The 144,179-nt window shown below is 35.8% G+C and overlaps 1 protein-coding gene across 1 annotated transcript; it reads left to right on the plus strand.

The window, feature by feature from the left end:
- Positions 1 to 14,413: 14,413 nt before the first annotated feature.
- On the plus strand, positions 14,414 to 79,729 carry LOC131802078 (homeobox protein B-H2-like). The gene is made up of 4 exons (XM_059121433.1): positions 14,414 to 15,627; positions 62,838 to 63,060; positions 78,602 to 79,398; positions 79,479 to 79,729. The coding sequence occupies exons 1-3, from the start codon at positions 14,772 to 14,774 to the stop codon at positions 79,296 to 79,298; spliced, it is 1,776 nt and encodes a 591-aa protein (XP_058977416.1). The 5' UTR covers positions 14,414 to 14,771; the 3' UTR covers positions 79,299 to 79,398; positions 79,479 to 79,729.
- The last annotated feature ends 64,450 nt before the right edge of the window (positions 79,730 to 144,179 follow it).

The raw sequence follows: 144,179 nt of genomic DNA on the forward strand, positions 1-144,179 counted from the left end.
TAGGATTTAAGTATCTCTTTAATATGACTTTCAGTTCTGATTCCGCTAGACTGGTTTCTTTAATGATATGTCTATGGTAGGAGGGAAATACAATGTTAAATTCATATGAGGAAGCTGATGATTCCTCAATAATGATCTGATTTTTGAAGGTATTTATTGGCACCTCAGCGGAAGGAATTAGGTCTTCCGATGAGTCCTCGGCACTGTGAACCGTGGGCGTTAGGGAGTTAACATCTGTCATTGGTGGTCTCGATAGCGTGTCCGCGACTACATTCGTGCTACCTGGTTTATAAATTAACTCGTAATTATATTCTTCTAACTGTGCCTTCCACTTCTTCATCTTCACATTTGTGTTCTTGTTGCTTAGCGCAAATGTCAAAGGTTGATGGTCGGTAAATATCTTTATGCTTCTTGCTCCATACAAGTAACAATTCAATTCCTTTAAAGCCCAAATTATCGCCAGCATTTCTTTCTCATTTGTCGCATATTCCTCTTCTGCCCTACTGAGAGTTCTAGAAAGGTATGTGATAGGTCTATTGCCTTGAGATAAAACTGCTCCTAAAGCGTATTTCGAGGCGTCAGTAGTGAGTTCAAAGGGCTTATCAAAGTCGGGATAGTTCAAAACGACTTCCTCCGATACCAAACAGTTCTTGAGCTGTTTGAAACTTTCAATCTGTTCGGAATTCAAATTGACACTGATTTTTTTTGACTGGTTTCTCGGGGTTTTCCCTATATCGCCTCTCATCATGGAAGTTAATGGTTTGGCTATTTGAGCATATCCCCTTATGAATCTCCGATAATGTCCGGTCAAACCCAGGAACGATCGCAAGTCATGAACTGTTCTAGGTTGAGGGAAATTAACTATGGCCTTAAGTCTGTCTGGGTTTGCAGAAAAACCTCCTTCCTTTACATTGAACCCTAAGAAGTCAATTTCTTCCTTTAAGAATTCACTCTTGTCCAAATGAACTTTCAGATTAGAGTCTTCCAAAGTGCGGAATATTATCCTCAAATTTTCAATGTGTTCCTTTTTAGTCCTACCAAATATCAAAATGTCATCAATGTAGACGTAGCACCGTTTCCCTATATGCTCTCTAAGAATATCATCTAGAGCTCTTTGGAATATTGCAGACGCGTTACGTAGTCCAAATGGTAGTCTTGTGAACTCGAACTTTCCATTCTTGACGGAAAAAGCTGTTTTCTCAATATCGGATTCCCTAAGTGGAATCTGATGGAATCCGCTCTTTAAATCTATGGTGGAAAAGTATTTCTGTTCGCCTAAGTTAGCCAAGATTTCTGTAATTTCAGGTATGGGGTATCTGTCAGGTCTAGTTATCTCATTAAGTTTCCTATAGTCAATAACCATGCGGTATTTTTTCGCACCTGAAGCATCTGGTTTTTTTGGTACTATCCAAACTGGAGCATTATATGCGGACCTGGAAGGGCGAATTATCCCGTCCCTTAATAGTTCTTCTATCTGTTTGTCAATTTCGGATTTCAGTGCCATTGGATACGGATAGGATTTTGAATAAACTGGACTATCACTACTCGTATTAATTTCAGCTTGTACGATTGTTGAATAAGTGAGTTTTTTATTGGGATCTGCAAAAAGGTTTGGATGGTCATCCAAAATATTCCTGACTTCTTTTTCATCTTCGGGATTTAGATGATTTAAACGTAGATTCATGTTATTAATCTCATCAATTTGCAGCTCTTTCAAAGGAAATTTCTTTCCATCCAGAATTGTGAGATAGGATCTCCAAGTGTAAATCACTGCATTCAAAGATTTCAGGGTATCATTCCCTATTATCCCATCAAAGGTCTCTAGACCAGGAAGGATGTAAAATTCTAACTTTCCGATCCCGCAATTAAAAATGTCAATAAAACTATGGGTCTCTATACTAACTATGCCGCCTACGGACTTAACATGAAAAGGTTTCTGGTTCTTTAGAGGGTTTCTAATAAATTTGCCATTAATATAATTTTTGTTCGAACCGGTGTCTATAAGAAATTTAAGTTCGTTGCCATTTTTCATTCTGAAAGGGAGGTATGGCAACGTTGAAGCTAGTCTAAAAAATTAACGTCATCTACAATTGCCAACTGATCGTCTAGATCCTCCTCGTACGCTTCGTCATAGGAAACCTCATATTCCTGTTCATCAGAACCATTCATTTCATCCGGCTCTGCATCCTCACGTATTTGGGCCTCAACATTAAACATTCTCTGCTGCTTTTGCGGCTGATGAATATTTCCTGAATTATTTCTCTTAAAGTTAGGTTGAACATTGTTAAAAGCATTACTCAACTGTGGCCTATTCTGATAGTTTACCTGCCTAGTCTGTATTGATTGATCCACGTCCATTGGTACAGCAGGTTTAGGAGGAAGTGGGGGTCTGTATCCTCCGTATTGGGGGTGTCCAAAATTATTCACTACTGGAGGTCGATTCGAAAAGTTCGCCGGCCCTCCGTATTGTTGTTCTCCACTTCGGAAATTCCGATAACGATATTGAGTAGGGCCTCTGTACCTTTGGTCACCTTGAAAATTCCTATCACCAATCGTCAGCTGTGGGTAAAAATGTCTAGGAGGGTTAGTTTGGGGGATCCTGTTTGGTCTAGATCCTTTCTCGGTAGCGTGTTGAATACGCACACCTAGATTACCTAATTTTAAACAGGCATTTAGAGCCTGAGGCAAACTTGTCGGGTTTGTAACACTCATTAAGCTTGGAAGATTACCATTAAGTCCTCGAATAAAGGTGTCCAAAGCCTTGTCCCTGTATGTTTGGGTCAATACATCCAAAGCCTCGTTCCCTATATCCAGACAATCAATCTTGTCCAGAATCAAAGACAAATGGTGGTAAACCTTCTGGTAAAAATCTGTTATGGTTTGCCCACCCTGAGATAGGACGGTCATTTGATACTCTAAGGTCGAAATATCTCTCTTATCTGAAAAATGAAGCACTAAACACTTTCTTATCGCTTTCCAATTTAATGGGGTCCGATAAGACTCCAAAGCCGTGTCGGCCTCACCAACAATTTTATGCCTAACAGTGTGTAGAATTGTGAAGTATTTGGTTGTTCCCCTTTGTGACTCATAAATGTTCATGATCCTATCAACAGCTTTCCTCCACGAACTAAATTCTCCTGGCTTGCCCGAGAATTCCCTTAACGTCTTCACTATGTCTGGTATTCTCTCTCCTTCTGAGATATCCCCAGATCCTTCTATGTCGACATCTTTAGTGGCGGTAACATCCTCCCCCTGTTTGAGAAGGTTTGCCACCGTCTCACTTATTATTCGTTTCACCTCATTAGTCTGACTTTCCGTAAAGGGATTAAACCTTACGGGAGCTGCCCCAGAAGGCGAAGATGTCTGTCCTGAAACACTCATAGCTTCGACCCTTGTTATTAAGTTGTTTAAATCTTCCGGCATTGGCCGCTCGAAAAAAAGGAGAAAAAGAAACACCAAATCCTAGTTCTCGTCACAAATCTATTATCAAAATTTCTTTAAACTTATTTCAGCACGGATATGACTCTTTAAATTTGGATGCCACACTCTATTTTTTTGTTTAACTTAATCTAACATTTCATATTTCTTACATTTGTTAATTTCGCACAAATATGATTTTTTTTGTAAATTTAGATGTCACACTTTATTTTTTGTTTTACCTTACTCTAACATTTCTTTCTTCTTACTTTGTTATTTTTGTTAAACGTATTCTAGCACAAATATGATTTTTTGTAAATTAGATTTCACACTTTCACTTTCTGTGTTATTCCTTATTTTGTTTAATTTTATTTTAACATTTCTTCTTTTTTACTTTTGTTAAATTTATAATAACTTACTAATAATAATTTGATCATTTTCCTTATATCCCGGTAGTCCGCTAGTTCTTACGTAACATCCTTTTCGTACTCCTACTCAGGAACGGTTCTCGTACCGGCTGTTGGGATGTTTTAATCCTTGTGGTTGTTGGGTTCTAGGATGTGTTGATCCTTGTAGTTGTTGGGCGCCAGTTAATGTTAGAAGTTAAAGTTTATTTCACACTGCTATGGTGTTTCTTTATTTTGTTACTAACATTTATGTTGCGGTGCTATGCACCTCTCTTGTTGGATTTACAATTATGAATTCCTTCAACTTAAAACTAATATTATACTGCAGCCTGGTCGTGCTCGTTATTACGCTGAGTCATCACTTGCGGTGCGCTGGTATTAGTGCGCGTGTTTGTGGCGGATGACTGCCCTGGTGTCATATTCCTGTTGATTTGTCGGACTGCTTGCGCAGCATAATGATGGGAATGTTTACTAGTTGGTTTGCATATTTAGTTTGATGTTTATTAGGGTGAGCCGTTAACTTATATATATATATATATATATATATATATATATATATATATATATATATATATATATATATCATCCGATTTGGTATTTAAGTCCCTCAAATTCGTAATATGCACTCTACAAGACTAATATTTAGCACCAGCTATCAGATACAGCCTAGCAATTCATGATTCAAATTTTATCAAGATAGGTTCAGATTTGGATATAACTCCCATATATATCTTCGTCCGATTTTAGGTTTCTTGTGCACCAAATGGCTTATATCAGTCCAGACTTTTGGCACTTCAAACCGATTTTATTATAGAAATAAGAACTCTAAATTTAGTGCAAATCCGCTCAGGTATAGCTACAGCTCCCATGTATATGATTTTGTGTTTAGGTCCCTCAAATTTGTAAAATTCAATTACAAGAATAATATTTGGTACCAGATACAATTTTATAAAGATCGGTTCAGATTTGGATATAGCTTCCATATATCATTATCCGATTTCAGGTTTATTGTGCACCAAATGTATAATATTAGCCCAAATGGAGTGAATTCAATTCAACTGAGTTTAGCATGGTTTAGCATTTGCTCCTATATATACGTTTTTTTTTTCCGATTTGGTGTTTAAATCTCCAACTTTCGGAATATGCACTCTACCATAATGATATTTTGTACCAGATATCTCATAGAGCTCAGAAATTGCAGTATAAACCTTTCTTTTACGAGAGCTCTACTAAATATGCATAGTGGTGTACGGTATCATATAGTCGGCCCCGCCCAACTTTTGAACTTTTCTTACTGGTTTTGAGACAATTTTATTCATTTATTATTATACCCTACAACACCATGTAAAATTATATAACACTTCGAAATAATTATCCTCGACGATATGTGGATATTCATATCTCGCCGAGCTGAGTTGATCTAACTATGTATATCCGTTCATCCGTTTGTCCATGTTAATTTGTAATCACCCTACAGGTCGCAATTATGGCTCGATCCTCATGAAATTGAAAATGGAGGTGGGGTTAGAGTCGGAATAGAACCCTATTGTTTTTCGAGATGATCGCAAAATATTTAAGGGTTGGAATGGACCAAAAACCGAAAAAAATGTTTATTTTTCTATCGCTCTACAGGCCACAATTATAGGACTGGACAGATGGATGGTCATCGGACCATATTTAGCGGGTAAAATAGACCGCAACTTTAATGTAAAAAATAAGGAAATGTCCACAGAATAGCGAATATTTTTTATCCCGGCAAAATTACAAATACACGAAAATGTCACTTCTGATCGTTACATTGATGCTCATATCCAAGATCTCGCATACATAGTAAAATATATACAATCACATATACCAAAGAAGGGGATATTAGTAAGACCGCTTATAAGTCAAGAATCGCTGGACTGATTTTCACAATTCTCATCAATTCAGAATGGTCTCTTGCCGGAAATGGATAACATCTATGAAAATCGCGTAAAAATATGCCAATAAAAAACTGAATAATAATAGCATGGAGGGTATATTAAGTTTGTCATTCCGTTTGTAACACCTCGAAATATACATTTAAGACCCCACTAGGTATACCTATTCTTGATCAGCATAAAATTCTATGTCTCTTTTAGAGATGTCCGTCTGTCTGTGGAAATCACTCTAGCTTCCGAACGAAATGAAGTAGATAGATACAATTTTACTCAAATGCATGTTATGTCTGCAGGATTTTTGGTATTGAAAATGGGCAATGTAGGTCCACGTATTTGTATAGCTCCCATATAATGGTAACCCCCGATATTCGGTATTTTGCAGATTTTAGCGACATTATTCACCTGAATTGTTTCAAATTTCGTATTCAAAGATCTTAATGAGTACTACAGGTCCAGGTCTTCATATAGCCCCCATATAACAGTACCTTCTTATGTTCGGTATTTTGATGATTTTAGCGACATAAGTCACTGGAAATGTATTAAATTTCGTATTGGAAGATCTTAATGGGTACTACAGCCTATGACAGAAAATTGTCTGTGCGGATTCACGTCTTCGTATAAAAATCAAACAACTTGTTGCATTTATTTTGAATAAATAATTGAAAACCGCGATAACTGAATGAAAGGTCAACACTTCTTTTCAAAATCATGTACTATATATCTCTAAAGGATTATTTCGCTACAAAAACTCTAGATTTTATCGATGCATACATTGAAATAATCATTTTGAAAACACCCGAATTTGAATGTTTTCTGAACAATTTTTTTGTTTTTGAAAAGAAAACACATACATAAACAAATAAAGATGACATATTGAGCCAAGAAAATAAAAAAAAATTAAAATCATATGGTATCATAGCCCTACCTTGATATCATTGTACCATGCCACAACCTATGACAAAAAATTCTCTGTGCAGAACCAAGTCTTCGTATAGACCCCAAATAACGGTACCGGTATTTTAATAATTTTAGCTGCGTTGTTCATAGGAAATGTTTTAAATTTGTGTTGGATTTTTTTTTTGGAGATCTACGTCTTCGTATATCCCCCATATAACAGAACCTCCCTATATTCGGTATTTTGATGATTTTAGCGACATTATTTACCGGAATTGTTCCAAATTTCGCATTTGAAGTTCGTAATAGATACTACAGCCTATGACAGAAAATTGTCTGTGCGGATCCACGTCTTCGTATAGCCCACATATAACAGTACCACCCGATATTCGGTATTTTGATGATTTTAGCGACATTATGTACAGCAATTATTTCAAATTTCGCATTTGAAGTTCGTAATGGATACTACAGCCCATGACAGAAAATTGTCTGTGCAGGTCCACGTTTTATAACCCCCATGGTACTTCCTTATATTCGGTATTTTAATGATTATAGCTACACTATAAACAGATTTTTTCAAATTTCACATTTGAGTATTGTAATAGCTTGTGACAAAAGTTGCCTATGCAGGTCCACGTCGTCGTAAAGACCCTAATATACGGCTACATTCGACATTTTTAAGAATTTAACAGAATTTTAAACGGATTTTGTTTTTTTGAAAATTGTTAAATTTGGTCCAAATGGTGGAGGGTATTCAAAGTTCGGCCCGAACGAACTTACAGCTTTTTTACTTGTTTTTTTTTTTTGTGAAATGTTGAACTTTTGTGTGGATGGTATCAGATGGAGTGACCCGATATTGCCCATCTCCGAACTCTACATAAGTACTGTAAAAATGCTACGATGTACCAAATTTAAACGAAATTTGAAAGAAAATTATTGTGTGCACGGACAAACGGGCGGCCATGGCTATATTGACTAAAACGGATTACGTCGATCTAGAGTCTAAAACCATTATTTCGATGAGGCACATTTTCGCTATTTCAAATTATATATACCGTCTGTAGCTTCAAAGCCCTTCACAGTTCGACATTCAGCACTTTTATCAGGACCTATATGAATCCCATTGACATTGACATTGCAAGCCATCCATCTTTCATATCGCCAACATTCACTGACTCCGGGTATACACAAATAGAAATATTTTACCTCGGCTGCAAATCTAATTAAAATTAAATCAAACCTAAAACATTTAAATGGCATAACAAAAATTACATCTTCAAAAAATCCCCCCTTTCAAAAAGGTAACAATAGTTAATTATATCATTTGTAATTATGTTTTTATTTCAACATTTTCGTAATAACATCTTCGAAGACTGCCCAACGGCTTCAATCAGTTGCCATGTTTGTTTTTGGTGTAGTTGTTGTTGTTGATTAGGTAGCTATTTCAAGTTTTCAGATTAACCTCCCTACTTAATTAACACGTTAAAGTATCATTAACGACGAAGAAAAGTTCATTAATTATAACCACTTCCACTTGGTGCCATTTGGTTCAGTTACAGAATACAAAACTTAAAAAAAAGAGATGAAAACAACAACAGTAATTAGGAAAGTTTCCTCAAACCTAACTCTAAGCGAAAAATAAAAAAACTATGGCGTACAGGAAACGGAAGTCTGGGAAAATTTTTGGTTTCATCTTACAAAATAGCGCTTAAATCTTTGGCCCGAAAAACAAAGACAATGTCGAACGTACGAAAATATCATTACCAATACCATTGTCAGGCGAAAAGGAAAATAGAGGAAACTTCAAGAGAAAAAAATCGACTTGTTTGTATTTCAATTAAGCCATTTTGAAAGGGGGAAAAGAAAACAAACACCACGAAGAAACGAGCGAACGAACGCCATACAATCAACTCTTTCTCTCATTTGTTCCAGGTTCCGTGAGGTTGGTTTTTTGGGCGTCAGAAGAAATGAATGCCAACGCACTTAAACTCGGTAATAAAACGTATAAATGTGTGTTTATAAGACCCTGGAAACCCCTCTTCCATCTCCTCCTCTTTTGACAAAGGCAGACGAAACCCATCCCCACAAAAACACCCAAAACACCAAAGTCTAAAAATAAAACAAACAACAATAGAAATTCACGACGCAAAGTTACGAAAAATGCTTTTGACATCGATATCGAAGAGTTTAAAGTCGCTTGAGTAGGTACATGAAAACAACAACAACAAACACAACGACCAGAGTTCCCTTCACTTACAATTTATTTCGCATAATGTAAAATACCTACACATACAAACAAAAACATCTACCCCAAACCAAATGAAAGAGGGCCTTCGAACAAAAAACCTCTGAGAGATGTGATGATGGGTCATCAGACACACACAAAGATAGAGAAAGAGAGAGAGAGGATGACAACAACTACGCCATCTCGCATCAATGGCCCAACAACATTGGCAGTTGTTTGTTTGTGCAACTTCATCAAAACCATCATTATTTAACTGGCGTCAATTTACTGTTTAAATGTCAAACAAAAAAGTGTTAAAAGCCGAAAAAATAACAAAAGAAATCTCTACCTACCAACCTACCCAACCAACGATTCTCTTTTGAAAACAACAATTTCGTTGTTGTAACAGTCAGCCAGCATCATTGCGTTAAAACTCCAATTCGTTTACCTTACACAGAAACAACAATGGGTGCGAACGAGACAAACAACTCTCAATGAGAATCATGATGAGTAGAAGCAAAAACCCGTTAGACAAGATGTAGAGGCGTGGCTTGGCATTGTTGTTGATGCAGAGGATGCTGTTTGTGGGTAATAAGAAAAAACAACAGCTACAACCTCTTTGCAATTAAAAAAATCTCACAGAGAGAGAGAGAGAGGGAGCATTTTAATGAGAGGCTTATTCCCCTTGAAAGTGTGTGGTGTGTTTTTTCGGTGGTTTATTTCCATTTATTTACCTTTATTGTGGTAGACTTCCCCTCTATTTGCTATAAAATGGTGAGGTGAGTTCTTTGTTTATTTCTCAATTCCACCACAATACAGGGGCAGTATTGTTGGAGTTGAATTAAATAACTTTTCTTTATGGTAGTTTTTTGGTTTTCGCGACAAAATGGCTGTTATGTGGTGGATACCTATATTGTCGTACATTGTGGTACATGCAAGATGTTATTTTATATTGTTTTTTTTTTACCCTGCTTATCGTCCTTAGCGTTTATATTTGACCTTCAACATGACCTAAATTGCTGTAATTTTGATTAAAGAAAATATAAACTATTTAATTACCAAACAAGTAGAATAAAATTATTATATTATGGTATACTTTGAAGGTGTGTACTTAGATATTAGGTAGGCATATCTAAGTATGTATAAGATATACAAAACACGTGAATTGTACAATACATTCTTGTGAAAATTAAAGCGTTTTAATAACGAGTCAAACTAGGTTATATTCAATCGGTGGTTATTGGGAAAGTTCTTGTATTAGAAATTGTTTTGTAAAATTTTTAAAACCTTGTTTGTAAACAGTTTTCAAAAAATGTTAAAATGAAGTATGGACGGTAGGGATACATTTTTTTAATAATCTTGTATAAATGAGAAAAAGGCTGTTATTTGAAAAACATGTAGGCAAAGGCTACTGTCAGGATTATTAGTGGCGAACAAGTAAAAAAGCTGTAAGTTCGACAGGGAATACCCTCCACCATTTGGAACGAATTTTCAAAAAATAAAATCCGTTTAAAAATTCCGTAAAAAAATCTTAAAGATACCAAATGTGGCCGACGTGAACCTGCATAGGCACTTTTGTCATAAGCCATTACAATATTCAAATGCGAAACATTAACAAAAAAATCGGTGAATAATGTAGCTAAAATCATGAATATAGGGGGCTATAGCAAAATATGGACCTGCACAGACACTTTTCTGTCATAGGCTGTAGTATCCATTTCGAACTTCAAATACCAAATTTGAAACAATTCCGATGAATAATGTCGCTAAAATCATCAAAATACTGAATATCGGGAGGTACAATTATATGGGGGCTATACCAAACGTGGACCTACATTTTATCAATCTAATTCATTTCGTTTGGAAGCTAGAGTGAGTTCCACAGACGGATTGACGGACGGACATCGCTAAATCGACATAGAATTTTATGCTGATCAAGAATATATCTACTTTGTGGGGTCTAAAATGTATATTTCGAGGGGTTACAAACAGAATGACAAACTTAACATACCCTCCATACTAAAGTGGAGGGTATAAAAAGGGTAGTAATTACCAGGGGGTAAGACTGTAATATATAATTGAGATGAAATTTTACAAACAATATTTGCTATTGAAAATGGTAATAATCGGATCAGATTTAGATATAGCTCCCATATATCTTCCACCGATTTTGAGTTAATTATGCACCAAATGGCTAATATACGTCTAAATGACCTGTATTTTGGTACATCCCACCGAATTCAGTCCAGAAGCAAGTACATCAAATCGGTTCAGATGCTATATCTGCCATATATATGTTTCATACGATTTGGGGTTTTAAGTCCCTCACATTCCTAATATGCACTCCACAACAATAATATTTGATATCGGATATCAGACACAGTTAGGAATTTTTCTGCCAAATTTTATCGAAATCGGTTCAGATTTTTATATAGCTTCGATATACATTTTCATCCGATTTTACTTTTTTTGTCCACCAAATTTGTAATATTATTTGTAAATTTGTTGAAAATCGATTCAAAGTTGGATATAGTTCCCTGATACAAAAGGATTGTTTTTTTAAGTTTAGAATTTGAGATTAAATTAAATTGAATGTAATTGCAATTTTTTATTAAAAAGAGTGATGTTTTGCAGATGAGCAAATCCCTATGGTAAACCGGAACAGTAATTTTAATTGAATGCAAAAAAAAGGTTTCGAAGCTCCCCAATGTTTTTTTCTTGTTGAATTAACCAATTTGAACATTTTCTGGATTCAGATTTCCATGATTTTTATACAAATGTATAAAATTCCATTTTGGTTTAAACGAAATCAGTTCACTTCACTATCTCTGGTATCTTCTCCTCAAAGGGTTAAAGTTTTGAATAGTAACAGTTCTGGCAAAATGTGAAATAAGTGTTCCATATGATCAAGGAATTGTGAAAATGATATGATTCGACTCTTTCAATAGTTGAACAAATTTTGTGAAAAAAAAAATTAAATTTATAATTTAAATTTATAAGTGCGGTTGTAAGATTTAAAAGATTTTCCAAAATAATTTTAGTTTTATTTAATACTTTGGTTCCTCTTCTATTCAGCTTACGATCTCGTCACTTGGGTAAAAGTTTTTTGCCATAGAAGTTATTTTTAAAATAAGTTCTGGGGAGAATAACGCATACAAAAAACTTTTTTTTTTTTTCGAAAAAAATCACATTTTCACATTTTTAAGAATTTAGAAACATGCATTTTTAAAGAATATTTTTGTGATGATTTTTGAATAGTGGGTACTTTAAAAAATTATTTTTCAATGATTTTCGAAACATCATTTTTTTCTAATATTTTTTCAATGTCGCTCGAAAAGAGATTTTTAAAAGTTTATAATTTTCTATAATTGGATTGGATTTCTTTTAAAGAATATTTTTCCAATGATGGATTGTTTATCTTCCTCCATATGGCTACAGAGGATATGTATCACTTGATACGACCAAAACGTGCATTGTCGAAAAACCCGACCTAGGGTCTAAGGTCTTTTTGGACCACATCCGTCTCCGGATATTTAAAGTCGGTCTGATTTTGCCGGTTTAGGTACGAAAATGGACAATATTGGACCACTCCTTCTGATACTTCCCCAACAAAGGGTCAAAATTTCGAATAATTATAACTATTATAAAATTTGAAATAAGAGTTCGATTGTCTTAAAATTTTGCGCATCCCAATATTTCTACCAACACAAGATCTGTTGTGAAGGTGGGACATATCGGTCTACTTCTTCTGGTACCTTTTCCTAAACGGGTCAAATGTCAAACGCGTAAAATGCGAAATAAGCATTAGATTCCTCTCAAACTCAAACTTCTGGTACCTCGCCACAAAGGATCAAAATTTTAAATAGTATATCTCATCCAAATCGGACACATTGTTATATTTATATCAGTGTTAGTTCAGATGAGATGTGAATAATATCGGTCCACTCTTTCAGTATCTCCTCCATATAGGTTTAAACTTTTCAATATAACTCAATATATAATTTTATAGACTGACTTTTTGTCTAATTTAAAAATTCCAGAAAATTATCAATGTAGGTTCCCCCCGATTTCATTTATATATTATCGATTTGGCTTTAAGTTTTTATTTCGTTTTTTTTTGACTATTAGAAAACCTTCCGACGGTTCCCATCATCCGCCAGAATATGTAATCCGGGGATTAAGAAGTAGAACTCATAACGTCGGACATTTCTGGAATTTCTAATATTTGGTTCAGTTTTAGACAATTTTATCATTCAAATGTTTGTGCTTTATTTCTATTCTATGACTCTATCACTTGAAAATTGCCAATTGAACTATAATTTTCATAATTCATTTCATCTAGCACATAATTCGAAATCACCTCCATAAACAATGGCATACACCCATTTGGCAAAATTTTGTAGCTTGGGAAGATATGACCATTGTGAATCCAACATTTGTGGTGTTACAATATTTTGAACATAACCAACTTGTGAAACCCTCTCCATCTTTCTCTCACATTTTTTCTAGCAATATTTAACACAAAATTGTACACTTGACATACCTATTCAAAGTTAATATCTTTCATACTTGTATTACTACTTCAGCATTTTCATCCCCTTAAAATCATTAGTAGAAATTGTATTCGAAAGGAGTTTCTTGGTTTCAATTATAATTTAATAATCAATAATTTCCTTTAATTGGAAAAATATTAATGACTATTACGTATAAGAGATAATATTTCAATTACTTTTAGTATTATTAACTAATTTATGAGCACCGATAAGGTTGTGAATAATTTGTCTTTTATTCATTGTAAAATCCACAGGCAGAATAAAAAAATACAAATTCTAAACAAATAGAGAAAATATCGAAAAAAAAAATCCAAATTGTGTTGATTTATATGGATGAGTAGCAATTGACTGTGTTTTAGCGATGACGGTGAGCCCGGGAGAGTAACAACATTTATTTGATTGTTGAGTATTTTCAGAAACACGAGAGGGGGAACAAAATTGTTTTTATAGGAGAATAATGAATGTCAATTGAAAACAATTATGACCAATAAATGACCACCCCAAACAATGCAAAAGGAACAGCCACGCACAAAACACACACACACACATTGACAGTGAGCAAACAATATGAAGGCTTTGGCCGAGAGAGCACAAATGGGCTCCAATGAATCCCATTAATTTGTGTTGCAATACTTTACTCCTCCAAACACTGTTGCTAGAAGAGCACAACTCTATGTTGGAGTGCAACTTGAAAAAGGGGAGTTTCTATGGTTGACTGAATAGAGTAGAAATGAAAAAGAAAAAGAGAGAGCGAGAGAGCGCCAACCTTATTGTTGTGTAAATATTCAAAGAGAATGGAGTCATTAGTGAGTGGGTTAGGAAGGTGGGCAAAGACAAAAAAAAAAAAAAAACACTGGGAGCAACTTAAAAATTACTGGTTTTTCTTCTCCCATTGCTGGAGTCCCCCACCCTTTTACACTCACACAAACACACACACATGTCCACAGAAAACACTGACTTGCCAAAGCACCTGGTTAGGCTTTAGTATCGGTCGAACAGCATTTAAGCTAAGACGTGAAATCTGTGCCGTATGCTTATTTATGATTATGAGACAGACGTATGATTTGATGAGATTAACAACAATAAAAAAATAATAATAAATAAAAAGCAATAATAAATCAAATTGTAGTTTTAGTTTTGCAAATGACAAAAATAATTGCAAAAAATCATAATATCAATTAATCGGTTATTTGTATCCTTCAAACGAAAAGTTTTCCAAGCTCAAGTGTCAAGTGAAAAAATAATTTTTCAAAACAATTTGAAAAAATTCAAAACAACTTCATTCAAGTGCAATATTTTCGTTAATTTTTTTACCTAAAATAATTCATAAATTTCCCAACAAAATATTTAACAAATGACAACTATGCCTCCGGAAATGTCTACAACGGCTACAAATCCTTCGTCGGTAGATTTGTCACCAGCACGGGCTAACACCGACCCACTGGCCACGGCGTTGCATGCATCGCGATCACGTTTTATGATAACGGATATTTTGTCAGCCCAACAAACACATCAAGCAACGGGTCCTGCATCACCTCAAAATCCCCAACCCGCACCGTATTCACATCAACATCCGCAACAGCAACATCAGGCCGCTTTACAACATTACATCGCTCAACAACAGCATCTATTACAACAACGTCATCATCGTCTTCAATATCGTCATCATCAGAATAGTAATTCTCCAAATTCTTCACCACCGCCGCCGCCAGCACCACCACTTCACTCCTCCACATCTTCATTGCAACATCATTTACCCCCACCACCACGGTCGTCTTCATCAACATCACCGTCAGGTCCAGCCGGAACCTCTTCACACTTTCCACCTTATCATCCTCATACCCTGGCCCATTTACCGCAATCGGCCTTAATGGGATTTTCCGTTGCCGGCGGACGTGAAATGCTTGGTGCTGCCGCCAGCGCTCATTATGCCGCCATACAGCGCCACAATGAGCGGGAACGTTTGCGAGATTTAGATGATCTAGCATATCGAACAGCAGCAACACAGAGCTCCCAAAATCTGGATCCTGACGACCGCTCACGTTCACCCCAGCCGTTATATTTGAGGAGTGATCCTAGGGATATAGCCATTGGCAGTAGTGTGGGAAATGGTGGTAGTGGGGGTGTTGCGGGTGGAGGCGGCGGCGGTGGTGATAGCAGTGTAAGTGGCGACCAGGCCAGCACAATAGACGATAGTGACAGTGATTGTGGTAAGTTTTTGTCTCTCGAAGTTGGGACCAAATTGAATAATAAACAAGTAAAAAAACTGTATGTTCGGCCGGACCGATCTTTGAATACCCTCACCACTTGGAACGATTCTGGCAATTTCCAAAAAATAAAATCCGTTGAAAATTCTGTTAAAATATTAAAAATACCGAATGTAGGTATTATATTAGGGTCTATACGACGACGTGAACTTGTATAGGCATTTTTTTGTCACAAACCATTATAATATTCAAATGCGATAAAATCATAGGGGGGTACCGTTATATGGGGGCTATATGAAGATGTAGACCTGCACAGGTAATTTTCTGTCATAGGTTGTAGTATTCATTACGAACTTCAAACAGCAAATTTGAAACAATTCCGGTGAACAATGTCGCTAAAATCATCAAGATACCGGATATCGGGAGGTACCGTTATATGGAGGCTATGGAGGGCTGTAGTAGCCATTCGAAAATTTAAATTCCAAATTTGAAATATTTGCGATGAAAAGTGTGACACAAATCATCAAAATGTCGAATATCTGGAGGTATGGTGCTATACCGCATAGCCCCCATATAATTGTACATTCTAATATTCGGAATTTTGATGTTTTTGTGACATTATTCACTGGAATTGTTTCATGTTTCGTATTTGAATATCGTAATGGCCTATGCAGATTGACGTTTTCGTATAAGCTCCAATATAATGGTCATGTCCTATATTCGGTATTTTTATGATTTTAGAAGTATTTTTCAAGGGATTTTTTTTTTTTTGAAAATTTGCAAATTCTTCCAAATGGTGGAGGGTATTTCAAATTCAGTTCTGCCGAATCTATTGCTTTTTATTTGCTTTTCTTAAGAATTATTTAATTTTTAAAAAAGTATCTAGTAGAGAACTTTCTGCCACAGAATGTGGGTCCTGTTGCGTACTCCAAATCCCAAACATGTATATGGGAGCTATACGAAAATTTGTACATGGGTAAACAATACATGGGACCTTTTGTGAACTCCAAATATCAACTTTGGAAAATCCATTGAAAATGTGTTTAAATTCGCCTATATACCGAATATCGGGTAATATGGTATACATGCTGTCATTTCTAAGCCACTCTTCCGACAGCTGTTTAAATTATTCCAGTTTCCATTTTTCAGAAAAAAAGTTATTCGTGATGGAATTCAAGCGTGATAGTGTGATTTCTGTGATACTTGGCTGGAAATCCACAAGAGGCTATCGTTAGAGCACTCCAGAATTTAAATGTGATTAAATCTTTGTGTCTCGGTTCAGATATAGATATAGCTCCTATATATGTCCTCCGCAGCCGTAATATGCACTCTGTAACAACGATATTTGGGGATATATATTAGATATAACTCAGAAATACCCTTGCTAAATTTTATCGAGATCGGTTAATATTTGGATATAGATTTGCCTTTTATTGTGCACCAAACGTGTAATATTAGCCCAAATGGGATGAATTTTGTACTTACGACCAAATTGAGTCTAGAAACCAGTATGTCAAATCTGGTGGAAATCGGTTCAGATGTAGCTATAGCTCCCATACACATTGTTTATCCGATTAGTTGAATTTTCCCTGCATAGCCGTAATATGGACTCCATAGTAACGAAGTTTGGGTAAATATTATCAAATATAGCCTAGAAATACCTTTGCCAAATTTTATCGAGATCGATTAAGATTTAGATATAGCTCTAATATATATCTATCCGATTTCAAGTTAATTGAGAACCAAATGGATAACAAGTCCGAATTGAAAAGGTGCAAATGCCTCGAAAAATTTAGTAGAAATCGATTCAGAGGAGCATGTTCCTCTCATTTTCTAGTTCCTTTGGACTTTTAATTATTACTATAATCATATTTAGTATGATTTAATTCTCACAAATTCCCCGTTAAAACTTTTATTTGTTATGTGAAGCTCTACTAAATATGCAAAGTGTTGTAGGGTATCATAAAGTCGGCCCCGCCCGACTTTAAGACTTTCTTTACTGGTTAGCTTTTATTCAATAAAGTCATGGCGTTTGATATTGTTGCTGGTGCCTCCCCCAAAAAGGGCCGAAATTTTGAATACCAATGAAGTTCATAAAACGCGAAATTAATATCCTATTCCATTCATACCTGGCACATCTCAATATTTCTATCAACTCAAGATCTGTTATAAAGATGGAGAGATCGGACAATTTGTTATGGTACTTACCCCACATAGGGTTCAAGATTTTGAAATACAAATCGTTCAAAGAAAGCGAAGTAACCATCCAATTTTCGTCAAATTTCACAGATACAAACAGTTTTGCGAATAAAAGATTTGGTGTGAAGATGACTGATCCTCTTCTGGTACCTCACTCTCAAAGGATCAAAATTTTCAATACTTTTACTTGTCATCTCTTGCGAAACAAGTTAGGAATTATTTACAACTTGTTATAACTAAATATTTCTCTCATTTATGATTTCGCATAAAATTGAATATAAATGTTCGGCTTACTTGTAATTTTGCCGATATCAATATTTTATCTGTATAAGATGAAGCATAAAAATGGAATACTTCTGTAAACTATATCTGGTACATCAGGCACATTTTAAGATTTTCTAAAAATTATCACATATCTCATATAAACTGAAGGAAGTAACCAACATAGTCCGAATCTGGCACATCGCAATATTTATATTATATTTATTTAGGTGCGATACGAAATGGACAATATTAGGACATTACTTTTGAACCTACTGCATAGAAGGTCAACAATTTGAATAATCATAACACAAGTTAAAATATATTTAAATAATCGACCATTTGTCGGCAAAATTGGTAATTTTTAATTTATTTTTATTTCAATTTCTCAAAGACGACAATTTAAAGGTATAGGGTAAAGGTCTTAAGAAATGGCTGTAAGTTTCTCCAGGAATTTATAAAAATTAGGACTTCTCCCAAAATATTGTTTATATATATTTGCTATCGCATCACATAAATATGTAAGTTATCTGTTATGATGAAAATAGTAGTTTGAACCAGGAAATATCATTGTGACCGGTTTTACTTAGAATTAAGTTTCATAGCACAATTAAAATAAACAAAACTTCCTAAAAAGAGACACACCTTGTTCGGCTCTTACATTGAAGGGTCATACCTTAAATAAGCTAGATAAATACTAAACCTCCTACAATGTTGTTGAAAACATTTAAGATTAATTTAGCCGTAGATTGGCTGGAGGGATTAAACGCCTAAGCATTGAACCATTCCACAGCAGTGACAGGCAATCTACAACTGTTTGATGAGACCTGTCAAAACTTTTCATTTTGACATTTACACCCTACCCCCCTTTTTGGTGTAACGACGGCAGTGAAGTGTAATTTAATATTATGGCAAGATCAGTTTGAAATAAATAAAAAAAATACAACAACAACAACAATGGAAACAAATGATCACAACAAAATTGAAATGTAACTGATATTTTGTTTCGATTTCAATGGAAATTTAGACATTGCAACGACAACAACAACAACAACAGTAGCAGCAACAAACCTAAATACATTTACTGGCTGGTTCAATGGATGGCTGATTGACTGCCCGGCTAGCTGTCGTTGACTTCTCTTTGGACGAAAACCAAAAACAAAAAAAAAAAAAAAATAAGAAGTCGAAGAGGAAAAGTGAAAAATTAAATTCAATTAAAAGTAAACAATCTCTTAACAAGGTGATATTGTTGTTGTTGCCGCCGCTGCCATTGAATAGCTGGCAGTAAGCTGCCTTACACACATATCGGTTTGTCCGTCTGTCTGTCCGCCCGGCCGATATTAACTTTTGGCCGTTTTCGTTTTCTTAACATTTTGAGTTTGATCGACATTTGTGACATTTTCTTAGAGTTTGTTACGTTTTTTAATCGTTTAAGCGGCTTAAAGAAACCGAAAAAATCAACAACGTTTACACAGTCTTCAATGGTAAGCGGCCAGTTGTATTTGTTGTCCTCACCCCATTTGCTTCCAAAAAAAAGAGGCTGATAGGTAAACTGACAGAGACACACAACACAACACAGCTTATGGGCCAACTTCAAATATGATTCTTGAATGAAAACCTCCACAACCTCCATATAAGGAGAGGAAAACATTTGCGTTGAAATCTATAGCCAAGTAACGTAAAGTCAGCATGAATTGAAATGAATGAAGAATAGGAGGAAGAAGAAGAAAAAATTGTAATGAAAAATCATCATCGAGATGCTGCTCTAAATGAAAACAACTCAAGTAATTGTTCAATAAATGCGTAAAAACGTTGAAAATGTTTTGCGGGCGGAAGGATCGACGGGTGAATGAAATGGAGAAGCTTGTTTGAATGAATGTTGAAACAAATACAACATTTCTAATCATACTTATGTGTGAGTGTGTGTGTGTGTGCATTCGCATCTACCTTTAACGGAAATTCCACTAACATTATATTAATTGAGATTTTGTTGGTGTTGTTGTTAATTTACAGTGGAGAGCAAAGTCATGGCTTATTTGGGGTAAAGACAGTGGGACCGGTATAAAAAAAAATCATAAACTCACAAAATGAAAGTTTGATTTAAAGGACTATTTTTATTAAAATAGGAAATTTATATCCGAATAAAAATTATATCTATATAAATATATTTACAAGTAAAAAAGAATCAACGTTCGGGCGGGCCGAATTTTTTAATACCCTCCGAATTTTGCAAGAAATGTAGAAAATGTGAAAAAATGCCTCTAAAATTATCAAACTACCGAATATCGAATGGTAGAGTTATACTTGGACTAAACGAAAGCGTAGGCTTGTATTGCAAATTACACTGTACGCCAATTTCAAATGGAGGAGATAGTGTTCGGTTAGTAGATCAAAATCCCAAAAAGGGTTTGGGTTTCCAGGCCAAACTTATTTTAGGCCCATTATATATAGTCTGTACCATACACGAAGGGCCTCAAACATTTTACTCAATGCTTCGCAAAATTTTAGATAGACCTTTAAAATTTAATACAGGCCTTTGTGTTAATTTGTGTTGAAACTATATTATTTGTACACAATATGGGTTATGCCGGTCCATAAAGGAATACTCCGATTTAAAGTAGTTTTTACATTTAAGCCATATTTTTAATACATTTTTCATTTTTTCTAGTAGATCATACCACCTATAAGCATTTGGTCTTAGAGCAGTTATAGTTTGCTATAGAATGCATGATATCACTTGGAGAAGGATTATATTAAGGATTCGGCCGGGCCGAACTTTTAATACCCTCCACCTTAGGGTAATGGCAACATTAGAACCAATTATGACCCAAAAATACCAATTTTTAGACATATTTCTGGGAAAATGTGGCAAAAATCATCAAAATACCGAATATCGGGAGGTACCGCTATACAGGGCTATACAAAATCGTGGACAATGTTTCGCCACACGAAGAAGGACCCATTATGACCAACAAATACCAATTTTAAGACAAACTCATGAAAAAATGTGGCAAAAATCATTAAAATACCGAATATCGGGAGGTACCGCTATATGGGGGCTATACCAAATAGTGGACCTATACATACAATGGTTCGCCACCTGAGCTAGAACCCATTATGACCAACAAATACAAATTTTTAGACAAATCCATGAAAAAATGTGGCAAAAACATCAAAATACCGAATATTGGGAGGTACCGTTATATGGGGGCTATACCAAAACGTGGACTTATAGATGCAATGTTTCGCCACCGGAGCTAGAACCCATTATAACCAACAAATACAAATTTTTAGACAAATCCATGAAAAAATGTGACAAAAACCATCAAAATACCGAATATCGGGAGATACCCTTATATATGGGGGCTATACCAAATCGTGGACCTATACATACAATGTTTCGCCACACGAAGTAGGACTTATTATGACCTACAAATACCAATTTTCAGACAAATCCGTGTAAAAATGTGGTAAAAATCATCCAAATACCGAATATCGGGAGATTCCGTTATATGGGGGCTATACCAAAACGTGGAACTATACATGCAATGTTTCGTCACCGGAACCCACTATAACCAACAAATACAAATTTTTAGACAAATCTATGAAAAAATGCGGCAAAAATCATTAAAATACCGAATATCGGGAGGTACCGTTATATGGGGACTATACCAAAACGTGGACCGATGTATGTTACTTTCAATACCAACCATCCTAGACACAATACAAATTATTCTGCTAAATTTTGACGCTCTACGACAAATAATGTGGCCTGTATCGTGATTTCAACAGACAGATGGATGGACAGACAGACAGACGGACTGCTGATTATGAATATATATACATTATGGGGTCTACGACGAATATTTGGATTATTTATGTTACAAACGGAATGACAAAGTTAATATACCCTCCTTTCCAAGGTGGAGGGTATAACAAGTAAAAAAACATTAGGTTCGGCCGGACAAACTTTAAATACCCTCCACCTTAGGGTAAAAGAAACATTAGAAGACATGTGGCAAAAACCATTAAAATGCCGAATATCGGGAGGTACCGTTATAAGGGGGCTACACCAAAACGTGGACCTATAATTACAATGTTTCGCCACACGAACTAGGACCCATTATGACCCACAAATACCAATTTTTAGACAAATCAGTGAAAAAATGTGACAAAAACCATCAAAATACCGAATATCGGGAGGTACCGTTATATGGGGACTATACCAAAACGTGGACCAATATATGTCATTTTCAATACCAACCATCCTAGACACAATACAAATTATTCTGCTAAATTTTGACGCTCTACGCCAAATAATGTGGCCTGTATCGTGGTTTCAACAGACAGACGGACATCGTTAAATCGACTCAGAATTTTATGCTGATAATGACGAATATTTAGACATGTTACAAACGGAATGGCAAAGTTAATACACCCTCCTTTCCAAGGTGGAGGGTACAAAAATATATATCGGAGCCGAGTTGCACAAATATGAAACGTATGTCCCGAAATTCACCCATTTGTGCTGATATTAGCCATTATTTGCACAATAAACCTGAAATCGGATTAAGGATATATATGGAGCTATATCTAAATCTTAGCCGTTTTTTATAAAAGTGAGGTACTTAAACACCAAATCGGATGATATATATATTTTAGCTATAGCTATATATATCTGAACCGATTTACTCCAAATTTGAACTATTGGTTTATGGGATGAATACAGTCGTAATTGCTTAAAGTCAGTCCATTTGGGCTGATATTAGCCATTTGGTGCACAATTAACTTGATATCGCTTGAAGATATATATGAAAGCTATATCCAACCCTGAACCGATCTTGATAAACTTTGGCAAAGGTATTTCCGAGTTCTATAAGATATCTGGTACCAAATATCATTGTTGTCGAATGCATATTACGAATATGAAGATCACAGACACCAAATCGGATGAAACATATATATGGGAGCTATAGCTATATCTGAATCGATTGATGTACTTGCTTCTGGCCTGAATTCGGTTGGATGTGCCAAATCGGAATCGGTTGAAGAAAAAAGGGAACTATATCTAAATCTGATCCGATTATCACCAGTTTCAATAGGGTTCATTGGGCCAAACAAATATTGTTTGGAAAATTTCATCTCTGAAAATCGATTAAGAGTTGGATATATTTCGCAAATTGTGACTACTCTCATGTCATGATATGTATTCAAATAAGGTTTATAGTTCTTATGACCTACTACCTACAAAAATTCCCAAAATTTACTTTTTATGTTACGGGTATCATATAGTCGTCCCCGTCCGACTTTTGACCTTTTCTTACTGGTTTTAAATTTTTGGTGTTTTGGCCATTTAGTGAAACCATTATTGCCAGGAACTGCCTATAAAAGTCCGCGTATTGATATTGTCCCCATTAAACGATAACTTCCGATTAAAGGACTTCAGGTTTTTTTAACAATATTTGTTAAACGAATCAGATGCGATTTGACATAGATAAAATCTTCTTTCTCTCTGTCTATATCCACTATTCGGTACACATATGGGACTCCCAGACAACCGAAATTAGTTGCAACTTCACTCTTCAGGTTCTCAGGGGAAACATACCCTTCCCTTTTTGGTTTTACAAATTTAAGGATTCATTAAAGCGATCCATGCGTTAAAATTTCACAAAGTTGGAGAATTCCGAGCCTATTTTATTTGCTTTATATGAATCATCTCACAGAACGTTACTTATTTGTATTGAATACAGTTCTCATTTATTGTTCTCCGTTCTTTCCACTGTGCGTATATGTCAAGAGTCAATTCCAGTTGGGAAGCCATAACCTAAATCATCAATGAGTCGACGGTATCAATGAATGCCAACAATAGCGAGATCTTCAAAAAAGGTTCGATACATTTTCCAATCTACATTGGATCTAATTTTGATTTATAATTACTTCAGATTCGAGGGGCCTTTGTTCAATGATTGTCTTGACTTTTGTGTTTTTGAAAATCATTTTCATTTCGAGGAGAGAAAAGAAATGAAAACAACTTCAACAGAGGTGCTCATGTGTTGCCTTAATGTTCAGATTTGTAACAGTTTAAATGCATTTGACTACTGGATATTTCAATGACGGACTTGTTGACTGACTCCATCCATTCAGCAAATCAGCGGCGGTGAAGGAGATCACTCTTGCACTCGTTGGAAATGGAAAGTAAATCAGTTTCCATTTGATGTATGTATGTATGTAGTATGGAAGTATGCATATCTCTTTAGCCGTTGAAATGCTGTCTTCGTTATTGACGTAACAACAACTCGGTTATGTTTTCATTAAGACGACAGGTGAAGTGCGCATGCCTGAATGTGGGAACATTGCCATTAAGCTGCAGCGCGGTTGGAGGAGGGGAGGAAGTCTATTTCTCTATTACCCCCCGTTGCAGGTTTGTAATGGGTATTTCTTTGAAAATTGTTATTGGCTTCTCTTAAAGCGGAAATTAGATTTTGTTGATTGTTGTTTAAAACAAGAAATTGTTGTATTTAAATTAAGCGATATGCTGATGAAGTGATAGTGGGAGATATGCGTATTGTTGGTGGTGAGATTATTAGAAACTGAACTAGGAGGTGGAGGAAATGTATTCGGGGTAGATTTAATATTATCAATCAGAAAGAGTGCCATTAAGTTTTGCCGGAGGAACTTGATACCATTTCTCAAATGGGGGACCGGGGTTAAATTTTTTTGAAAAGTGCTTTTTTTTAGCCGCATGCGTTCCACCAAACCATGGAGGGTATATGAAGTTTTCGATTCTGCTTTCTATCCCACATAATAAGATTTTTAGACCCCAGAATTCTCTTGTGGGTGAGGTACCAGAAGAAGTGAGTCGAAATATCCCATCTCCTTAGCAGATCTTGTGTTAGTAGAAATATTGTGAAATTTAAAGAGAATCGGATTCTGATTTCATATATTTGTTAAGACTTATAATTATTTACAAGTTTGGCCCTTTATGGGGAGAGGTACCAGAAGGAGTGGACCGATATTGCCCATCTCCAAATTCGATCTTGCACTGCTAAAAATTTTAGGATTTTCGAAGTTTGCACAAAAGTGGATGGTAATTTCTTTTTCTATAAGGTAAATTATTATCTGTGCAAATGCTGTGGAAGAGGTAACAGAATGAGTGGACCGATATTTTCCATCTCTGAACTTGAGAGTTATCGTGCGATGCTTCAGCCAGACAGACGGATTTCCCTCTAGATCGACTCCAAAAGTCTGAAACGGTTTTGGTCATAAGAGAGCTAGTGACTCAAACAGTTATTTCGAAGAGGCACGTTTCAGCCGTATCAATCTATACCCTTAGGCACTTGTTGATTGGACCAAAAAGTTTGTAACACCTTAAAATGGTTCTGGGCCCACGATGTTAATATATCCAAACTTATATCTCGCCAGGCTGAGTCGATCTAAATATGTGTGTCCGTTCTTCCTTTGATCCATATTATTTTGCAATCACGATACAGGTCGCAATTATGGGCCGAGTTTGCGTGGCGTTAGAGTTTAGGACAGGGCAGAAGACTTCCGTTTTCGATAGTCATTGGATTATATTTACCTGGAGTAATAGATCATCATTTTTGTGAGAAAAATGTTAAAATTTTCACTCAACCGCGAGTATTTTTGTAGTACGGAAGATCACTATGCGACGGAACCACGAAAGTGGTACATTTGAGGCTCAGAATTTTCAGAAATCTGAGATATAGCTAAATATATACATAAATCAAATGTTAAAATTCCACATAAGCACGATAGAAGGCATAAATGTAAAGCCATCACCATAAAATTTGGCTCTTAAAAATCATTGCCTTCGTTTAGCCCTTATATAACGATGCCTTCCGATATTCGATATTTTGATGATATAAGCTATATTTTTCACCGGAATTGTTTTAAATTTGGTATTTGAAGTTCGTAACAGCCTATGACTGAAAATTGCCTATGCAGGTCCACGTCTTATTCACCGGAATTGTTTCGAAATTCGTATTTGAAGTTCGGAATCGATACTACAGCCTATGACAAACAAGTAAGGAAGCTGCAAGTCTCTCCCTCCCCCATTTGGAACGAATTTGGCAATTCTCAAAAACAATAAAATCCGTTAAAGATTTTGTTAAAATCTTAAAAATTTTGAAAGTTACCATTATATTAGGGTGGACTTGCATATGCAATTACAATAAGCCTGCATAAGCCATTACAATATTAAAATGCGAAACTTGAAAAATGTCGGTGAATAATGTAGATAAAATCATAAAAATAGCGAATATAGGGAGGTACTATTATTAAGGCCTGCTCAGACAATTTTCTGTCATAGGCTGTAGTATCCATTACGAACTTCAAATACCAAAATTCCGGTGAATAATGTGCTTAAATCACCAAAATACCGAAAATAGGTTCCAATATGGGGGCCAAACCTAAACATGGACCTTCATGGCCCATTTTCAATAAAAAAAGTCTTGCAGACATAATATACATTTGAGTAAATATTTATCAACCGCTTCATTTCGTTTGGAAGCTAGAGCGATTTCCACAGACGGATAGAGTTGAAATCGACATAGCTGATCAATAATATATGTATATACTTTATGGGATCTAAAATGTATACTTCGAGGTGTTATAAACGGAATGACAAAATTAATATACCCTCCATACTATGGTGGAGGATATAAAAATTACTTATGAAGGACCACGTCTTCGTATAGCCGCCATATAAGGGGATTCATTTTTCTACGCATTTTTTTTTAATTTTTCAAGTTCCATTAAAATGGTGGGGGGGGGGGGTGGTACTAAAAGTTTGACCCGGCCGAATTAGCTGCGTTTTCATTCGTTTTTGTTTTATTTCTTTTTCGGTCGGTGTGCCAACGCATGAACATGCCAAGTCTAACTGTCCATGAGAAAATCTGGACCGATTTCATTATAATTTGACAAAATTTATTTTTAGTCCAAATTCCGCCACAAATTCCAAATTTCATTGAAATCGGTCGAAACTATATATGGGAGCTATATCCAAATCTGTAGTGATTTCAATATAATTTTTATACCCTCCAACATATATAGTATGGAGGGTATAATAAGTTCGTCATTCCGTTTGTAACTCATCGAAATAATAGTTTTAGACCCAACAAAGTATATATTCTTGATCAGCGTAAAATTTTAAGACGATTTAACTTTGTCCTTCCTTCCATCGGTACCTCCCGATATTCGGTATTTTGATGATTTTAGCCACATTTTTCAATGGAATTGTCTGAAATTCTACACAAGGAGTTGTGAGTACTATACCCCCTGAAATAGAATTGTCTATATTGGTCCACGATATCGTATATCCCCCATAAATCGGAAACTTTCAATATTCAGTATTTAAGATTTTAAAATAACTTTTATTGGATTTTATTTTTATGAAAATTTCCTAATTCGACCCGGCCTACTTTTTTACTTGTCAAATTTTTTTTGGTACCAAATTTGGTTACTCATTTTAAATTTCATTAAAATTGGAGATACATAGTGTGTTTGTGGGATAAAAATATACGAAATCTGCCGAAAATATATATAAAATCTATATCCAAATCTAAACCGATTTCCGTATGATTTGGCAAAATTATTTTCTGATCAATTTCCGTAGCTTTTTCCAAATTTTATTGGAATCAAATATACTTATCGAGTATGGGAGCTATGTCAAAATCTTAACCGATTTCAATATAATTTGGTAAATTTATTTTTGTACCAAATATCGTCACTCTTTCCGAATTTCATTGAAATCGGACAAATATACAGTGTTTGTTGCATCAAATATGTGAAATCGGCCGAAAATATATATGGAAGCTATATACAAATCTGAAACGATTTTCAATATAATTTAGAAAATTTATTTTTGTACTGATATCTGTTATACATTTTAAATTTGGAGACTGTGTCTGTAAACGATCAATTAATATATGCATTCAAAAAGAACATTTTTTGGAGATATTTTCGATTCTGATGCTATAATTCCATTTCCAAGTGGAATTTTAAAAATGTATATAGCCTATGTTACTTTCAGGCGATGCTGTAGAATATACGGAGTTTTTTTAGGAAAATCTGTTTAGCAGTTTTTGAGTCTATAAATTACAAACAAACAAACAATCAAATGTTCATATATTTTCCTCTTTTATAAATATAGAAAAGGTATTCTAACCTAAAATATGACACACGAACCCATAATTTTACGTACTTACACATACACTTACATACATGTATTGTAGACTAGTAAATATTTCAACAATGAAGTAGAAGAATAAATGCCTAAAGGTAACACAAGTTAATAACAATGGAATCTATACAAACAAACACACACACACACACACGAGAAAGCCAATAACCCAACAACGTGTGACTGGGTGACTGACTGATGGACTGAATGAACTAATGAATGAATTGCGGTAACAATTTTGTTGATCAAAAAATTGTAAATAATTTTTTTTGAACAAATACTCTGTTAGCAACTCAAGAAACCAACAAAAACGAAATTAAAATCGAAACATTCAAAATATTCAGCCAACCATGTTACAGCAGTCAGTGTTTTCGGCACTGTATTTGGTGGTAGGTGGGTTATTAGATGAACTCATAATCGACATTTAGGAGCTAAATTTCAGCAGCATAAATAACATGGACCATTAGAATCGTATTTTGTGGCATTTTATTAGACATTTTACTATTCGAAAATATGAAATATATTTTCTTTTAAAACAGCACGTTCGAAAATATTTGCTCAGAGTTCTTAGTTTCATGAATATCTGACTTTAATCCAAAATATTTACTTTTACAAGTAAATATGTAGAACAAATTTTAATACCCTCAGTCATACGGCTAGAGAGGGTATATATCATTTGATACGGCCAAAACGTGCCTCATCGAAATAATGGTTTTAGTCCCTAGGTCTCTTTGGACCAAATCCGTTTCAAGACATTTGGAGTCGATCTAGCGATGTCCGTCCGTCTGTCTGTCTAGCTGGTGCACACGATAACTCTCGAAGGGAGTATTCGATTTGATCCAAACTAAACAAATATTATTGTCAAATTTAGATCGAGTTCAGAGATGGACAATATCGGTCCATCTCCTACGGTATCTCCCCCACAAAATGTCAAAAAATAATTTGCTGCAAAGAAAGAGAAAAGATAATCCGATTTGGCTCCAACTTTGCGAATCCTAATATTTTCATTAGTGCTAGGTCAGATGCTAAAATTGATAATATCGGTCCACTCAATCTGGTACCTCTCCAACAAAGGGTCAACATTTGGAATAATTATAACTCTTATAAAATTTGATGTAAAGGTCCGATTGTCTTTAAATTACACACATAACTATAGTTTTATTAACACAATGTCTGGTGTGAAGATGGAATATATCGATCCACTCCTTCTTCTCCACCCACAAAAGGGCGAAATTTTGAAAAAAAAACATATTTTCTGCACAGAAAGAGAAATGGTAATCCAATTTTGCTCCAACTTTGCATATTCTAATATTTACATCACTGCTAGGTCTGGTGCGAAAATGGACAGTATTGGTACACTCCATCAAGTACCTCCCCACAAAGGGTCAAAATTTTGAATAATTATAACTCTTATAACGATAGTTTTATCACGATAGTTTTATTAACAAAATGTCTGGTGTGAAGATGGAATATATTGGTATACTCCTTCTGTTACTTCCCCCACAAAGGGTAAACATTTTGAATATTCATGGAGCTCAGAAAACACGAAATTAACATCCGATTCCATTCAGACTTAGCTCACCTCAATATTTTTACCAATACAAGCTTTGTTATAAAGATCGTAGAGATCGGACCATTTCTACTGGTATCTCCCACACAAAGGGTGAACATTTGGAATAATTATAATTCTAATGAAATACGAAGTTCACATGCGATTCTCTTCAATTATCGCACATGACAATATTTCTACTATCCTAAGATCTGGTGTGAAGATGTGAATATGTCGGTCCACAACTTCTGGTACCTCGCCCACAAATTGAAAATTTTTGAATAATTATATCTCTTATAATTTGAAAAATATATATCCGGTTCTCTCTTCAAATTTTAAACATCACAATATATATAGCAATACATAATCTGGTGTGAAGCTGAAATATGTCATACTACGCTTTCTGGTACCTCCCCCATAACGGGTCAAAATTTTGAATATTTCTTTTTTTGAAATCATAAAAAGCGACATGAGCATCAGATTATTTTCAAACTTAGCACATCCCAATATTTCCGCTAACACAAGACTTGCCGTGAAGACAGAATATATCGTTCCACTCCTTCTGGCACCTCCTCCACAAATAGTCAAAATTTTGAATAACAAAAACGCTTATAAATGCGTAGTAAGCATCCTCTTTCCTTTAAATTTTACACATCCCAATATTTCTATTAACGCAAGCTCTGGTGTGAAGATGATAGATATCGGACCACCCCCTTTTTAGCTCCCCCACAAAAGGTCACCATAGTATGGAGGGTATATTAAGTTTGTCATTCCGTTTGGAACACCTCGAAATATGCATTTTAGACCCCACAAAGTATATATATTCTTGATCAGCATAAAATTCTATGTCTATTCTATTCTAAGCGATGTCAGTCCGTCTGTCCGTCTGTGGAAATCACTCTAGCTTTCGAACGAATTGAAGTAGATTGATAAATTTTTACTCAATTGTATGTTATGTCTGCAGGACTTTTGGTTTTGAAAATGGGCCATGAAGGTCCACGTTTTGGTATAGTCCCCATATAACGGTGCCTCCCGATATTCGGTACTTTTTTGATTTTAGCGACATTATTAACCGGAATTCTTTCAAATTTGGTATTTGAAGTTCGTAATTAATACTACTGCCTAACACAGGAAATGGGCCATGAAGGTCTATGTCTTCGTATAGCCCCCATATAGCGGTACCTCCCGATATTCGGTATTTTGATGATTTTAGCGAAATTATTCACCGGAATTGTTTCAAATTTGGTATTTGAAGTTCGTAATGGATAATTTTTTGCATAAACTTGGAAATAAATGTTAGATGCTCATCCCAACAGTTTTTTTTTTTCAATACTAAATGAAGAAGAATACTTCGGTCCACTTTATCTGCTCAATTACGCTCACTTTTTTAATTTTCAAAAAATTACTACATTTCTCATGTAAAGGTGAATGAAGTAGGTGCCACATTTATGTCAGACTTAGATCAGATACAAAATTGACAACAATGGCCCACTCCTTTGGAACCACCCCTCATAGAGGGTCAACAGTTTGAAGGAATTCAAAATATATTCAAATAAACGAACAGTGGCTGAAGGTATACATCAGTCGGCAAAACCGACGGATTATTTTTAACTTGTTTTTACACATTGTACTATTCGAAAATATGAAATATAGTATTTTCATTTTAGAACTTCACGTTCTGTATAGACATTATTTGATCAGAGTTCTTAATTTCATGAAAATACGACTTTAATCCAAACTATCCTCTTTTACAAATAAATATGTAGCACCAATTTTTAATTTCTCATAATAAAACTAGTCGAAAAAATTTATATTAAAAGAAATGTCTAGCCGTTTTTTTTTTCTAAAAAAATATAAATTGCTACCTTCATCGCTGTTCTAGTTTGTTGTCAATTGTGCTATTTTTGTTATTGTATTTTTTTTTAAATATTTATTTCATGCATAATCTCCAACATTGAAAAGCAGGCAGGAAATTGTTTATAAACGATATTTAAACTAAATATTTATAGAAGAGAGTAACAAAAAGATCAAATTAAAACTTGAAATTGTGCATGTCATAAAACGACGACAAATTACTACATTTCGTTTCGAATGAAACAAAACGAAACGAAAAATCAAAAAAATAAAAAAAAAAAACATTCAATAATAAAAGAACAGTACAACCCACACAAATTCTATACAACAAATGGAACAAATGAAAAAAGGCACTGAAATCTAAAAATTACTAATAACAAATAGAGAACAACAAATCGCCATGAAACATGGGCCATTAAAAAACCATACCAATAATAATAACAACAACAAAAATCAAAACCCACACATGCACAACATTTTTTCAATGCATGTATTTGCACTTGTGTGTTTTATTAAATCCATGCCAATAGAAGTGAATGAACGGCAAATGTAGAGCAAACTATTCAGTAGATGGTTGGCTATGCGATACCCTATGGTAAAAAACTTGCTCTATGTGGAATGGGTTCCAATATTTTCAATAATTACGGGGGAAATCCTGCTGATTATGAAAGCGGAGCTAAAAAAGACCGCACGTGCATCTGCGTTTCGAAAGTATACTTCACAAACTAAACTTCCACATTTTTTGAAGGTTTCGGATTAAGATTCCTTGGAACCCGTTGATTTTAGGAATATAATATCTTCGGCAATATTGCATACAAAAACACGAAAATGTAGATGTAGGCAGAAAGTCTAAACTTCCAGCGGGTCACAAAAGTGGTCAGTTTTTTTTTTTTTTTGAAAATATGTTAAAAAATATCAGTCGGTTTTGCCGACAGATTTATACCCTCAGCCAATGTTCTATGGTTTAAATATATTTTGACTACTGATTATTCAAATTGTTGACCCTCTACCCCAAAGAATAGGACAATATTGTTCATTTCGTATCGGACCTAAATAAATACATAAATATTGCGACGTGTCAGGTTTGGACTTTATTGGTAACTTCCTCCGCTTTATATGACATATCTGATATTTTTTAAGTGCCAGATATAGCCGACCGAAGTATTCCATTTTCATGCTTCATCTACAATACAGATAAAGATATTGGTATGGACAAAATTACAAGAAAATCGAACATTATTTCATACATAAAATCAATATTAATCTCAGGTTTCTGGTTAAGTGAGATATATTTAGATATAGCTAGTTGTAAAAAATCGCTGACTTGTTTCTCAAGTTATGACAGATAAATGTATTGAAAATTATTACACTTTGTGGGTGAGGTACCAGAAGGGGTTCCCAGATATATATCATCTTCACAACAGATCTTGTATTAGCAAAAATGTTTGTATGTTTAAAATTTGAAGAGAGTTGGGCGCTTATTTCGCCTTCTTTGAGCTTTTTGTTTTACAGAATCTTGAACTCAATGTGGGGCAGGTACCAGAAGGAATGGTCCGATTTCTATAGATCTTGTGTTGATGGAAATATTAAGATGTACCAAGTTTGGAAAGAAATCGAATGGTAATTTCGCTTTTTATGAGCTTCGTGGATATTCAAAATTTTGACCCTTTGTGGGGCAGGTAGCAGAAGGAGTGGAGCGATATATCCCATCTTCACAACAAATCTTGCGTTAATAGAAATAATGGGATGTGTGAAATATAAAGAGAACCTGATGCTTATTTCGGATTTTATAAACGTTTTGTTTATTCAAAACTTTGACCGATATCTGCCGTTTTTATAATAGATCCCGTGTTAATGGAAATATTCAGATGTGCCAAGTCTAAATGGAATCGGATGTTAATTTCGCATTTTATGAGCTTAATGAATTTCGACCTTTTGTGAGGGAGGTACCGTAAGGAGTGAACCGAAATATTCCATCTTAACACCAGACCTTGGGTTAATAAAAATATTGGGATGTGTGAATTTTGAAAACAATCGGACTCTTACATCACATTTTATAAGAGTTATAATTATTCAAAAGCTTGACCCTTTGTGGGGGAGGTATATGATGGAGTGAACCGATATTGTCCATTTTTGCACCTGACTTAGCACTGACGAAAATATTAGGATTTGCAAAGTTGGAGTAAAATCGAATTATCTTTTCTCTTTTTGTACAGAAAATATATATTTTGAAAATATCGATTTTTTGTGGGGGAGGTACAAGAAGGAATGGACCGATATTGCCCATCTCCGAACTCGATCTACGTTTGACAAAAATATTACGATGTACCAAGTTTGGACCAAATCGGATACTCCTTTCGAGAGTTATGGTACGCACCAACCAGACAGACAGACAGACAGACGGACATCGCCAGATCGACTCCAAATGTCCTGAAAAGGAGTTGGTCTAAAGAGATCTAGGGTCTAAAACCGTTATTTCGGCTAGGAACGTTTTGACAGTATCAAATGATATATATATATATATATATATATATATATATATATATATATATATATATATATATATATATATATATATATATATATATATATATATATATATATATAAATATATATATATATATATATATATATATATATATATATATATATATATATATATATATATATATATATATATATATATATAAATATATATATATATATATATATATATATATATATATATATATATATATATATAAATATATATATATACACATATACGCACAAATCCTTTTGCCACAGTGGAAAAGGTGAGTGTTTTTGCACGGCACGTCGGGTATTAGGAACATTAGAGGAGAATGTTTCCTACCAAATAAGCAATCTCTGTATCTTCAACCCATAAAAATAAAAGCAAGAATTTTTTATACCCTCCACCATAGTATGGAAGGTATATTAAGTTTGTCATTCCGTTTGTAACACCTCAAAGACCCCACAAAGTACATATATTCTTGATCAGCATAAAATTCTATTTCGATTTAGCGATGTTCGTCCGTCTGTGGAAATCACTCTAGCTTCCGAACGAAATGAAGTAGGTTGATAAAATTTTACTGAAATGTGTATTATGTCTGCAGGACTTTTGGTATTGAAAATGGGTGATGTAGGTCCACATTTTGGTATAGCCTCCCTTTTTCGGTATTTAGGTGATTTATGGACATTACTCACCGGAAATGTTTCTAATTTGTTATTTGAAGTTCATAATGGGTGCTACAGCATATGACAGAAAATTGTTTGTGCAGGTCCACGTCTTCGTATAGCCCCCATATAGCGGTACCTCTCGATATTCGGCATTTTGATGATTTTAGCGACACTATTCACCGGAATCGTTTCAAATATGGTATTTGAAGTTCGTAATGAATAGTACAGCCTGCGACGGAAAATTGTCAGTGCAGGTCCACGTCTTCGTATAGCCCCCATATAACGGTAACTCCCGATATTCGTCATTTTGGTGATTTTAGCGACATTATTAACCGGAATTGTTTCAAATTTGGTATTTGAAGGTCTTAATGAAGACTACAGCCTATGCCACAAAATTGTCTGTGCAGGTCCACCTTATATAACCCCTATGGTACCTCACTATGTTCGGTATTTTGATGATTTTAGGTACATTCGAAACAGATTTTTTGTTTCAAGTTTCGCATTTGAATATTGTTATAGCTTGTGACAAATTTTGCCTATGCAGGTCCACGTCGTCGTATAGACTCCAACATACGGCTACATTCGGTATTTTCAAGATTTTAACAGAATTTTTAACGGATTTTATTTTTTTGAAAATTGTTAAATTTATACCAAATGGAGGGTATTCAAAGTTCGGCTCGGCCGAACTTACAACTTTCTTATTTGTTCAAGTTTCACATTTGAATATTGTAATGGTTTATGACAAAAAATGCCTATACAGGTCCACATCGTCGTATAGACCCTAATATAGCAGCTACATTCGGTATTTTTAAGATTTTATAAGAATTTTTAACGGATTTTATTTTTTTGAAAATTACCAAATTTGTACCAAATGGTGGAGGGTATACAAAGTTCGGCCCGCAAGAACTTACAGCTTTTTTACTTATTAATTTATACAAAGTGCAAAATTTTAACTCAATCGAAAAGTCCTTTCAAGAGTTAATGGAGGCGCAAGCCAACCAGATTAATAGAAAATGGGTCAAATAGTCCTTCAACTTAAGCCAGACAAAGACGCCGGCGAAAATTGCTCGAACAGGACCATTTCAGTTTGGTCCCCTATAGGGCCACAGTTGCCGTTCCATGAAATCCGAATTCGAAATCTCAATTTCCATTCATAAAAATAAGTGAAGGACATTTGCAAAACATTTCCAATTCAAAGAACTATTTCGCTGAATTACAAACCCATTGACCAACCAAATATACCCTCCTTCAGATGGTGCAGCGAACAAAAAAATCCATAACAAAAATAATAATGGGCCATTGCTTTAGAATGCAATGCATTTAAGCTTAAAATTACAACTAAGTGCTGCAACAAGTCAGGCATTGCAGCTCAACGCTGTAGAATGAGCAAAAAAGTAACAGCAGCAACAACAACAACAATAACTACAACTGCGTAACTAGCTACAAATGTGAACAATAAAATCAAAACGTTTCGATTAAACTTTTAATAACACGTTAAAATGCTGGCATATTTGTATTTAGATGTTGAAACAACAACAATAACAACAACAAAAACTGCAATAAAAATATCAAAACAACAACATCAATTCAATTCTCGGTTTTAACAGAAAATGCTGCCAACAGCAACAACAACATCATGTGTATAAATGTTGCATTTTTGCCGCTTTGTTGCATTTTGTGCTTGCATGGAGGGGGGTTCATATTTTGTTGTTGTTGTTCTAGCTTTTGCTTGCAGTTGTTGCTTTGGATTTATTTTTTACTCATTAATAACTTCTTTCTATTTACAAGTTTTAAACTCATTTGTCGGATACACATAACGTTTAATTATAAAGCCAATAATTTCATCATTCGTTTCGTTTGAATGGCGGGGTTCCGTTTGACAGGCGGCTTGGATTGTTGTTGTTGTTTGGGCGTATGGAACAATTGCGAGAGCTTGATAAAAGGTTTGTTTTTGTTGTTGGTAGGGGTGGGGTGGGGGTTTAGGAATTAATATGTGACCAAAACCTTATGGTTAGAAGCACTAATTCTCAAAGTTAGCCGAGTTATAGAGGATAGCGTGGGTCAAATTTAATTGGGCTGTATTGAAAACTTTTGAAATCTCACTTAGACTTTCTTCCAATGTGCGAAGGTGCTAAAAAGTACTAAAAACTGCGAATATATTATATTACATACCTTTAGGGCTACAATCCTTAAATCTCGTATTAAAGCGGAACACTAGTAATACGAGACATCAGATGTGTTTGAGTTTTTGGAAATTCGTACTAAAAAGTGATAGATAGAAGTGCATATAGGTCACGAGACATAAGGTAAGTTCGTGATTTGTAAATTTATATAAAAGGGTACTAAATAGTAATAATATATGCGCTTTTGGGCCAATATTCTATAATTTTAGAGATGAAATCTTTAAAATTCGCATGGTGATCATTATTGATGTTGGCCACAAGAGAAAGTGTTTTTTTGGACCTTTGTACTTTGTCTTATAAAAGGTATTAAATATTAAAAAAATATTTTAATTTTAGAGCCAGAGTTCAGAAATCTATATAGGTATATATAATTGTAAAAGTTGAGTGACTTATTGCCTCTTAAGTGAGGGTGAGATAAAAAAACTGCCACAAAGTCAAACGCCATAATTTTTTACTTTTTTTTTAAATTCAATGAATGAAAGCAAACAATTTCGGAAATAGCATCAACTTTTAGAATAATTTTAGATTTGTTTGAATTGGTCACCTTTGGCACGAAATGTGGCCTTCAAATGGTCAATGAAACCGCTGCCCAAATGTTGCTCTGCGGTATTTTGGTCCATACCCGGCGAAGCGCTTGCTTGAGGTGATCGACACTTTGGTATTTTTTAGTGCCAACCTTGCTTTCCAAAATACTCCAGACACAATAGTCCAACGGATTGTAATGCGAAGATTTTAGTGACAATTGTGCGCTGGAAATGGAGCGAGGAACCTCATTTTGTAGTAACCATTATTGGGTGGCGCGTGCTGAGTCCGATGGTGCTGAGTCCTGTTGGAATGTAAAAGGTCTGCGGCTAAAATGTTTGCGTGCCCAAGGCTTTAATACACCCTCCAGAATATTTTGGCCTTAATATTCAGCTTTTAATATACGTGAGAAGAGCGACCATCGGCTGTTATGGCGGCCCACACCATCACCATGGCCGGCGCTTGAGTTCAGGTGGCCAACCGAAAGGGGCACATTTTCAGCTGACCTCTTTGGCAAGTATACACGATCATTTCGTTTGTTTACCAACTTCTGGACAATGAATATTTTCTCATCGGAGAAAACCAAATTCGGCAGTTCACCACTTTCGGCCAAGCGAAGGAACTCTTTAGCTCTTTTGAGTCTATTTACTTTCTGTTGCGGTGTAAGTTCTTTCTTTACCCCGAGCTCATTTTTTAATATTTTCCGAATGGAATATTGCGATATATTCCGCTCACAAACCATTTGTTGGCCATTACGACGCGGGTTTCGATCTTTTATTTCCTTTATTTTTCGAACCATTTCTGCTGATGTTGCTGTTTTCTTCCGTCCACTTCCTTGACGTCGGGCTACGCTACCAGTATCGCGGTAACGAGCGACGGTTTGAGACACAATAGATCTATTCACATTTAAACACTGGAGTGCTCTAACGATAGCCACTTGTGGTTTTCCAGCCACCAAAAGGCCAATAAAAGTCCATATGACCTGAATTTTGGTACATCCCACCGAGGCTAGAAGCAAATACCTCAAATTTTGGTGAAAATCAATTTTGGCACATCCGACGGGATTCAGATCCGTAGCAAGTACTTCAAATTTTAGTGAAAATCACAGGAAATCACATTCAGGTATAGCTATAGCTCCCATATATATGTTTCATCCGATTTGATATTTAAGTGCCTCACATCCGTAATATACATTCGACAACAATGATATTTGGTACCAGATATCTTATAAAGCTTCGAAATACCTTTGCCAAATGTTATCGAGAACGGCTTAGACTTGGATATAGCTCCCATATATATCCTTAATCCGATTTCAGGTTTATTGTGCAAATAATGGCTAATATCAGCCCAAAAGGAGTGAATTTCGGGACGTACGTTTGCATTTTTGCAACTTGGCTTCGATATATATATATATATATATATATATATATATATATATATATATATATATATATATATATATATATATATATATATATATACATATATATATATATATATATATATATATATATATATATATATATATATATATACATATATATATATATTTTAATAGAATCCTCCACCAGGTGATATAGCAAAGTATAACTGCTCTAAAGCCAAATGTTGATAAATGGTATGATCTACATGAAATAACTTCTTTTGTTACGGGAGCTACGGTTTTATCTGCAATATTGTCTGTGACACTATATACCTAAAATACATGGATTTTGAGGAATCTAAATCCGAATATTTTATTAGGATTTCTTTGCGATTTAAACTCTAAAAATGCTGATTCACGTGTCTTCTTTTTTATAGCTCTGCTTTTATAATCTGCTGAATTTTCACCGTAATCGAGTGGTGCTGTTATATAGGTGCTATATAAAAACGTAAACGTAATTGGTTATCTGCCACAAAAATGTGGTATCTATTGGGAACTTTAAATTCAAATTTTAAGTTAATTTCGTTGAAAATGTGGTTAAAATTGGCGAAATACCAAATGTCGAAATATACCATTGTATAGGGGTATTTAACATTTTAAAAACACCGAATATAGCCGTTATATTAGGGCCTGTACGATGTGCCACAAGCCATTACCATATTCAAATTCGAAACATGAAATAAACGGTGAATAATGTAGCCAAAATCATCAAAATACCGAATATTGGGAGGTACCGTTATATGGGGGCTATTCGAAGACGTGGACCTGCATAGACAATTTTCTGCCTTAGGCTGTAGTACCCATTTCAAACTTCAAACACCAAATTTGAAACAATTCCGCTGAGTAATGTCGCTACAATCATCAAAATACCGAATATTGGGAGGTACCGTTATATGTGGGCTATACGAAGACGTGGACCTGCATAGACAATTTTCTGCCTTAGGCTGTAGTATCCATTTCAAACTTCAAATGCCAAATATGAAACAATTCCGCTGAGTAATGTCGCTAAAATCATCAAAATACCGAATATCGGGAGGTACCGTTATATGGGGGCTATATGAAAACGTGGACCTACATGGCCCATTTACGAACTTAACCTGCCTACTGGCAAACTAGACATGTGTGCAAAATTTTAGCCTTGTATCTCAATTCGTTCGTCTTAGAATTTTACGCTGACCATAGTATGGTGGAGGGTATAAAAATCCGGTAAAATGTGTGTCTGGAATCATTAAAATACCAAATATCTGAAGGTACAGTTATATGGGGACTAAAGCAAAACGTGAACCTATGTGGACACTCTGGGAACACAAGCTGTCGATTTAAAAGGGTGACTAAAACACCGATCCACATTTTTTTGCTACCTCTAATGTACTTTCTTTTTTTTTTAATTTTGACAATAATAGGTTTGCCAAACATCCCAGTTGTCAATCAGTTTAGAAAAAAACAAGCCAACAAGTTGGACGTAACATCGTTTAAAACAATTTTTTACATACGTTGTTAATCTATCGCCATAAATTTGATTTTTTTTAACAAATTACATGCCATACATCCCAACATTTAACAAAATTCATTCAAGATATTAAACAAAAATCGTCAATATGTTTCATCGACAATGCTGTTATCGTGTCCATTTTAATGATACACACATATATTAACAAGCTCATCAACCAGAATAACATAAATAATTAAAATGATAGTCGAAGTAAAGTTTTTAAACTTTGCATGTTGTCGATGGGTTGTTAAGTGGTCGGTGGTCATCATCGGCATCATCATCATCAACATTTCGATCATAATTTAAATGATGATGTCATAAATTTCTTTTTAAAAAAGTCATCTCTTAAAACAACAGGTAAACCTTAAACGTAATTCACTTAACCTAGAGAAACCTTAAAAGTTTATCGAAAAAGCTTAATTTTTTTGCAGAACTGTGGACAAGAAGAACAACAAAATCGTAAAAAAATCCGTAATTTTTAGATTCAAATGTGGCTAGAGTTTATAACATGTTGCCGATGAACGATTTCAAATGAAGCATGACATAAAGAGGAGTGTGTGACAGTGCAAGGAGACAGAGAAATCACACGCTCCACTCCAAGGTTCGACGAGGTACCTGTTAAGTGTTAACAGGTCAACACTGAAAAAATAAACATGGAACACAAAATATTATGGATCGTTATGGACGATTGCATGAAATTATTAATACGACGAAATTTTTAGAAATTTGGAAGGAATTTGAAAAATTAAAAATCGTAAAAAATTATGTTAAAAATACCGAATATAGCCGTTTTATTAGGGTCTATACGACGACGTGGACCTGTATAGGAAACTTTTGTCATAATTCATTACAATATTCAAATGCGAAACTTGAAAAATAAAACCGGTCAATCGTCAAAATACCGAATATAGGTAGGTACCATTATATGCAGACTATGCGAAGACGTGGACCTGCACAGACAATTTTCTGTCATAGGCTGTAATACCCATTACGAATATCAAATACCAAATTTGAAACAATTTCGGTGAATAATGTCGCTAAAATCATTCAAATACCGAATATCGGGAGGCACCTTTATATGTACCGAAGACGTGGACCTGCACGGACAATTTTCTGTCTTAGGCTGAAGTATACATTACGAACTTTAAATACCAAATTTGAAACCATTCCGGTGAATAATGTCGCTAAAATCAACCAAATACCGAATATAGGGAGGTACCGTTATATGTGGGCTATACGAAGACGTAGACCTGCACGGACAATTTTCTGTCATAGGCTGTAATATCCATTACGAACTTCGAATACCAAATTTGAAACAATTCCGGGGAATAATGTCGCCAAAATTATCCAAATGCTGAATATCGGAAGGTGCCGTTATATGGGGGCTATTCGAATACCAAATTTGAAACAATTCCGGTGAATAATGTCGCCAAAATCATCAAAATACTGAATATTGGAAGGTGCCGTTGTATGGGGGCTATACCAAAACGTGGACCTACATGGCCCATTTTCAATACCAAAAGTCCTGCAGACATTAATATACATTTCAGCAAAATTTTATCAACCTACTTTATTTCGTTCGGAAATTGAATGATTTCCACAGATGGACGGACATGGCTAGTGAGATCTCTGTTGGTATCTGGAATTGAGATATGGAGCTCTATTCCAAATACCAACAGAGATCTCAATAACAAAATTTGAGGTTTCCAGCCCTACCCTTTACCCAATAACAAATTTAGTTTTGGAAATGTGTACTATAATTACACCAGAAGTACTAATAGTACAATATTTGGTATTGGGTGAAGGAATAGATCTGACATTTGATATGGATGTCACTGTTAGTGTCTGTGATTGAAAGAAGGAGCTGGTGTTGGATATACATACTATAATTGTACTAAATTTTGGTAATCTTGGAAATTAAAGAGCTGAAACCCTGAATTTGATGTCTATGTTGGCGTCAGAGTTGGAGGTGGATTTTTGGAAATCCGCACTATAAACACACGAAAAATACCACAAATTTGCCGTTGGTTGTTGGCATAGAGATGGATTTCTGAAATTTGGTATCGAGGTCACCGTTTGTGTCTGTGTTGTAAAAACGGAGGTAGTTTTAGGGATGCATTACTGTACCGAAACTATGGTATTATATGTTGGGATTGAGTCTTAGGATAGAGCTGGAATTCATTCTGAAATTTGATATGGAGGCCACTGTTAGTATATAGTTTTCAGAAAAGGTGGTGGATTTGGGAATGAGAACTGTGAATACTAAATAGTACTAATTTTGCACTTGAGTGAATTGATAGAGCTTGAATCCTGAAATTTGATATTGAGGTCACTCTTGGTTTCTTCAATTTAATTTGGGTATCAATATGAACTGCTGAAACGAATCTAACATTTTAAGGTGGACTCTTCGCTGATGAAGTAGCTGGCAAGTGCTAGTCACTCAAATTAAATCTTGTCTGTTTTTGTCAGTGTATTAATGTGATATTTTTTCTTTTCCTATTCTCTTTCATTAATATTTTTTTTGTATATCAATTTCAAATATTTTGACCGACTTCCCAAATATCAATCACTTAGGATTGAACACTATTTCAAAGTGATATTTGAAATATTTGCTATTTTTTGCGATGATTCATTGAAATGAAATTGATATTTTAGGTATCATAATCGCACGCGTCTCATATGACACGAGTTGGATGTGTTCGGTCGAGCTTTTGGAAATAAATCCGTTAATAAATATTTTGAGGGAAAAAGTGTGAGTTGTCCTTGAATGTGTCATTCAAGCGTGCTATATTTGTATGGAAGTGAGTGAACATATAAAAAAACAGTTAGGAAAAGTCAAAAGTCGGGCTTATGCATATTTAGTAGAGCTCCCGTAACAAAATAATTAATTTGAAGTAGATCATACCACCTATCAAAATTTGGCCTTAGAGCAGTAATATACATATTCAATTCTGGTCCGATTTTCACTTAATTTGACGGAGACATTTTAATCTTTTATACCAAATTACATTGCTATAGAGTGCATGATATTACTTCGAGAAGGATTATATTAAAAAAATATATATCGGAGCCGAGTTTCACAAAATAGAAGCATACGTCCCGAAATTCACTGCATTTGGGCTGGTATTAGCCATTATTTGCACAAAAACCTGAAATCGGATCAAGGATATGTATGGGAGCTATATCCAAATCTTAGCAGATCTCGTTAAAATTTGGAAAAGGTATTTCTGAGCTCTATAAGATAGCTTGTACCAAATATCATTTTTTGTCGAATGAATATTACGACATGATTCTATGATGATCCTTAAAAGACATAATACCCTTGCCACTATGTGGTGTAGGGTATAAAAATCCCGTACTTTGTAAAAGCATTTATTTGAAAACCCTTTGAACGTAGGCCATAATATATGTTCGGAATCTTGATACCTATACTAGATCGTGCATGAAGATGTGATATGTCGATTCAACCCTTCTGGTACCTGTTGCAGAATGGCCAGTTTTTTTTTTTTCAAATTATTCTATATGTATGAGAAAGCCAAGGAGATAAAAAACTGCACCAAAGTCCAACGCCATAATTTTTACAGATTTTTTTCAAATTCTTTTGATTGAAAGCAAAAAATTTCGGAAATAGCATCCGATTTTAGAATAAGTTTAGATTTGTTCGAATTGGTCACCATTGGCACGAATTATGGACTTCAAACGGCCAATGAAACCGTCACACGTTGCCCGAATGTTGCTTTGCGGTATTTTGGGCCATTCCTGGCGAAGCGCTTGCTTGAGGTCATCGACACTTTGGTATATTTTAGTGTCAACCTTGCATTCCAAAATACTTCGGAGATTTTGGTGGTCATTGTGCGCTGGAAATGAAGCGAGGAACCGCATTTTGTAACCATTCTTGGGTGGCGCGTGCTTAGTGCGATGGTGCTGAGTCCTGTTGGATTGTTCAAGGTCTGCGAGCAAAATATTTGCGTGTCCAAGGCTTTGATACACCCTCCAGAATATTTTCGCGATAATATTCGACATTTATTTTGATGCCACGGTCGATTAATTCGGGCGGAGAGCTACCATCGGCTGTTATGGCGGCCCACACCATCACCATGGCCGGCGCTTGAGTTCTGGTGGCCAACCGAAGGTGAACATTTTCAGCTAACCTGTTTGACACGATCATTTTGCTTGTTTACAAACTGCTGGACAAAGAATATTTTCTCATCGGAGAAAACCAAATTCGGCAGTTCACCACTTTCGGCCAAGCGAAGCAACTATTTAGCTCTTTTGAGTCTTTTTCCTTTCTATTGCGGTGTAAGTTCTTGCACTTCTGGAATCTCAATGGCTTTACCCCGAGCTCATTTTTCAATATTTGCCGAATGGAATATTGCGATATATTCAGCTCACGAGCCATTTTTCGACCACTGCGATGCGGGTTTCGATCAAGTCGCTTCTTTAATTTGTGAACCGTTTCTGCTGATGTTGCTTTTTTATTTCCCTCCACTTCCTTGACGTTGGGCCACGCTACCAGTATCACGGTAACGAGCGATGGTACGCGACACAAAATATTTATTCACATTTGTGGGTTTCCTGCCAAATATAAAGAAATCACACTATCACGCTTGAATTCCATCACGAATAACTTTTTTTCTGGAAAATTCTCGGCAAAATGCTTTTGTACTTTTATAAACAATATCATGATTTGTCACTGGAATAGTTTTAACAACTGTCGGATGAGTGGCTTAGAAATGACAGCAGTCTGAAGTTGGTTGCAGTTTTTTCATTTCACGTTGTAGACGATTAAATTTAAAATACATATACTAAAATATTTGAATAAGACTTTGGAGTGTTAGGGCAATATCGGCCCAATCCTTCAGATATCTCTCCCACAGTGGGTCAAAAATTTCAGTAGCTATGAGTGTTGGAAGCCCCTATGTGTAAGGCTTTCCTTTGTGCTACCTCCTCTGTCAGCAAATCAATCTTATCTAACTTTTTGTCGACCATTGCCAAATAATTTTGGTGGATATTGAAGCATACATGTGTATAAACAATCTAAGATACATAACATCTATTCTGAAAAACCCCACAACAATGTACTGCCTTCGATAATTTCCATTTAAACAAAATTTATTTTTGCGTAAAATAACCATATTTTCTGCTCAACTTACTTGTAATGTTGGGCGCCAATGGTCTAAGAACGTTTTTGCTCTGTCGTTAGTTTTTCATTAATTCGCCCAAAGAGAGCGATCTACAAAATAATTATAATTTATGCTTAACACATTTTTAATAATATACACTTAACGTTTTCCATGGAAAATTTGTTAAACAGCAACCAAGAAGTTGAAGAACTGCAGTCTGTCGTACTCAACGTTTTGGGCCAGCAACAAAATTGCAAACCATGTTCGTTGCCTAAGTCTTTCGTTTGCAATTTCATGCAACTCTCTAACACATTCAGTTATAATACTCCGGCCATGGTGTTATCTCGCTGTTCATTAAATTCTCCAACATATATGACCCAAGGCACGCAAACTTATTAAACGTCTGAATGAGCGGCAAGAATAGTAAAAATTTAAAAATATATTAAAAATAAGTTGCATTTACTGTTATATTAACCCTTTTTACTATGGCAATAGCCTGCGTGACTTTGTGTGTGTTTTTACCATAAACATCGAGAATTTCCACCAAGTGTAGAAATGAATAATTGCCAACAACAAATAAAAAAAGGGAACACAAGTGCTGTGAATAGAGAATGTTTAAAACATTTTCTTTCAGAGATTAAATAACGATAATCGTTTAACAACTGTACAAGCATACCATTTACCGCACACAGACTCGGCTAAGTGAAAGATGGCAAACAATTTGCGATGATGGTAGGTAGTATGAAAATGGAGGGGAAAAATCAATAAAGGGCGGAATTTTTACATGAGAGTTACTATTGGAAAAACTAGTACTATATGGCACTTGAAAATACTAAAAATATTTTTTTAGATAAAATGATTCCTTTTCTGATCTCCATCTAAAAATTTTGTACATAAATTAATAGATATGACCGCGTTTTAAACAAGAATGTACTAAAAGTTGCAAAATATTGTACGGTTAAAAACGCCAAGAATTCATCAATATTAAAAACGTATTTTTGGATGAGTTTAGACAAAATTCACCCATTAAGGCATCATTTTAGGAGGATGACGTCAAAGACAAAATAGTTCTGCATCAAATTTCACTGTGAGTCACCAAAAAAGAAAAATCTTATAGCCAAAAAAAAAAAAAAAAGAATCAAGTTAAAGAGTAATAAATTCGTCCGGCCGAACTTTGAATGCCCTCGACCATTTGGGATCAATTTGGAAATAAATAAAAAATCTGTTAAAATAAATAGAGGTCTATACGAAAATGTGGACCTACAAAGCAATTTTGTAGCTCAGGCTGTAGTACCCATTACTAACTGCAAAAGCGAAATTTGAAACAATTACGTAAATAAGGTCATTAATATCATCAAAATACTGAATATTGGTAGCTACCGATATAGGGGTGCTATACGGAGACTTGGGCCTACATAGACAGTTTTCTGTTATAGACTGTATAACCTATTAGGAACTTCAAATACGAAATTTGAAACGTGGTCCTTTATAGCCCATTTTCAAAGCCAAAAATCCTGCATACCAAACACATTTTTGAGTAAAATTTTATCAACCTACTTCAATTCGTTCGGAAGCTAAAGTTTTTTTTCACAGTTTTTTTACCCTTCACCATGGTGTGGGGGGATATTAAGTTCGTTATTCCGTTTGTAACATCTCGAAATACACAATTTAGGCCCTACAAAGTAAATATATTCTTCATCAGCATAAAATTCTGTGCCGATAATGTCCGTCCGTCTGTCTGTCCATCCGTCTGTGGAAATCACTCTAGCTTCCGAATGAAATGAAGTAGATTGATAAAATTTTTGTCAGATGTGTGTCTACAGGACTTTTGGTATTGAAAATGAGTTATATAATGAAATAAAAAACTGCAACAAAGTCAAACGCCATAATTTTTACACTTTTTTTAAATTTTATTGAATGAAAGCAAAAATGTCGGAAAATCATCAAATTTCAGAATAAGTTTAGATTTGTTTGAATTGGTCACCTTTGGCACGAATTATGACCTTCAAAGGGCTAAAGAAACCGTTACAAACTGCCCGAATGTTGCTCTGCGGCATTTTGGGCCATTCCCGGCGAAGCGCTTGCCTGTGGTGATCGACACTTTGGTATTTTTTAGTGCCAACAACATTGCTTTCCAAAATACTCCAGACACAATAGTCCAACGGATTGGTATCCTGAGATTTTGATGGCCATTGTGTGCTGGAAATGAAGCGAGGAACCTTATTTTGTAACAATTCTTGTGTGGCGCGTGCTGAGTGCGATGGTGTTGAGTCCTGTTGGAGTGGCCAAGGTATGCGGCCAAATTGTTAGCGTGCCCAACGTTTTAGTATACACTCCAGAATATTTTCGCGATAATATTTGGCATTTATTCTTTTGCCACGGTCGATTAATACAAGAGGAGAGCAACCATCGGCTGTTATGGCGGCCCACACCATCACCATGGCGGGCGCTTGAGTTCTGGTGGCCAACCGAACGTGCAACATTTTCAATTCTTTAGCTCTTTTGAGTCTATTTTCTTTCTGTTGCGGTGTTAGTTCTTGCACTTATTGGAATTTCAATGGCTTTACCCTGAGCTCATTTTTTAATATTTGCCGAATGGAATATTGCGATATGTTCAGCTCACGAGCCATTTTTCGGCCACTGCGGCGCTGGTTTCGATCAAGTCGCTTCTACACTTTTCGAACCACTTTCTGAGTCGATTTATGTATGTCAGTCCCTCTGTCCTTCCGTCCATGTATTCTTGTGAACAAAAGATCGCAGGTCGCATTTTTTATCGGACTGAGATGCAATTTTCCAAGTCTTGAAGCAAGTACATACAATTTGGAGAAAATCGGTTCAGATATAGCTATAGCTCCAATATATATGATTCATCCGATTTGGTGTTTAAGTCCCCCACATGTGTACTCCACACGAATGATATTTGGTACCGGACATCAGATACTGCTCGAAAATACCTCTATTAAATTTATTCGAGATCGGTTCAGATTAGGATATAGCTTCCGTATATATCATTATCCGATATCAGGTTGATTGTGCGCCAAATAGCCCAAATGGACTGAATTTTGGCAATTACGACAGAATTCATCCTAGAAACCAATACTTCAAATTTGTTGTAAATCGGTTCAGATATAGCTATCCAATTTCGAGTTTAAATTCCTCACATTCGTAGTATGCATATTTGGTATCAGATATGACATAGAACTCAGAAATACCTTTTCCAAATTTTATCCAGATTGGTTCAGATTTGGATATAGCTTTAAAATATATCTTCCACCGGGTTAATTGTGCACCAAATCGCCAATATCTGCCCAAAAATCCTAAATTTTGGTACATCCAATTGAATTCAGTCTGGAAGCAAGTACATCAAATATGGTGAAAATCGGTTCAGATGCAGCTATAGCTCTCATATATATGTTTCATCGGGTTTTGATGTTTTAATTCCTCATATTCGTAATATGCAATCTGCAACAATGATATTTGGTATCAGATATGACGTAGAGCTCAGAAATGCCTTTTCCAAATTTTACCAAGAACGGCTAATATTTGGATATAGCTCCTATATATCCCTAATCCGAATTCAGGTTTATTGTGCAAATAATGGCTAATATCAGACCAAATGGAGTGACTTTTGGGGCGTGATATTTGGTATCAGATATGACGTAGAGCTCAGAAATGCCTTTTCCAAATTTTATCGAGAACGGCTATGATTTGGATATAGCACCCATATATATCCTTAATCTGATTTCAGCTTTATTGTGCAAATAATGCCTAATATCAGACCAAATGTAGTGACTTTCGGGACGTACGTTTGCATTTTGTGCAACTCGGCTCCGATATATATTTTGTAATATAATCCTCCACCTGGTGATATCATGCACTCTATAGCGAACTATAGCTGATCTAAAGCCAAATGCTTATAGGTGGTATGATCTACTTGAAATAAATTCTTTTGTCACGGGAGCTCTACTTAATGTGAATAGTGGTGTAGGGTATCATATAGTCGGCCCCGTCCGATTTTTCTCTTTTCCTTACCGATATTTAATTTAACTTAATTCGTTTATTCCAAAATAATAAAGATAATTCAGATAGCCCTTGAAATCATGTTTTTAAAAAATCCACGGATTCAGCTCTAACACACCTTTGACTGGGTTCTCTATAATACCAGGTGACTACGACAACGTTGCTGGCCTTTTGTTTTAGGTTTGAAAGATCTTCTCCCCAATGAGGGGACATGCAAAATAAATTCTTGAGATTTCGCATTCATACTCGTATTGTTCCTCTCAAAAAATTCCATTTTTCGTGACAGCACCTCTTCATAATTCCCTTCTCATTTCTATTGACATTTTACGGATTTTCCAACCCATCATTTTAAACCCCAATTCCATTCGGAGGATTTCAACCAAAAGTTACATACCTGCAATAAAAGATTCAACCGAGCTTAATTGAAATGCAAACATAAAACAAAAACAACAGCTCCGCAACACATAAGTATTATAAAAGTCAGATTATAAACAAAACCGCATTTGATGTAATAAAAAATGGAAAACAGAGAACTATTTAAAAAAGTTTTTATTTAGTAGCTCTACCGCGGGCGTGTGACTAAGTGTTGGTGTGTTTTGTGCAGATTTCTGTGTGGCAGGAAAGAAATATGTTTAGACAAGCGGTAAATTTACTCTACAACGACGACTAATGAAGAAAACCAACTTCCAACTAATGGAAACAACATTGGCGGCAACGAGGCAGGCAGGCAGGCAGTCAGTTTACAGTTGCACATTTAACCATGTTTAATGCAATTTAGCCACAAAACACTTAATTATACATTTAAAGTAAAAAATAGCAACAACAAAAACAGTTCACATTATGCCAACAAAATCTCTAAAATACAAAAGTGATCCTCTCTCTACCAAATGGCATTGTTTCTCTTGTGGCGGCGGAGGAGGCGGCAGGGTGAAATTTGGCCTCTTCCACCGAGGCTTAGAAATTTTCACATTCTGTCACAAGGGGCTCCACTTCCCAATAACCAGATGTAACCACAATTTTCACATTTAAGCAACAGCGGTTTTAATAGCACAACAAATATCTGAGGTATTTTCAGCAGCGTTTATGTTATTTCCCATTCTCCGTTAAGTTTACCCGCTGTACCCGTCACTCATATGGAAGTCAAAGTTGATGCTATCTCTTTATTTTAGCATTTTTTCCTTCATTCCGTCGGAGTAAAACAATTCAAAAGATTTACATAATTTTGTAGTAACCACAACAAGAAAAGTGGAAAATGTACTTCTCTATTTATGACTGACAGTTTAGCTGGCATATTTGTAGTGGAGGTGGAAGAGCACAGTGGGGTAGTGGAAAAATTAGGTTAAAGAACATTCGTTTTTTGTGAAAGTCCATAATCCATGTTCATAATTTACAGGCCTAACTAATACCTGGCGCACGCCTGACCATTTTTGGACACTGAAAGTTGATAAAAATTAAAACGAGTTAACGAACTTACTGCTCGGCCGGGTCGAACTTCGAATATTCTCCACAATTTGGAACGAAATTTGCAAATTTTCAAAAAAATAAATAAAATCCATTAAAAATTCGGTTAAAATCTTAAAAATACCGAATGTAGACGTTATATTAGGGTATAAACGACGATGTGGACCTGCATCATCAAAATACCGAATATCGGGAGGTGCCGTTATATGGAGCCTATACGAAGGCGTAGACCTGCACAGACAATTTTCTGTCATGGGCTGTAGAATCCATTACGAACATCAAATACCAAATTTGAAACAATTCCAGTGTATAATGTAGGTAAAATCATCAAAATGCCGAATATCGGGAGGTACCAATATTCGGGGGCTATACGAAGACATGGACTTACATGGCCCATTTTCTGTCTTAAGCTGTAGTATCAATTACGAACTTCGAATAGCAAATTTGAAACAATTCCGTTAAATAATGTCGCTAAAATTATCAAAATACCGCATTTCGAGAGGTACCGTTATATGGGGGCTATGCGAAAACGTGGACCTACATGGCCCATTTCCAATACCAAACAGACAGACGGACGGACATCACTAAATCGACATAGAATTTTATGCTCATCAAGAATATATATATACTTTGTAGGTAACACATTTCGAGATATTACAAACGGAATGACAAACTTAATATACCCTCCATACTATGGTGGCGGGTATAAAAACAGTACGGAAAGGTCAAAAGTCGTTCGGGGCCGAATCTATGTTACCCAACACCACTATGCGTATTTAGTAGAGCTCCCATAACAAAAAGAGTTACTGTTGGAAAATTATGTGAAGCAGAACATACCAACTATGAACCTTACAGGGTGAGATAAAAAAAACCTGCGACAAAGTCAAACGCCATAATTTTTACAGTTTTTTTAAATTTAATTGAATGAAGGCAAACAATGTCGGAAATAGAATCAAATTTTAGAAAAAGTTTAGATTTGTTCGAATTGGTCACCTTTGACACGCGCCTTAAAACGGCCAATGAAAATATCACACTCCGCTCGAATGTTGCTCTATGGTATTTTGTCCCATTCCCGGCGAAGCGCTTGCTTGAGGTGATCGACACTTTGGTATTTTTTAGAGCCAACCTTGCTTTTCAAAATACTCCAGACACAATAGTCCAACGGATTGGTATCCTGAAATTTTGGTGGTCATTGTGCGCTGGAAATGAAGCGAGGTATCCCATTTTCTAACAATTCTTGGGTGGCGCGTGCTGAGTGCGATGGTGCTGAGTCCTGTTGGAATGTCCAAGATCTGCGGCCAAAATGTTTGCGTGCCCAAGGCTTTAATACACCCTCCAGAATATTTTCGCGATAATATTCGGCATTTATTGTGATGCCAAGGTCAATTAATACGAGCGGAGAGTGACCATCGGCTGTTATGGCGGCCCACAACACACGGCGCTTGAGTTCTGGTGGCCAACCGAAGGTGCAAATTTTTAGCTGACCTCATTGGCAATTAAATACGATCATTTTGTTTGCTTGCAAACTGCTGGACAACGAATGTTTTCTCATCGGAGAGACCCAAATTCGGCAGTTCACCACTTTCGGCCAAGCGAAGCAACTCTTTAGATCTTTTGAGTCTATTTTCTTTCCGTTGCGGTGTAAGATCTTGCACTTTTTGGAATTTCAATGGCTTTACCCCGAGGGTATTATTCAATTTTTCCGAATGGATTATTGCGATATGTTCAGCTCACGAGTCATTTTTCGCCCACTGCGATGAGGATTTCGATCAAGTCGCTTCTTTTTTCGAACCATTTCTGCTGATGTTGCTGTTTTCTTCCGTCCACTTCCTTGACGTCGGGCTACGCTACCAGTATCACGATAATGAGCGAGGGTACGAGGCACAAAAGATTTGTTTACATTTAAATGCTGGAGTGCTCTAACGATAGCCACTTGTGGTTTTCCAGCCAAATATCACAGAAATCACACATCACGCTTGGATTCCATCACGAATAGATATTTTTTCTGGAAAATTCTTACCAAAATGCTTTTGTACGCTTGTACACAATATAATGAACTGTCACTAGAATAATTTTAACAGCTTTCAACGAGTGGCTTAGAAATCACATCAGTTTGAAGTTGGTTGCAGTTTTTTTATCACACCCTCTAAATGTACATATAAATCGACTTAGAAAGTGATTTTATGAAGATTCTCAAAAACAACTATGGATCTATCTCGTGTCCTTCTCCATGTTACAAACAAATGCACATAGACATAATACCCTTACTACTATGTGAAGTAGGGTATAAATAGTCATAATGCAGCATATCGATCTTCCTATATCAACGAGCTGAGTCAGTCTAATTCCGTCTCCATGTCCATCCGCCAGTCCACGTTTAATTGTATGCAAACTACGGGTTGCAATTCTGGCTAATGCTCTCAGAGTCAGTGTTTGGGTCAGAACCAAAGACAGAATTTTTCCTGATTTTGCAGTCACTCTAGTGGTCACAACGCCCAGACAAAACGGATTCAAGATTCTAGTTTTAGGAATCTTGAAATTTTGCACGAGAGTCAGTCTTGGTGCGTAGGCGTGTAATTAGGCTGTGTTTTCGGAAAGGATACGAATAGAATTGAAATGTACTAAAAATTGAATACTTTGTATTGGACAAACGGAATGAGCTAGAATTCGGAATTTTGGAATGAAAGTCATTGATAGAGTGTAAAATAGAAGAACCATGGTTTTACGAAAAGTTCTATAATGCTACTAAACTTCTAAAATGGTACCATTTGGTATTATGTGAACGGATAGGGAGAAAAACTTAAAATTTAGGTTGGAGAGAAAGTTTGATATTTGAAAGTGGTTTTGGAAATGTGTACTAACTCTGCGAGCTGTACTAAATGTTACTAAATTTGGAACATTTTGGTTTAGGACGAACGAATGAAGCTGAAAATTTGAAATTGTGTATTGGGATCCCTGTTAGTGGTAGGTTTTGTGATGAAGGCATGGTTTTGGAAATTTGTACTGCAAGCTCACAAAAAGTACTAAATGGTACTATATTTTCTACTATTTGGTATGGGGTACTTGAAATCTGAAATTTCGTATTAGGGTCGCTGTTCATGTGTAGCCTGGACGTATGGAGGTGATGCCGGAAATTTGTACTATAATTGTACGAAAAGTAGTGCACGGTACTATAATTGGTATTGGAGAAGGGTAGAAATATTTAGATTGTATTTGTGTTTGATATTTGGCGGGGTTTTGAAAATGCGTCCTATATTTACACGAAAAATATCAAATTGTACTAAATTTGGTATGGGGGAAGGGGTTGAGCTTGAATCCCGAAATTTGATATTGAGGTCTCTGTTTGTATCTTGTGGTAGTCTTTTTCGATAAATACTAAATGGTACTAATTTTGTTGGTAACTGTTGGTATTTACGATGAAGAGATGTAGATTGTTTTGGATATGCGTACCAAATGTTACTAAATTTGGTATTGGATGAAGAGATAGAGCTGAAATTCGGAAATTTCATATTGAGGTCACTGTTGGTTTCTAGGGTTTTCATATGGAGAGGTTAAAATAGTTTTGGACAAAAAAATTGAATTTTGCCTTGTTAAGGCGAAGATCATATGTTTTATGATTTATGTGTTTGTTTTCTCTTTCGAGACGAGCTTAATGATCTGAAATTTGCAGTGAAAAGGAAAGCCAGATAGACACTATCACACACTCACCACTATGCGACGCGTTTCGCCGTTGGTTAAGCGGCTCATCAGGCATATTTGGTGTGAATGATGGCTTACAAGGGCCGTTCTCTGGAAAGTAGTATATATTTCGAACTTATTGCAAATTAGTATATGCGAATTATACACTAGAAACTCTCCAGGTTCGACTCAAGTTCTATTGGCAGATCTTTTTCACAGCAAACTTTTTGTTTTTGTAGTGATGGATTTTTTGTCCACAACAACTACATTGCTTCCAATGCATACACTTGTTTTTTAGTGCTGCTTTAGGAAGACGGGTTAATGGCTCTGAACGTAGAGACGGCAACTTCTAGTTGGCTGCACAACGAGGCCGAGGCCAGCCGAGCCTGGCTGTGGGATTTGAACCGCGGACCTCGGTGTGCAGCCAACTAGAAGTTGCCGTCTCTACGTTCAGAGCCATTAACCCGTCTTCCTAAAGCAGCACTAAAAAACAAGTGTATGCATTGGAAGCAATGTAGTTGTTGTGGACAAAAAATCCATCACTACAAAAACAAAAAGTTTGCTGTGAAAAAGATCTGCCAATAGAACTTGAGTCGAACCTGGAGAGTTTCTAGTGTATAATTCGCATATGCTAATTTGCAATAAGTTCGAAATATATACTACTTTCCAGAGAACGGCCCTTGTAAGCCATCATTCACACCAAATATGCCTGATGAGCCGCTTAACCAACGGCGAAACGCGTCGCATAGTGGTGAGTGTGTGATAGTGTCTATCTGGCTTTCCTTTTCACTGCAAATTTCAGATCATTAAGCTCGTCTCGAAAGAGAAAACAAACACATGAAAAAAATTGAATGTTGGTTAAATGTGCAATATGTTTACATAAATCCTCCTCGGTAAACCTCAAAATTAAGGATTGCTGACAAAGTTGTATGTTATAAAGGCCAGATACCCTTTTGCAATATATATTCATTGCTCTTCGAATATTCTGAAATTAAGCTTTGCTCTGCTTCGAAAGTTCCAGAAATTCGGAATATAAAGAGTGTTTTTTTAAGATTTTTTTTTTTATATGAATCACTCTTTTGTCTGACAGCTGTATTGACAGTTTAAAGCGTCGTCTCTACTCAGTATTGTTTGGCAAATCATTATGATTGGGTTAACTCCAGAACAACCGGACATTTATTTTAAAGTTTTCGTATGGACCCCATATAACCGTATCTCCAGATATTCGGTATTTTGATGATTTAAGGGATGATATTCATCGAAAATGTTTCAAATTTTGTATTTGAAGTTGCTAATAGGTATCACAGCCTCTGGCATGGAATTATCTATGCAGGTACAGGCCTTCGTGTAGTCCCCATATAACGGTACCTCCTTAAATTCCGTATATTGATAATTTTTGGGACATTATTCACCTGAATTATTTTATATTTCCTACTTGGAGTCTATAACAGAAAATTCTGTGTGCTGGTCCAGGTCTTTGTATAGACCCCATTTATCGGTACCTCCCTCTATTTTATATTTTGACGAGTTTAGGTACAATATTCACCAGATTCTTCCAAGTTTCGTATTTGAATATGGTAAAGTCCTAAGACAAAAGCTGGCCCACTTCTTAGTCTAGACACCAATATAAGAGTCACATCCTATTTTCGTTATTTTTAAGATTTTAACAGACATTTTAACGGATTTTTTTTTTGTAAAATTTCCAAATTCGTTCCAAATTGTGAAGGATATTCAAAGTTCGGCCCGGCCAAACTTATGCTTTTTTTCTTGTTAGCCTTATCATTGCCATATATGTGCTCTATAGGAATGATATTGATTTCTAGAATTCACATACAGCAAAAAAGTACATCCTTCTTCTTAAGTGGAAATCGATTCAGATTATGATATATCACCCATACATCCATTCGATCCCATATTTAAACCCCTACTTAGGCGTAAAATGCATTGGTACGATTTATATTCCTCAAATTCCCATAACACAAAGTGAAGGCCTGACATTTCTCATTTCTGTATTTTTTTCACGTCGATTTTGTTTAAAAATCCTTTCCCACTGTTCCACCACAGCATAGGGTTTAATATTTCCTCTTTACTCTTGGAGTTGGCATACTTCACGAAGTTTACCAAAGCATTTAATTTGAACTAAATCATTTACACTTTGAATGCAGTTTTCCACATCCATTCCATTGCGCTATGGAGCAGCTCTTTTGCAGTGGGTCTTTAAATGGTCGTGTTGTGGTGGCAGAAAATGCAATCAAAACCTTTTTGCAGATAATTTCTTAGATCTTCAAAGTCTTGCAGTTTATAGGGAGAAGGGAAATGGGTTGTAGTTGTTGGAACTTCAAAGCCTGTGGCTTTGTTCATAGGTTCATTAATTCATTAACATTTTGGTTTTCTTTCCAGGGCGTGCAGCACAAGCAAATACAAGGCATTGCATTGTGGGTTAAGGCTTGGCGTGTATCACATTCCGCTCTAACAGTTTGTCGGCCGGTCTATCGTTCGGTCTACAAATGAAACATTTAACCACATTTTGCGGAAATGTTTTACAATCTTTTTTTTATATTACGATGTCTTAACGCTTCTTTTCTTTCTCTCCCCCCTCTCTTGCTGCTATTTTTTATTTCTAATGCTATTGCGACTACCTCAACTAGTCATAATTGCCAGTGTACTATGTGCTGATCTTGTTGTTGCTTTTCCGAAAAAATCTTTGATTTCCTTATTACGTGCCATATGCATTTCCATTTAGCTTTTAATAACACAGTCTCGATATAATTGTCAGAGGCATGTCAGTAATTTGTAACCGACTCACGCTATGATGAACCAAACAAAAACAACCTACCGACTAGTCGCATTTTACAATAATCCCAATTGATTAATTGTCAATTAGAAAATGTTTAATGTGACATAAATCGTCATGGAGGTGTTGAATTACAGTGGTGTGCACTAGGTTTGATGTTGTACACAATACCCATGCTTTTTTGAAAAGTGAGGTGGGGGAGAGCATCAGACGGGTGTTTATCCAATAAAACTTTATGGTATTGTAGATCATATGTTTTGTCTGTCCATGTATTTTTGTGAACAAAATGCAGGTCGCATTTTTCATCAGATTGAGATGAAATTTTGCAAATTGCAATTGGTTTGGCCCAAGGACGAACCCTATTGAAATTGATGACAATCGGTTCAAATTTAGATATAGCTCCCATATATATTCTCAGTCGACTTCGGGTTAATTGTACACAAAATGGCTAATATCAGTCCAAATGACCTGAATTTTGGCACAATCGACCGACTTCAGCTCAAAAACAAGTACTTCATGAAAATCGGTTCAGATATAGCTATTGCTCCTATATATATGTTTTATACGATTTGGTGTTTAAGTCCCTCACATACGTAATATGCATTCCACAAGAATGATCTTTGGTACCAAATATCAAATCAGAAATAAGTGCCTAAAAGTTTGTCAAGATCGGTTCAGATTTGGATTTAGCTCCCATATTTTTATTGTGCACCAAATGGGAAATATCAGCCCAAATAGAGCTTTGGCACTTCCGACGGAATTCAGTCTAGAAGAAACTAAATCAAATTTGGTGAAAATCGATTGGGATTTGGGGCTTAAGTCCCACACTCCACAACATGATATTTGATATCGGACATCAGATACTGCTCGAGATCGATTCAGGTTTTAATATAGCTTCGATACATATCTTTATTCGATTTTACTGTTATTGTCCACCATAGATGTAATATCATCCCACATTGGATAGATTTTTTCACATTCAACCGAATATTTCTATTTAATGAAACATGGTCGGGAGCTCTACTAAATACGCATAGTCATGTAGGGTATCATATAGTATCACATATTGGTTAAGATATGAAGATGGTTTTAGAAATGTGTACAACACTTATTCAAAAGCACTAAATCGCACTATAGTTGGTATTGGGTGAAGGGATAGAGCTGGTGTCTGCGGCTGCGAGAAGGAGTTGGTTTTTTTAAATATGTACATACGAAAGTGCTAATGCAAAATGCCAAAAAATGTGCCGTTGAGTGTTGGGGATAGAGATGGAAATATTGAGATATTCCAAGTCTTAAATGGAATCAGATGTTAATTTCGTTTTTTATGAGCTTCGTGGATATTTAAAATTTTCGGCCCTTGTGGGGGAGGTACCAGAAGGAGTGGACCGATATATCCCATTTTCAAAACAGATCTTTTGTTAGTGGAAATAATGGGATGTGTGTAAAGAGAATCTGATGCTTAATTCGGATTTTATAAGCGTTTTGGTTATTCAAAACATTACCCTTTGTGGGGAAGGTACCAGAAGGAATGGTCCGACCTCTACCATATTTATAACATATCTTGTGTAGATACAAACATTCAGATGTGCCAAGTCTAAATAGAATCGAATTTTAATTTCGCGTTTTATGAGCCCAATGAATTTTCAAAATTCTGACCTTTTGTTGGGGGGGTACCAGATGGAGTGGACAGATATATTCCATCTTAGCACTAGATCTGGGGTTTATAAAAATATTGGGATGTGTGAAATTTTAAGACAATCGGATTCTTACATCACATTTTATAAGAGTTGTAATATTCAAAATGTTGACCCTTTGTGGGGGAGATACTTGAAAGAGTGGACCGATATTGTCCATTTTCGCACCTGACCTAGCACTGATGCAAATATTAGGATTTGCAAAGTTGGAGCAAAATCGGCTTATCTGTGCAATAAATTATTTTCTTTGAAAATTTTGACATTTTGTGTGGGAGGTACCAGAAGGAGTGAACCAATAGTGCCCATCTCCGAACTCGAACTAAGTGTGACAATAATATTACGATGTACCAACTTTGGATCAAATCGGATACTTCCTTCGAGAGTTATCGTGCGCACCAGCCAGCCAGACAGACAAAAGGACGGACGGACATCGCTAGATCGACTCCAAATGTCCTGAAACGGATTTGGTCCAAAGAGACCTATGGTCTAAAACCGTTATTTCGACTAGGCACGTTTTGGCCGTATCAAATGATATATACCCTTTGTAGCCATATGACTGATGGTATAAAAATACGTTGGAATATTTTTGTCCAGAAAAGTTGGGTGTGGAACCAGTGTACAAGGGTTTAACTAATATGCACTTCGATAAACTTTTGAAGGCTTTTTGGTGCAAAATGTTATAATTTTTCGATTTTTCTTTACGATAAAGGAGATGTTTGCAAAATATTTAGAGGTTGAATTGGACCAAAAAAAAAAAACAGAGGCCGCAATTTAAACCAATCGAGGCGGAATTTCGCATGGAGTTAGAGTTTGAAAAATTTCCACTAAACCACGAATAGTTTTAATTCCTGCCAAATCACAAATGCATAAAACGGACACTTCTGACCCTTACAGTGATGCTGATAGCCAAGATATGGGATATATAGCACAATAGGTACAATTTATTGTAAAAAGAAATAGATCTTAATTATTCTGCTCAATTCATTTTCAATTTTCATAATTCTCATCAATCGGAATGGTCTCTTCCCAGAAAAGGATAAAATCTAAGAACATAGTGTAAAAAAATAACAAAAAAGTGAATATTATTTTTAAATGTTTTCAATTTTTGTCATATATTTTCTCCCATGCGATTTTTATACCCTCCACCATAGTATGGAAGGTATATTAAGTTTGTCATTCCGTTTGTAACACCTCGAAATATACATTTTAGACCCCACAAAGTATATATATTCTTGATCAGCATAAAATTCTATGTCGATTTAGCTTCCGAACGAAATGAAGTAAGTTGATGAAAATTTACACATATTTGTACTATGTCTGTAGGATTTTTGGTATTGAAAATGGGTCATATAGGTCTTCGTATAGCCCTCATATAACGGTACCTCCCGATATGCGGTATTTTGATGATATTAGCGACATTATTTACCGGATTTGTTTCAAGTTTGGTATTTGAAGTTCATCCTTAGACCAAAAATGAGCCATGTAGGTCCACGACTTCGTATAGCCCCCATATAACGGTACCTCCCGATATTGGGTATTTTGATGATTTTAGCGACATTATTTACCGGAACTATTTCAAAATTGGTATTTGAAGTTCGTAATGGATACTACAGCCTATGACAGAAAATTGTCTGTGCAGGTCCATGTCTTCATATATCCCCCATATAATGGTACCTCCGGATATTCGGTTCTTTGTTGATTGTAGCGACATTATTCAACGGAATTCTTTCAAATTTGGTATTTGAAGTTTGAATTGAATACTACAGTCTATCACAGAAAATTGTCTGTGCAGGTCCACGTCTTCGTATAGCCCCCATATAGCGGTACCCTCCGATATTGAGCATTTTGATGATTTTAGAGACATTATTTACCGGAACTACTTAAAATTTCGTATTTGAAGTTCGTAATGGATACTACAGCCTATGCCAGAAAATTGTCTATGCAGGTCCACGTTTAATAACCCCCATGGTACCTCCCTATATTCGGTATTCTGATGATATTATCTACATTATAAAACGATTTTTTCAAGTTTCGCATTTGAATATTGCAATAGCTTATAACAAAAGTTGCCTTTGCATTCGGTATTTTTAAGATTTTAACAGATTTTTTTTTTTGAAAATTTCCAAATTTGTACCACATGGTGGGAGGTATTAAAAGTTCGGCCCGGCCGAACTTACAGCTTTTTTTCTTGTTTCAATTTGATTTACGATTTTGAATTTTTTATTCTGTAAGGCTAGTTTACACCTTATCAAACTATGTGTTGAGGGTATTATATACAGGTCACAACTATCGTCCGATCCTCACGAAATTTTGCATAGGGGTAGGGATAGGGCCAAAACTGAAACCAATTGTTTTTGAAGATGTACATTTATGGGTTCAGATGAACCAAAAAAAAAAAATTAAAATTTTCCTGACTTTGCAGTCGCTCTACAGGTCACAATAGAAAACCAATCGGCACTGAATTTTGCATGAAAAGAGAATTAAATCACTGAACATGTTTGACATTTTTGGTGGCCATTGGACAATACTTAGCTGTAAAATTGTGAATATATTTTGAATACCTAACGACACTAGAAAGTGCGTAAATATTGGGCAAATGTCCCCAGTCAAAAACATACGACATTATTTCAAACGAAATTTTCCATAATGGATTTTGACATAAGGGGGCTTCCAACATCCCAACATACCAAAAATACAATACAGCTTGAGAATAATATTATGAAAATAGTTTATCATAAGAATTTTTCAACAATGCTTGAGAAACACTTTTTTGCACAAACTTTTCTCAAATCTGTCCTTTGTTGACAAATTTGTTTTGATTTTTTTTTTGTGAAAATTGTCAACAAAAAATTATTTTCTTTGGTTAAAATCAAAATGACGCGAATTTAGGACCCATTTCCGGACGAAACTCTAAGGTAAAGATGAATAATAAATCTGGGAATCTGTAGTATAAATTATTTCAATCTCATTTCAGAATGGAGGCGTCAAAAAGTTGCAGGAATTCAACAGAAGTGAAGAATAAGTGGAGGAGATACAGAAGCTCAAATAAGGGGAAAGAAAGCATCTAGGTATCAAGGCAACAGGATACAGTGACAGCTGGGATGGCAATCAATGAATGAAATGTGTAAAATAATTAAAAATGAATAAATAAATATTTTTTACCATTGAAAAAATAAGCTTTATAAAATATTACTTTCGTAAGCTTATTCTGCAATTACAAGAATAAGCTTATGAATAAGGGTTCCTTTTCGATTATTCTATAATTGTTAAACAAACATTTCTCAATACATTCTCAAGATCTTCTCAAGCTTTAGGCTTATGTTTGTAAGCTTATTAAAATATTATTCTCAAGTCAATTTGGTATGTTGGGATAATGTAGTGTTCTAGGGTATCATAAGGTCGGAGTTTAAAACTGGACTTGAATTTAAATCATTTGAATTTAAACCAAGAAAAACAATAAAGCAATTACACCAAAAAAAAGATCTTCTTAAAATGACAACTTTACATTTATGCATGTCTGTATGTAATCACTTTTCTTGTTTTTAACATTTTTTTTTTCATTTACTCTGTCGTTTACAGGTGCCAAAGACGATGATGGCCAGAGCATTAAGAGCAATGACAATCTGATGGGCTTAAGCAAAAAGCAGCGCAAGGCACGCACCGCATTCACCGATCATCAACTGCAGACACTGGAAAAGTCATTCGAACGTCAGAAATATTTGAGTGTCCAGGATCGTATGGAATTGGCTAATAAATTGGAATTGAGTGATTGTCAGGTTAAGACGTGGTATCAAAATCGAAGGTAAGAGGCAAAGTGAAGGCGGTGCAGAGAGTGTATTGACTGTTAAGGTGATTATTTGCATTTTTATTGGGAAAAAAGAAAAAACCGAAAAAAGAGGAGGAAAAAAAATTCAAAATATCAATTTAAGATGCTTTAGGTGAAGAGGAAAAATGTCGTCGGTTTATGAAATGTTGGTGTTAACACTTTTTAACACTTTGATTGTTTTTTTCTTCTCTTTTTTGCATCTAAAATGCAATCAATGCAGTTGTCATGGTCTTCTGGACTTCTTTTTCGGATTTTGGTTGATTGACCGCTTGAAGATGTTCCTTAATGAACGATGACAATTTAGTTATTAAGTCTTTTAGTATTGCAGAATCGTTAAATTTTTATTTTAGTTGACGTTGTTGGATTCGCTCGAGGTGGATGCTGGGATACCCAGTTAAAAAAAGTCATAATGTTTTGTTTGTAATTATTCATTTGAATTTTTATGCATTTTTAAGTGGATTGCCATATTTGCGACAATGGTGTCCAAAGATTGTAAAGATTTGGGTCAAATTTGTAGGAAATCAATAAAAGATAATTGTATTTTAAAGGTTCCACATATGTAGAACATTGTTGGAAAATTTTAATGGCATCCAAAAGTAAACAATTTAACAAATTTAAAATGTATTTGGAGTAAGAAAGAAGAGTTAATCATTATAAACTATATCTTAAATTCTTAGTTTAAATTCAATTTGCATTTTAAAACGATGAAAAAGATTTGTCCAAGACTTCCTTTATTTTTGCTCTGGTTTATGATGAGTTTCATTGAATATTTTTTTTATACCCTACACATCAGGGTATAATGTCTTTGGGCATTTGTTTGTAACAGGCAAAAGAAACGAGATAGACTCATAGTTCCTTTTGATGATCTGCATAGAATCACATTCTGAGTCGATTTATACGTGTCCGTCCGTCCGTCTGTCCATGTATTTTTTGTAAACAAAGTGCAGTTCGCATTTATTGCCCTATCAGATGAAATTTTGCACTGATCATTTGTTTGGCCCAAGGACGAACCCTATTGAATTGGAGATAATCGGTAAAAATTTAGATACAGCTCCCATATACATCTTCGTCCGATTTGCCTTTTATGGTGCACCAAACGTGTAATATCAGCCCGAATAGTATGGAATTTTGCATATACAACCAAATTAGACCTAAAAATAAGTATGCCAAATTGATCAAAATCGGTTCAGTTATAGCTATAGCTCCCATGTATATTGTTCATCCGATTTGTTATTTTTGTCCTCCGCAGCCGTAATATGCACTCTGTAACAACAATATTTGGGAAAGTATAGCAATACAGCTCAGAAATACATTTGCTAAATGTTATCGAGATCGGTTCAGATTTGGATATAGCTCCCATATATAACTTCGTCCGATTTATCTTTTATTGTGCACCAAATGTCTAATATTTGTCCAAATGGGATGGAATTTGATACTTACGACTGAATTGAGTCTAGAAGCTAGTATGTCAAATTTGGTGAAGATCTGTTCAGATATAGCTATAGCTCCCATATATATTGTTCATCCAATTTGTTATATTTGTTACCCACAACCGTAATATGCACTCCGTAACAACGATATTCAGGGAAATATATCAAATACAGCTCAGAAATATATTTGCCAAATTTTATTGAGATCGGTTCAGATTTGGATATAGCTCCCATATATATCTTAATCCGATTTCAAATTAATTGTGCACCAAATGGCCCCGCCCGATTTTAAGACTTTCTTTACTGTTTTTTTTTGTTTTTGTAAAATTCCCTCAAAATATATTCTTCCAGAAAAATGGCAGAAATTCCTCGAAAACCTTTTCCGGTGCATTTTATATCCTCCTCTAAATATTATGTATCGTACAGTGTATAACACCCTAAAATATTCAAGTATCACATAAAGAGAGACACATGTTCTTGGTTAGCGTAAGATATGGTGCCGCCTAATAATTAGCACAATAATTGGTAAATCGGAGTTTTGAACAAAATCTATTCAAAATTTTTATTTTAATTTCAGAATTTGAGCACTCCATTAGAGGCACCAATCTAAGTTTAATGAAAATATTACATGGTACCAAGTTTAGACGTTATCAGATAATACCTTCGGAAGTCATAGAACGCACTAGTCAGTAAAACAGACAAATATACGGACCCCTCTAGATCGACTCTCACTGCCATTTAACGGATTTTCTGCAAAGAGAGCTATTATTTCGGCGAAGCCTTATTTGGCTGTTTCAAATGATAAATGCCCTCAGTAGCCGTAAGGCAGGATATATAAAAATTGTATAGATGTTCTACGAAAAAATCTCGATATTTTTCCGTAGAAATTATTATATATGTGAATTTTTCAAGAAGAGGTTTAATTTTTAGTACCACAACACTGGGCTGATGGTATTTACATTACCTTCCTTGGGGCCAGAAAGAATTCGGAAGACGTTAAATCACAAAGATATTCAAAGATACAAGTCTTCTTTGCAAAAAAAAGTTTTTGTATGAATTCAGTATTTGTTATAGCCTCCATATAACGGTACCTCCAGATTTTATACCCAACAACAGGTAGTGGTAAGGGTATTATGTCTTTGAGCATTTGTTTGTAAAACGGAGAGGGAAGCGAGATAGACCCATAATTACTTTTAATGATCTTCATAGAATCATTTCTGAGTCGATTTATGCATGTCAGTCCGTCTGTGCATGTATTTTGTGAATAAAATGCAGGTCGCATTTATTACCCGATTAGGATAAAAAATTCCAAACAATACCTGTTTGACCCAAGGACGAACCCTATTGATATTGGTAAGAATCGGTTCAAATATAAATACAAATATAGGTCACATATATATCTTCGACCGATTTCTGGTTAATTGTGCACCAAATGGCTAATATCAGCCCAATTAACTGAATTTTGGCACTTCCGAATGAAATGCAGTCTAGAAGCGAGTATTTAAAATTTGGTAAAAACCGGTTCAAATATAGCTATAGCTCCCATATATAGTTTCATCCGATTTGCCGGTTAGATCCCCCACATTCGTAATATGCACCCAACAAAAATGATCTTTGGTATCAGATATCAGATATAGCCCAGAGATACCTCTGTCAAATTTTAGCAAGATCGGTTCAGATTTAGATGTAGCTCCCATATATATCTTCAACCAATTCGGGATAATTGTGCACCAATGTCAATATAAGTCCAAAATTCTGAATTTTGGTCCATCCCACCGAATTCAGTCTAGATGCAAGTACATCAAATTTGGTGGAAATCGGTTCAGATATAGCTATAGCTCCCATATATATGTTTCATCCGATTTGGTCTTTAAGATTCTCACATTCGTAATATGCATTCCGATTTGCTGGTTAGATCCCCCACATTCGTAATATGCACCCAACAAAAATTATCTTTGGTATCAGATATCAGATGTAGCCCAGAGATACCTCTGTCAAATTTTAGCAGTATCGGTCCTGATTTGAATATAGCTCCCATATGTATCTTCGACCGATTTTGAGTTAATTTTGCACCAAATGTCAATATAAGTCCAAAATTCCTGAATTTTTGTATATCCCACCGAATTTTGTCTAGAAGCAAGTACATCAAATTTGGTGGAAATCGGTTCAGTTATAGCTATAGCTTCCATATATATGTTTCATACGATTTGGTCTTTAAGACTCTCACATTCGTAATATGCATTCGACAACAATGATATTTGCTACTAGATATCTTATAGAGCTCGAATATACCTTTGCCAATTTTATCCAGATCAGCTCAGATGTGGATATAGCTCCCATACATATCCTTAATCCGATTTCATGTTTATTGTGCAAATAATGGCTAATATCAGCCAAAATGGAGTGAATTTTGGGACGTACGTCTCCATTTTGTGGTACTCGGCTCTGATATACATTTTTATACACTCCACCATAGTATGGAGGGTATATTAAGTTGGTCATTCCGAAATATACATTTAGACCCACAAATTCTATGTCGATTTAGTGATGTCCTTCCGTCTGTCCCTATGTCCGTCTGTGGAAATCACTCTAGCTTCCGAACGAATTGAGGTAGATTAATAAAATTTTGCTCAAATTTATATTATGTCTGCAGGACCTTTGGTATTGAAAATGGGTCATGTAGGTCCACGTTTTAGTATCGCCCCCATATAACGGTACCTCCCGATATTCGGTTCTTTGATGATTGTAGCGACATTATTTACCGGAATTGTTTCAAATTTGGTATTTGAATTTCGTAATGAATACTACAGCCTATGACAGAAAATTGTTTGTGCAGGTTCACGTCTTCGTATAGCCTCCATATAACGGTACCCCCCGATATTTGGTATTTTGATGATTTTAGCGACATTTTTTACCGGAATTGTTTCAAAATTCGCATTTAAAGTTTGTAATGGATACTACAGCCTATGATAGAAAATTGTCTCTGCGGGTCCACGTTTTCAAGTTTCACATTTGAATATTGTAATAGCTTATGACAGAAGTTGCCTATGCAGGTCCACGTGGTCGTATAGACCCTAGCAGGATTTTTAACGGATTTTATATTTTGGAAAATTCCCAAATTTGGTTCAAATGGTGGAGGGTATACAAAGTTCGGCCCGGCTGAACTTACAGCTTTTTTACTTGTTAATTAATACAAGATCTGGCTTGAAGATCTTATCCTTCTGTTACCTTTTCCACAATGGTTAACAATTTGCAAACTTATATCTCTCACAACTTGCGAAACAAGTCGGCGATATTTTCAAACATGGTATATCAATATCAATCAATCAGTGATCCGATGCGAATATCACTTTCCCACAGAAGATTAAAAATATGATTAGCAATAATTCCCAAAAAAATGAAAATTCTTCAAATTTTGCACATCCAAATATTTTTAATCGGTTTTAGATAAGGTCCACTATATTCCATATCTCATATAAAGTGAAGGAAGTAGTCAGTATTGTTCAAATTGAGCAAATTGTAATATTTGTATCCGAGTTGGTTCCGATGAGAAATGGATAATATTAGTCCAATCCTTCAGTATCTTCTCCAAAAAGGTTCAACACTTCGAATAATCATAAAGTAAGCCAAAATATATTTTAATAGGCTGAAATAGGCTGAGGGTGTACATCTGTCGGCAAAACCGACTTTTTAATCTGTTTTCTTTAAGTTTGGCAGATTTTCGAATGTAAATACAATTTTCTAACACATCACGAACTTTATCGAAGTTTGGACATCGTTGAAATTACAAAAATGTATTCATTGGAGACTTACAAATACACTTTCAAGAGGATTTGATTAAGTTATTCAAGTTTGATAGTCATCATAGTCAGGTAGTGACTTGTGTACAGTCGTAAAATGTTAAGAGTTGCATTTTTTCCACCATTTACACTGTCATTTCGTCGTTGAGTTAATATTTCGAAATGTGGCATTTGTTGCAACATAGGCTTCATTTGGCTAACAAATCATTTTTGATTGCGTTTCGCCAAAGAGGAAAATTATAATCTGGCCAAGTGGACGTTAATTGTTTAATCATTTGGCAATAATGCCAAACATCCTCCGTTTGTTGATCGACGAAAAATTACAAAAAGTCAACAATTTTGTTTTGAGTGAAAGCGTTTTCCAAAGCATTTTGTGTTTTTTTTTATTATCTCAGGTTAGTTTTTACTGATCAACTGACTGACGGTTTGAGATGTGTGATTTGTTGCCAGTTGCTGCTGCAGTTGGTATTTCGTATTTGCATTTGACTTCAGATCAAATTCAAGTTTAACAAATAATTACCAGGTTTATAGTCTTCAATCTCAATGTACCCGTATGTGGCAGTAACATTGCCATTCATATATCCATCATTAGACTTTGAAGCTTGAAGCGTTTAGCAATTGTAGTTTAATTGATCGACAAATGCAAATGTCAGAGATTTGGAGAAGAGGAAAACATTTTTTGCGAAATTTGCATTGCAAAATGTTGAGCGGTTGTTTTGCGATTGTTAATTAACTTAGGTTAATTCGTGTTAATCGCTAGTGTTCTTAGAACATTACCCAGTACATTGAATGTGATAGCAATTAAAAAACATACCGAGAATGCTATGCAGTATTCGGTATAATGTGTTTTAATTTGTTTATTGTGAATATTATCTGCATTATTTTTTAATTGAAGTATATTTTTCTATACCCTTCATCATTCAATGGAGGGTATATATACTTTATTATTCTGTTGAAGAATAAAGTCTTTTAAACATTGGACCCACCAGATACACTGTTCGTTGATATACTAATATTTTTGATGATTTAAGATGACTATGATTACAATGATCAAGACCAGCCTAATATTGTGTAATTGGACGTTTTGAATTTTCATTATAGAGAAATTTTAGCTCCTGATAATCAATATTTTAAAATTTACATTTGAATTCACTATGAATTAAATTTGATCCTGAAGAAATTTGCGAATAAAAAAATTGTAAATTTTAAACAATTCTTTTAAAATTTCTGTTGAAATCTTAAAATGACAGAATACAGGGAGTTAACGTTTTTTTTGGAAGACTATACGAAGACCTGGACCTGCATAGATAGTTTTCTGTCATAGGCTGTAGTAACCATTACGAACATCAAATACGAAATTTTAAACAATTCAGGTAAATAGTGTGCCTAAAATCATCAAAATACCGAAATAAGGGAGGTAACGTTATATAGGGGCTATACGAAGATGTGGACCTGCACAGACAATTTTCTGTCATAGGCTGTAGTATCCATTTCGAACTTCAAATACCAAATATTAAACAACTCCGGTGAATAATGTCACCAAAATCATGAAAATAGAGAATATAGGAAGGTACAGTTACCAAGATTCTTGCAGAGGAGACACACACACATTTGAGTAAAATTTTATCATAGAACTTCAACTCGTTCGGAAGCTATATATATAAACTGCAATAAAGTCGAACGCCATAATTTTTACATTTTTTTTTAAATTTTATTGAATAAAAGCAACAAATGTCGGAAATATCATCAAATTTTAGAATAAGTTTAGATTTGATCTAATTGATCACCTTTGGCCCAAATTATGGCATTCAAACGGCCAATGAAACCGTCACACGCTGCCCGAATGTTGCTCTTTGGTATTTTGCCCCATTCCCGGCGAAGCGTTTGCTTGAGGTGATCTACTCTTTAGCATTTGTTAGTGCCAACCATGCTTTCCAAAATACTCCAGACACAATATTCCAACGAATTGGTATCCGGAGATTTTGGAGGACATTGTGCGCTGGAAATGAAGCGAATTTTGTAACCATTCATGGGTAGAGCGTGCTGAGTGCGATGGTGCTGAGTCCTGTTGGAATGTCCAGGGTCTGCGTCCAAAATGTTTGCCCAAGGCTTTAATATAACCTCCAGAATATTTTGCGATAATATTTGGCATTTATTCTGATGTCACGGTCGACTAATACGAGCGAGAGCGACGATCGGCTGTTATGGCGGCCCACACCATCACCATGGCCGTCGCTTGAATTCTGTTGGCCAACCGAAGGTGCACATTATCAGCAGACCTCTTTGGCTTGTGAACACGATCATTTTGTTTGTTTGCAAACTGCTGGGCAACGAATGTTTTCTCATCGGAGAAAACCAAATTTGGCAGTTCACCACTTTCGGCCAAGAGAAGCAATTATTTAGCTCTTTTGAGTTTATTTTCTTTCTGTGGCGGTGTAAGTTCTTGCACTTTTTGAAATTTCAATAGCTTTACCCAGAGCTCATTTTTCAATACTTGCTGAATGGAATATGTTTGGCTTACGAGCCATTTTTCTGCCACAGCGACGCGGATTTCGATCAAGTCGCTTCTTTACTTTTCGAACCATTTCTGCTGACGTTGCTGTTTTCTTCCGTCCACTTCCACTTCCTTGACGTCGGGCTACGCTACCAGCATCTCGGTAACGAGCGATGGTACGACACACAGAAGATTTGTTCGCATTTAAATGCTGGCGTGCTCTAACGAAAGCCACTTGTGGTTTTCCATCCAGATATAAAGAAATCACACTATCACGCTTGAATTCCATCACGAATATCATTTTTTTCTGGAAAATTCTCACCAAATTGCTTTTGTACGTTTGTAAGCAAAATAATTAGCTGTCACTGGAATAATTTTAATAGCTGTTGGACGAGTGGCTTGGAAATGACAGCCTACTGAAGTTGGTTGCAGTTTTTTCATCTCACCCTGTATATATATACATATATGGGAGCTATATCACAATCTTAACCGTTCTCGATCAAAATTTGGCAAACATATTTCCGAGCTCTATAAGATATCTTGTACCAAATATCATTGTTGTCAAATGCATACTACGAATGTGAGCGACTTAAAAACCTAATCGGATGAAACATATATATGGGAGCTATAGCTATATCTAAGCCCAAATTTGGTGTACTTGAAATTCAGGTCATTTGGACTGATATTGGCTATTTGGCGCACAATTAGCCCGAAATCGGTTGAGGATATATACGGGAGTTATATCCAAATCTGAACCGATCTTGATAACATTAGGCAGAGGTATTTCTAGGATGTATTTGACATTTGATACCAAATATCATTGTTGTGGAGTGCATACTACGAATGTGAGGGACTTAAACACCTAGTCGGATGAAACATGTATATGGGAGTTATAGCTATATCTGAGCCTATTTTCTCTAAATGTAATGTACTTGTTGCTGGACTAAATTCGGTCGGATGTGCAAAAATTCAGGTCATTAGGACTGATATTGGCCATTTGGCGCACAGTTAGCCCGAAATCGGTTGAAGATATATATGGCAGCTATATCCAAATCTGATCCAAACTTGATAAAATTTGGCAGAGTTATTTCAAAGCTCTATAAGCTATCTCGTACCAAATATCATTGTTGTCGAATGCATATTACGAATGTGAGGGACTTAAAACCCCAAATCGTATGAAACATATATATGGTAGCTATGGCTATATCTCAGAATATTTTCTTCAAATTTGATGTACTTGCTTCTAGACTGAATTCGGTTGGATGTGCCAAAATTATATTGGACATTTGGTGCACAATTATCCCGAAATCGGTTAAAGATGTATGGGAGTTATATCCAAATTTGATCCGATTTTCACCAATTTCAATAAGGTTCGTCCTTTGCAAAATTTAATCTCAATTCGATAATAAATGCGACCTGCATTTTGTTCACAAGAATACGTGGACGGATTATAATGCATAAATCGACTCAGAACGTGACTCTACGAAGATTCTCAAAAGATCGATGTCGCTTCTCCATGTTACAAACAAATACACAAAGACGTTATACCATTACCAGTATGTGGTGTTGGGTATATAAAAGAACGAAAAATACCCCTTTCTTAAGGCTAAAATTATCCCCCAAAATATTCCACGTATTTTTAACTTTACATTAAATTTTACCATAATTGATCTACTTAAGTCATATACCATTTGCAATTAGAAATCTAATATTTCCCTCTCTCTCTCTCATCACAGACTGCAAAAAACGAGGGTTTGCATCTTAAGTCTTTTGTTTGGCCCATTTCGTCTCTGTTTTCTAGTCGAGTGAATTCAATTAAATGAAAGGCGCCGGTCTTAATGAAACTTAGGCGCCGTCTTATTTACATAAATTTGACAGCAAATAACAGCAAGAGCTGAGCATCACTGGTTCACTCCCTGGCGTTTGAAGCAATTTAGAGATTTTCATTAAGCCGCTCACTGCCCACTAATCCTTTTCCAGCGAGTATACCTCGTCATCATCATCGTCGTAGTCATGGCATTTGTGTAGTACAAATATTTCTGGTTTTAATAGGATTACACTGACTTTTCGTATTGGATTAAGGTGAGCTATAGGCAAACAGTCAGCAGCAAAAAAAAAAAAAAGTGCAATTATATTGTAAAAGAAGATGCCACGATAGGCGAGCGAGTGGCCTTTGGGCAAAACAAAGTAGCAGCAGGATATTTGTACGACAACAAAAAACGGACAATGCCACAGCATTTAGAGGCTGTAAAAGGCCGGTAGGCGTATAACAAAACAATTAAGTGAGAAATATAAACAGACAGCAATTTGAGATGGTAGGAAGAGGGGCGAGAGGTGAGGATGCGTAGTGAGGCTTTTTTTTTGTTGCCATACTTTTTGGTAGATACTTTGGCCCGAATGTAATTTTTGTGAATGACTTTACAAGTTTTTCGGGGAGTTTGCATTACCTGGCCTACTTCGTTTTAGTGTTGTTGTTAAATTGCCACTTTTTTCTGTTTCTCTCTCTTTCTCTTTTGCGCGGCCAATGATTAATGATGTTCAAATTGCATTGACATATGCATTAGTGGTAGCCAAGCTCCTTTGCATTTAGTAGCTTACGGTGGCTTATCATTCCTGTATTGTGTTTTTTAATGATGTTCTCTTTTGGGTATGCTGCCTCCCATGCCAGGCAGTTTGGTGGAGGCTTATACATAAATTGTTTCGTTTTTTATAGTCATTTATAGTTTCATTGGGTATTCCATAACGAATTGCATTGTTTGGCCATTGAAATCGAAACGAAACGTTTTCATTTTTATTTGTATTTTTTTACCACAAAAATGCTACTGAATCGAATTCGGAAGTGTGTGTGAGTTGGCGTTTTTTTGTCGATGAGTTTATTTTGTGGATAATATTTATGAAACATTTAGTGGTATTTTCCCAATGACATGCAAATATTTCAAAATAATAATATATAACTGTTTTGTGGTTTATTTGTAAGTTTTCTCAAAAGTTCTACCGTTTATAACACTTAAGTGCTTATATTCTTGGCTAAGTAGGCCATTATATTCAAAAAGGAGGGAAATATTAAATTAATGGATCGAAAAAGCCACTTTGTATCAATATCAAATGGATTCTCAATAAATATAGAAAAAAATATAGTATGAAGGAATATGCAGAATGAATGGCAAGGCAAGCATCATCATTTCGATAGCATCATCATTTTAAGAAGAATTACAATTTTTGGTATTTTCCTCTTAATTCTGTAAAGTAAAAAAGTCGGTCGGTTTTGCCGACAGCCAATGTTCGATTATTTAAAAATAATTTGACTTCTATTATGATTATTCAAATGTTTAACCCCTTATGCAGTAGGTTCCGAAGGAATGGGCCAATATTGGCCATTTCGTGTCGGACCTAAATAAATATGATATGGGTGCTAAGTTTGGACTGTGCTAGGTTTGGACTGGATTGTGTTGATGGAAATATTGGAATTTATCAAGTCTTGAATGGAATCGGATGTCAATTTCGCTTTTTATGATTATGATTCATTGATTTTCAAAATTTTGAAATTTGTGGGGGGAGGTATCAGAAGGAGTGGACCGATATATCCCATCTTCACAACGGATCTTTTGTTAGTGGAAATAATGAAATATGTGAAATATAAAGAGAACCTGATGCTTATTTCGGATTTTATAAACGTTTCGGTTATTCAAAACTTTGACCCTTTGTGGGGGAGGTACCAGAAGGAATGATTCAACCTCTACCGTTTTTTTAACAGATCCTATGTTGATAGAAATAATCAAATGTGCCAAGTCTAAATGGAATTCGATGTTACTTTTGCGTTTTATGAGCTTAATGGAGTTTCAAACTTTGTACTTTTGTGGGGGAGGTACTTGATTGAGTGGACCGATATTGTCCATTTTCACTCGTTTTTATACCCTACACCACATAGTGATAAGGATATTATGTCTTTGTGCATTTGTTTGTAACATGGAGAAGAAAGCGAGATAGACCCATTGTTACTCTTGAGAATCTTCAGATATTCACTTTCTGAGTCGATTTATACGTGCCAGTCCGTCTGTTTTTTTTTTTTATGATCAAAATTAGGGTCGCATTTATTATCCGATTGAGATGAAAATTTGCAACCATTCAATGCAATATGTATTTGGCCCAGGGACGAACCCTATTGAAATTGGTGAGTATCAGATCAGATTTAGATATAGTTCCCATATATCTTCAACCGTTTTCGGGTTAAACCAAATAGCTAATATAATCCCAAATGACCTGTATTTTGGTATATCCGACCCAATTCAGTCTAGAAGCAAGTACATCAAATTTGGAGAAAACCGGTTCAGATTTAGGGTTTTAAGCCCTTCACATGCGTAATATGCGCTTCACAAGAATATCAGCTCAAATGGACTGAATCTTGGCAATTACTAGCGAATTCATCCTATAAACCAGTACTTCAAGTTTGGTGAAAATCGATTCAAATATAGCTATGTCTCCCATATATAAGTTTTATCCGATTTGGGGTTTTAAGTCCCTCACAAGCGTAATATGCATTCGACAACAATGCAAATTGGTACAAGTTACCAGATGCAAACCAGAAATATCTCTGCCAAATTTTATCGAAATCGGTTCAGATTTGGATATAGCTCCCATAAATATCCTCAACCGATTTCGAGTTAATTGTGCACCAAATGACCAATATCAGTCCAAATGACCTGAATTTTTTTATCATATCGGACTGAATTCAGCTATAGCTCCCATATATAAGATTTTCTTCCGATTTGGTGTTTAAGTCCCTCACATTCGGAATATGCAGCGATGGTATTTGGTACCAGTTACCAGATGCAGCCCAAAAATACCTCTGCCAAATTTTATCAAAATCGATTCAGATTTGGATATACGTCCCATATAGTATATCTTCAACCGATTTCGGTTTAATTGTGCTCCAAATGGCCAATATCAGTCCAAACGGCCTGAATTTGAAAGTTGGTTCAGAAATAGCTATAGCTCCCATATATAAATTTTATCCGATTTGGTGTTTAAGTCCCTCACATATATATTCTTTATGCGATTTCCCCCCTGTTGATGGTGGATTTGCGACAAAGAGATGGTCTTGCAAAATGTGTGCTACAAGTGCTTGTAAATAGCACCATATTTGGTACAATTTTGTAGTGTGTACAGAATATAGTACCTAAAATCTGGAATTTTAAACTAGAGTCGCCGTACATGAGTAACCTGGACATATGAAGGTGGTTTCGGAAATGTGTACTATAATTGTACGAAAAGTACTGAATGGTACTATATTTGCTAGTGGGTGAAGGAGTAGAGATAAATTTCTGAAATTTGATTTTGAGATTGCTGATGGTATTTGTGTTCGAGGTTTGGCGGTGGTTTGGAAATACGTCCTATTTTTGTACGCAAAGTAAATTTGATATTGGGTGAAGGGATAGGGCTGGAATCCTCAAATTTGATACTGAGGTCTCTACTGGCATTTGGATCTAATATATATAGGTGGTTGTGGAAATGTGTACTGTAATTGTACGAGAAAAACGGAAATGTACTGCAGTTAGTGTTGCATGAAGAAGTAGAGCTGAAATACTGAAATTTGACATGATATGATATTTGATGTCACTGTTGACGTCTGTGGTTGAGAGGGGCTAGTTTTGGATATGTGTACTTGGGGAACTAAAGAGCTTAAATTTGATATTGAGGTCACGGTTGTTATCTGAGATACAGAGATTGTTTTGGAAATGTGTACTAGATTGGTTCGAAAAGTTCTGAATGTTACGAAATTTGGTATTGAATGAGGGAATAGAACTGGAATCCCGAAATCTGATATGGATGTCAATGTTGGTGTCTGTGGTTAAGATATGGAGGTGGTTTTGGGAAATGTGCGCTATAAGTGTACGAAAAGTACTAAGTAGCACTAAATTTGGTAATGGGTGAAGGAATAGAGGAATATGTCACTGTTGGTGTCTGTAAGGAGGTGGTTTAAAAAAATTTAATTTTTTTTTTTTAATTGATATTGAGATCTCAGTTGATATCTGGCTGTGGTGTATTTTTTCGAAAAGTAATTAGTGGTACTTATTTTGGTGTCTAGGATGTATTCACTGTTGATGTCTAGGATGAAAATATGTAGAAATTTTACTAAGTTTTTATTGGGTGATAGATAGACCACTGTTGGTTTATAGGGTTTACATTTGGAGAAGTTGAAATAGTTTTGGATAGAAAAATTGGATGTGAGTCCATTGTGCAATGGTCTTGCTAATATCCTCCTCCGTTAACTTAAAAATGAAAGATTTGGAAATTTTTTGATGTAAAAGGAATAATTGGAAATTATTCTTTCCGAAAAAGGAAAAACTTAAAATTAAATATGGCCCTAAAATTTGAATAAATAGTTAATTTTACAATTTTAAGCTGGACTTTTCGCTGACGAAGTAGCGGCGCTAGCTAGTCATTTATAAATGTACCTTCCCCGCAAATTTTGAAATTAAAGTCAGAATCCGATTTGTTACAAATCCCGGGCACAGTATTATTCGTATTATTTTTAGTGCGAAAATTTATTGTTGTAGTAATCTTCCTGTTCGTACCTCATCTTTAAAATATCCGATTTTCATAGAACTCAATATTTCTGCTCATATTATGTCTGTTGTGAAGATGGGATATCCATTTCCTTTTTAGTAGCTCTGCAGCAATGGGTCAACATTTAGAAAAAATAAACTTATACAAATGGGTTAGTTCGGTCGAGCTATTAATACCCTCCACAATTTGGGAGGAATAATAAATATACAAAAAAAAAAAATTAAAAAAGCAGCTAAGTTCGGCCGGGCCGAGCTTTAATACCCTCCACCATTTCGAAAGAACTTGAAAATTTTCCAAAAAAAAAAAAAAAAATCCGAAAACTACTACTTAAATGAAAACCATTATAAGGGGACTATACGAAGACGTGGCCCTGCACGAAATTTTTTGTCATAGGCTTGAGTGCCAATTACGAACTTCACATTTTATATACAAAATTTGTTACAATTACGGTGAATAATGCCGCAAAAATCATTGAAATTCGGAGTATCGAGATATCATATGGAGCTATATGAAAGAGGTGGACCTGCATACGAATTGTTTTGCCATAAGTTGTAGTACCCATTAAGACATGAAATTTAAAACGATTCCGGTGAATAATGTTGCTGAAATCGTCAAAATACTCACTATCGGGAGGTGCCGTTATATGGGGGCTATACGACGACGTAGACCTGCATACAAAAATTTTTGTCATAAGCTGTGGTACCCATTACGAACTTCAAATACGGAATTTGAAATAATGTCGTTAAAATCATGAAAATACCGAATATCGGGAGGTACCGTTATATGGGGGCTATACGAAAACTTGGACCTGCATACAAAAATGTTTGCCATAGCCCACAGTACCCATTGCGAAATTCAAATACGAAATTTTAAAAAATTCCGGTAAATAATGTCGCTAAAATCATGAAAATACTATAAATATCGGGAGGTACCGTTATATGGGGGTTATACGAAACGTGGACCGACATGATCCATTTACGAACTTAACCTGCCTACTGGTAATTATGCATGTATGCAAAATTGTAGCCATATATCTGAATTCGTTCGAAAGATAGCGTGATTACAACAGACAGAGAGACGGACAGACAGACAGACGGACATCGCTAGATCGTCTTACAATTTTACGCTGATCCAGAAATAATATACTCTCTAGATTTAAAATTTTGGAAGCTTAGCTTTGCCAGAGCAAAAAAAATTCTTAAAATGTCTTTCCCTTATCCTTTCAGAACCAAATGGAAACGACAGACGGCAGTGGGGTTGGAACTTTTGGCCGAGGCCGGAAACTATGCTGCCTTTCAACGACTCTACGGTGGCTCACCGTATCTCAGTGCATGGCCCTATGCTCACACCCCGCCAAGTCATCACCTGGGTACAAATTCCCCCATAGATTTATATTATCGTCAGGCGGCAGCAGCTGCAGTCTTACAAAAGCCCCTATCGTATCGTATGTATCCCTCTATGAGTCACATAAATCCACTATCCAGCAATGGTTTGGCTAGTATGCCTCTAACACCGACACCCATGTCTCAACTTAGTGCTTCCAATTCTTTGCAATCGCTTAGTAGCTATTATCACACGGCTACACAGGCATTTGGTTCTACAAACAGTTCTTCACCGACAAACAGTTCGCAACTACGCCACAATAAAAGTCCCAGCCGAAGTGGCGATGACAACGAGACGGAGGCGAGTAATCGCAAAAGTGTAGAAATTATTGAACGTTCCTGCAGTCCACCATTGAATCCGGGCAGTCCACCGGAAAGGCATGAATCTCATAAAACAACCGGTAGTAATAGTAGTTGCTCATCCATTGCCGTCAATAATAAAACAACAACAGTATCAGTCACAGCAACAACAACGTCAGCTACGGCGACCACTCTAAGCGATAATGAAGCGGATGATGAAGATGACGCCATCGAAGTGTGAAATGCATTCGAGCAACAGCCAACCATTTACGAAGCAACCTGCCATAAAATGTGTTTTTACGCGAACGTCAGTCAGTCAGGCCAATGCCATAGCAAAATAGGTGAGCATTTGATTGAGAATTTGATGAGCTGGAACCAGGTACTTTTAATAAGAATAATTCACTTTTTTTTCTAATTACAGAACAATGCTCTTCCCTGTGCAGGCGAGACAGACAGGGAGAGAGAGTTAACAAGTGGCAAAAAGATAGAAGCCAAATCTGCAGATGCCAAAGAATTCACACACGTTTTGAGACGTTTAAATGGATGAGGTGCTGAGATATTCGGAAGTCATGGGCTTCTGGTATAATTTCCGTGTATATGGATCTCAAATTATTATTTTGTATATAATTGTATTATAGTTAGATGATAGATAAATAATAAATAAACACAAATTGAAAATAAATCTTGAGTTTATATGCAATTCTACTGAACGACAAATTCTGATCGTACAAAAATACAGGAAAGCCGGAAATGTCGCCTTTTTATATCCTTAGCTATATTGCTAGAGAGAGTACATATCATTTGATACGGCCAAAACGTTCCTTATCGAACTAACGGTTTTAGACCCTACGTCGCCTTGGGCAAAATCCGTTTCAGGACATTTGGAGTCGATCTAGTGATGTCCGTCCCTCTGTCTGGCTGGCTGATTCTCGAAGGGAGTATTTGATCTAAACTTGGCTGGTGCGTCCGATAGCTCTCGAAGGAAGTGTTTAACCCAAACTTGGTACATCGTAATACTATTGTCAAACTTAGATCGAGTTCGGAGATGGGTAATATAGGTCCACTCCTCCCACACATAATGTCGACCTTTTTAAAGAAAATATTTCAATGAACAAAAATAGAAAGGATAATTCGATTTTGCTCCAACTTTGCAAATCCTAATATTTGCATCAGTGCTAGGTCAGGTGTGAAAATGGACACTATCGGTCCACTCCAAGTACCTCCCCTATAGGTCTCTTTGGACCAAATCCGTTTCAGGACATTTGGATTCGATCTAGCGATGTTCGTCCGTCCGTCTGTCTGGTTGGTACGCACGATAACTCTAGAAGGAAGTATCCGATTTGATCCAAAGTTGGTACATCGCAATATAATGGTCAAACTTAGATCGAGTTCGGAGATGGGCACTATCTGGTACCTCCCACACAAAATGTCAAAATTGTCAAAGAGAATAATTTTTTTGCACAGAAAGAGAAAGGATAATCCGAATTTTCTCCAACTTTGCGAATCCTAATATTTTCATCAATGATAGGTCAGGTGCGAAAAAATATCGGTCCACTCCATCAAGTTCATCTCCCACAAAGGGTTAAAATTTTGAATTATTACAACTCATATAAAATGTGTTGTAAGAGTCCGATTGTCTTCAAATTTTACACATCCCAATAATTTTATTAACCCAAGGTCTGGTGCCAAGATGGAATATATCGTCCACTCCTTCTGGTACATCATCCACAAACGGTCAAAATTTTCAAAAAAAAAAAAATAAATAATTCGACTTTGTTCCAATATTACAAATCCTAATATCTGCGTCAGTTTTAGGTCAGGTACAAAAATAGATAATATCGATCCACTCCATCAAGTGCCTCCCCACAATATTTTTATAAACCTAAGATCTGGTGTTAAGATGGAATATTTCTGTCCACTCCTTCTGATACCTTCCCCACAAGGGTCAAAGTATTCTATAACCAAACGTTTATAAAATCTGAAATAAGCATCAGATTCTTTTTATATTTCTCACATGGGATATATCGGTCCACTGCTTCTTGTACCTCTCCCACAAAGGCTGAACACTTTTAATAACCATTAAGCTTAAAATACGCGAAATTGACATCCGATTCTATTCAGACTTGGTACATTTCGATATTTCCATCAACATAAGATCGGACCATTTCTTCTGGTACCTACCCCACAAATGGTCAAAATTTTGAATAACCAAAACGATCATAAAATGCGAAATAAGCATTCGGTTCTCTACGAATTTCACATATGCCATTATTGTACCCTCCACCACAAGGTGGTCAGGTTATTATGTCTTTGTGCATTTGTTTGTAACATGGAAAAGGAAGCGAGATAGATCCATAGTTACTTTTGAGGATATTCATAGAATCACTTTCTGAGTCGATTTATGCATGTCAGTCCATCTGTCCATGTATTTTTGTGAACGAAATGCAGTTCGCATTTATCATCCGATTGAGATAAAATTTTCCAAACAATAGTTGTTTGACCCAAAGACGAGACCTATTGAAATTGGAGAGAATCGGTTAAAATTTAGATATAGCTACCATACATATCTTTAACCGTTTTCGGGTTAATTGTGCACCAAATGCCAAATATAAGTCCAAATGACCTGCATATTGGCATATCCCACCGAATTCAGTTTAGAAGCAAGTGCATTAAATTTGATTAAACTCGGTTTAGATATAGCAATAGCTCCCATATATATGTTTAAACATACTTCTGTCAACTATTATCGAGATCGGTTGTTTACAAGCGTACAAAAGTATTTTGGTGAGGATTTTCCAGAAAAAAAAAGTTATTCGTAATGGAATTTATATTTGGGTGGAAAACCAGAAGTGGCTATCGTCGGAGCACTCCAGCATTTAAATGTGAATAAATCTTTTGTGACTCTACCGTGATACTGGTAGCGTAGCCCGACGTCATGGAAGTAAACGAAACAAACCAGCAAAGTCAGCAGAAATGGTTCGAAAGTAAAGAAGCGATTTGATCGGAAACCAAAAGAGGCTCGTAAGCTGAACATATCGCAATGGACTCAAAAGAGCTAAAGAGTTGCTCCGCTTGGCAGAAAGTGATGAACCACCGAATTTGGTTTTGTCCGATGAGAAAACATTTGTTGTCCAGCAGTTTGTAAACAAACAAACTAATCGTGTTTACATGCCAGAGAGGTCAGCTGAAAATGTGCACCTTCGGTTGGCTCCAGAACTCAAGCGCCAGCCATGGTGATGGTGTGGGCCGCCATAACAGCCGATGGTCGCTCTCCGCTCGTATTAATCGACCGTGGCATCAGAATAAATTCCGAATATAATAGCGAAATATTCTGAAGTGTGTTTTAAAGCGTTGGGCACGAAAACATTTTAGCCGCAGACGTTGGACATTCCAACAGGACTCAGCACAGCGAGAATGGTTACAAAATGAGGTTCCTCGTTTCATCGCGCGCAATCGCCACCAAAATCTCGGGATTCCAATCCCGGCCGAACTTATAATTCCCTCCACCTTAGCGTAAAGGTAACATTAGAACCCATTATGCCCCACAAATACCAATTTTTAGACATAATCGTGGAAAAGTGTGACAAAAATCATCAAAATACCAAAAATCGGGAGGTATCGTTATATGGGGGCTACACCAAATTGTGAGCTCTTCCTTACAATATTTTACCACACGAAATAGGACATATTATGACCTACAAATACCAATTTTCAGATAAATTCGTGAAAAAATGTGGCAAAAATCATCAAAATACCGAATATCTGGAGGTACCGTTATATGGGAGCTATACCAAAACGTGGACTTATACAAACAATGTTTCTCCACCGCAGCTGGAACCCATTATGACCAACAAATACCAATTTTAAGACAAATCCTTAAAAAAATGTGACAAAAATCATCAAAATACCGAAAATCGGGAGCTACTGTTATATGGGGACTATACCAAAACGTGGACAGATGTTATTTCCGATTTGATGTTATTTCCGACATTTAAAAAAAAGTGTAAAAATTATGGCGTTTGACTTTGTTGCAGTTTTTTATTTCACCCTGTATATTATGATGTTAGGGTGATTCTTTTCCAATCTCAACACTTTATGTTTATTTTAATTTTCCTTCTCCGTTTAAGTGGAATTTGCAGAAACTTTCTACCAAAGTTTGCCGATCGTTTAAGGGACCTGTTGTCGTCGAGTCTCTCGAGAACTTTCGGGAACTATGGCGGGGAAAATTACCATCAAAATTAGTTTTGATTGAAACCCATATTTGAATTGATTTCATAAGACAAGCAATTTATTTAAAACCAACACATTTCGTCATGAAAGTGTGCTGATAAATATTTCTAGCAATCTCAGTTCCTTTGCTTATCTTGTGGCAAGCACTTTGCATAATTGCATCAAAAGCTGACACCAATCTGTATATAATAAAGACAATTAAATGGATTTGTAAATACGTATCAGTCATAAATTAATTAATAAACAATTCATGTGTCATTGTTTTCATTGCTGCAAATACCTGAAACTGTCAGATGCAGTGTTAAGCTTGTTAATTAACAATGAAAAGATATTGCTTTTGACGGGGCCACAACAATGACGGCAAGAAATTTTTGCAGCTCAATTAAGCACTGCAGTATTTAACGGAAACTTGCTTCTGGAGAAATGATTTCTTTGTTTATTTTATTTTGCGGATTAAAGAGTTAAAGGGTTTGGGTTATTTGCAATTCTGAATACCTCCCCACCCAATCTTCAGATAGTAACCATCGATTTCTCTTATTTTGCCGCTCATTGTGATTATTTCTTGGCAAATTCCCCTGCTTAAATATCAATTCAAAACACTTCGGATCGTTTAAAAACGTGTAACTTAATTAGTCGATTGTTTTGAACTGACACTTATGGTGTCATGGCATGTTATTGGTTTTTATTCGAATTTCGTTCCACTTTCGGTAAAACTGGAATTAATTCAAAAGGAACTGCAATAACATTACCAATGATTTTATGTGTCCATATTTCATATAGGATAGACTATATTTGGATAAAAACGTAAGGTGTTAAAAACCCGAATTAACATCAACACGTATTTTTGGTTTAATAAAATACATAAATATCGAAAATTATTGTGACAAGAAGGCAAAAAAAAAAAAAAAAAAAAAATCGATGACATTGTGTTGACATATTATTTTCCAGAATGATACCTAAATCTTACATTTTATGAGACTGTTTTAATTAATTTTTAAAAGATAATTAGCAGGATTATTGGGGTATAATTATAGCTAAAGGCTTGGGATTAATATTGAAATGTGAGTTAAACAAACTTCGCCAGAAAAAAAAAAAACGAGTGAAAAGATTTATTAAAAAAGAAAATCGTAAATGGTGTTCAGATCCCTTAGCTAAGGATGTCTAAAATCTAGGGTTAAAACTCATTATTACCTTGCACTGAGGCTCATCTTTGGTGGATGACGGTTTAGTAAACTGTATAGCTCGTAACAGGCAAAAATAGTCAGTAGTAAGTATTTCGAATAAGTATTTAGTCTAGAGCGCACAAAAGGCCTATACTGGCTTAAGTGTATGCCCAACAGGGCATGCGGCGAATTGCTTCGCCCCTCTTTTCAACCTAACCTAACTTAACCTAAGTGTTTCGAGATAAACTGCTTCCAAAGCAATAATATATACAAATTCCTACAATTATACACTTGCCGAAATTAGAGTATCGTTGCTTCGCTAATAACACTGTGCAACACAAACAAGAAAAAAACTGTAATTTCGGCCGGGAAGAACTGTGAATACCGTCCACCATTTGGAATGCATAAGCAACTTCTGTCATAAGACATTACAAAATTCAAATGCGAAACTTAAAAGAAAAATTCGGAGAATAATGTAGCTAAAATCATCAAAATACCGAATGTAGGGGGCTAACCCAAAACGTGGACCTCCACAGACAATTTTCTGTCATATTCTGTAGTATCCATTAAGAACCTCAAATACTAAATTTGAAAGAATTCCGGTGAATAAAGTCGCTAAAATCAACAAATACCGAATATCGGGAGGTGACGTTATATGGGGGCTATACCAAAACGTGGACCTGCAGAGACAATTTTTTTGTCATATTCGGTAGTATCCATTACGATCTTCAAATACCAAATTTGAAACAATTCGGTGAATAAGGTCGCTAAAATCATCAAAGTACCGAATAACTGGAGTTGCCATTATATGGTGGGTATAGGAAGACGTGGACCTGCACAGGAAATTTTTTATCTTAAACTGTATTATACATTACGATCTTCAAATACCAAATTTGAAGCAAATCCGGAGGATAATGTCGCTAAAATCACCGAAATACCGAATATAAGGGGGTACCATTATATGAACAGAACATTTTCTGTCAGAGGCTGTATTGTCCATTACGGACTTTAAGTACTAAATTTTAAACAATTCCGGTAAATAATGTCGCTAAAATCATCAAAATACCGAATATAGGCAGGTGCCGTTATATTGGGGTCTATATGACGACTTTTACCTGCGTAGGCATTATGGACTACAAATAGAAAAATGTGGCCTAAATCGTAAAAATGCCGAATATCTGCAGTCACCGTGGACCTATATAGACAACGATATGTACAAAATACCGAATATCGGAAGTTACTGTTTTATTGGCTGTATAGGAAAACATGGACTTATAATACAATGATTTGCCACCGGAGCTAGAAACCATTATGAACAACAAGTACAAAGTTATAGACAATTACCTTACATAAAAGGATAAATCGTCGAAATAACGATATCAGAAGGTACCGCCATATGGGTGGTATATTTAAACGTGGACTAACTGATCAGACTATATTTACACGGAGGGAAAATTGCCTATCTAACATATTTCTCCAAACATATTTTGCAGAAAACATATATATGTTACCATGGGGTAAGGCAGGGAATACCTAGATCTCGGAAAGAGCCACCAATCCTCATCAGTTCCCATGTTTCTTGTCTGGGATATTCTCCCCAGAAGTTTTTGCCAAGTGACGAGATGGTAAGCTCAATAGAAGAGGAACCAAGCGCCGGCCATGGTGCTGGTGTGTGCCGCCATAAAACCGATGGTCGCTCTCCACTCGTATTGATCGACCGCAAGCATCAGAATAAATGCCGAATATTATCGCGAAAATATTCTGGAAGGGGTATTAAAGCCTTGGGCACGCATACTTTTTGGCCACAAACCTTGGACATTCCACTCAGCACGCGTAAAAAAGCAGTAAGTATCCTCCACCATTTGGAACGAATTAGAAAATTTTCAAAATATAAAATCCATTAATAATTCTGTTAAAATCTTTAAAATATTTAATATCGGAAGGTGCCTATATAGGGGGGGGGGGGGGGGTGATATAGGATATTGTGGACCTATATAGACAATTTCCTTTCAGACAATTCCGTTGAAATATGTATCTAAAATCATCAAAATACTGAATATCGGTGGGACATATATGGGGGTTAACGATATCGTAGACCTATATAGGTAATTCTCTTCCGAGGTATAAAGTACCCACTAGGGACTCCTTGTGTGGAATTTCATACAATTCCATTGCAAAATGTGGCTGATATTATCAAAATATCGAATATCGGGGGGTACCGGTATATGGGGGATATACGATATCGTGGACCTACATGGACAACTCTCTTTCAGGGGTTAAAGTACTCACAAAAACTTCTTGTGTAGAATTTCAGGACAATTACATTGAAAGATGTGTCTAAAATCATCAAAATCACGAATATAGCGGGGTACCGTTATATGGGGGCTATACGATATCGTGGATATATATAGATAATTCTCTTCCGAGGTATAAAGTACCCACTTGGGACTCCTTGTGTGGAATTTCAGACAATTTCACTGAAAAATGTGGCTGACATCATCGAAATACCGAATATAGGGGGGTACAGTTATATGGGGGCTATACGAACTTGACCTGCCTGCAGACAAAAGATAGATCTGTGCAAAATTTTAGCTTACTATCTTAATTCGTTTAGACTGTAGCGTGATTACAACAGACGGACATACGGACGGGCAGGGCTAAATCGTCTTTTACGCTGATCAAGAATATATATACTTTGTTGGGTCTAAAATGATTATTTCGATGAGTTACAAACGGAATGACGAACTTAATATACCCTCCAAAGTATGTGGAGGGTATAAAAAATTGTAAAAATTATGGCTCTTGACTTTGTTGCAGTTTTTATCTCACCTTGTATATTTTCGACCTATTTCGCTTATTGGTCTACAAATAAATTCGTCAAATAATGTCGAAATGGGTTCAGATTTACATCCAAGATCCTAAATAAGTTTTCGGTCGATTTTATGTAATTGATGCTTAAAATATTCATATATAAAATTTTGAATGCATATAGAAGCGCACCGGTTTAAGCTAGTGTTAATATGATTTACATCGGACCCCATCTCACCCAGAACTCGTTCTTCTCATTGCTAGAATTATTATATTATTTTAGTTTATTCCCCCATCAACAAAAAAAAATTGTTTTATTTGAATACCAAAGCATTTTGTTATTCATTTTTCATCAAAAATGTATTTCTGATCGGCAAAACTAATTCTAATTTATTATCGAAATTTCAAGCTTTAATGTATCCATTTATTATTGATTAGAAAAGCAATTCTAGCTAACAAATATTTATATTAAACAAATCTAATACAAATTCATGAATTTGAATTCGAATTTAAAATGTGTGTGTGTTATATTTCGTTACCTTTTTTTTTTGTCATTTCCAAACTCAAAAACCGTTTATAATAAATTTGTTTCATTAACGAAAATCAATTTATAAAAGTAGACCTTTTAGCAAACAATAACAATAAAAAGAAATTTAAATAAAGCCATTAAGAAAACATCAAAATATACAAAAATATACGCACATGCATGCCTACATACATACGTACATACATACAGACGGACGGACAGACAGACAGAGAGACAATTCGAATGGATACCTTCCTACTAAGTATGTTTAAACATATGTCAACTTTATCATATCGGAGGCAGACATAAGCGAATATTTCACACTCACATTTCAATGAAAACTTGGTAAAAATTCAAAAACCCACACACACATATACATACACACGGACACACTGACACTCACACACAAAACGTGGTAATAAATGTTTTCACGCTTTAAATGTGTTAAGAATAGCATTTAAATTCGTTATCTTTTGGATACTTAATAAAAATACTTACCTAAAGTTGAACTTCGGGCGTCATCTTCTTTTAGGCGCGATCTCTCACTCACCTAACTAACCCCCAAAGGGAGAGAAGGTGCCTTTGTTTTTGGAGGGGGAAGATGAAGCCATAATATATACACACACCTCATTTTTTTCCAAGACCCATTAAATACGTGATTTCACTTAAGAGCCTCTTTCATCCCATTCAAAATTTCAACCCAATTTAAAGCAACAACAACAACCACACAACAGCGACGTCAATGAAAGCCAAACCAAAAACGATATAAATTCATTTTGAAATCGTTCGTATTGGGTGAATGTGTGCCGATAGGTGAACGTTTAAAACGATTTTAAAGTCATTTATAAAATTAAGAAGATGCCCCAACAACACCATGAAAAATGTCCACTTCTTGCGGACGCCGAATACGATCGTTGTATACCAAGACTTCACATAAAAATTCCAAAACTGATCTTTCGATTAGGAGAACAAATTAAAGCAACGAATAACTATTTTATTTATTTATGAGGCTACAATTTTGGAATACCATTGTTTTCACAATATCGATATGTACTATGAACAGTCATTTTTGGAGCTTTGGAGTCAAATTGAATTTTATAAATTCTTACAGCCTATTTTTTTTTCGCAAAATTGGTCGAATAAAAACATATTTTCTTTGGAAAGGAAGGTGCATTAAATTTAAATTTAATTAAACCCAACATTTTTGATGCAGACCCATGAGATTTGGCACAATACATTGTCCCTAGAATGTTTTGAATTGAAAACAAGTAGAAAAATATTAAGTTCGGACGGGCCGAACTTTTAATACCCTCCATCTTAGGGCAACGGAAACATTAAAACCAATTATGACCCACAAATACCAATTTTTAGACATATTCCTGGGAAAATGTGGCAAAAATCATCAAAATACCGAATATCGGGAGGTACCGTTAACATGGACCTATACATGCAATGTTTCGCCACCGCAGCTAGAATCCGCTATGGCCAGCAAATACTAATTTGAAGACAAACCCATGAAAAAATGCGGCAAAAATCATCAAAATAAACAATATCGGGAGGTACCGTTATATGGGGGCTATACCAAAACGTGGACCTGCAATATTTCGCCACCGCAGTTAGAGCCCACTATGACCAACAAATACCAATTTTTAGACAAATCCATGAAAAAATGCGGCAAAAATCATCAAAATACCGAATATCGGGAGGTACCGTTATATGGGGACTATACCAAAACGAGGACCGATATATGTCATTTTCAATACCAACCATCCTAGACACAATACAAATTATTCTGCTAAATTTTGGCACTCTACGTCAAACAATTTGGCCTGTATCGTGATTTCACCAGACAGACAGACGGACATCGTTAAATCGACTTAGAATTTTATGCTGATTATTAATATATATACATTATGGGGTCTACGACGAATATTTAGACATGTTACAAACGGAATGACAAAGTTAATATACCCTCCTTTCCAAGGTGGAGGGTATAATGAGAAAACGGTACCTCCAGATATTCGGTATTTTAAATTATTTTAAAGGAATTATTCCAAATTTGGTATTACGGCTAAGGTTTCTACTTCTGGTGGCTACACGCAGAAAAATACACGTTCGAAATATATTTGGATCCAAGTATGTATATATTTGGGGCTGCTTGCAAACAAATATATATATATATATATATATATATATATATATATATATATATATATATATATATATATATATATATATATATGCAAACATATTATGCTTGGGTCGAAATATATATATGTGTTTGCAACATTTTGTAACATATTTACCATCATTCCGGGCAGTATCTGATGCCCGGTACCAAATATCATTCTTGTGGATGGATCGAATGAAAAATATATATGGGAGCTATATCTATATTTGAACCGATTTTCTCGAAATTTGATTTACTTCTTCTAGACTGAACTCGGTGGGATGTACCAAAATACAGGTCAGTTGGATTTATATTAACCATTTGGTATACAATTAACCCGAAATCAGTGGAAAATAAATATGGGAGCTATATCTGAAACTGATCTGATTATCACAAATTTCAACAGGGTTCGTACTTGGGCCAAACAAATATTGATTGCAAAATTTCATCTCAATTGGATATTAAATGCGACATGCATTTTGTTTACAAGATGGACGAACAGACGGACCGACATGCATAATTCGACTCAGAAAGTGATTCTATAAAGATCCTCAAAAGTAATTATAGGTCTATATTGGTTCCTTCTCCAGGATACAAACAAATGCACAGAGATGTAATATCCTTACCACTATGCTCCCATATATATGCTTTTTTGAAAGTCCCCCACATTCATAATATGCATTTGAAAACAATAATATTTAATACCAGACATCTGTAACAGCCCATAAATACATTTGTCAAATTTTATCAAGATCGGTTCAGATTTGGATATAGTTCCCATATATATTCTTAATCCGATTTCAGTTTTATTGTGCAAATAATGTCTAATATCAGCTCAAATGAAGTGAAATTCGGGACGTAAGTTTCCATTTGTGAAACTCGGGTACGATATATATTTTTATACCCTCCACCATAGTATAGAGGGTATATTAAGTTTGTCATACCGTTTGTAATACCTCGAAATATAAATTTTAAACCCCACGAAGTACATATATTCTTGATCAGCATAAAATTCTATGTCGATTTAGCAATGTCCGTTTGTCTGTGAAATCACTCTAGCTTCCGAACGAAATGAAGTAGGTTGATAAAATTTTACTCAAATGTGTATTATGTCTACAGGACTTTTGGTATTGAAAATGGGCCATGTAGGTCTACGTCTTCGTATAGCCCCCATATAACGGTATCTCCCGATATGCGGTATTTTGATGATTTTAGCGATATTATTTTCCGGAATTTTTTCAAATTTGGCATTTGAAGTTCCTAATAGATACTACAGTATAAAACAGAAAATGGGACCACGTCTTCGTATAGCCCCCATACAACGGTACCTCCCGAAATGCGGTATTTTGATGATTTTAGCGACATTATTTTCCGGAATTGTTTCAAATTTGACATTTGAAGTTCGTAATAGATACTACAGCATAAAACAGAAAATGGGCCATGTAAGTCCACGTCTTCGTATAGCCCCCATATAACGGTACCACCCGATATTCGGTATTTTGATGATTTAAGCGACATTATTTACCGGAATGGTTTCAAATTTGGTATTTGAATTTTGTAATGGATACTACAGCCTATGACAGAAAATTGTCTGTGCGCGGTAAACGACTTCGTATAGCCCCCATATAAGGGTACCACCCGATATTCGGTATTTTGATGATTTTAGCGACATTATTCTACGGAAATTTGGGAGTTGAAGTTTTGAAATGGTAGTATCCATTTCCCTATGACCCAACTCTGTCCAGGTCCACGTTTTGGTATAGCCCCCATAAAATAGTTCTTCCCTATATTCGGTATTTTGATGGTATTAGCTACATTATAAACAGTTTTTGAAGTTTCGCATTTGAATATTGTAATAGCTTGTGACAAAAGTTGACTATGTAGGTCCACGTCGTCGTATAGACCCTAATATTCGGCTACATTCGGTATTTCTATAATTTTAACAGAATTTTTAAAGGGTTTTATATTTTTTTTTGAAAATTGTCAAATTCGTTTCAAGTAGTAGAGGGTATTCGAATTTCGGCCTGGCCGAACTTACAACTTTTTTACTTGTTTAATATAATCTTTTTCGAAGTCATATCATGCACTCCATAGAAATATTATTTGGTATAAAAGACTTAAATGTCTCCGTCAAAATTATTGATCAGAACTGGATAGGTTATGGGAGTTCCATCTGAAACAAAACTATAACTGCTCTAAAGTCAAACGTTGATTTGGTGGTATGATCTACTTCAAATAATTTTTTTGTTACGGGAGCTCTGCTAAATATGCATAGTGGTGTAGGATATCATATAGTCGGCCCTGCCCGACTTTTGACTTTTTCTTACTGTTAATATTGGAGATTTATATGCAATGCAGAAATTCCATTTGCAGGCCCTTCCCATAAAAATAACATTTTTATTGAGTTCGGGATAACTTATGTTCTACCACATTCAACATATTTTGAAAAGTCTTGTAAATTACTTCCCCTTAAGGTTAAAACACAAATACTCTTATCCCTCTACTGGGCTCTGCCGGCTATTGTCCTTTTTGATTGGATTGGCAGCATTTAAGAGATTTTACTCTACCTAGCTACAGCAAATATTCACATGTTGCACATTTATTTTACAAGAAACGGCCTACGTCCTACCAAATCTGTACCTCTTACATGCCAGGTGTGACCAAGAAAAAATCTAAATTTCTTTAAGACTTTATAAAAAAAAATAGCTAATATAATGGCATATTTCAGCATTTATAAACCATTTTAAGATTATGATTTCTTTTGTGATAAAAAAATAACTTTTTGAAACACTTCTTTTTTACGAAATCCCTAATGCATTACATAATTGATCAATGGCCTCGATACAAAGCAACAAAAGAAAAAGGAAACACTTCTCGATACAATTGCTAACACATTTTGACGTAAAAATCAGGACATTTCTGTAACAAGAAAACAATGCAAGAAAGGTCTCCTGAATCTGTAAGTATGTCACACATGCGTGTCTGGTTGAGTGTGTATGTGTGTGGGAAACATGAGAAATAGACGTTTAACCTTAAAATCCATGCGAAAATCCATAAGAAAGGATTTCCTATAGTCACGATACTGAAGCCAGAACCCAAAAAAAGCAGAAACAAAAACAAAAAATTGAAACAAATAAAACATCACAAAGCCAAAGTACTTAAGGGGGGAAAGAATCCGGCTAAAAAAGAACAATTCAGGATAACAAAGAAGAACAAATACAACAACACACTCAAAAGGGGGTAGATTTGGTATAACTCAATAACTCTCATACATGAGATTTTCAAGTATCTGCCGGAGGGTTGACTTGTATATCGTTGATGACGTTGCGTGCGGAAGGAAGCTAAACTGTGAAAAAAGGATTTCATGCTGAAGCTTCGGATGTGTTTTTGGTTGGTTGTTGAATTAATACTGTTGCTTGGGTTTACGACGATGATGATGACGACGTCGATGATGTTGCTGTTCATTTCGATGGGTGTTGATTCGGATGAGTATGGGGTTGGATGGCCACTTAAAAGTATATTAGGCGAAAATTATGGGTTATGCTTTGATTGGACTTCTCTTCCCCATCTCTTGTTGGCTGTTCTATTCACTATTGATTTATGGTTATTTACATAATTTTTATGGTTTCCACAATAATTCTATTTATGTTGTCGGGGTTGACTTCGTTCTATGCGTATGCTAATAAAAAAGTAGAAAGAATATTTAAATTCACATTCATTAGGAAGCTAAGGGCTTGCGAAGTTTTTGCAAAGGGGTTTCGTGGGTAGCGCCGATGTGAAATATTTTAAGGAATCATTTTGGACATTTAAAAGAATTTTAGGACTTCGTATCTGTGACCCAGTATTCTTGTCCTCATATTACATGCCGCATTTCTGTGTCCATTTATGATGAAATCTATCATTAGATTCTTTCAGCCGAGGTTTAGATTTATATAAATCTATCATTCTACCACCTAACATTTGATGTTGATTTGATGTTTATGACCCTATAGTAATTATTAAAGAATGTCTACATAAAGCATACTTCTAAAGGTTCTCCTATTAAATTCTTATAGATTGAAGACCTTGCATAAAGTCCATAACTCAAAATGGAGTAAAACTAATTTCAAGTTGGATAAAATATATAGGGTGAGAAAAAAAACTGAGTCAAACGCCATAATTTTTACATTTTTATACCCTACACCACTGTGTATTGGGGGTATTATAAGTTTGATTGGGCCAAAAATTATGAAACACCTCGAAAAATTGGTTTTCCACATAGGAAAGTATATATGGATCTTCCTATCTCGCCGAGCTGAGTCGATCTAGCTATGTATGTCCGTCCGTCCGTCTGTCCATGTTAATTTGTAATCACTCTACAGGTCGCAATTAGCACCCGATCTTCAAGAAATTTAGAATGGAGGTTGGGCTAGGGCCAGAATATAAGCCTATTGCTCTTGGAGATGATCGCATAATAAAAAGAGGTTGAAATGGACCAAAAACTGAAAAACTGAAACTGGGTTGGGCAGAAGCCTTCCAATTTTGATGGTCATCGGGTAATATTTAGTGGGTAAATATATCATAACATTTGTGTTAATTTAAATAAAAGTCAAATTTTCCATTAAACCGCGAATATTTTAATCCCAGCGAAATCACAAACAGACGAACAGGTCAATTCCGACCGTTACGTAGATGCCGATAGTAAATATATCGGATATATATAGCGAAATATAAACAATATGTATATACAAAGGAAAGGGATGTTAGCTAGAATGCTTATATCTCGAGAATGGTTAGACCGATTTTGACAAATTTTGTCAATTTTCAATGCCCTCTTGGCATAAAAAATTGAGTCTAAAAAAATCGCATAAAAAGATGCCAATAATAATGTTGTAGTATTTTGTGATATGTTTTTATTATACCCTACAACACTATGTGTTGGGGGTATTATAAGTTTGATTGGGCCAAAAATTATGTAACACAACGAAATATTGGTTTCCCACATAGGAAAGTATATATGGATCTTCCTAGCTCGCCGAGCTGAGTCGATCTAGCTATGTATGTCCGTCCGTCCGTCTGTCCGTCTGTCCGTCTGTCCATGTTAATTTGTAATCACTCTACAGGTCGCAATTATGGCCCGATCTTCACGAAATTTAGAATGTACGTGGGGCTTGGACCAGAATAGAACCCTATTGCTTTTGGAGATGATCGCCAAATGTTTAGGGGTTGAAATGGACCAAATACTGAAAAAATGTCGGATTTTGCAGTAGCTATACAGGTCGCAATTATAGATCAATCGACGCGGAATTTCGCATGTAGCTAGAGTTTAGGGCGGGGAAGAAGCCTACCAATTTGGGTGGTCATCGGATAATATTTAGCGGCTAAAATAGACCACACCTTTTTTGTTGAAAAAATTCAAAATTTTTCATTAAACCGCTAACATTTTAAATCCCGGCGAAATCACAAAGCCATGACAAGGTTACGTCTGATCTTTACATTGATGTTAAGATCCAACAAATCGGATATATAGCAAAATATGTGCGATATATATGTCTATCAAAGAGGATATGCTTGAAAGATCTCTTATATGTCGAGAACGGCTGAACTGATTTCGACAGTTCTCATTAATTCAGAATGGCCTCTTGGCAGGAAAGAACAAACGTCTAAAAAATCGCATAAAAATATCTCTCTAAAGATGAAAATATTGATTTTGTAAAATTTTCTCATATTTTTTCAATTTTGTCATATTTTGGCATATTTTCATTTTGAATTAAACATTTGGTAATATTTCTACAGCTAACAAAACTAAGTAGTTAGGATATCATATACAGATCGCATTTATGGCCCGATCCTTACGAAATTTTGCATGGGGATAATATGAGGGTCAGAATAGAAGCCTACTCTTTTTGGAGATGATCGCCATATATTTAGGGGTTGAAATGGACCAAAAAACTGCAAAATTGTCGCCCGATCCTCACGCACATTTAAATGGGGGTTACCGCACATTGCAAAAACCAAGCAGTTTCGGATGGCCATCCAAAAATATTCAATGTGTGAAGGAGTTTGCCAGCTTTTGTAGACAAAATACGAAAATGTCCATTCCAGTGACTTTTTGGAGAATTCACAAATACAGGAAAGACACACTTCTGACTATTTTGTTAACGCTGATTTCGTGGAAGAATATAGTCAAATGTCTGTATCTCATATAGATGCGTTTCAGTCAAAAACCAATAAATAATGTTAATCTTTTGCCACTTCTGAGAGGTTATAGGTCTTTGGGAAATATTGGTTCCAGATCTAGGAAGACCATTTACGTGCAACATCTACCAATGAATTGGAAATGAGGAAATTAGTTAAAGTTGCTATTATTCGAAAATTTGAGAACGAAACCTGATGGTTTTCTTTAATTATTTGTCACAATATCTTGTGGAATTCTTTCGAGTATCTCGCCTATATAAACTGTATGGTTTATTATAGTGTTGTAGGGTATTCAACGGTCGGCCCCGCTCGACTGTAGCCTTTGCTTACTTGTTTTTTTCATATTTTTTTATCGCATACGATTTGTTTCAATTTGACTTAACTTTGACTTTGTAATATATTTTAACCTTACAACACAGGTTGCGGATATTATATACAGGTTGCAAATATCGTCCGATCTTCACGAAAATACTCATAAGGGTAGGGTTAGGCTAAGAAGGGCTAGACCCATTGCTTTTTAAACATGTCTGCAATATATTTAGGAGTTTAAATGGACCAACAACTAAAAATGTTCCGGATTTTGCAGCAGTTATAAAGGTCACAAATTGAAACTAAGGGACACGAAATAGAGTTTAGAACAGCAGGTTGAATGAACCTGCGAAATCCAAAATACACCAAAGACAAACTTCTGGTTTTTTATGCTGATTTCGTTGACGAATATAATCAAATGTCGTAGACAAGCATATCATACCTACAAATTTTCCTCATCACACAATTGAAACCAATCGACATGAAGTTTTGCATAAGAAGAAAGTTAAGGACAGGAAAAAATTTTGCATTTTGGATGACCATTGGATTATATTTAGCTGTTAAATGGACCACAACAACTAACAGCACGAAGGAGGGCGTAAATATTGGGCAAATGTCTCTGGCCCAAACCCTAAGCTTATATCTGGGCAATGCTCTATAACATAGTTTTAAATGTAAATCGTCCAAAATGGATTGAACATAAGGGGGCTTCCAAAGTTTAAAAGGAATCAGGGTACGAATGAATACCTACCTACGGAATCAGGATACGAATACCTACCTCGGAATTTTGAATATATGTGAGTGAATAAGTGAGTTTTCACTAAAATAGAGTTGTTCAAAGCTCCCATACTTTATTTTATACCCTCCATCATACTATGGAGGGTATATTAACTTTGTAATTCTGTTTGTAACTCCTCTAAATACTCATGTCAGACTCAACAAAGTATATATATTCTTGATCAGCGTAAAATTCTAAGTCGATTTAGCGATGTTCGTCTGTCTGTCCGTCTGTCTGTTGTAATCACGCTGTCTTTCGAATGAATTGAGATAGAAGGCTAAAATTTTGCACACATGTTTATTTTTCCAGTAGGCAGGATAAGTTCGTAAATGGACCATGTAGGTCCACGTTTTCATATAGCCCCCATGTAATGGCACCTCCCTATATTCGATATTTTGATGATTTTAGCGACGTTATTCACCGGAATTGTTTCAAATTTGGTATTTGAAGATCGAATGGATACTACAGCCTATGATAGGAAATTGTTTGTGCAGGTCCACGTCTTCGTATAGCCGCCATATAACGGCACCTCCCTACATTCGATATTTTGATGATTTTAGCGACATTATGGGAACCACAGTCTGTGACAGAAAATTATCTATGCAGGTCCAGGTCTTCGTATAGGCCCCATATATCAGTACCTACCTATATTCGGTATTTTGACGATTTTAGGTACAATACCCACCGAAATTGTTTGAGATGTCGTAGTTGAAGTTCGTAATAGATGTTACAGCCTGTGACAGAAAATTGTCTATGCTGGTCCAGGTCTTCACACAGCTCCGATATAACGGTACCTCCCTATATACGATATTTTGATGATTTTAGCTACATTATTCACCGTTTATTTCAAGTTTCGAATTTGAATATGGTAATGGCTTATTACAAACAATGCCTCTGTACATCCGCGTCGTATAGACCCCAATATAACGGCAATATTCGGGATTTTTAAAATTTTAACAGAATTTTTTAAGGATTTTATTTTTTGAAAATTTCCTAATTCGTTTCCAAATGGTGGAGGGTATTAAAAGTTCGGCCAGGCCGAAATCGAAAGTGTAAAAAATTTAGCACCTTATGGTACACATAAGTACGAATTTCTAAAGCTTAATACAAACCACAATCCTACACTCCTACTGTAATTCCCATTTCAAATTTCAGCATTTCACCCCTATCGGCTTGCTCAAAAACAAACTCTACCAAATTTAGTACCAGGAAGTATACATAAGTATTAATTTCCAAAAATTCCTTAATCCCCAATCCTATACTCCGCCAGGATTCCAGCTCCATCCGTTCCTCCAAATTCAAATGGTACCAACTTTAGTACCTATTAGCACTTTTCGTATTACTCGTGTATACGCACACTTAAAGAAACTACATCCTTACATCGACTCAACTCCTCAATCTTGATTCGAATTCCAAATTTAAATTTTTAGCCCTAAAGTTCGCATGATATGAAATGGTGCCAAATGTGGTAAGTTTTGGTACTTTCCATACACTTGTAGTGCGAATTTCCAAAACCTCTTTAGTACATCCATCATACACTCTACAAGTGACCCTCAAACATACCAAATTTAATTCTACCTCTAATTATTCGTCTAATATAAAGTGTACCGTACTTAGTACCTTTCGGTACTTTTTGTGCCGTTCTAGTACGAATTACCAAAAATCCTGCCTTTTCTGGTACCTTCGGACCAAGAGTGATCCACCATTTCAAGATTCCAACTTCAGCCGTTTCGTCTGGGCGTTGATGAATCGTTAAGTGAGTCAGTCAATTACTATATTCTATTATTAATATAGATTGACTGCTATTGTTAACCTATGTCTATTTTATTGATATAATTCGCAAAAATTGGCATTGCCTGAAGCTTTCATTCTCTTATTCAAAAAAAAAAAATCTCACAATAAAATATCTTCCAAGTTTAATGAAAAAAGTTTTTTTTTATGTTTTAATAATGTCCTTTATTAACAATAACGAATCTTAATTGGCTATTTCTTGCCGATTCTTTTAAAAAAGACCCCCTTCCCCCCAATTGGCAATGAAAGCATTTATTTGCCATTATTTCCTTTAATAAATATTTATGAAGTCTTTTTCTTTGTGTGAACGTAGTGCCCCAGATCGATCTCTTTTTTTTTAGACCATTTTTTTGTCTCGTTTCCCAAAGCATCACAAATGTTATATTTTTATGCAACATAAACAATTTGTCACAGGATATTAAGGACACGCGTAGTGAACAGAACATTGTCGGCATTAGTTCGAAAAAAAAAAAAAACAAAAATGACACAAAATTTATTAGCAATTTTCGTTTGACAATAGATTTGCGTAAGCGCATAACAGTCTTACTGTCTGCCTGTGTGTGTCGTTGAGAATTTCCTGCGGTCCTCCCATTTACACAGGCTCCGGACGCATGCCATCGTTCGTTTGTTTGTTTGTACGTTAGCGTCCATTGTTTGTATAAACAAATTATAGCACAAACGATTGGGAATATCTATTGAATCATAAAAAAGTTACTCTCAATGATTATGAAAGAGGAAAAAAAGAAATAAAATGAATGAAAAAAATTGCCTAAATTGTTTTTACTGAATTTCCGTTAGCCATAAATATTGACTAAATATTGTCTTACGCACATCATCATCCCCTTTGTGTGGATTGTGCAAAAACCACGAGAATATCGAAAATATATGTGTAGATACGAGGTTTTTAATACGTTTTGTATGTGGAAGGGTTTAGCAGAAAGCAAAATGTGTGCACAGAAGTGGGATAGAGTTTCAATGATTTATTTTAGCGTGTTCACCCTTTTTAGTACAATTTGTTCAGATTGACAATTTGTTTTAATAAAAGCTCCATATATCGTACTAATTTTTCAGACTTTCCAGGTTTTTTTTTTATATTTTTCAAGTTTTTCCTTTTTCCAGAAAGAGTAATAGGAAAGTGTTTGCGTTTTTCACAAAAAAGTCTTCGAAATTGCTCATTTTTTACCCTCCGTTTGTAACACCTCGAAGTATATATATTCTTGATCACAATAAAATTATATGTCGATTTAGAGATGTTCGTCCGTCTATCCGTCTGTGGAAATCACTCAAGCTTCCGAACGAAATGAAGCAGATTGATAAACTTTTACTCAAATGTATATTATGTCTGCATGACGTTTGGTATTGAAAATGAACTATGTAGGTCTACGTTTTGGTATGGGCCCCATATAACTTTACCTTCCGATATTCGGTATTTTGATGATTTTAGCGACATTATTTACCGGAATTGTTTCAAATTTAATATTTGAAGTTCGAAATGGATACTACAGCCTAAGACAGAAAGTTGTCTGTGCGGGTCCACGTCTTCGTAATGTCCCCATATAACGGTACCACCTGATATTCGGTATTATGATGATTTTAGCTACATTATTCACCGGAATTGCAGGGCCACGTCTTTGAATAGACCCCATTAAACGGTACCACCCGATATTCTGTATTTTGATGATTTTAGCTACATTATTCACCGATTTTTTTAAGTTCGCATTTGAATATTTTAATGGCTTATGACAAAAGATCCTACTTTAAGAGCTACATTCGGTATTTTTAAGATTTTAACAGAATTTTTAACGGATTTTATTGTTTCTGAGAATTGCCAAATTCGTTCCAAATGATGAAGGGTATTCAACGCTCGGCCTGGCCGGACTTACAGCTTTTTATACCCTACACCACAGGGTGGACAAGGTATTATGTCTTTGTGCATTTGTTTGTAACAGACAAAAGGAAACGAGATAGACCCATAGCTCCTTTTGGTGATCTGCATAGAATCACATTCTGAGTCGATTTATGCATGTCCGTCCGTCCGTCTGTCCGTCCATCCGCCTGTCCATGTATTTTTTATAAACAAAGTACAGTTCGCATTTATTGCCCTATCCAGATGAAATTTTGCACAAATCATTTATTTGGCCCAAAGACGAAATTGGAATTGAAATTGGAGATAATAGGTCAAAATTTAGATATAGCTCCCATATATATCTTCATCCGATTTGCTTTTTATTGTGCACCAAACGTGTAATATCAGCCCGAATAGTATGGAATTTCGCACATACAACCAAGTCTGGCCTGAAAATAAGTATACCAAATTTGATTGAAATCGGTTCAGATATAGCTCCCATATATATTGTTCATCCGATTTGTTATTTTGTCTTCCGCAGCCGTAATATGCACTTTGTAATAACAATATTTGGGGAAATATATCAAAAATATATATACCAATATAAATATACCAAAAGGGATGGAATTTGGCACTTACGACCGAATTGAGTCTAGAAGTTAGTATGTCAAATTTGGTGAAGATCGGTTCAGATATAGCTATAGCTTCCATATATACTGTTCATCTGAATTGTTATATTTGTTACAAACCGCCGTAATATGCACTCCGTAACAACAATATTCAGGGAAATATATCAAATACAGCTCAGAAATATCTTTGCCAAATTTTATCGAGATCAGTTCCGATAGCTCCCATATATATCTTTATCCGATTTCAAATTAATTGTGCACCAAATGGGCAATACAAGTCCGAAATTAAAAGATACAAATGCTTCGGCATATTTAGTCCTTTGAACTTTAAATTATTATTTTAATAATAGCGTGTATGATAGAATTCTCCCATAAAAACTTTTAATTGTTAAGCTCTACTAAATTAGCAAAGTGGTATAGGGTATCATAAAGTCGGCCCCACCCGACTTTAAGACTTTCTTTACTGTGAAATTTCAACATTTCAGCTCTGTAATTTCTCCCATAACCAAATCTAGTACTATTTGGTGCAGTAATAGTAAACATATCCAAAACCAGTTGCTTCTCTAAACAATCACCGATATTGACGTCTGTATCAAGTTTTGATAGCAATTAGTACTATTCGTACAATAAAGGTCGCATTTCCGAATCACCTTCATATCTCAATTACAGATAGTAGTAGTCATCTAATTATCAAATTTTAGAGTTTTATCACCCAATACCAAAAATGGTATCATTTAGTACTTTTCGTACAACTTTAATACATATTTCCAAGACCACCTCCATATCATTGCCACAGACACCAACAGTGACATTTATATCAAATTGCAAGATTCTAGCCCTATTGTTCATCCAATACACCAATTCCCCATATCCCAATTTCAGATACCAATTTCACCTCAATTCCCGCTCTACCCGTCACCCAATCCAAAATTTCTAATTTCAGATTCCAGCTATATCCCTTTATCCAATACAAATTTAGTACCATTTTGTACTTTTCGAGAATTATAGTACGAATTTTCAAAAAAAAAAAAAAAAAAACTCAATCTTAGATACTAACAGTGGTTATAATAAGAAATCCTCTATCCCTTCACCCAATACCAATTTAGTACATTTCGTACAATTATAATACAGATTCCAAACCCACCTAAAATTCAAATTTCAGATACCAACAGATTTATCAAATTTCGAGATTCCATCTCTATTCTTTCAAATTTAGTACAATTTAGTACTTTTCGAACAATTATAGTTGAGAAACCACCTCCCAATCAATATCAGATACCAACTGTGACCTTAATATAAAATATAAGGATTTCAGCTCTGTAATTTCTCTATAACCGACTTAGTACCATTTAGTACAATTATAATACGCATATTCAAAAACCACTCCCTTCCCACAAGTATGGACAACAACAGTGACATCCATATCATATTTTCAGCCCTAACTCCTCACCCAATACCATTTTGTACTTTTCGTACAATTTTGGTACTCATTCGAAAAACTGTTTCATGTCTCAATCCTGGACACCAACAGTTATCGTAATATTAAATTTCACGGTTTCAGCTTTATTCCTTCACTCAATGCCCAATAATAGTACCACCTTCATATCTCAGTTCCAGATACCAACAGTAATCTGAACATCAAATTTCAGGATTTCGCCCAATAGCAAATTTAGTACCATTATAATACAAGTTTCCGAAGCCACCGCCATATGTCCGGCTACACATGAGCGGCGATCCAAATACCAAATTTAAGATTTCAAGCACTATCTCTTCATACAATACCAAATTGTAACAAATATAGTACCATTTAGTACTTTTCGTGCACTTGTAGTACACATTTCTAAAAGTACTTCTATATCACAAACCTACCTTCAACGGGGACCCCAATACAAAATTTAAGCTTCATCCGTTCGCCCTTATCCAAAATATTAAAAATTTAGTACCATTTAGTACAGTTCTCACACTTAGTATACATTTCCACAAAACCATTTTCTTATATAAAATTTACTTCCCAACCTGGATTCTTATACCAAATTGCAAGTTTTTAGCTCTATCTTCACATAATACCAAATGGTACCATTTTAGAAGTTTAGGAAAATATTATTAAAGTTCGAATTTCCAAAAGCCCTTTGGTAAATCTATTCGGCACTCCATCGGTGACTCTCATTCAAAATTCAAAATTCTATCTCACTATGTTTGTCCAGTAAAGTATTCGATTTTGCGGTGTCCGTCCGTCTGTCCGTCGGTCAGTCTATCCGTCTGTCCGTCTGTAGAAGTCACTCTAGCTTTCGAACGAAATGAAGTAGGTTGATAAAAATTTACTCAAATGTGTATTATGTCTGCAGGATATTTGGCATTGAAAATGGGCCATGTAGGTCCAAGTCTTCGTATAGCCCCTATATAACGGTACCCCCCGATATGCGGTATTTTAATGATTTTAACAACATTATTTTCTGGAATTGTTTTAAAATTGGTATTTAAAGTTCGTAATATATACTATGGTTAAATACAGAAAATGGGCCATGTAGGTCCACGTCTTCGAATAGCCCCTATATAACTGTACCTCCCGATATTCGGTATTTTGATGATGTTAGCGACTTTATTTACATGAATAGTTTCAAATTTGGTATTTGAAGTTAGTAATAGATACTACAGCAGAAAACAGAAAATGGGTCATGTAGGTCCACGTCTTCGTATAGCCCTCATATAACAGTCCCCCGATATTCGGTATTTAGATGATTTTAGCGACATTATTTACCGGAATTGTTTCAATTTTGGTATTTAAAGTTAGTAATGGATACTACATCCGAAGACAGAAAATTAGCCCTATACGTCTTCGTCTTCGTATAACCCCCATATAACGGTACCTCACGATATTGGGTATTCTGATGATTTTAGAGACATTATTTACCGGAATTATTTCAAATTTTGTATTTGAATTGCACAATAAATACTACAGCCTATGACAGAAAATTGTCTGTTCAGGTCCACGTTTTATAACCCCATGGTACCTCCTGGTTGTAGGTATATATTTATATAGTCAATGTTGTTAATATAATATGACTTCCCGGCACCTGGAATGGAAGCCGTATATATCTATATTTAAATAGATTCTACTGAAAAGTAAACTAAATGGGACTTTAAGTAAAATAATTAAAATAATTGTAGTGCCCGTCTGGTATACCTATTACAAAATAAACTATGTTATATTCTACAGTTTAGTATGATAGATATCTGGTCGGGGTATTATGGCCCATTTCATAGTTTTACAATGACAAATATGTGACCACATTTCAAACTCTTGCCCCCTTTGTTCTCTCAATACGGGATTATATTTTTTTTTTGCTATGCCAAAAATCCGTGATAAAACACATACACTTAAGCTGTCACGTACCTCTACATATAACCTCTTGTTTATTGCCACAAAAAATCCAATATTTGATTTAGAAAGCATGAAAAAAGGGAAGAATTCCTTGCTACTTTGATTTCGTATGCTATGGAGATTTTGTGTGCGTCAGTGTGTATTTTAGGACAAGTGCGTGGGGTTGTTCACACATGTGCACAAGAGCTCGCTATTGTCTAAAAATGTTCCTTGTTATTGGAGTTGTTTATTGCCATGTATGATGTGTGTATGTGTGGATGGTTTTTGGGTCTTTTATAGAATTAAAAGGTTAAGGTTAACTGAATATAAATGTATTAGTCCATTTAACAGGATTAGTTCAACATTATAAGATTTGTGGGAGGCTTAGTGAGAAGCTTTTGCAGACCTCAAATGGGGAATGATGAAAAACTGTATATTTTATGTTCTTTTGCTGCAAAAGTAACACCTGCAGAGGAAGTGATTTTGAAATAATTGGTCAATTTAATATTTACAGCTTTACAGTATGGGGATTTAGGGGATTTTTATTATTTTTTTAACGTACCTCATCGAAATAGCGGTTTTAGACCTTAGGTCTCTTTGGACCAAAACTGTTTCCGAACATTTGGGGCAATTTTGTATTTGAAGTTTCCAATGGGTGTCTAATAGTCCTATAAAAAAGTTAAAAAGTATTGGTCGTTTTTGCCGACAGATGTACAGTGTTCGATTATTCGATTATTTAAAAATATTTTGACTTCCATTTCGATCATTCAAATTGTTGACCCCGTATGGAGTATGTTCCGAAGTAAGGGGCCAATTCTGTCTATTTCGTATCGTACCTACATAAATATGATATAAATATTGCGACGTGAAATGTTTGGACTATATTGGTTACTTCCTCCACTTTATATGATATATGTGATAGTTTTGAGAAAATGTTAAAATGTGCTTGAGGTACCAGATATAGTCGACCGAAGTACAGGGAGAGATGAAAAACTGCAACCAACTTTAGACTGCTGTTATTTCAAAGCCTCTCGTCCGACAGCTGTTAAAATTATTCCAGTGACAGCTAATTATATTGTTTACAAGCGCACAAAAGCGTTTTGGTGAGAATTTTCCAGAAAAAAAGTTAGTCGTGATTGAATTCAAGGGTGATAGTGTGATTTCTTTATATTTGGCTGGAAAACCAAAACAAGTGGCTATCGTTAGAGCACTCCAGCATTAAAATGTGAATAAATCTTTTGTGTCTCGTACCATCGTTACTCATTACCGTGATATTGGTTGCGTAGCCCGACGTCAAGGAAACAGGAGAGCAAAATCAGCAGAAATGGTTCGAAAAGTAAAGAAGCAACTTGATCGAAACCCACGTCGCAGTGGCCGAAAAATGGCTCGTGAGCTGAACATATGGCATTCGGAAAATATTGAAAAATGAGCTCGGGGTGAAGCCATTGAAATTCCAAAAAGTACAAGAACTTACACCGCAACAGAAAGAAAATAGACTCAAAGCTAAGGAACTAAAGAGTTTCTTCGCTTGGCCGAAAGTGGTGAACTGCCGAATTTGGGTTTCTTCTATGAGAAAACTATTCGTTGTCCAGCAGTTTGTAACCAAACAAATTGATCGTGTTTTCTTGCCAAAGAGGTCAGCTGAAAATGTGCACCTTGGCCACCAGAATTCATGATGGTGTGGTCCGCCATAACAGCCGATGGTCGCTCTCCGCTCGTATTAATCGACCGTGGCATCAGAATAAATGTCGAATATTATCGCGAAAATATTCTGGAAGGTGTATTAAAGCCTTGGGCACGCAAACATTTTGCCCGCAGACCTTGGACATTCCAACAGGACTCAGCACTATCGTACTCAGCACGCGCCACCCAAGAATGGTTACAAAATGAGGTTCCTCGCTTCATTTCCAGCGCACAATGGCCACCAAAATCTCCGTATACCAATCCGATGGACTATTGTGACTGGAGTATTTTGGAAAGCACGGTGCGCACTAAAAAATACCAAAGCGTCGATCACCTCAAGCAAGCGCTTCGCCGGGAATGGGCCAAAATAGCGCAGAGCAACATTCGGACAGCATGTGACGGTTTCATTGGCCTTTTGAAGGCCATAAATTGTGCCAAAGGTGACCAATTCGAACAAACCTAAACTTTTTCTAAAATTTGATGCTATTTCCGAAATTTTTTTTGCTTTCATTCAATAAAATTGAAAAAAATGTATGTCCTGTATGCCTTATATCTTTATATATGTCAATTCATCTTCATCCGATTTTACGGTTATTGCTCAGCATATATGTAATATCAGCCCAAATTTGATAGATTTTTATACCCTCCACCATAGTTTGCCTCATACCCTCCATTAAGTTTGTCATTCCATTTGTAACAGCTCGAAAAATTTTAGACTCCACAAAGTATATATATTCTTAATCAGCATAAAATTTTATGTCGATCTCGCGATGTCCGTCCGTCTGTGGAAATCACTCCAGCTTCCGAACGAAATGAAGTTGGTTAATAAAATTTTACTCAAATGTATATTATGTGGGCAGGACTTAGGGTATTGAAAATGGGCCATGTAGGTCCACGTTTTAGTATAGCCACCCTATATTTGTACCTACCTGTTTTCGGTATTTGGTGGTTTAAGCGACGCTATTTTCCGGAAATGTTCCAAATTTGGTATTTGAAGTTCGTAATAAATACTACTACGCTTAAGAAAAAAATGGGCCATGTAGGTCCACGTCTCCGTATAGCCCCCATATAACGGTATCTCATGATATTGGATATTTTGATGAGTTAAGAGACATTATTTACCGGAAATATTTCAAAATAAGTATTTGAAGTTCGTAATGAATACTACAGCCTATGACAGAAAATTGTCTGTGCAGGTCCACGTTTTATAACCACCATGGTACCTTCCTAGATTCGGTATTTTGATGATTTTAGCTACAAGAAACATATTTTTCTTTTTAAGTTCCGCATTTGAGGGTCCACGTCGTCGTATAGACCCTAATATGCGGCTACATTCGGTATTTTTAAGACTTTAACAGAATTTTTAACGGATTTTATTTTATTTTAAAAAATGTTAAATTTGTACCAAATGTAGGTGGAGGGTATTCAAAGTTCGGTCCAGCCGGACTTACAGCTTTTTTACTTGTTTCCACTAAAATCTGATACATAAAAATTCTTCCTCTTGCTCCATAATTCCCATCGAATTAATTTAGAATCAGTATTTTATTCGTTTTAAATTATATTACCGATATCGATTCTTAATTAAATTTCAAAATTGCCCAACCACCTCTCTCTCTCTCTCTCTCTCTCTCTCTCTCTCTCTGTTCCCTCCAAACATAATGAGTCAATAATTATTCGATCGCTTTAAATTAGTTTTGATTTCATTCGCTCAATTCACTTAACGCAAACTCCGTTAATTTTACGACAGAATAAAACCAAGCCAATCCTCCATTCGAAAAAGGTCATATTGATAAGAAATTAGTTTTATGTTATTTTTACACTTCTTTTTTTTGTTTTGGTCGAGATTTCACGTCGTCGAACAAAACTTTCCCATTAAAACAACCTGAGCGAGGTAATCTCATCTCGAAATGATTCGAGACATTTAAACAAATTTTTCATGTATGCTCTGCATTCGGACAACTTTATAAAAGTCCGAACTAAGAGTTTTACATTTCTTCGTCTCTGGTTGTGTGCGCGGCGTTCAGTTGGGCGCTGCTGAAACGATGTATTTTGGGAGAGACTGGCAGTCGGACAGCCAAACACATGGACGGAGTCAGAGTTGTGTAATAAAAATTACCTTTTTATCCTTTCTGGTTTGATTTGCTTGCCGTTGGTGGCTGCTATCGTTGTTGTTGGTATTGTTGTTGGTGTTGTTGCATCGAACCAAAAAAGCCGATAACAACAAAACATCTAAAACATATAACAATGAATATTCAGATATCTGTACAATTTAAACATCAACACCTTCAAAGTACTTTTATGGCAGTGATGAAGGCGACGTTGTCGTTCCTATCGTTCGTTCCATGGCTGCCCCTTGCCCACACTTAATGGTCGGCTGGTTGGTTGGTTGATTGTTGTTGTAACAACAACAGTACATTTGGGGATTTTGTTATTGTTTTGACCAGAAACGTTAATCGCCACAAAACTCTCGGTTAGTGCCATATTATCCTCGTTCTCCTAGCTTAGCCAGCGATCAGACCATATTCAGCTGCCTGGTTAAGATGCTACAACATTGTTTTTTTTTTTTCATTTGCTTGGTCTGTTGTCGACGTCGATTCATTGGGGGTTTGTGGCCAATGCCACATTACTGCCATTGTTGTTGCGCTTTTTATTTTAGTTTATGGTTTACATTCTAAGAGTAGATAAGTTTACCTTTGGTGGGTTACATGGAAATTAAAAGGTTTTTTGTTTTATTTCTCTCTTTATTCCGAAGCCGATGATGGCTTCAGTAAGACCTAAACACACACTACAAACGGCGTTTTGAATATAATTTGTGGTAAATTTTTGTGAGGATTTTGAAATTGTGTGTTTGTTCAAAGTTAGCTCTAGATAGCGATGGGAATTTTTATACCCTCTACCATACATAATTAAATTCGTTAAATTCGTCCGTTTGTAACTCATCGAAATATACAACTTAGACCCAACAAGTAAAAAAGCTGTAAGTTCGGCCGAGACGAACGTTGAATACCCTCCACCATTTGGTAAAAATTTGGCAATTTTCAAAAAATTAAAATCCATTAAAAATTTTGTTAAAATCTTAAAAATATCGAATGCAGCCGTATATTAGGGTCTATATGACGATGTGGACCTGCATACGCAGCTTTTGTCATAAGCCTGCAATTTTCTAGCATAGGCTGTAGCATCCATTACGAACTTCAAATGCGAACTTTGACACAATTCCGGTAAATAATGTTGCTAAAATCATCAAAATACCGAAAATCGGGGGTAACCGTTATATGGGGGCTATACGAAGACGTGGACCTGCACGGACAATTTTCTGTCATGGGCTGTAGTATCCCTTACGAATTTCAAATGCGAAATTTGTAATAATTCAGGTAAATAATGTCCCTAAAATCATCAAAATACCGAAAATCGAGGGGTTCCGTTATATGGGCGCTATACGAAGACGTGGACCTGCCCCGACAATTTTCTGTCATAGGCTGTAGTATTCATTACGAAATCCAAATGCGAACTTTGAAACAATTCCGGTAAATAATGTCGCTAAAATCATCAAAATACCGAAAATCGGAAGGTACCGTTATATCGGGGCTATACGAAGATGTGGACCTACATGGCCCATTTTCAATACCAAAAGTCCTGCAGACATAATACACATTTGAGTAAAATATTATCAACTTACTTCATTTCGTCCGGAAGCTAGAATGATTTCCACAGACGGACAGACGGATAGACGGACAGACGGATGGACATTGTTAAATCGGTATAAATTTTTTAGCTGATCGAGAAAATATATACTTTGTGGGGTCTAAAATGTATATTTTGAGGTGTTACAAACGGAATGACAAACTTAATATAATATACCCTCCACACTATGGGCTATATCGGTCCACGATATCGTACAGAACCCATATAACAGTAACGCCCGATATTCGGTATTTTGTTAATTAAAGCCACATTTTTCAATGGAATTGTCTGATTTCTGAACAAGAAATTCTACACCAGAAGTTCTATGTGCGTACTTTACCCCCTGAAAGAGAGTTGTCTATATAGGTCCACGATATATTATATCCCCCATATAACTGTTTTCACCAATACTCGGTATTTTGATGATTTTAGCTACATTTTTCAATGGAATTGTCTTTATATAGAGCCCACTATAATGGCGACTTCCTATATTCTGTATTTTTACACCCTACACCACCTAGTGGTAATGGTATTGTGTCTTTGTGCCTTTGTTTGTAACAGGGAGAAGGAAGCAAGATAGACCCATAGTTAATTTTGAGGATGATGATAGAATCACGTTCTAAGTCGATTTATGCATGTCTGTCGTCCGTCCGTCAGTCTGTCCATTTATTTTTGTGAACAAAATGCAAATCTCATTTATTATCCGAGTGAGATGAAATTTTCAAACAATATTTGTTTGGCCCAATGAAGAACCCTATTGAAATTGATGAGAATTTCGGTGCATCCAACCGAATTCAGTCTAGAAGCAAGTACGTCAAATTTGGTGAAAATCGGTTCAGATATAGCTATAGCTCTCATATATATGTTTCATCCGATTTGGTGTTTAAGCCCCTCATATTCGTAATATGCATTCGATAACAATGATATTCGATACCAGATTCAGCCCTCTGCCAAATTTTATCAAGATTGGTTCAGATTTGTATACACCTCTCATATATATTTTCCACCGATTTCGGGTTAATTGTGCACCAAATGGCCAAAATCAGTCCAAACGTCCTGCATTTTGGTACATCCAAGTCTAGAAACAGTCTAGAAGCAAGTACATCGATTTCGGAGAAAGTCGGTTCAGATATAGATATAGCTTCCCTATATAGGTTTTATCCGAGTTAGTGTTGAAGTCCCCCATTTGGATATAGATGATTAGTGAGATGAAAAAACTGCAACCAACTTCAGGCTACTGTCATTACTAAGCCACTCGTCCGACACCGGTTAAAATTATTCCAGTGACAGCACATTGTTTACAAGCGTACAAAAGCATTTCCTGAAAAAAAGTTACTCGTGATGAAATTCAAGCGTGATAGTGTGATTTCTTTATATTTGGCTGGAAAACCACTCCAGTTATAGCACTCCAGCAATTAAATGTGAATAAATCTTTCAAAGAAGTGGACGGAAAAAAACAGCAACATCAGCAGAAATGGTTCGAAAAGTAAAGAAGCGACTTGATCAAAACCCGTGTCGCAGTGGCCGAAAAATGGCTCGTGAGCTGAACATATCACAATATTCCATTCGGGAAATATTGAAAAATGAGCTCGGGGTAAAGCCATTGAAATTCCAAAAAGTGCAAGAACTTACTGCGATACAGAAAGAAAATAGACTCAAAAGAGCTAAAGAGTGGAGAGCTTTCGAATTTGGGTTTCTCCGATGAGAAAACATTCGTTATCCAGCAGTTTGTAGACAAACATGAGCAAATGATCGTGTTTACTTGCCAAAGAGGTCAGCTGAAAATGTTCAGCTTCGGTTGGCCAGCAGAACTCAAGCTCCGGCCATGGTGATGGTGTGGGCCGCCATAACAGCCGATAGTCGCTCTCCGCTCGTATTAATCGACCGTATCATCAGAATAATATTATCGCAAAAATATTCTGGAAGGTATATTAAAGGCTTGGGCACGCAAACATTTTAGCCGCAGACCTTGGACATTCCAACAGGACTCACCACCATCGCACTCAACACGTGCCACCCAAGAATGGTTACAAAATGAGGTTTCTCGCTTCATCTCCAGCGCACAAAGGCCACCGAAATCTCCGGCTACCAATCCGTTGGACTATTGTGTGTGGAGTATTTTGGAAAGCAGGTTGGCACTAAAAAATACCAAAGTTTCGATAACCTTAAGCAAGTGCTTCGCCGGGAATGGGCCAAAATACTAAATGTCTATCTCTTTTATATATCAAAAACAGATTGGCATCAATGCTCCCTAAATAAAAAATATTTTTTTAAATTTTTAGTATTTTTCGTTTTTTTTTTTCGAATGGACGCCGGAAAAAGCATTAAATTTCATTTTAGGCAGATAATACCAAAAGAAGAAATTTTCTATGTTCGAAAATTTATGTAATTCAAGTGGAAACCTACACCACTACGCGTATTTAGTAGAGTTCACGTAACAAACATCTTCTTGTGAAGAAGCTCATACCAACTTTGAACCAAATAATATTGCTGTATTAAAGACTATTTATTGGAGCAGTAGATATACCGAACCGAGTTCCATCAAATGGTAAAAATCGGTTGAATATGTAAAAATGTATTCAATTTGGGCTGATATTACATATATGGTGAGCAATGACCTTACAATCGGATGAAAATGTATGTCTGAGCTGATTCGATAAGATTTGGCAGAGGTATTTTCGATCTATAGCTATATCTGAGCCGATTTTCAAGAAAACGGGCAAACGGATTGACATACATAAATCGACTCAGAAAGTGATTCTATGAAAATCCTCAGAAGTAACTATGAGTCCATCTCGCTTCCTTCTCCATGCACCAAAGACATAATACCCTAACCACTATGTTGTGTAGGGTATAAAAATATAAAAATAGGTGGTGTTGAAGAATTTGCATATTCTGAGGAAAATTAATCCCCCGAAACATGTAGAATTGATTACCGACTACTTTTTTGTTAAAATCCTTTTTGTTATAGAACGCGAACTACAACGAAAAAAGATTTTAAGAAAAATGTTATGTCTAGCCATTAATTAAATCTAAATTTTTCAAGTTCTCCCAGTTCACTCACCCCAATAGGACTAAGTTTATTGCTTTTTGTGCACTTATTGTATTAAAAATAAATATTCTTTGTAAAATGTATAGAAAATGTAAAAAAGAAGCGTCTAAATCTCAAAATCATGACATATGCCACAATTTTCTGTTCAACTTTAACTACACAAACCTAGAACTTTCATCGCCAGAAGAGTTTCTTTACAATCTTCAAACTCAAAAAAAAAAAAAAATAATCTAATGTTCTTACAACAATATATGCCCAAAAATTAACCCTTTCTCTCAAACACACCCATATAGTATCTTCCCAACTAATTAATAGATATTCCAATAGTTATAAAAATGATAATTTCTTCAAAATAATTTTCTACTTGTTATCTTTATTAGAATAAGATTCAAATTTTATAAAAAAAAGAGGAAACATAACCTATTCGGACAACATTATCATCAATACTAATTCGACTTTCTTAAGCCATTGATATTTTTATCTCACACAAATTGATAATTATTTAAATTTTTTGTTTTTAATTGATTTTGTGTTGTGATCCATAAAATGAAAGAACCTAAAGAGATAAAAAAATACGAATAGTCAATTTAATCCGTAGATATATTGAGTTGTGTTCGAGTCGCAACACCTACAAAGAAGTCTTTAATAAAACCGAAATGTTGTCAAACAATTTGTTAGGGTCAACGAGTTGCATGGGCAATGACAGGCGACAGACTGACTGTCAGTCTCATTTGTAGCTGGCGAGGGGTTGGAGCTGTATTCCACTAATAGAATCTTTATGATGATGGGCGAACAAATGTTATACTTATTTTTTTTATATTTTTTTCACACATAAAAGAGAGAATAGCTTACGCCGATCTTGACCAAATGGAATGATAAAACTGAAATAAATTTAAAATCCATTACATTTAATGGCTATAAAGTAAACAGTAAAAACTATTTAATTGCTGTGATGATGTGGTGGACAAATTACACCATGTACGGGCATTGAAATGCAATGGAAAATCCGCCGAACTTGAGTTGAAGAATCGAATTGAAAACTTCATTTCTATTGGTTAAGGTTTAAAGGGCATTGAAAGGACATTGTTTGGTTGTGCTCATGCTGTAAACTGAATGGAAATATAATAAATGTTTAAAAGATTAGAACCATAGACAAATGAAGATATACACAACGAAAATATAGTTTTGTCTTTTTATCCTGGTGGCTCTCATAATTTTTTGCATAATCAACATGCTGATTCACGCGATCAACCCACTCGACTTCGAAAACATATTTTATCGTTTTTCAAGAATTTCACTTGATTATTCCAGAATTTTTCGATGCCATCACATACTTATCACATTTCTTCCATTATGAAACAAATTTCAAACATTCTACAGTTTTTATTATTTTAACATTTAGAATTGAGAGACTTCAATATTCCCACTCAAGTCCCTGAAACGATATAGACGGCATCTGCTGATCCGATTTTTCGAAGATAAACGGTGAAAGCATTTCGTTGTCTATATCTTCATTTGCCTTTGGTAGAACACACCTCTTTCCACCAGAGAATATCCGAGTACGTTGCACAGAGTTGGGATTTTGGATTATGTAGTCATCTAGTATTGAAAGTATTTTTTTTTCTTAGGGAAAAGATCCGTGTACCCGGATTTTTGACCAAAAAGTACTGTTCATTTTTTGACTTTTGATGTAGTTTTTGAAAAATCCGGGTCCAAACAATCAATATTTTTTTACAAACGAAACCGGAATCCTTTTAAATAATCCCACCATGTGACCACTTGTTGGATACGTATTTCATTAGCTTTATACCTGTATTTTCAATATCTCTTTTGGTAGGTCCGGATCCAAGCAGGTTCCTGGACACGAAATTTTGTTTCAAATATCCGGGCCCGTCCCAAAAAATACTTTCCCGGGATCAGGGTTCAAATACCTACCTTTAAAAAATTAAAAAAAAAAAAAGTTTTTCTTCAAGCGATTTCGGGTTAATTGTGCACCAAATGGCCAATATCTGTCCAAAAGTACTAAAGTTAGGTATATCTGACCGATTCCGGCCTAGAGGCAAGTACATCAAGTTTGGAGAAAATCGGTTCAGATATAGCTATAGCTCCCATATATATGTTTCATCCGATTTGGTGTTTAAGTACCATACGTTCGTAATATGCACCCCACAAGAATGGTGTTTGGTATCAGATATAGCCCAGAAATACCTCTGTCAGATTTTATCAAGATCTGTTCGGATTTGGATATAGCTCCCATATATATCTTGAACCGATCAATTGCGTACTAAGTGGCCAATATCAGTAGAAATGACCTGAATTTCAGCACACCCAATCGAATTCAGTCTAGAAGCAAGTACATAAAATATGGTGAAAATTGGTTCAGATATGGGTATAGCTTCCATATATATGTTTCATCCGATTTGTAATCTACATTCGACGACAATGATATTTGGTACCAGGTATCTTATAGAGCTCGGAAAAACCTATTCCAAATTTGATCGAGATCGGCTAAGATTTGTATATAGCTCCCTTATGCAGGGCTAGGTAAAAAAACTGCAACAAAGTCAAATGCTATAATTTTTATTTATTTTTTTTTAATTTTATTGAATGAAAGCTAAAATGTCGGAAATAGCATCAAATTTTAAAATAAGTTTAGATTTGTTCGAATTGGTCACCTTTGGCACGAATTATGGCCTTCAAACGGCCAATGAAACCGTCACACTCTGCCCGAATGTTGCTCTGCGGTAGTTTGGCCCACTCCTGGCGAAGCGCTTGCTTGCGGCGATCGACTTTATGGTATTTTTTAGTACCAACCTTACTTTCCAAAATAATCCAGACACAATAGTCCAACGGATTGGTATCCCGAGATATTGGTGGCCATTGTGCGCTGGAAATGAAGCGCACCTTGTAACCATTCTTGGATGGTGCGTGCTGGGTGCGATGGTGCTGAGTCCTTTTGGAATGTCCAAGGTCTGCGGCCAAAATGTTTACGTGCCCAAGGCTTTCATACATCCTCCATAATATTTTCGCGATAATATTCGGCATTTATTCTGATGATTATTGATTTATACGAGGTTGATTAATACGAGCGGAAAGCGACCATCGGCTGTTATGATGGCCTACACCATCAATATGGCCGGCGCTAGAGTTCTGGTGGCCAAGATGCACATTTTCAGCTGATCTCGTTGACAAGTAAACACGATCATTTTGTTTGTTTACAAACTGCTGCACAACGAATGTTTCTCATCGGACAAACCCAAATTCGGCAGTTAACCACTTTCGACAAACGAAGCAACTCTTAAGCTCTTTTGAGTCTATTTTCTTTCTGTTGCGGTATAAGTTCTTGCACTTTTTGGAATTTCAATGGCTTAATCCCGAGCTCATTTTTCACTATTTGCCGAATGGAATATTGCGATATGTTCAGCTCACGAGCCAAATTTTGGGCCACTGCGACGCGGGTTTCGATCAAGTCGCTTCTTTACTTTTCGAACCATTTCTGCTGATGTTGCTGTTTTCTACCGTCCACTTCCTTGATGTCGGGCTACGCTACCAGTATCACGGTAACGAGCAATGGTACGAGACACAAAAGATTTATTCACATTTAAATGCTGGAGTGCTGTAACGATAACCACTTGTGCTTTTTGAGCCAAATATAAAGAAATCACAATATCACGCTTAATTTCCATCACGAATAACTTTTTTTCTGGAAAATTCTCACCAAAATGATTTTGTACGCTTGTAAACAATATAATGAGCTGTCACCGGAATAATTTTAAAAGCTGTGAGACAAGTGGCTTAGAAATGACAGCAGTCTAAATTTGCTTGTTTTTTTTTTCATCTCACCCTGTATATCCTTCATCCCATTTCAGGTTTATTGTGCAAATAATGGTTAATATCAGCGCAAATGGAGTGAGTTTCGGGACGTACGTTTCCATTTTGTGCAACTGGGCTCTGATATATTTGTTATACCCTCCACCATAGTATGGAGGGTATATTAAGTTTGTCATTCCGTTTGTAGCACCTCGAAATATACATTTTATACCCCACAAAGTATATATATTCTTGATCAGCATAAAATTCTATGTCGATTTAGCAATGTCCGCACATCTGTCCGTCTATCAGTCTGTGGAAATCACTCTAGCTTCCGAACGAAATGAAGTAAGTTGATAAAAATTTACTCAAATGTGTATTATGTCTACAGGACTTTTGTTATTGAAAATGGGCTATGTAGGTCCACATATCTGCATAGCCCCCATATAACGGTACCTCCCGATATGCGGTATTTTGATGATTTTAACGACATTATTTACCGGAATTGTTTCAAAATTGGTATTCGAAGTTCGTAATAGATACTACGGATTAAGACAGAAAATGGACCATGTAGGTCCACGTTTTCGTATAGCCCCCATATAACGGTACCTCCCGATATTCGGTATTTTGATGATTTTAGCGAAATTTTTTACCGGAATTGTTTCAAAATTGGTATCTGAGGTTCGTAATGGGTACTACAGCCTATGACAGAAAATTGTCTATGCAGGTTCACGTTTTATAACCCCTTGGTACCTCCCTATATTCCATGGTTTTATAACACCCATGGTGCCTCCCTATATTCTGTATTTTGAAGGTTTTTTGCTACATTATAAACAGATTTTTTAAGTTTCGCATTTGGATATTGTAATAGCTTGTGACGAAAATTTCCTATGCAGGTCCACGTCGTATAGGCCCTAATATACGGCTACATTCGGTATTTTTAAGATTTTAACCTAATTTTTAACGGATTTTATTTATTTTTTTTTTTTTTGAAAATTGCCAAATTTGTACCAAATGGTAGAGGGTATTCAAAGTTCGGCCCGACCGAACTTACAGCTTTTTTACTTGTGTGATATCATACACTCTATAGCAGTGTTATTTGGTATAAAAGATAAAAATATCTCCGACAAATTTAGTAAAAATCGATTCAGAATTGGATATGGCTCCCATATATTAGTTCCCTCTGAAACCAAACAATAACTGCTGTAAGGCCAAATGTTGATAGGTGGTATGATCTACTTCAAATAATATTTTAATGGGATCTCTATCATTTATGCATAGTGGTGTAGGGTATCATATAGTCGCCCGACTTTTGGCTTTTCCTTACTGGTTACTAAATTAAAGTTTTTCCCAACTTTCTTCAAAATCGGAGTTGCAAATTCCACATACCAGTGGGAAATTCGAAGTTCTTCATTCCCGAACTAAAAATAGAAGCATTCCCATATTCTAGCCTAATTACAACGCCATTGAAGTCTGTGAATGGTGTCGTACATCCGCTCCTAATAATGCATCATTTAAGCAATTTATATTCTTGACTTTTACATGCAGTCAACATGATTTTTCCTGCCATTGGCTAATGGCCGGTCTATTCTCCGTGACACTTAACCGAAACAAATCGAAAATGCAAACAAATGCTTTTCCAAAGAAAATACCATTAAAAAGAATAAACTGTGAGAAATGCAAAGCAAAGAAGGAAAAACTTCGACAAAATAGATGAACGAACGCACTTAGGCCACGTGTCGGGCTTTTATGCTTCCTTCCCTTCCCTTCCCTTTTTGTGCCAAAGTGAGTTTGTTTTATTTGTCATTCATACCCCATGATTACAACGCGGTTGGTTGTCTGTTGTTCGATCGGCAACAATACCAACAAACAAACCATACCAAACACACTTCATCAGAGCTATCGTTTGCCGGTTCGTCCGTCCGTCCATCCGTTTCATAGATATGGCAAATATTTGCCCTGACAAATGTCTATTGTGTAACTTTTGTTTTGACTTTGGCTTCGCAGGATTTCGAAACACGTGACAATTCAACTCTGCTCTACTCCATTCTACTCACATCCAAGCCGAACCCAACCAAGTCACAAAGACAATGGACACGACTACAACAAACAAATTGCAGCTGAAAATCGAATTGAAAGGCGGCCTACACAAAAAGTGGACAAAACAAAGAACACGATTCGGACGAATTGTCGTTATTGACTCAATTAAATATAGCCTCTGGGCTCTGGGCCACATTTAAATAGTCATTTGCTTTACGAGTTGTTCAACATTATTAGCAAATTGTGGCTTGAGGCTCTGTTTGCCCTGTTGTTCTATGGCAAGGTATGTTCTTTTTTGTTCACACTTCTGTCCATGGATGAATGGGGAGAGATGCCTGGATGGCCAATGAATGGAATGGAAATTATTAAAAAAAGGACCTGGGAATTTTAATTGAAATTGTTAGAGAGGCGTTGAAATCGTTACATTTGAATTTGGAAGACCCCCCACTTGCTAGCATGCCATTCAAATAAATATTTCACACCCCAACTGGTTGCCAGTCAGTAAGTCAGTCAGTCAGTCATTAATGGCTGGTATCGTGCTGCGTTCCACTCCGCACAAACACTCACGCACACCAAATTCTAATATTAAAGAATTTTTTTTTGTTTATCAAAAGGGAAATTATGATGGAATTCATGGATGACAGCAGCCGTATCCTTTGAATGGAGAATGAATAAAATAAAAACAGTTGCCATATCCAATTACCAACATAATCCTGTTTATTATTACAGTTTTTTGTTGTTGTAATTGCAGAATAACAATAACAACAATTGTAGGCAGATGATATAGAGGGCTGTGGCAGTTACAAAACCTCATAAGTGTGTTATTTTCATTAGCAACGGTGCCAAGTTATTTTGTATCAAAACATGTACTCACTAATACCATGGCAATCAAGGATTCGGAGCTAAGCCATTTTTGATTCGAATATGACTTCAGAAGCATTTTTTTTCACGAATTTTCAAACAAATTCACTTGAAAATATGGACATGACCTGACTAAGGGCTGTATCAAAATGTGAATCTACATATATTTATACCCTCAGCCATATGGCTACAGAGGGGTTATATCATTTGATACGGCAAAAATGTGCCTCGTCGAATTAACGGTTTCTGACCCTAGGTCTGTTTGGCCCATATCTGTTTCAGGACATTAGGAGTCGATCTAGCGGTGTTCGTCCGTCTCTCTGTCTGGTTGGCTGGTGCGCACGATAACTCTCAAAGGGAGTATTCGATTTGCTCCAAACTTGGTACATCGTAAAATTATTATCAAACTTAGATCGATTTCGGAGATGGGCAATATCGGCGCATTCCTTCTAATAAATCCCCAACAAAAGATCAAAATTTTCAAAAAAAACAGTAAATAAAGCCTTAAAGTCGGGCGGCGCCGACTTTATGATACCCTACACCACTTTGCTAATTTAGTAGAGCTCCGCATAACAATTAAAAGTTTTTATGGGAGAATTTAATCATACACGCAATGATTATAATTATAATTTAAAGTTCAAAGGATTAAATATGCCGAGACATTTGTATCTTTATACCCTTTGCATTTGTACCCTTTGTGCATTTGTTTGTAACAGGCAAAAGGAAACGAGATAGACCCATAGTTCCTTTGATGATCTGCATAAAATCACTTTCTGAGTTGATTTATGCATGTCAGTCCGTCTGTCCGTCCGTCCGTCCGTCTGTCCATGTATTCTTGTGAACAAAATGCAGGTCGCATTTATTATCCGATTGAGATGAAATTTTGCAAACAACATTTGTTTGGCCCAAGGACGAACCCTATTGGAGATAATCGGTAAAAATTTAGATATAGCTCCCATATATATCTTCGTCCGATTTGCCTTTTATTGTGCACCAAACGTGTAATATTTGTCCAAATGGGATGGAATTTGGCACATACGACCGAATTTAGTATGCCAAATTTGGTGAAGATCGGTTCAGATATAGTTATAGCTCCCATATATATTGTTCATCCGATTTATTGTATTTGTTACCCACAGCCGTAATATGCACTCCGTAACAACGATATTCAGGGAAATATATCAAATACAGCTCAAAAATATCTTTGCCAAATTTTATCGAGATCGGTTCAGATTTGGATATAGTTCCCATATATATTTTTATCCGATTTCAAATTAATTTCGCACCAAATGGGCAATACAAGTCCGAATTTAAAAGATACAAATGCTTCGGCATATTTAGTCCTTTGAATTTTAAATTATAATTATAATCATAGCGTGTATGATTGAATTCTCCCATAAAAACTTTTAATTATTAAGTGGAGCTCAACTAAATTAGCAAAGTGGTGTAGGGTATCATAAAATCGGCCCGCCTGACTTTAGGACTTTCTTTACTGGTTTAAATTCGGACTTGTATTGCCCATTTGGTGCACAATTAATTTGATATCGGATAAAGATATATATGGGAGCTATATCCAAATCGGAACCGATCTTGATAAAATTTGGCAAAGATATTTCTGAGCTGTGCATATTACAGCTGTGGGTAACAAATATAACAAATCGGATGAACTGTATATATTGGAGCTATAGCTATATCTGAACCGATCTTCACCAAATTTAAAATACTAGCTTCTAGACTCAATTCGGTCGTATGTGCCAAATTCCGTCCCATTTGGACGAATATTAGACGTTAGGTGCACAATGAAAAGTAAATCGGACGAAGTTATATATGGAAGCTATATCCAAATCTGAACCGATCTCGATAAATTTAGCAAAGGTATTTCTGAGATGCATTTGATATTTTTCCCCAAATATTGTTCTTACAGAGTGCATATTACGGCTGCGGAGGACAAAAATAACAAATCGGATGAAAAATATATATGGGAGCTATAGGTATATCTGAACCGATTTCGATCAAATTTGGCATACTTATTTTAAGGCCTAATTTGGTTGTATGTGCAAAATTCCATACCATTCGGGCGGATTTATTGTGCACCAACAATAAATGGCAAATCGGACGAAGATATATGGGAGCTATATCTAAATTTTGACCGATTATCTCCAATTTCAATAGGGTTCGTCCTTGGGCGAAACAAATGATTTGTGCAAAATTTCATCTGGATAGGGCAATAAATGCCACCTGTACTTTGTTTACAAAAATACATGGACAGATAGACGGACAGACGGACTGACATGAATAAATCGACTCAGAATGTGATGATATGCAGATCATCAAAAGGAACTGTGGGTCTATCTCGTTCCTTTTCCTGTTACAAACAAATGCATAAAGATATAATACCTTGACCACCTTGTGGTGTAGGGTATAAAAATACTTCACTGCACAGAAAGAGAAAGGATAATACGTTTTCCTTCAAACTTTGCAAATCCTAATATTTGCATCTGGTGCTAGGTCGCACCACTCCATCAAGTACCTCCTCCCATTCTTATAAAATCTGATGTAAGTGTCCAATTGCCTTGAAATTACACACATCACGATAATTTTATTAACCCATGGTCTGGTATGAAGATGGTATATATCGGTCGACTCCTTCTGGTACCTCCCCCATAAAAGGGTAAAAATTTTGAATATCCCTGAAGCTTATAAAACGCGAAATTAACATCCGATCCCATTTAGACTTGGCACATCTGAATATTTCTATTAAACCAGAATCCTTTTGGTACCTCCCCCACAAAAGGTTCAAAGTTTTGAATAAAAAAATCTGAAATAAGCATCCCTTTCTCTTCATATTCACCCATCCCATTATTACTAATAACACAAGATCTGCTGTGAAGATGGAATATATCGGTCGGCTCCTTCTTGTACCTCCCGCATAAAGGGTAACAATTTTGAATATTCCTGAAGCTTAGAAAACGGGAAATGGACATCCGATTCCATTTAAATTCAGGTACAGGTTTATTTCTATCAGAAAATTCTAAAAATTTTACAATTGGCTCCAAATATCTAAATTACAGCCGAAAAACATCGGAATGTCTGTGAAGTACCTATGTATGCACAAGGTGGCGCAAAAGTACACTTGCGATGTTTTTGGGCTGTAATTAAGACATTAGGGGCCAATCAACACAATATCTGTTATAAAGATGGTGAAAATCGGACCATTTTTTCTGGTACCTCCCCTACAAAGGGTTCAAGATTTGAAAATCCGAACGCTCAAGGAAAGCGATATAAGCATCCAACTCTCCTCAAATTTCACACACACACACACACACACACACAAACATTTTTGCTAACACAAGATCTGTTGTGAAGAGATATATATGTCTGGGTGAACCCTTTTTATGGGGGCCATATTTTATACTTTAAGAATTGTCATCTATTAATATTCAATGTTCTGTCACCGGAGCTAGAACCCATTATGAACTGCAAATACACATTTTTAGACAAATCCTTGGAAAACCGTGACAAAAATAATCAAGACACTGGATATCGGGAGGTACCGTCAAATGGGGGCCATACCAAAACATGAACCATGGACCAACAATGTTTCGCCACACGAGCTAGAACCTATTAAGACCTGCAAATACCAATTTTTAGACAAATCCGTGAAATTATGTGGCGAAAATCATCAAAACTCCGAATACTTAAGGTCCCGTTATATGGAGCCTATAACAAACGTCGACACATGTATGCTAAGATTCGCCAGCAGATCTAGAACCCATTACGAACTACAAATATCAATTTTTAGACAAATCCGTGGGAAAATGTGGCAAAAAATATCAAAAAAAAAAAAAAACCAAATATGGGGAGGCACCGTTATATGTGGGCTATACAAAATAGTGGACCTCTACATAAAATGCTTCGCAACCAGAGAGCTAGAACCGATTTTTACCTACAAGTGCCAATTTTTTGACAAATTCGTGAAAAAATGTGTCAAAAACATTAAAATACCAAATATTGGGAGGTGTCGTTATATGGGATTGTACCAAAAGGTGGATAGATATATCTCATTTTCAATACCAGCTATCCTAAACACAATACAATTTGTTCTGCCAAATTGTGAAGCTCTACGTCAAATAATGTGGGCTGTATCGTGATTTCAACAGACTGATTCCTTCGGGACCTAATCCATAGAGGGACAATAATTTGAATAATCATAGCAGAAGTCGAAATATATTTATATAATCGAACATTGGCTGAGGGTATACCTCTGTCGGCGAAACCGACTGACAGTTTTAACTTGTATTTTAATTCTGCAACTTAAAATTTGTATTTTTGTGACGCGACAGAGTTAAGAACAGAAATTTTGTAAAATTCACAACAACCGATCTCTGTGGGGGTTGAATTATTTGAAAATGATTTGAATTAATGTTTACGAAGTCTCGTCTTCTGCCTGTACCGGAATACAACTACTATTGTCATTCAACCATTTTTATCCTGTTTTCAGGCTTATTGTAATTTGTCAAATATTTGACAAATGTCATTTGGAATCTGTCAGTTGTTGAAATCTTCAAAAAAAAAAAAAAAAAAAAAAAAAAACACAAGTAATAATAATTTGAATAAATTCAATTGCTGTGCGTGTTTGGGTACTTGAATCTGTCATGGGTGCCCATTGACAATGCGGCCACCACCATCACCACCCATGGCTCTGTTACTATTTGTGGCAATTGAACAGGGGACGAAAAGGTAATACGTTAATTTACTAACAATTAGCATTGGGTGTTGCCGGTAGCGGTAAACCATGAGGATATTTCAGGATGATGGAAAGCAACATTAATGTTGTTGTCGGATGGTACAATCCACCACCACCCATTTGCGATTTATTACCACCACCACCACTTCTCTTTTCTAGCGAGCCTGTGTCTGTGCCATCATCCGTCCGTCTTATTCCTTTTCACGAAGTCTTCGAGGGTGGTGGAAGGGTGGCTTTTATTTTTCTCTACACAACTCCCTGGTGTGATTTATTTTATTGTTAACGTTTTATGTCAGATTTGATTACAGATCAAGATAATTATGGCAATAGAGTTGTTTTACATATGTTGTAAATTTTTTAATGCTCTCTGCTACAGCAATTATCGTGGCGGCGAATGAATGAACGAGCGAATGGTGTTGTCTCAAATTACATTGAAAGTCAACTAATTAGAATAAGGCATGGGCTTCTGTAAATATCAGATGGTTATGGATCTCCGAAATATTTTTTTAAGGAACTCCTTAGATAAATGTCACTTTCCAATTCAGGACCTAAATTTTTGTTATATAAGAAGTGAAATTTATGAACATTTTTATTTTTTCCATTAACGAATAAGTTTTTCAATCTTAGAAACCAAAAGGTCGAATAAATTGAACAACTTGAGAGCATTCCTCTCCCTTGGATCTTTTTTATAATCTCCACCATAAAATGAAGGGTGTATTTATATACATTTTAGATCCAACAAAGTGTGTATATTCTTGATCAGCATAAAATTCTATGAAAATGAGCTATTGGTATAGACCCACACAAAGGTATTGGTATAGACCCACACAAAGGTCCTCCTTATATACGGTATTTTGATGATTTTAGGGACATTATTCACCGAATTTTAATAAAAGTTCGCATTAGAAGTTCGTAATCAGTATTACGCCAGTGACAGAAAATTAACTGATTGACAGTCTGTGACAGAAAACTGACTATGCGGGTCCACGTCTTCGTATAGCTCCCATATAACGGTACCTCCCTATATTCGGTATTTTAATGATTTTGGAGTGATTATTCACCAGAATTGTTTCAAATTTCGTATTTGCACTTCGTAACAGGTACTATAGCCTGTAACAGAAAATCGCCTATGCATATAACAGAACCTCCCTAAATTCGTCATTTTTAGAATTTTAGCAACATTTTTTCACCGGAATTGTTTTAAATTTTGTATTTAGAGTTCGTAATGTGTACTACAGGCTATGCTCATGCAGGTCCACGTCTGCGTATAGCCCCCATTTAACGGAAGCTTCCTCAATTCGGAATTTTGAGGATTTCAACTACATTATTCACCGAAATTTTTTCAAATTTCGTATTTGCAGTTCGTAATGGGTACTATAGCCTGTGACAAAAAATTGCCTATGCAGGTCCCAGTGTTTGTGTAGTCTCCATATAACGGTATCTCCATATAGTCGATATTTTGACATTATTCACCGGAATTTTTTCAAGTTTCGTACTTGCGTATTGTAATGGCCTATGACGAAACGTGCCTATGCAGGTCGACGTCGTCGCATAGAAACAAACATTACGGTAACTCTCTATATTCGATATTTTTATGATTTTTAACCTGATTATATCCTCAGCCATATGGCTACAAAGTGTGATACGTGCCTCATAAAAATGACGGACTTAGATACTAGATCTCTTTGGACCAAGTTCGTTTTATGATATTTGGAATCGATCGAGCTATGTCTGTCTGTCTGTCTGTCTGTCTGGCTAGTGCGTATGATAACTCTCGAAGGGAGTATCCGATTTGGTCCAAACTTGGTACATCGTGATATTATTATCAAAATTAGATCGAGTTCGGAGAAGTGTAATATTGGTCCACTCCTTCTGGAATCTCCAAAACAAAAGGTCGAAATTTTCGTTGTATTTTGTTGTACAAAAAGAGAAAGGATAATTCCATTTTGCTCCAACTTTGCAAATTCATATATTTGCATCAGTGCTAGGTCAGGGCCGAAAATAGACAATATCGGTCCACTCCATCATGTACCTCCCCTACAAAGAATCAAAATTTTGAATATTTTTAATTTTGAATAACAACAACTATCTGATTCTCTTAATATTTCGCATATCTCAATATTTCAATGAGAATCCGATTATTTTCAAACTTGACACTTTACAATATTTCTATCAACGCAAGACCAGGTGGGAAGACGGGAAATGTCGGACCACTACTTCTGGTACCTTCCACACAAAGGTTCAGATTTTTGAATAATTATAATTGTTATTAAATGTGAAAAAAAAAAACGTTCGAATGTCTTAATTCAAACAAGTTTAAAAGCAGTAAGTTCGGCCGGGCCGAACTTTGAATACCCTCCACCATTTGGAACGAATTTGGAAATTTTCAAAAAATAAAATCCTTAAAAAGTTTTGTTAAAATTTTAAAAACACCGAATATGGCCGTTATATTGGGGTCTATACGACGTGGACCTACATAGGCTTTGTTTGCCATTAGCCATTGCCATATTTAAATTCGAAACTTGAAATAAACGGTGAATAATGTAGCTAAAATCATCAAAATATCGTATATAGGGAGGTACCGTTATATCGGAGCGTTGCGAAGACCTGGACGTGCATAGACAATTTTCTGTCACAGGCTATAGCATCCCTAACTAACATAAAATACGATATCTCAAACAATTTCGGTTGGTATTGTACCAAAACTCGTCAAAATACCGAATATAGGGAGCTACTGATATATGAGGCCTATACGAAGACCTGGACATGCACAGACAATTTTCTGTCACAGACGCTAGTTCCCATTACGAACTCTAAATACGTAATTTGAATAATGAATTATGACGCTAAAATCATCAAAATACCGAATTTTGGGAGGTACCGTTATGTGGGGGCTATACGAAGACGTGGACCTGCACAGACAATTTTCTGTCATAGGCTGTAGTATTCATTACGAACTTCAAATACCAAATTTAAAATAATTCCGGTGAATAATAGCCCATTTACGAACTTAACCTGCCTACTGTAAAAATAAACACGTGTGCAAAATTTTAGCATTCTATCTCAATTCGTTCGAAAGATAGCGTGATTACAACAGACAGATGCACAGACAGGCGGACAGATAGGCAGACAGACGGACATGGCTAAATCGACTCAGAATTTTACGCTGATCAAGAATATATATACTTTGTTGTACCTCTATAGTATGGTGGAGGGTATAAAAGGTTAAAATTTTGGTCAATAACTGTTCGCATAAAATTCGAAATAAGTGTTAGATTTTCCTTTAATATATTTTTTAGCATTATACAAAGTGGGATACCTCGGTCCACTATATCTAGAACCACAGGCACATATCAACATTTTCCAAAATTATAACATATATCATATAGAATGAAGGAAGTAGTGGATATAGTCAATACTGGCCCATTCCTTCGGTACCACCCGGCGAAATATTTAAATAATAATAACGCAAGCTAAAATTTATTTTGATAAAATGACATTGGCGGAGGGTATACATCTGTCGGCAATACTTACTGATATTTTCTAACTTGTTTTTTTTTTTTTTAATTTCCTTCCAAATGGCGGAGGCTATTCAAAGTTCAGGCCGGCCGAACTTAATGCGTTTTTAGCCCCACGTCGGTATTTACCCCTTCATTCGAGTCTGTACTTCCAGTGATATATGCTTCCAGTCACCCATCCTTTGGGAATGTTTAAATTCCATATTTGAAAATAACGTATTTTTAATAATACCAATGTCCGTTCTTTAAATAAATACCATGTTCTCATTGTCCGAAGAACTCCACAATGGCAATTTAAAAAGAATAAATGTATATTCCTATGAAGCGTGAAAAAATGTCATTTACGAATGACTAACTTTCGAAAATGTGAGAAACTAATGAAATAAACTGCACAAATGCGTCAAAAACCCCAACTAAAAAAAAGAACGACAACATCACCAACAACTATTCGATGGCATGGATAGGCAGTCTGAAAGAAATAAAGTATCGATTAACCGCAAATGTAATCGATACTTATGAGGCTATCAGACCAATTCAAAAGGCAAGAAAACCAACAATAAACAAATCTCATTAATTACTTTTTGTCCCACACGCACGCACACAGGTCTACATTTGTATGTAAAATATGCAATTCCTTTCGACAAATGAATTTTTATGTAGACGTGGGCAAAATTATAGCATTTTCCAGGAAATATGGGTAGTCATCCTTCTTATTTGCCGATATATGATTAGGAATTTACAAATTATGTATTTTACTTGACATAATGTATTATCCTACTAAACTATTGCTATGTTCCAAAACCTGTAAACTAGTTTTGGATTTTTTTTTTTTTTTTTTTGATATCGTAAAGGAAAAAATCTGTTATCCTAAAAATATTTTTGCATTTTTGCTGATTCTGAAAGTGTTATTAGTTTGTTTGGACCAAAAAATTTCTAACACCTCGAAATATTGGTCCTAGTCTCCCCATCATATTTCGACGAGCTGAGTCGTTCTAGTTGTAGGTTTCCGTCCGTCTGTCCACATTAATTTATAATCAAACTACAAGCCACAATTATACCCCGATTGGAAATTCTGACGGATTCAGTTTTTGGAGATGATCGCAAAATATCTAGATGATTAATAGTAACAAAAAATCTGAAAATCTGAGGCTGAAGTTTAGGACCGAATGAAATAGTTCACAACTCATGGAAATAATAATTTTAGACCTAACAATGCATATACAGGGTGAGATGAAAAAAATGCAACCAACTTCAGACTGCTGTCATTTCTAAGCCACTAGTCCGACAGCTGTTAAAATTATTCCAGTGACAGTTCATTATATTGTTTACGAACATACAAAAGCATTTTGGTGAGAATTTTCCAAAAAAAATTTTATTCGTGATGGAACTCAAGCGTGATAGTGTGATTTCTTTATATTTGGCTGGAAAACCACAAGTCGCTATCGTTAGAGCACTCCTGCGTTTAAATGTGAATAAATATTTTGTGTCTTGTACCATTGCTCGTTACCATGATACAAGTAGCGTAGCCCGAAGTCAATGAAGTGGACGGAAGCGAAGCGAAAAGTAAAGAAGCGACTTGATCGAAACCCGCGTCGCAGTGGCCAAAAAAGGGCTCGTGAGCTGAACATATCCAACATATCGCAATATTCCATCCGACAAATATTGAAAAACGAGCTCGGGGTAAAGCCATTGAAATTCCAAAAAGTGCAAGAATTTACACCGTAGCAGGAAGAAAATAGACTTAAAAGAGCTAAAGAGTTACTTCGCTTGCCCGAAAGTGATGAACTACCGAATTTGGTTTTTTCCGCTCCGATGAGAAAACATTCGTTGTCCAGCAGTTTGTAATCAAACAAAATGATAGTGTTTACTTGCCAAAGAGGTTGGCCACCAGAACTCAAGCGTCGGCCATGGTGATGGTGTGGGCCGCCAGCCGATGATCGCTCGTATTTTTCGACGCGACATCAGAACAAATGCCTAATATTATCGCGAAAATATTCTGTAGGGTGTATTAAAGCGTTGGGCACGTAAACATTTTGGCCGCAGACCTTGAACATTCTCACAGGACTCAACACGCGCCACCCAAGAATGGATACAAAATGAGGTTCCTCGCTTCATTTCCAGCGCACAATGGCCACCAAAATCTACGGATACCAATCCGCTGGACTATTGTGTCTGGAGTATTTTGGAAAGCAAGGTTGGCACTAAAAAATATCAAAGTGTCGATCACCTCAAGCAAGCGCTTCGCCGGGAATGGGCCAAAATACTGCAGAGCAACATTAGGGCAGCGTGTTACGGTTTCATTGGCCGTTTGAAGGCTATAATTCGTGCCAAAGGTGACCAATTCGAACAAATCTAAACTTATTCTAAAATTTGATGCTATTTCCGACCTGTTTTGCTTTAATTCAATAAAATTTAAAAACAACAAGTAAAAAAGCAGTAAATTCGGCCGGGCCGAACTTTGAATACCCTCCACCATTTGGAACGAATTAGAAAATAATAAAAAAAATAAAATCCATTGAAAATTCTGTTAAAATCTTTAAAATACCTAATATCGGAAGGTGCCGATATATGGGGGATGTACACTATTGTGGACCTATATAGACAAATCTATCTCTGGGGGTAAAGTACTCACAAGGAACTCCTTGTGTGGATTTTCAGATAATTCCATTGGGAAATGTGGCTAAAATCACCAAAGTCCCGAATATCGGGGGTACCGTTATATGGGGGATATTCGATATTGTGGACCTATATAGACAAGTACCTTTCAGGGGTTAAAGTGCTCACAAAAAATCCTTGTGTGGTTTTTCAGAGAATGCCATTGGAATATAAAATCATCAAAATACAGAATGAAGGGGATACCGTTTTATGGGGGCTATACGATATCGTTAACCTATATAGAGAACTCTATGTCAGGGGGTAAAGTGCTCACAAAGAACGCCTTGTGTGGAATTTCAGACAATTCCGTTGAAAAATGTGGCTGAAATCATCAAAATACCGAATATCAGAGGGTACCGTTATATGGGGGATATACGATATCGTGGACCTGTATAGACAATTCTCTCTCAGGGGGTAAAGTACTCACAAAGAACTCCGTTGAAAAATGTGGGTAAAATCATCAAAATATCGAATATAGTGGAGTACTGTTATATGGGGGATATACGATATTGTGAACCTATATAGACAATTCCGTTTCAGGGGTAAAGTGCTCACAAAAAACTCCGTGTGTGGATTTTCAGACAATACGATTGGAAAATGTGGCTAAAATCATCAAAATACCGAAAATCGCGTGGTAACGTTATATGGGGGCTATACGTAATCGTTAACTTATATAGAGAATTCTCTCTCGGGGGGTAAAGTGCTCACAAAGAACCCCTTGTGTACAAAGAATCCCTTGTGACCATTCCGTTGAAAAATATGGCTAAAACATCAAAATACCGAAAATCGAAAATCGTGGACCTATATAGATAATTCTCTGTCGAGGCATAAAGTACCCACAAAAAACTTCTTGTGTGGATTTTCAGACAATTCCGATAAAAAATGTGGGTAAAATCATAAAAATACCGAATATCGGGGGGTACCGTTATATGGGGGATATACGATATCGTGGACCTATATAGATAATTCTCTGCCGAGGTATAAAGTACCCACAAGGAACTCCTTGTGTGCATTTTCAGACAATTCCGTTGAAAAATGTGGCTAAAATCCTCAAATACCGAATATCGGGGTACCGTTATATGGGGGCTATACGATATCATGGACCTGTATAGACAATTCTCTTTCAGGGGGTAAAGTACTCACAAAGAACTCCGTTGAAAAATGTGGGTAAAACCATCAAAATATCGAATATAGTGGAGTACTGTTATATGGGGGATATACGATATCGTGGACCTTTATAGACAATTCTTTTTGAGGGGGTAAAATGCCCACAAGGGACTTCTTTTGTGGAATTTCAGACAATTTCATTGAAAAATGTGGATAAAATCATCAAAATACCAAAAATCGGGGGTACCGTTATATGGGGGCTATACGATATCGTGGACCTATATAGATAATTCTCTGTCGAGGCATAAAGTACCCACAAAAAACTTCTTGTGTGGATTTTCAGACAATTCCGATAAAAAATGTGGGTAAAATCATAAAAATACCGAATATCGTGGGGTACCGTTATATGGGGGATATACGATATCGTGGACCTATATAGATAATTCTCTGCCGAGGTATAAAGTACCCATAAGGAACTCCTTGTGTGGATTTTCAGACAATTCCGATAAAAAATGTGGGTAAAATCATAAAAATACCGAATATCGGGGGGTACCGTTATATGGGGGTATACGATATCGTGGACCTTTATAGACAATTCTTTTTGAGGGGGTAAAATGCCCACTAGGGACTCCTTTTGTGGAATTTCAGACAATTTCATTGAAAAATGTGGATAAATAATCAAAATACCAAATATCAGGGGTACCGTTATATGGAGGCTATACGATATCGTGGACCTATATAGATAATTCTCTGCCGGGGTATAAAGTACCCACAAGGTACTCCTTGTGTGGATTTTCAGACAATTGCGTTGAAAAATGTGGCTAAAATCCTCAAAATACCGAATATCGGGGGTACCGTTATATGGGGGCTATACGATATCGTGGACCGATATAGCCCATCTTCGAACTTGACCTGCCTGCAGACAAAATAGAGATCTTTGCAAAATTTTAGCTTCCTATCTTAATTCGTTTAGACTGTAGCGTGATTACAACAGACGGACAGACGGACGGACAGGGCTAAATCGTCTTAGAATTTTAAGCTGATCAAGAATATATATACTTTGTTGGGTCTAAAATGATTATTTCGATGAGTTACAATCGGAATGACGAACTTAATAATCCTCCATACCTTTTTTGGTGGAGGGTATAAAAATGTAAAAATTATGACGTTTGATTTTTTTGCAGTTCTTTTATTTCACCCTGTACATATTTCCAATATATATTCAAACTCTACTTCCTAAATTTGGATTCCATATCAAATTTCTTACCTAATATTTGGACTACATTTACCAAAATTTGCAGTTATAATACTCGAATACCGAATTTCTACAATAGATTATTATATGGATAATTTCGAGTAAAGAATTTTAAACAAATCTGACAGAAAATATGACTAAAATCCTTTAATTACCAGAAATGCGAAGGTCCATATATAATAGGGTAATGGTACATACGCAGGCCGTCCTGGATGAACAGGGATTTAGTATCCCATACGATTTCTAAATGCCGTAATTTAAACATTTTCATTGGAAAATGTGGCCTAAATCTTTAAAATACCGGATACCTATAAGGAGCTAAACGAAATCGTGGACCGATATCAATTTCAATCATCCTGGAAACAATACAAACTTTTATACAATATTCCAAATGTTAGCGCCCTATATCTGTGCCTTGATTTCAACAGGCAAATGTATAGGCGGAGGCACCTCATTACATCGATTTAGAATTTTATGCTGATTATGAATAAAGATTCCGTGACCGCATTGACGTTGAAGCTCGCATTGACGATCCTGCTAATGGATTCCGGGGACACTCTCATTCTCGTTATATTGATTTTTTTATACCCTCCACCATACATAGTATGGAGGGTATATTAAGTTCGTCATTCCGTTTGTAACTAATCGAAATAATCATTTTAGACCCAACAAAGTATATATATTCTTGATCAGCGTAAAATTCTAAGACGATTTAGCCATGTCCATCCGTCCGTCCGTTCGTTGTAATCACGCTACAGTCTAAACGAATTAAGATATAAAGCTAAAATTTTGCACAGATCTATCTTTTGTCAGCAGGCAGGTCAAGTTCGAAGATGGGATCGGTCCACGATATCGTATAGATTTTGATTTTACCAACATTTTTCAACGGAATTGTCTGAAAATCCACACAAGGAGTACTTTATACCTCGGCAGAGAATTATCTATATAGGTCCACAATATCGTATAGCCCTCATATGACAGTACCCCCGATACTCGGTATTTTGTTGTTTTTAGCCACATTTTCAACGGAATGGTTACAAGGGGTCTTTATGAGCACTTTACCACCGATCGAACGTAATTGTCCATATAGGTTCACAATATCGTACATCCCCCATATAACGGCACTCCCCTATATTCGGTATTTTGATGATTTTAACCACTTTTTCCAATGGAATTATCTAAAAATCCACACAAGGAGTTCATTGTGAGTACTTTACACCCAGACATAGATTTGTCTTTATAGGTCCACAATATCGTATATTCCCCATATATCGGCACCTTCCTATATTAGATATTGTAAAGATTTTAAAAGAATTTTTAATGGATTTTATTTTTTTAACATTTTCTAATTCCTTCCAAATGGTGGAGGGTATTCAAAATCGGTCCGGCCGAACTTACTGCTTTTTTACTTGTTTTTTTTTTTTTAATTGCTGTCGAATTTTCAAGCCTTCATAGTTATCTGTCACTGAAGGCTGGCTTGAGATTTGACTTCCGCAGAGCTTTTCATTCTCCTCTTTGTGTTTGGCGGTAAGCTTTGTGAATGTTATCCTCAATTAGAGAGGATAAGACAACCTCATCGGCGAGGGGTGACTTTAAGGCAGATCAACGAATCCTGACGGTACTGTTTTTTTTTTCAATTTTGGGGTTTAACTTTACTTTGACTGCAACCTAATAAAAGTCTTCCAAAAGTAATAATTGCTAAAATTCTCAACACCACTGTATGTATTTTGCTTGCCTACGAAAAAGATATCATCATTAGCATCGCCCTCATCGATCATCATCGCCATGAAGTACCTTTCATGAAATGCAAGTCTTTTGACCAAGTTAAGCGTTTATTAATGCGTAACGTGGTGATTGTCGGTCGGTTTTGTGCTTGGACTCTATGTTAAAAGTTGCATTTACATTTGGATTGATTTCTTCTTCTGGCAACGTTTATGATCTTCTTTAAGGGTCCATTTGCCGTGGTAACAACCTCAAGAAACATATCCACGGTGGCTGTCGCTTTTGACTTCTGACAATAGCCGACTGTGAGTGAAGCGATGCAAGTGAGTTGTTGCTTCTCATGTGTGAATGAGTGAATGAATGAATGAAAAAAGAAACAAAGATTTCATTCGTACAAATCCATTGATGAGAAAATTTTTTTAAAAATGTATTCAATTTTTTCTTGTGATTGAAAATTAAATACCAGCTGAGATTTATAAGCGAGGCGTTAGGGAAATTGCGGGGAATTCCTTGGTGTGTTTTGGGAAATTATATGGTAAGCCGGTACACCCAAAGCGAGTCACTTTTTTGTGCGGACTTTGTTCCAGGGGTACCGTTAAATAGGCTAGCTTTCTTCGAAACTGAGCAAATGGTGGCCCTTACTTTATCGGGTCATGTTGACCGATTTTTATACCCTCCACCATACATAGTATGGAGGGTATAATAGGTTCGTCGTTCCGTTTGTAACTTATCGAAATAATAATTTTAGACCCAACAAAGTATATATATTCTTGATCAGCATAAAATTCTAAGACGATGTAGCCCTGCCCGTCCGTGGGTCCATCTCACCATTTGTTATAATCATAATCACAATACAGTCAAAACGAATTAAGATAGGAAGCTAAAATTTTGCACATATCTGTCTTTTGTGTGCAGACAGTTCAAGTTCGAAGATGGGCTATATCGGTCCACGATATCGTACATTCCCCATTTAACGGTACCCCAGATATTCCGCATTTTGATGATTTTAGCCACATTTTTCAACGGAATTGTCGGAAAATTCACACAAGGAATAACTTGTGAGTACTTCATCCCCTAGAAGAGAATTGTCTATGTAGGTCCACGATATCGTATAGCCCCAATACAACAGTACCCTCCGGATTTGGGTATTTTGATGATTTTAGCCACATTTTTAGACGGAATTGTCTGAAAATGCACACAAGGAGTTCCATGAAAGCACTTTATCCCCTGGAAGAGAATTATCTATATAGGTTCACTATATCGTACAGCACCCATTTAACGGTACCCCTCAATATTCAGTATTTTGATGATTTTGGCCACATTTTTCAATGGAATTGTCTGAAATTCTACACAAGGAGTTCTATGTGAGTACTTTACCCCTGAAAGAGAATTTTCTATTTTCACCTTCCGATATTCGGTTTTTTTTAAGATTTTAGCAGAATTTTTAATGGATTTTAGTTATTTTTTTAATTTTATAACTCGTTCCAAATGGTGGAGGGTGTTCAAAGTTCGGCCCGTCCGAACTGACTGTTTTTTTACTTGTTTGTGCACAAAAGTTAAAGAGAAAGATACTGGCAGAATTTGGATTAAAGATTAAAAATATGAAGCTAAACTAGATTAAAAAAAAAAAACAAGTCAATTAGCAGTAAGTTCGGCCGGTCCGAACTTTGAACACCCTCCACCATTTGGAACGAATTTGGAAATTTGCAAAAATAAAATCCTTAAAAAATTCTGTTAAATTTAAAAATTACCGAAAATAGCCGTTATATTGGGGTCTATACGACATAGACCTACATAGCCATTGTTTGTCATAAACCATTACCATATTAAAATTCCAAACTTGAAATAAACGGAGAATAATGTAGCTAAAATCTTCAAAATATCGTATATACGGAGATACCGTTATATCGGAGCTGTGCGAAGACATGACCCAGCTTAGACAATTTTCTGTCACAGGCTATAGCATCTATTACTAACGTCAAATACGACATCTCAAGCAATTTCGGTGGGTATTGTACCTAAACACGTCAAAATACCGAATATAGGGAGGTACTGATATATGGCGCCTATACGAAGACCTGGTCCTGCATAGACAATTTTCTGTCACAGACTGTAGTTCCCATTACGAACTCTAAATGCGCAATTTGAAAATACTACGGTGAATATTTACGCTAAAATCATCAAAATACCGAATATTGGGAGTAACTTCAAATACCACATTTGAAACAATTCCGGTAAATAATGTCGCTAAAATCATCAAAATACCGAATGTCGAGGGGTACCGTTATATGGGGGCTATACGAAGACGTGGGCCTACAGAGACAATTTTCTGTCTTAGGCTGTTGTATCCATTACGAACTTCAAATACCAATTTTGAAACAATTTATTTAAATAATGTCGCTAAAATCATCAAAATACCGCATATCGGGAGGTACCGTTATATGAGGGCTAAACGAAGACGAGGACCTACATGGCCCTTTTTCAATACCAAAAGTCCTGCAGACATAATACACATTTGAGTAAATTTTTATCGACTTACTTCATTTCGTTCGGAAGCTAGAGTGATTTCCACAGACGGACGGAGATTGCTAAATCGACATAGACTTTTACGCTGATTGTGGGTCTAAAATGTATATTTCGAGGTGTTACAAACGGAATGACAAACTAAATATACTCTCCATACTATGGTGTAGGGTATAAAAGAAGACACGTTTATCGGTGTTTTGAAAGTTTATATCGCAAGTTCCCTCCTCTTTACAATTTTTGGAAATGTTCACATTAATATTCCCCGAAATTTGGCAATATTGCAGATAAAAGTACGAGGAATATTTTTATTGAAAATTGTAACCTCAACTTTCTGTCGACCTAAATTCGTTTGTAGGTGCCAAAATCCATTCCAATTGGCCTTATAGCAACCATTTGGTCCACGACAAACTTGAAATCGAGTAAAGATATATACGGGAGCTACATCCAAATCTGAACCGATTTCGATAAAATTTTAAAAGGTATTTCTGAGATGTACCTGATATATTCCCCGAATATAGTTGTTACAGTTGGACATATTAGCCTGATGAGGACAAATTTAATAAATTGGATGAATAATAATATTCCCACCAAATTTGACATACTTGTTTCTAGGCTCAATTTGTTCGTATATTCCAAATTCCATCTAATTTGAAATAATATTACACATTTGCTGCACAATAAAAATCAAATCGGACGAAGATATATATATATATATATATATATATATATATATATATATATTAAAGTTTTGACCAATTATATAAAATTTCAATAAGGTTCTAAGTTTTGACCAATTATATCCAATTCCAATAGGGTTCGCCCCTTGGAGCAAACAATTGATTTGTGCAAAATTTCAGTTTGATCGGACAAAAATTGCGACCCTCACATTTTAAACAAATACATAAATAGACGGATTTACAGACGGATAAACTAAAAACACTACTAGCAATACAGCTGTAGTTTTTTCAAAGGTGCTGTATGCCGTAACGTAACTGTAAATGGTAAACGCTACCGTGAGATGAAATCCAATTGCTTTTACCCAAATAGCTTGACACGCATGACAGGGCCATAGGCCACATACAGAGGTACGTAGAACTGTTCATATATGTCCATATGAATGCACCTCCAGATATTCGATATTTCGATGATTTTTGTCACAAATTTGGTATTCAGAGTTCTTAATGGGTACTACTTCCTATGGAAAGAAAATTCCTATGAAATAAAATTTAATTTGCAGATCCACGCCTTCGCATGGATTATAGCTCGATCTTCCAATAAATTTATGCCCAACTTGGTCATTGGAGGTCGTAATAGGAACCACCTTCTCTGCTGATAATTTGCTGTAGAGCTTCATATTTCCGTATAGCCCCATATAACTGTAACCACAGATATTCGAAATTTTTAAAAATATAGGGTCGTTGGACTTTTTTTTATAGTTTGCAAGTTTCTTTAAAATAGTGGAGGGTATTAAAAGTTCGATCCTGCCGAATTTAGCTACTTTTTATACTCTTCACCATACATGGTATGGAGGGTATATCAAGTTCGTCATTCCGTTTGTAACTCATCAAATTAATAATTTTAGACCTAGCAAAGAATAAATATTCTTGATCAGCGTAATGTTCTAAGACGATTTAGCCCTGACCCCCGATATTCGGTATTTTGATGATTTTAGTGACTGTATCCACCGACAATTTTTCAAATTTTGTGTTTGAAATTTGTAGGAGGTACTTCAACCTATTACGGAAAATTTTCTATGAAAATATTCTATGGTACCCCCGATATTCGGTATTTTGATGATTTTAGTGACTGTATCCACCGACAATTTTTCAAATTTTGTGTTTGAAATTTGTAGGAGGTACTTCAACCTATTACGGAAAAATTTCTATGCAGGTCAACGACTTTTGCCACATTATTGATCGGAATTGTTTCAAATCTCGTATTTTAGATTCGCAGTGGTCACGCCCACATATAAAACATTTTTTATTTGGACAGTATTTATCGACGGATTTTTTTTTTTAATTTTTCAAATTTCTTCCCAATGGTGAAGGGTATAAAAAGTTCGGCCTGGCCAAGCTTACCTTCTTTTTATACCCTACACCACAAGTTGGTCAGGGTATTATGTCTTTGTGCATTTGTTTGTAACAGGCAAAAGGAAACGAGCTAGACCCATACTTCCTTTTGATGATTTGCATAGAATCACATTCTGAGTCGATTTATGCATGTCCGTCCGTCTGTCCATCCATCCGTCTGTCTGTAAACCAATCCGTCTGTCTGTCCATCCATCCGTCTGTCTGTCCATCCATCCGTCTGTCTGTCCATGTATTTTTGTAAACAAAATACAGGTCGCATTTATTGCCCGATTCAGATAAAATTTTGCACAAATAATTTGTTTGACCCAAATACGAACCCTATTGAAATTTGAGATAATCGGTAAAATTTTAGATATAGCTCCCATATATATTTTCATCCAATTTGCCTTATATTGTGTACCAAACTTGTACAACCGTACAATCAGATTGGACCTGAAAATAAGTATGCCAAATTTAATCGAAAGCGGTTCAGATATAAATATAGCTCACATTTGATCTAATAATAGGTAGGATATAAAGACCAATTATTAAGTAGATTTCTTAAAAGGGATATTAATAAAAACTGGTCCAATACAAAGACGATTTTGGCGTGTTTTCCTATATTTTTCCAAGTGTAAACCCAAAAGAATCGTTTATTTCAGTTTCCACACAATAAAGTTAACACCGTCACCGTCGCTAGCCATCACCCTTTTCATCCTCGTCATCATCATCTTCGGCATCAACATCACCACCACCACCGCTGCCGCCACTTCAGACATCACCCAATATCCGTCACAACTTCATCGTCATTCATTAATGAAACTAAATCGATTTCATTCATTAATCATTGACGCCATATTAAAATGTAATTATTTGACGGTTAGACTTCCGTTTAACTCTTTTTGGCCTGACAAACTGCCAGTCGGCAGTCTTTATTTCGGCAATCGCCACCGGTAGTCGTTGATGACGTCGATTGCGGTCCATATTACGTTGTTCCCGGATGAGTGGTTACAACAGTTGCCGTTTATATTGTCTTTTCAATTTCCCAAATTTTCAATTGTGTGAATTCTTTTAACTGTGACCCAATATTGTTGTGGAACTTGAGGCACTTCATTATGGAACATTTGTTCTGGTCTGTTACCTTTACAATCGATTATTGTCAGAAGAGGGGAAACTTCGAACCCGTTCCCTTTCTTAAATAATATAGCTAATCAATTTTGTCGATGGCAAGTGTGATGAATTCGGCACTTCGTTGAGGTCAAATTGAATTAAATTGAGGCTGAAAATTATTTCCTTAATTATATTGGGTTACAGTTATTACAGAATTCATTTTGCAATAAGGTTTGGTAAGATTAAGTATTATATAATTATACTAATTTCTTAAGTCCATCAATGGATAAAGACTTAGGTAGGTAGAATCACGAAAAAAGTCCTAAAATACCAGGAAAGTCAATAAAGTAGGAGGAAAGTTAGGTGAAGAGCAATCGATGGGAAGATGCAAGGAACATTGCCTTAGAAGTCTAAAGAGGTTTCGATGAAAAATGAACGAATTATCTAAAAGCTATCGTGGTCCTATCGACGAACTGTGGATGGTTAATCAGCGAACTTTCTTTGATTTATCAATAACATATCAATGGCCTAACTAGATATTAAAAAGTAGTCCAGTATCTATTGATGAACTATCTATAAATAATCAATAAGCTATTGCGACAAATTTGAATTTTTTTCAATTATTACGTAGACATTCCTGCAGATTATGAAAGTTACATTGGAAAGCAACCATCGGGGATAAGTTCCACCCTCTTCCACATATTTGCATATTTTTGGATTAAGATTCCTCGAAATCCGTGCATTTTAGGAATATATTGTCTCCGGCAATATTACGACATAGACCCTAGGTCTCTTTGGACCAAATCCGTTTCAGGACATTTGGAGTCGATCTAGCGATGTCCGTCTGTCTGGCTGGTGCGCACTATAACTCTTGAAGGGAGTATCCGGTTAGGTCCAAACTTGGTAATCGTAATATTTTTGTCAAACTTAGATCGAGTTTGGAGAAGGGCATAAAAGGTCGAAATTTAAAAAATATATATATATTTTTTTGCACAGAAAAAGAAATCCTAATTTTTGCATCGGTGCTAGGTCAAGTGCGAAATGGGCAATATCGATCCCCTCTATCAATTACCTCTATAAAAAGTGATATAAGAGTCCGATTGTCTTCAAATTTCAGACATCCTCATATTTTTATTAACACAAGGTCTGGTGTTCAGACGGGATAAATCGGTCCACTCCTTCTGGTACCTCCCCACAAAAGGTCGAAATTTTCAAAAAGATATATTTTCTGCACAGATATAGAAAATATATTCCGATTTTGCTCTAACTTTGCAAATCCTAATATTTGCATCGGTGCTAGATCAGGTGCGAAATTGGACAATATCGGTCCACTCCACCGAGTACCTCCCCCACAAAAGGTCAAAATTTTGAATAAATACATATCTTATAAAATGTGATGTAAGACTCCGATTGTCTTCAAATTTCACATATCTTAATATTTGCATTAACCCAAGGTCTGGTGCTAAGATGAAATATATCGGTCCACTCCTTCCAATACTTCCCCCACCAAAGGGCGAAATTTTGTATATCCAATAATCTCATAAAACGCGAAATTACCATCCGAGTACATTCAGACTTGGCACATCTGAATATTTCCATCAACACGAGATCTGTTATAAAAATGGTAGAAATCGGATCGGAAATCGGACGAAATCTGTTACTTCCGCCACAAAGGGTAAAAGTTTTGAATAACCAAAACGATTATAAAATCCGAAATAAGCATCCCGTTCTCTTCATATTCCACACATCCCGTTATTTGTACTAACACAAAATCTATGAAGATGGGATGTATCGGTTCATACCTTTTGGTACGTCCCCCACAAAGGCTCAACATTTTGAAAATCCATGAAAAATCCATGAAAATCCATTCAGTAATTGGACTTGGTAAATCTCAAATCAGGCTTATACATCTCAATATTTCCGTCAACACAAGATTTCTTATAAAGATAGTAGAAATCGGACAATTTCTTCTGATACGTCCCACACAGGGCTTAAAATTTTGAAAACTAAAACGCTCACAGAAAGCGAAAGAAACATCCATTTCCAACATTTTTGCTAATACAATATCTGTTGTGAAGATGATATATATCTGCAAACCCCTTCGGGTACCTCACATACAAAGGGTCACAATATTTAATATTTTCATCTGTCATAACTTGCGAAACAAACTAGCGATTCTTTACAACTTGCTATATTTAAATATATATCTCTTAGCCAGAAACCTCAGATGAATATGGAATTTATGATTTCCCATAAATTGGATATAAATGTTCGATTTCTTGAAATTTTATTTAATTGGAACCTACTCCATAGAGGGTCAAACATTTGAATGATCATAACAGAAGTCAAAATATATTGAGATAATCAAACATTGGCTGTCGACAAAACCGCAACTTCCATATTCGGTATTTTGATGATTTTAGCGACATTATTTGGTATTTGAAGTTCGTAATGGATACTGTAGCCTATGACAGAAAATTGTCAGTGCAGGTCCCTGTTTTGGTATAGCCCACATATAATAGTACCTCCCTACATTTGGTATTTTAAGGATTTTTGCTACATTATTCACCGAATTTTTTTCAAGTCTCGCATTTGGATATTGTTATGGTTTATGACAAAGTTACCTATACAGGTCCACGTCGTCGTATGGACGCTAATATAAAGGCTACATTTAGTATTTTTCAGATTTCAATAGAATTTTTAACGGTTTTTATTTAAATAGCCAAACTTGTTCAAGTTCGGGCCCGCCGAACTTACAGTTATTTACTTGTTTAAAATAAGAATTTTCAGGAGGTGCATTGTTATGTGAGGGCTACCTTTATTTTGGAGCCTACACTAACCAATTTCCACTTCCGATTTCTGTATATTGTCAAAATTCTTGTATACCCCGGTATTCTAATAGATTTGAAATACAATTTTTTACATGGATGCAGAATAATGGCATTTTTGCAAAATAACTCCATGTTTTGCTTCCACAAACACATCTGCAATAGGGTTAAAGATTTCGGATTAATAGAGTGAAGAAGGAGGTTGAAAAAATCAGGAAATTCAGCAGCACAAACCACATTATCCTTCAGAAAAATTCTTTCCTACTGACATATTGCTACAGTAGTATAAAATAATTCCCTCAACACATAGTGTTGTAGGGTATAAAAATTAAAGTATGTTCATAAATTCCATTGTTGTAAGTCAACATTTTTTCTTGTGTCACCCCTCCATATCAATTGTTATAGCGCAGTGTAATATATTGTGTGAACAACATTCGTTACACAACACTTCCACCCTCCTCGTCTTCATTTTCCACTCAGGATATAAAATATTTCTTAATTTTCCCAAAAAGAAAATATTATGAAGGTGTTTTCCCATTACTGTCCAACTGCTGTGGTCATCCCCCCCTGGTAACTGACATTATTTGTGCACTTGTTCTCATTTGTTGTTATATTTGTCCTCACCTCGTACTGCCAGCGAATAGTGACAGCAATAGCAGTAGCTAAC

This window comes from Musca domestica, unplaced genomic scaffold, assembly GCF_030504385.1.
Source record: "Musca domestica strain aabys unplaced genomic scaffold, Musca_domestica.polishedcontigs.V.1.1 194, whole genome shotgun sequence".
NCBI classification, from domain to species: Eukaryota; Metazoa; Arthropoda; class Insecta; order Diptera; family Muscidae; genus Musca; species Musca domestica.

Bases quoted from the DNA above. Each gene is read 5' to 3' on its own strand.
- LOC131802078 (XM_059121433.1), top strand. From the start codon at position 14,772: ATGACAACTATGCCTCCGGAAATGTCTACAACGGCTACAAATCCTTCG. The intron at 15,628-62,837 runs GTAAGTTTTTGT...TGTCGTTTACAG, and splicing joins CGATAGTGACAGTGATTGTG to GTGCCAAAGACGATGATGGC. The intron at 63,061-78,601 runs GTAAGAGGCAAA...TTATCCTTTCAG, and splicing joins ACGTGGTATCAAAATCGAAG to AACCAAATGGAAACGACAGA.